Genomic DNA, 144,179 nt, shown 5'->3' on the forward strand with positions numbered 1-144,179 from the left:
ATGTATGCTGAGTTGTCATGGAGACAGGTTTGTTGACATGCAGCCCTAGTAGCTGTTATGATTTTAGCATCTGTAGTTTTAGGACTTTACATCCATTTCTCCTGAAAAATGAGGCGGCGATGACGAGACTCCGATAAATAATCGACTTCCTGTCACCGTGCAACTTGTTTTTTTTACACTTAGGTTTTTGTTCGGCTTAAACAAACAAGGTATAACGGGTTAGTTTGTGGTGCTGGTAGGTTGATTTTGCTAGCTGTTTCCCCATGCTAAGCTAAGCTAGCCGGCTGCTAGCTCTAGCTTCATATTTGAGAAAACACATAAGTATCAATCTTCTCATCTCAAGTGTTTTTCCCAAAATATTCAATTATTCCTTTAAATTAAAACCTTCTCTGTGTTCCCAATGTTTTCACTTATTTAACCAAGAAAAATTTTATTTTTCAAGACAGAACCGGCAAAGAATCCACCAAAAAAACAATTTTATAGCAATAAATGGATGATATAATCAGGCGAAGAAAACCGTCACATGCCATTAAAAAGAGCATCATCCAGCTGGGATGATCATCCAGGAGATTATCGATTAATCTGACGATTATTTTCTCAGTTGGTCAATACATTTTTCTGTTACTATCCGGTTATAACCAAGGTGATCAGTCAAGTAGTTTGTTTTACTAATATTCAGTTAACTAATAATTTGTGACAAAAGAAAAGCATCAGATCTTCACAGTTTGAGGAGCTGGTCCAGGAAGTGTTTGGTATTTTTGCTCATGCACATACAGGGTTTTTTTCAATGCAAAAAGTTAGAAGCAAAAACATTTACCAAGAGTGGTGTTTTTCCAACTGCTTTCAATTCGACTACAGTCGTGATGTCTGACAATTTCAAGTCTTTACAGTCCATAAAAACAACCCTCCTTTTATAAAGGCATCCCTCTGTTACTGCTCTCCTTTCAAATGCTTGACATGTTTGATGTTTGTTAACTTACAAGTGTCTCCCTGCAGTTACAATCCCTCCACGCCAAAAAAGGCAGAGACATTGGCTGCAGAGCTTCCACACGGTCACCGCCACCTTTCAAAACCAACCTGACCGATTGCACCACCAAAAGCATCGGTTGAGGTTTCCCATTCCTCTCTGTGAGAGGAGAGATCCGGCGCACGGAGACGTGCCGGGAAATCATTACTGCTGTATTTGATTTGGACTTGGGTGTTCTCATTCGTCTTTTTAGGAGGGGTTTTGTTCCAAAGCATAACTGGGAGACAGCGTTTCTGAATGTTCACTGTTTAAAATCTGGCCTTTCACGTTTCTTTTTCTGATCGTATCTCATTAAATCAGTCCGACTCTTTTTTTTTTAGTTGGACACCCGACTGCTGCTGTTTATATCAGTCAAAGCCTCCTGCTACATTTAGAGGTGGATGGTGTGTTTCGGGGACAGTTCAGGCCGGTTAACAGTATAATCCTGAGCTTACTGTGGGTTATAAAAAGACCTGGGGTTGTTTTAGTCTGCTCTGTTGGACTGTGTGTGAAGAGGAGGTTGCTGCATGTGAGTGTGTTTGACCAAGTGGCTGAGGAGAGCAGCCAATTTTCCACTTCTGGACCAGGCCAAACTCCAATTACAGTCTGATTGAAACATATTCAGTTTTACCATCATTAACTTGACAAAAAGGCACAAAAAAAAATTAATTAACAACCTGGCAGTGTAAAACTCGCACGTTTTATGAAGTTATTTTGGAGTGAAGTTGGGAAATCACAGGTCATAAATAAGCCTCTGTTGATTCTGTTCAACAGTGGAAACAGGGAAGTCTGTGAATTGGAGAAATGACTGTTTGGGTGTCTTGAGTTTTTCTGGTTTGTGTTGCCACATCAGCAGGGAGTGTGGGGGTGGAGGAAGTGAGTAACGCTCCCTGTCGAGGAGGTGGGTGTTGCTCTGATTAAACCTGGGCTTGTCGCGTTGTTGCAGAAACTGTAAATGTTACAGCTGATTCAGTTTGTAAAAGTTAATCTAGTCTGGGTAGAATTAGGAAATTATTGGTTAATACTACTTGTTTTCATCCACTCCCTTTCTTTGCCTTGTCAAATATAGTACTTTATGATAATGATAATATTGATAATGCAATAATAATTTGGTTTGTTGCCATTTAAAGACGAGCCTCTCTCTCTCTGCGGTTCCCTTCAGCTCTACAGACCATCGAAGCATTTTTCACCTCATTGTTTTGGTTTTACTTCCTGCTTCACTGTCTCACTTCACTGTGCGACGTCTCATAGCGTCATTTTTGGCTGCAGCAGCAGCAGAAGAAGAAGCTCTAAGCAGCCACAGTGTAGTGTACCTGCTCAGCAGCAAACAGCAGACAGACACAGTTAGAGAGCAGCTGGTGAACACAGTGGAGCTTTTAGCAGCTAAAGAGCCTGATATTTCCCTCAGGAGCTGGTGGAGACCAAAAACAGAGGTAAAAGAGTGATACTGGACTTCCTACTCCATATTCACCATATCAGCATATCAGTGTTTTATTTTCAGCTTGTTCTGCTGGCCAAAAATCAATTAATGCAGCTTTAAGTCAATGCACTTGATATAAATATTTAATATTTACATTTATGAAATGAGAAATAAAGTTTTACATTTCACATTAGCAACTCTTTTCTAATGCAACAGCCACTGAGCCTGTTAACATACCAAACAAATGACTTGTTTCGACCCATAATGCATCACATAATGTAGCATTTAAAAGAACCTATTTAACTTAATGTAGGTTACCAGAGTTTTAAATAATAATACCTGAAAGTTTGTCTCAGTTTGTGCATGAAAAACCTGTTTTTACTCTTTGCTGAGGTAGAAAAGTGACTCGATGGAGATACGTTGGAGAGATGAAAACATCAGCTCCCTGTGACCCGAAATGATAAACAGTAAAGCTAAACATCAGATCATCATCATCCTCTTCTGCAGTGGTTTAATGGCATCCTTTATCTCTTGCTGATTTTCTGGAAGGTACATTTAAAATTTGACTTGTGGTTTTTCATGTTTTTTTTCCATTTATTACAAACCACATAGACTATATTTTACATGACAGATCAACTCTGCTTCTGTGTTTTACACATTTAAATGCACTTTTTCTGCCATTCCAGGCATCTATTGGTTTCCATTCATTTCTGGATTTTACAAAAATCCATTATTAGACTCTTGGAAGGGGCTTGAGTTGTGTAGTTCAAGTCTGCATTGATGCAACGCTGACAACCAGCAGTGAAGACTTGATGTTCACTGTGGCGGATGTGACAACTCAATGCAAACCGATGCATCTCGAACAACAAAGATTAAACACCCAAAAATCAGAATGTCAAGAGAAACCATTTGAAAATGCTCAGATCCTGTAGAAAGCATATTTAGTTTCACGTCCTGCAGATAATCACCTCTTGGAGAGTGGCGATAACGTTTCTCTGCAGTCAACATGTTATGTCACCCTCATTATACACATACGAGCCTCTCTGGTCGGCTTCCAGAAAACTGAGTCATGTAATTGAGTCAAAGCTGAATAATGCCTCAGTGAACGGTCCCACCCGCAGACCAGAGGCAGCAGCAGGCAGCTCCAGAGGGTCTAATCCGCCGGGGCCAAGGCCGGGAATAGCAGCTCTGAGCTGCTGGAAATCCCTCCCGCTTAATCAGCTTGCCTTCTGCCCTCCTGAGCCGAGCGCTGATACCTGCCAAACACCCAGGCCTGAAACCAAGCTGCCAGACAGCCAGGAGAACGTGCACGAGACGGGACGGCACGCGACGAGATGTCAGCGAGGCGAGAGGGCGTGTCAGGCCTCTGCGGTTCTGTTGTGTTCTCCGTGAGGACGGGAGAACAAGGACAGAAAATGGACTGGAAAGTAGACTCGGACTCATTGTTTTCAAGATTAAAATAGTTGAGGTTGTGTTTGTAACTGAGGCGGTGACTCAGAGAGAGGAGAGGCCACTGAGTTTTATGTTCAAGAGGAGCCTTTAATTCAAGTTCTCTGAAGCTTTTTATTTTTTCAGTCAAAACTAGTTTCTCATTGACTCAAATGGAGAAAACACGTCCACATAGGAAACAAGAAGTTGTTTCCAAGATTAAAATAGTTGCTGTTTTCTGGTAACTGAGCTGATGGTTCACAAAAATAAGATGACGCTTGGGTTAGATGGTTATAAGGTGGAGGAAAGACGAATTAATTCAAATTTACATTAATATTTTTCAAAACTAAAACCAGTTTGAAATGGATTGAAAGGAGATAAAATGGTTTGAAAGAAGAAAACATCACAACAGGGCACAGGAAGTCGACTCTGAGTCTGTCTTCAATATTAAAATACTTGAGGTTTTGTTGGAATCTGAGCTAATGAACCCGAGGAGGGAGGGCACTGAGGTTAGAGGGTTACATGCTGGAAAGAGGAGACATTAAATCATGTTTTTACACTGGTATGTTTCAGCTAAAACTAGTTTGTCATTGGAATAAAGGATATAAAATGTTTTGGAGGGAGAAAATGCATTAAAACTGAACTTAAAGTCGACTTGGATTCATCGTTTTCAGGATTAAAATAGTTGAGGTTTTGTTGTTAACTGAGCCAGAGGAGAGGGTTCAAGAGGAGGCTTTAATTCAAAGGAGGAAATACATCAAGATACAAGAAGTTGTTTTAAAGATTAAAATCAATGCAGTTTTGTTTTTGTAACTGAGCTAATGGTGCAAATAGGAGACATTCATTTAAATATACACTTTTTTTAGTTTGTGTAATTTGCAAGGAATTCAAAGTTTGACATAAAAAGTCAGACAGAAGTGAGTCATCTAATTTGTTCAGGTTCTTGAAGCTCCGTAATGAGACGTGCTATCGATCAATCGATCAATCAATCAAACTTTATTTGTACAGCACTTTTCATACAGGTTAGTGCAGTTCAAAGTTCTTCACGGACGACTGATGAGCTAAAAAAGAAAAGGACAAATCCAGTAAGAAAGCTGCTAATGAGACACTACAGTAGATTTAAAAAGCTATAATAACATTAATATAAAAACATAAGAAAATTAATAATAAAAGAACAGATAAAATACAATAAGATACAATTCAGAACATTACATTTGTTTTGAGTTTACATTTCTAGTGATTTTCCTCTTTCATTTTCAATTTTCTTTGTTATTATCATGGAGCCACATCACAGGGGTGAAGGATGTGGACGGAGGCGCTGTGGGTAAACACAGAGCTCTGCATCATATGTGTAGTTTTTCTTTTAACCCTTTAATCCTGGTGGGACTAAAAGAGAACGAGGGGGAGATGAGAAAAGTAGCGGCGATGAGATTAGAGGCTGAAAAGAGACTCGCAGAGTAAAGCTGTGGTGATGATCGTCCGGTCGAGTAAACCTCTTACACAAGTCCATTTCTCCGTGTGTGAAGGTTTGAGAAATGGATCAATAATCCATCAATTTATCATTTAAATTAAGTGGAAAAAAACCCTTCAAACCTGATGATTATCACATATATTATTTAGAATCATGTCCATTTGATCAATTTTAATTTGAAGAATAAGAAGAATGAAAGACAGACATGTTTGACTAATTAACTGTAATGAATTTAATATTTTCATGTAACAACTGCAACAAATGTCAGTACAGCTTTCATCAGTGAGAATACATTATTTTATCTTCAATTATTTTATATGTTGGCCTTTATTTTTGACGTCAGATTTGATCGCCCTGACACAGATCTGTGGAGAGAAGTTCTGCTGCTCCATGGTGATTCTGCTCAGCTGATCTTTTCACTTCCATCTTATTTTCGCCGTGTGTCTGGGATCATGTTCACATCCTCCTCGCCAGCTTCTTGACACCAGGCGTCATGTTGTCAGTCAGTATTTGGTAAACAAACTCTTATTCACGGCGCCATCTGTAAATGTCACATCAACACACTCCCCCCCCCCGTGTGCAGTCACTGTCCAGGTCCTCACCGAACCTGCTGGACTCCATCTGATCCTCGTTTATTTTGGTTTTTGTCTTTTACCAAAGAATGTGCCACGATTCACCGGGCCTCTTCTCATGATGTCAAGATTCAATCTGCAGTTTTCCCAAACAGAAATCTAATATACGTGTCCCTGTACCAAGAGTGATGTTGCGATATATGTCACCATATATATATATATATATATACATTATTTCACATGAAAATTCATCATATAGATAGTTTTTAAAAAAATTGAATATATACATTTGGATTTGGGTTGTGCTGTTTCACTCCGCCCATAGAGTTTGACTTCATGCAGTGTCCCTCTCACTCTGATCAGTCACTGAAACACCAGTTTCCTCAGATAATCCTTGTACCAGGTCAGAAGCCATTTACCATCTGTGTATCAACACAAGCTTGTGTAACCAGTGAACTGTGCTGCGTCATTCCTCATTGACGACCACTCCAGCTCCTGTCATAGCTCTGTAGTATGGCTCCTCCTAAACCTTTTATCTTTATCTTATGTTCAGTGACCTGCTGATGCTCCTGTTCCCTCTGCATCTTCATGAAGTCCCACAGTCTTATTCGGTTCTTATTCCGTCAGTTCCTCGTCATGCGGCGCCGTGTTGCATTAGAACCCAGGACAGAACTGAGGTCGCTGTTGTCCCGCCGTCCTCACCCCTGAGGTCACTGTTTCGTAACCTTGTTCATGCAGTTAGCCTGAATTGGATGTGTCAGCTTTGTTTTGTACCATAAATAGTAACTTATGGATTTTTTTTTCTCTCCTGACCTCCACAGTCAAAGGTTAGAGGTCAGAGGTCAACAGAGCAGCAGCCAAGGAGCTGCCAGGATTGTTGTGCTGAAGGACACAACAGTGTTGGCTCCTGCACAGACGCCAAACTGAACCATTCAGCTCATTCTGGCCTGAAACCATGGATTCCTCTGTAACACTGCAGTCAGGACAAAGTGTTTTTAAGGCTCTGACGATATAAACATCCTGGTGAAGTGAGAAGCTGCAGGTGTGACCGTGTTGGATCCGACGCAGGGATCATGTGTGTTCAGCAGAAAACATATAAACGGCTGCTTTTTCTCGCCTCGCCCTCGTTGCGTGCTCGATGTTAGAGGACAATATGCGAAAACAACAAATTGCTATTTCCAGTTTGTGAAAAGGAAACAAGCTGTTGCAGAAGATAACGCAGATTTTGTGCGCAGCTGATCCTGACAGAAACATGCTCTTAATCTTGTCTTTTATGGGCTACTCCAGTAATGAAAAATGCCTGTGACCCAGTTTCTCAGTCAGGGACAAATGTTTCCATCCTGCAGAGCATTAAAAGCCACAGGCCTCTTCTCTGATCTAATTACTGTATAAAATATTGATGATAATCTGTTCCAGTCCTTTGCTAAATTACAATTGATCAGTTTTGGGATGGAAAGCCGATGCCATTGTGTCCTGCCAGGGAAGCACAAAAGCGATGTCGGTGTGAATGAAATTATTAATGTTTTATGATGACGTAACCTGTCAAATATTGTAGTGGGATGTATTCATCCTCCTTTCTCCTGTTTTTATTATCCAATCTTTCTTTTTCTTTTTTTTGTCTGGTGATATACAATATTTTTCCTATTATCAACAAATCCTTTGTCTCCTTCTAACAAATATTAACTATTGTCCAAATGTGGATCAATCCGCTGCTGAAAATAGTCCCCAAGAGACTTTTTTAAAAATCAAACTATAAATTTTGTTGTTTTGTGAATTGTTTTTTTCTGTTTTTTAATTCATTTCTTATGTGTTCCTGCTTGAGGAAACTCTTACATAAAAAAAAAAACATACACAGCCGCCCTCTTTTCCCAGGCTCATAATGGTCCCCAGTGTACCCACCACTCAGTGCCCATTTTCAGAGGTGGCCTGGTGCCAGCCAGTTCTTCCATTAAAATGAAGAGGAACAGAGCGGCCCTGCTCTCTCTGAGCCGCTGTAGTGAAACGCTGATTAACCCTCCGTCGTTGTTGTCCTACTTAAAGTGCGACCCCACACCTCGCTGCTCAAAATGACTGGCCGGCGTCCAAACTTTGTTGCAGGAATGTTGGCGCAGGGTCACAAGGAGACGAGGGTGGTGGTGTGTTTTAATGAGCCCGGTTCCCAGGGAGAGATTGACTGTCCCTCAAAGCTCAGTGGACGGATGAAAAACAGTGAAACGCTCCTTTAATTCCAGTTTTTATCTTTGTTATCGACATGATCGAATCCCTCCATTTCCTGTTTTCTTCTTTAATATTTATGAATCATATTTGAGTGGCAAACCAAACTTCAATCTGGAGGTCATGTGCCTCGTCTGACCCTAATGTGATGGGAAAATACACTCTGTGATCACACCAGACTGAACAAACAATAAAGCAATAAATTGATTGGTTTATAGACAAAAAACAACAGTTTTGATAACCTCTGCTCAGGACGCCGTTACGCCTCTAGGGTCTGTTAGGTCTGTTTATGTTTCATCCTCTGGGAACTATGAACGTCTAATCAGCTGATCATGTTTATATATTTCACTAGATACCAAAACTTTGACATGCAGGTGGCACCAGAGAAAAAGTCAGAACATCACCAATGTTTTTGCGATTCATCCTCGGGGGAACATGAACGCCAGTTTCATTGCAATCCATCCAATGGTTGCTGAGATATTTTAGTCTTTTAGGCTTTTCCCTGTTTTAAATCACTGGAAACTGGATTTATTTGGGGTTTGGACAAATGGTCAGAGCAGTGGCCGTTTATTTGAAAGATGAGATGGGAATTTTTTTACGTTTTTGACAATTTTGAGATTAAAGGACTCAGGACTATTTTTTATTAATATTGCATTTACTGGGAACTATTTTCAGCAGCGGACTAATCCACATTTTGTGCTATAGTGACTATTGTTGTGTGTAGGACTGAGTCAAGATAAACTGCAGTGTGTGTGTTCATGCTAATGAAGGAACATGTCACCCAGTGTGACAGCTCTATGGCACAGAGCAATAACATACTATATAACAGGGTTTGAATACACACACAACACTTTTTTATTACATTTATTGCCGGTTTTGTTGACAATATAAAAAACATCACCAGACTTCTCCTTTAATAGTCTGTGAAATGACTGCGGTCGTGTCACGTCGCTGCTGAATCAGGTGTAGAATTAATCGGCTGCAGACTGTATTAATTAAAACAGCTAAAATTAGATTCCTGAAAGCTTCACTGAACCAGTCATATGATAAATGACCAGAAGCCCCTGTAGGTCACTCAGCTTCATACATCAGATGAATTTTATTTTTGTTTAATGATAATAAGACAATCAGCAGATATACATCACATATATTGTCCTGTCAAAAGTCTAACTCTGCGGACAGGATGTGTCCACGCCTGCAGATGAGCACAGAGGCAGTGTGAGTGTGTGCTGCTGTACTGTAAGTCTTTGTATCTCTGGCTGCCTTGTGGTCGATGTGTGTTATCAGTGGTGATTTCTGCAGGGGTCAGAGGCGACGCTTTGTTCTGCCTCGCTCTGACGTCACTGAGCCCGTCAGCTGAGTCTTTGTTACAGTTTCTGCAGCTCTGAAAATGGCTCCTGTGTTCTGCAGAAACTCTGCGGGGCTGCACACCCCACCGAGCTCTGAGGGGATTTACAGAGGGCGGGAGATTAAACATGTTTGTAAACCTGATGATGAACGCCCTCTCCTTCAAAATGCATGATTTCTTATGTAATGATACACCAAACCTCTCAGCCAAAATCACTCATTATTCCTTTTAATTGAGGGATTTTAATGTGGCTGTTGGTGGAGATCAGTTATTATTTCTTCTTCAGTTTTTGGACTAGAAGCTCAAAAAAACATTTAGACATTTGAGATAAATTTGGTTAAAAACAAAACACAAATAGCATTTCAGTGTGAAGCAGCGCTGAAACATAATCATTTGAAGGCTGTAAAAATAATGGTCTTGTGTACGACAATGATTTTCATGTTTGATCGATTATTTTCTCAATTCTCATTCAATGTTTGGGCTATAAAATGACAACATATAGTAAAAAACATTTTAAAAAAATCCTGTTTTATGCTAATGTATCTTAGTTTTCTTTCAGTATTTTATTCTAAATTGTTGTGGTTCCTATTTTTTTTTAATGTGCAAAGGAGGATCCTGAACCCCAGCTGTGGAACCACTGGTCTGGACCTGGTCATGTGATCCAGTGGCTTTAGCCAGTGCTATCAATCATGACATAGTCAAGCAAAAATATGACATCACATCACAAGGACTCTTACAACAAACAAAACAACAATGATCTGCAGCAACAACAACAATAGAAGACTGAAAGTTCACTGAGGATGAATGATGACGTCCAAACTCTGATAAGCTTTTAGGGAGAAACTGATGTTCAGATGGAATCAGCTGTAAAAGTTGTAGCAGAGGATTCCTCAGTGTATCTCAGTCACAGAAAGAAACTGAAACAAGTTACAGAAAAATCAAGGACCACAAAGTGTGATTTGATGCTCCGCACTCCTCCACTGTGTTTTCAGTGAACATGGGATTAAAAAGAAGAACAGTGCAGGTTTATATTAGTCAGTGAGCTCACATACTGTACAGTATGCACATGTGGGAGCAGTAGGAAAAGTACTGCAGCCGTCAGTATCTTATCTGAACAAAGTGTAAATGTGAAGCGGGTTCTGTGCCTGCAGACAGAGCACATATAAGAGCAGATATGCTGCACGAACGCAGGCTGTTATCTCTATATTTTTACAGTACGGCTTTGCAGAGGTGACTGTGTGGAGTCACAGCCTGGGAAGGTGATTATGAAATGACATCACGGTCTTAAGCCAAAAGGAGAAAGGAAACAACGTAAAGATGCTGTTTTATGCTTAGTATTAACTTCTGTTTGTTGGCACGTTTTCCATTTGCATCAGTTCTTACTTTCTTTTTTGAGAGAGAAAGCGCAAACGTTAGGGGAAACATGGGAAATGTCTTAAGCTTTCTTTTAAAAGAAGACAGTGTTGGTGCAAACCTCACTTCAGCAGGTAGGATGTTCCATGCTTAAACACTAAAAGCTCTGTCACCACATTTTCATCACACTCGAGGAATTTGGAGGAAATTAACGTCCTGTGACCTGAGAGATCTGGTGGTTTGATAAACCGGTATCATGTCGGATATTAAAGTCTTTGGTCGTTGTAGGAGCCATGAATTATCTCCAGAGAGGAATAGATTTTGGTTTATATTTTGTTACTCATTAGTGTTTGTGATTATCATTTGTTAACGCCATTTATTTGTGTGCGATCATGGAGATTATGGAGAGTTGGATCACATGGATATGGGTGGTGTGTAGAAGGTGGTGAAGGGGTAAGTGGCTTGCTGTATTTTTTGTTGACTGCCACTTTCTTTTTGATCAATGTGGTTCTCTCAATCATAATTGAGCTCTCAGCGGCTTTTAGTTTGTTTGTCATAGTCAGGATACAGGCAGCTGCATTTTGAATGCACTGAAGCCACTGGATGTATTTTAAAGGAAGACCAGCGACAGTGCTGTCACAACAATCTGTTCTCCAGGTGATAAAATCATACACGAGTGTTTCTGAGTCTGACAGAGATAGAAAGCAATGGATTTAAAAAATATTTCTGAGGGGATTGAAGAGCTACACTGGTGATGTTGCTAATGTGTGGATAGAGATTCAGGTCAGCAACAACAACAATAACTCCCAGGTTCTTGATTTGGTCAGTGGTAGTTTTCTTTGTATAGCTGGAAGGTTTGTGATATATCTTGATATCTTTCTGGCAGCTGAACAGTGAATCTAAAGTGCTGGTGTCATCAGGAGACAGTATATTTTGTGTGTTACAATTGGAAGCATGTAAAGATTAAACACTAGAGGTCCCAGAGTAGAGCCTTGTGGGACTCCGTACAGCATTTCAGGTTTACTTGAACTGAAATCACCAAGTGCAATTGTGAGAGTACGGGATCAGAACCAGTGAAACACAAGTACAAACAGTTAAGGTGTATTTTATTCAATAGAAAAAAATAAATAGAATAAAATACAGCATAATAAAGTAAGTAAAAAAATAAAGTAGAAGACGTGTTTGAAAAGGAGTCCTCATTCACAGTTTTACAGCATGTTCAATTTAACTATCCAGTATCCAGAATTGTTACAGTCTTTCTGATTGGCTGTAGGTGATGTCATATATTTAATTGGTTGTCATTGAGGAAGTTAAAAGTCATAAACAGGCGATATGAGACAAGGGCCCGGTGACCTACATGTTGGCTCAGTGCCGGTCTAATCGCTGCCCGCTCGACTGAACATACTGACAGTCACAGGTTAGACTGAGAGAGCTCAACCTTGTGATAACAAAACAGCACGACAACACAGTTTTAAAGGGCAACAGACTTGTGTGTCCTGCTCATAATAATAACTGAAATTTCATCCTGCAGAAACATAAGAGCAGTGAAGATGTTACTACTCACACTGTTACCTCTGAATAAACTGTAATACAAATCACAAGAGGACAAAGTTATCTTTAAAACAGCTTAAAAATATCTTTATAATGTCTTACTCAAACATATACACACATTAATATACACAAGAGAATTTCCTGCCTCAATCTTTATTTACTTTGCAAGTTTAAGAGTCAGGTTGCTCAAATAAATCTTAAACCAGGTGCTTAAACCTCCATCCATCCATTCTCTGCTGCTTATCAAAGGGAAGTTAAGCAAAGTAGTCCTTCCAGCTCCTCCTGGGGGGGTGAAGAGGTGTTCCCAAGCTAAACGAGATATATAATCTCTCCAGGTTGTTCTGGGTCTACGCCGGGTGCTCCTACCAGTTGGAAGTGCCCAGAAAGCCTCCAAATATCAGGCTGAAAATCCCTGTGTGCCAGGCAGAAATATAGTTTGTTTTATATTATAATACATCTAACTGAATACCAATCACATACAAGTAGTTATGTTATGTACTGCTAATATAGAAATATTTATTTTGCATTTTTTGCAAGGAAGACATCTAAAGGGAATTTAAGAAAAAGTGTGTTGTTAGTCGAAAGGTTTGCCAGAGGATTTTGTCTCTTGATTTTCCAGGTAGGAACTAACCAGTGGATCCAGACAGCCTTTGGTTATTGGTCTGGTCTGGTGAGACCGACAGTAAAAAAAAAAAATAAAAGCTCTAATACATGTATTAAGCCCAAACAAAATACAAAAAAACTCTCACTCTAACTTGATCCAGACAGTGAGAAACAACACTGACGCTGATTTGTACTCATTCCAGCATCCAGACTGTCACAGCTGAGCACCCAGAGTTAAAACCAGATCTATATTTTCCATATCTCTGAGTACACGCAGTCTAGTCACTGTGTCACGGGATGCAGCATCCAGAGCCTTGTGCTTTTTTCAGAAAACAGAGGGGACAAGAGTGCTGACTGATGAACTGCACGCAGAGACAGCTGACATCTGGCTAACAATAGAAACCATATAAGAAGAATCCATCTCCACTGGCTGGAAAAAATGACATGTATACTTACATGATGCACGACTACAGTAACATTTAAACATTGGCTCAGTCTCCTTCAAATACATTCCTTGTTTTTTTGGCTCTTCATATTAAATCCTAGTGGTTCACAAAGGCTTTAATCATTGAACTCTACTGTTGTTTGATTGTTTCTAATCCAGAGAGTGAAGCTACTCTTGCACTCAGCAGCTAAAACACAAATACAAACAATGATAAACTACATTTAATTTTCTAAGTTAAAGTTAATTAATTGTAGTAGTATAAGGACAATTAGTATTGTGAAGGAAAAAAATCAGGTAAAGAAAAAGTATAAGGATGTAAATAGCGTATAACGTTGGCAAACATTATGCAGCGGTTCTGAGTATGATGCGTCGAACTAAATGCTAATGTAGTAATAACAATGCAAAATGCTAACATGCTGATGTTTAACATAATATTTACCATATTCACCATTGTTACCAATAAAGACCAAATAAAAGTTAATTCAAGAAGAGTCTGCAGCCATGTTAGCTGCTTTGAGGTTGTTCTTAGGGACAGTTTGATGCTAATGTTAGCATGCTAACATGCTCAAAATGTCAATGCTGATATGCTGATCGTTAGCAAGTGAGTGTCCACCATCTTGCTTGTTAGCATGCTAACATTTGCTACCCAGCACTAGCACAGCTGAGGCTGGTTCAACAAATGAAAGTCTGATGATGTGGTGATGGTGCCAGAGGAACAGATCACACTTAATACACTTCATGAATGTGTGTACAATATTTTATTGCAACCAACCCGAAAGTAGTTTTTGAGACATCTCACCCATGAGGATTCATCCTCTGAGGAACATGAATGCATAAAATGTCATGAAAATCCACCTCACGGCTGTTGAGATTCAGTCTTTACCAAACGCTGATCGACCCCCTGCTGAAATACAAATATCCTGTTATGTGTTGGAGTTAATCAACAGTGATGCAGGGCTGCAGCCTTTCTCTCTGCATGATTTCTGTTTGCAGAAGAAGGTGTGTCACATTCCTGGTGGTGTTACGAGATGCAGAGTGTGTTTGTCCTCTGCTGGGTGAACGTGCAGCGAGGCAGGGCAGCAGACGTGCAGTCGCAGCGTGGACTGTGGCCAAAGAAGCAGCACTGCAGCAGCTCAGCAGTCCTTTCTCCCCGTTGATCCTCACAACCTTTCACTGCCCTCTGCATTTTCCCCAGATGTTGTTGGCCCACAAGTTGCCCTCATATAGTTTGTCTGCCTTTCCCAGTCACCTGACCCAGTGCCTCCCTGCACACCTGTACCTAATTACCTCATCAGTCCAATGTCCGATTACCCCACTCACTTTTCAGACCAGTTACATTTCAGCCAACCTCTTCCTGTTCCTGCCTCTGACCTGCCGTCGGCTCCTGGATCGACTGCTCTGCCAGCCGTGTTTATTAGAGCTTCAGTATTACATTTCAGTCCTTACACCTACAGTAAATCAGATTTTACACCTCTGATGGCAGAAACTTTATTATAAAGTTGGACTCAGGTGCAGAGAGTGTTCAGAGGTTTTTTATATGGACCCATAAACATGGTTTTTATGGTTTTTCTGAGCAGCTGATACATTTTCACTCACAATCATTAGCCAGGAAGAGGATGTAAATCATAATTCTGTCTTGTATTTCATTCTCTTATTGGTTGTTGCACACAGCACTGATTAAACTTATAGTCTAGAACAGAAACATATCCCTTACCACTTTTAGGATTCCCAAACTTCAAGCTGGGATTATCTATATGTAACTACAGCAAAAGTACAATTAGTAAAAGCTAATTTTATCCTTGAGCGCCTTGTCTCTTCCTCCTTTTGCTCCAGTAAAACATTTGTGTCACAGGTTGGGAACAAACTGCACAGATTTCCACAGGGGGGAGGAGGGGGATCAACAGATTCCCACTGTCCTAAAAACCCAAACACAGCACACGTCTTGTTCAAGGTGAGAAGGCCTCACACGTGGCATGATGATCGGCTGCCCCCTGCAGCTCAGACTGTGCTGTACCAGCCTCATGTCATTCACCCATCACTGCACAGGAGTACTTTGCATCCAGGAATAGAGACGTCAGTGCTAAGTGGTCTGTTGTCCCAGCTCTCCATCGCAGTAGTAAATGGCACCTTACATGAGAGCTTATGGATCTGAATAAAATAAGACATTCAAGCTCTCACCCATGAGCTTCAGCTGTGGCACTTGTGCTATTCCTGTGTAGCTGTACATGCGAAGATACATAAAAAATGCAGTGCAAGTGGATTTTTTTTTCACATCTTCTGCAGCAAACAATGCTCTGCAGAGCTGAGCAGGTCATGCATTCTTGCTTAGGGTGAAGCATAAATAGCCACATCTGTTCATATTTCAGAAAAAATCTGACTTTAATGCCCAAAACAGCCTCTCAAACTAACTTCTGTGACACTAATACTCTGCTTTTCTGCAAATCACAATCACGTTAGGTAACTCTCTCGCTATTTCTGCCACCGCTGGTGTACTTTGCCTCTTCCTCAGATCGCACTGTGAGTTCAGAGTGAATTGCAGATGTAATACGTGGGAGTGGAGACACACAATAATATCCGCGGGCCAAACAGAGGGCAGCTACACCGTGGAGGAGTGAGTAATTCCTGCTGTTGCTGTGGCAACCGGCCAAATATGGCACCATCCCCATCACTGTCAGGTACCGGTGTTAACAGCCACACAGATGAAAAGAAACAATAAATCCATTACACATCATCCCTGCACTCATTACACTGACTTTAAATACTTACGCCAATGTTTCTGGAGTGAATCTGATATTTTATGTCAATGTTTAGTGTCATGTTTAAGGATTTTATTCTTGAGCAATTTTAACCATTATAGTCTCCATTAAAATGATTTACTAATAAAATTATATGATATCATTATTTAGTCTTTTGTCTTTCATAACTTAATTGCTTTTCATTGTGACATGAATTTTCCATGCCACATTAAAATCAAACAGCAACACAGAAAACAAAGTGAAGAGTTCAATCCATGCTGTTATATAATAGAAGAGACGAACTAATTGTCATTTAATGTATGTTTTTAATTGAATTATGATACAATAAATACATACATGAAAAGCAAATACAAATGACAACGTGTATAGTATTTCACCTTCACTTTGTGTACACTTGATCTGTTTTCATTCAGGCATTTCATTTCTTTTATAGACATTTAACCTGTTTTCCTAAAACAAGTATTAAAGATTTTTATGACTCAATTATAGAAGAAACTAAGATTTTATTTTTGCTAGGAATCAGGATATTTTACAGATGAACAATAAACTTTATTATGAAATATGACACTAACAGTACACAGGAAACTTCCCTGGAAATTAAATTTAGTTCTGGCAAAAACAAACACACTAATCTTTTCTACAGGTAATTTTGTGAGCTTGATACAAATTGAGTTTACGCTAGTTTGTATTGGCTCCAGGAAATGGCCATATACCCAGACTCTGAAGTCCGACACTGACAAACATCTCACCTTCACCTACTCAGGTTTTATGTTACCAGACTAACTGTCAGCCCATATAAATTAAAGCATTACATTATGACGGAAAATCTTGGACATTTGATTCATAATTAAAATCTCAATGGATGTCCTTTTCATTCAAATTTTATTCCTTATTCCCGTTTCCAATTCTCCCAGGGATCAAGAGGTCAAACTGAAACTTTCCTTCCTGTATTCCCCCATCTGAAATCTGTCTCTGTTCACCAACTGGCAGTCCATAAATTCTAACTCAATGAATTTCTCACAGGGCAGACCAGAGGAAAGAATTAGTCTCCAGCTGTCCTCCTGCATGAGCTGGAACCGAGTGTTTATCTGTGGAGGTTGCCAACAAAACTAGTCACCAGAAACACACTTGCAGCAGACAGATGGGCCTTGGACCTGAGCCAATATTTCCAATTCAGTGAGAGAGACGCTGGGATGTTTCACTTTCCCCCAGATCCTCCCCTGACCCCGTCAGTGGAGAACTGCAAAGTTAACAACCCTCGAACTTCGACTCAAATAGCAGAAAAATTTCAATGTCGTACTTTTTTCAAAAATGTGACATTATGTTGTCAGAATGTTTTTGAATATTTGTTCAAATTAATAAAAAAAAAAAGTTTGAAATGTTAACATTGTTGAGATAAACCATATGTTTCTTATTCCTGAGGGAAGTAGGTCATTAAAGCAGCAAAAGTAAGAAGCAGACAAAAAATAAAAAGGAAGACTTGTTCAACACATGTTCCCTGGTCCAAGGTGATGTCTTCACCATATTTATTTTGCCCAACAAACAGTCAAAACATCAAATATTTTCAGTTTACAAAGCTGTAAGAAAGAGAAATAAAGCCGTGAATCTTAACATTTAAAAACTGGAGAATGTTTGCTTGAAGAATAACACTAATCGATTATCAAGTTTCTGTTTCTTCACTGATCAGTTGATTTTTTTCAGCTTTAAACCAATTTGAAACAATTTAAATGTCGATGAAAGGTCAGGGGATCATCACAGTCATGAGAATACATCCTCTGGGGACCTTAAATATGTAAAGAAAACATTATCCAACAGGGTTTTTTTTTTTTGTTGTAAAACCAAAAATGTCAACCTCATGGTGGCGCTAAAGAAAAGGGATCACCAAACTCTGAGGGATTCATCCTGCGGAGACCATGAATGTTTGTGTAAAACTTTGTGCCGATCCATTGAGTTATTGTTTAGATATTTCACGGATAAGTGAAGACTTTGACTTGCTTTTGGTGCTAGAAGAAAAGTCAGGGGGTCATCAAAGTCAATAAGGTTCATCCTCTCGGGAACATGAATGTTGCATCCAGCAGCTGTTGAGACATTTTAGTCTGAACCACAGTGGTGGAGAAACATGGCTGAAAATACACAGAGGCAAACAGATTACAATCTCTGCATTGCAGCAGAATTAATGCTAAAAATAGTGTTTTGTTTTTTAAGGAATAAAGTTGAATGTAAACACTTTCTCCTGCTCGCAATGTCAGTACTCACAAATGTGAGCTGAAAATTATTCACAGCTAAAAACAACATCGGAAATTGATGACAAACTCATGCAGCAAATATCCAACTGTATATATTAGTATCTAAGTATCTGTTGCATACAAGCTATAATAATTTAGATATGAAAAATATTATTCAATACATGCAAGCATAACCAAAAACCAAGAATCTGGTCGTATTAAAACAGACATATTTTTCCTTATCGCAGTCCAACAGGATGCCTGCTCTTCATTATCAGGTACCTTTGAAATCATTTCTTTTCAGGATTATAACTGACCCTATTTTCTGCGTTTTAGAGGAATTGTCTGATTCAGTCAATAAATGAAAATTTAATCTGTTTACTCTGCAGACAGATTCTCCTCTGCGCTCATAAATTTCAGATGTAACTGCCAGAGATGTAGAGCAACATTTAAATTTGTGACTGAACATGATTCAATCCGCGCTTGTTAATCTTCATCATTTGAGGATGAATTTTACATTTAAAAAGATTAGACGACACAGTGTTTGTATAAGACTGAGCGGGCAAATAAAGTGAAAGTTAAAGATCCCTAATTGATCCCTAACTGTCTTTAACGACAGATGTAGATGAAGGGAGGAAAAATTTGTTTAGATATTTTATTTTTTTATCTTTTTTACATGGGACAGTGCAGGGAACAGCTGTATTTGTTTTACAGTAAAGTTCACACATAAAGGACACTGTGCTGACCTGGTGGGGTCAGAGGTCAGAGGTCAGCTTTGTGCAAGCAAGAGCGAAAACATATCAGAGAAAGAAGACAAGGATTTATGCTGTAGGATTATATTATTTATGTTATTTAAAAGCCTTGTTATTATTTTTGTTTTGTTGTACAGCTACAGCTCCCACGAGGCTTTGACAATTATGCCAAATACTCTTGGGATGTCCTACATGGGAATGTCAGTTATTTCTACCACATATCATGACAATCCAACCAATTGTTCACCAAAAACTACAAATGACAACCTCATGGTGGGACTGTAGAGGAAATGTCGGATGATCCTCACAGGCTACAGGGTTCATCCTCTAGGAATTCATCCAGAAATTGTTGAAATATTTCAGTCTGGACGAAACCAACCAACCAACCAAAATTGGCATCTTTAGAACCACATACACCACTAATGACTACGTCTAAAAATGTTACCACAGTAACACAGAAGCGTCAGGAATCACAAACCTCATCTGCAGAAGCTTTGAGGGTGAGAGTGTATTTATAAACCGACCAATCTTCGACAATGCTCAGTTCAAGTCATCTTAATTCTGTCTCATTGATAAAAGGGTCATGTTTCACCCGGAGTCGCCATGAGAGATGAACCCAAAGCAACATCAGACTCACTACATCAATTTCCCAGCTGCTGGTGGCCCTTGTATCTGCCACAGAGGTCAAACAGATTATAAACCATTTTATTTTAACCCCCTCAGCCCTGCAGTTGTAGCAGCTTACGCTAATTGATGCAGGCTTTTTTCACCCGGTAAAGAGGCTCAGGGAGTATTACATAACACTCCCCCTCCTCTGTTTCTGCACCGCTGCACAGCTGACAGCACCAGGGACCCTGCTACATACTGCATGACATAACCCTCCACACATCTAACTACACGCTGTCCTCCCTTCATCTCTGTATGTTTTCCTCTCCGTTTTACCCCCCAGGCGCTCTCTGCAGCGCTCTGCCTCTCTCCCTGTTCAAAGTAACTCTTATGCGGGACTATTTTTACATGGAAAAAACAGACACTCACTTTATTAATAGTAATTTAATATTCATCCTCAGGCTCTGCACCACCCTCTGGACATCTTGTACTTCTCTGAGTCTCATGCTTCTTCTGAGTCATCCTTTTCTTGGTCTTATTCCCCTCTGGATGTTATGCTCCTCATGACATAACCCTCACCACACACAAAATACACTGCCCTCCTTTCATCCCCACATGTTTGTCCCTATATTTCCTTCTCATGATGCTTTCCAGCCTTGCTGTCTGACTCAGGTCAAAAAAATGCTGTGAGTCAACATGCAACATCTGCCAAATGTAGGGTTCAGTGTTTGATTCTGATTTTGAGTCTCTGTTTCTAGTGTGACTTTGTCCCTATTTTGACTCTAACCTATCTTGATTTAACAGTTTGTTCTTGCCTTTCTTAGACTAAAGACAAAGTCAAAAACTGCCCACGACATTGGCTAACATTAGCAAAGATGTGGCTAAAGCTGTTGCTGGCTAAAGTTAGCAAAAGTTAGCTACCATCTTCTTTTGCTGTGTGGTTTAGTTTCTGTTCCACACACCAAACACACCAAATAATTGTCTAGACAATGACAAAGCTATTGCTAAAGCTGTTGGTGGCTACAGTTAGCAAAAGTTAGCTACCATCTTCTTTTGTTGTTTGGTTTAGTTGCTATTGACTAACATTGGCAAAGCTATGGCTAAAGCTGTTGGTGGCCACACTTAGCAAAACTTAGCTACCATCTTCTTTTTTTGTTTGGTTTATTTTCTGCTAAACACACAAAAAATTACTAAATATTATTTGTAGAAGACCCACTGACTTTAAAACTATCGAATACAATAATACTTTAAAGCTAAACAAAAAACTAACATCAGCAAAGCCATAGCTAAGGCTAATTGGAGGCTAGGCTGCTGTTAGCAACAACTTCTTTTGTTTGGTTTATTTTCTGCATAACTCCAAATAACTTACAGAAGTTCAAGAAAACTTTTTGGGCTTAAAGCCAATAAAAAAGCTAATATTGACAAAGTTATTATAGCTAAAGCTAATTTGTAGCTAATATCAGCTAACTTTAGATAATGTACATTCTGTAATTTCACTAATTGGTTGATCATTTGCATAATCAATTAAAAATGCTAAATAGTTCTACCTTTTTAATTAAGTATTGTGATTTTCTTTATCATACATTTTAGTAAACGAAATATTAGGTTTCAGGCTTTTAGACAAACAAAGTGAACTGAATATGTTGCTTTGAACTCTGGAGAATTACAGTAGGTATTGTTCCCTTTTTTCAGATAAAACAACTGATTAATTGAGAAAATAATGTATGTTGTATGTAATCGTATGTTCCCATCTTCTTTCGTTTCTTGTGTATTTAGATCATGGGACCTACTGAATTGGGAAACTGCATTTCCCATGTGTAGGACTACTTGCGTGACAGTGCACAGGTGTGCTTTATTTGATCTCGTTGCAAGGTGATGGATTTCCATGGGGTCAAACATTTCTCCCAAAGAAGGTCTACAGACTAAAATCCTGTTTTTTCTTAAATCGATGCATTCACTGGATCAATCCACAAAACTTTAACATCATAATGGAGCAACTGGCTCTTTATACAGTTGAAGGATAACACTGTTAGCCTCCTCAAAATCTTTAAAATTAATTAGCTTGCAGTGTCATTAATTATACATGGTGTTGTCTCTGGTGTAAATGTGGCTTTACTATATATACATTAAAACCAGAGTTAAATCAGCTCAACATAGAGTGAGATTTGTGACTTCTTCTCATCAACACCAGACTTTTGACTCTCCTCAGTTTGCTGTGTGGTTGACCGAGCAAAAACATTTAACAGGCTGTTCTGCTTAGTGTTTTATAGATACTGAATGGTGACCTTTATATCATGTGCAGCATTGAATTGGACCATTCTTCATAAAAAATCTCATTAAAGCCCTGGCGGCCTGTAAGTATTGACGTTGCTGTGGTGATCCATGCTGTCGTTGAGGTGTTTATTATAGCTTATGCAATCAACATGCCGCTGTCTACTGCCACCCAGAGCTACTCTGTCCTTACACCCCCCTGCTGCCTAACAGGCTGCCTGCAGAGTTGAGGTGTGTGTGTGTGTTGCCCTCTGGTGGTTGTATGAGAAACATAGATGTTCAATATAATGCTAATAAAGGGATTTTCTTTTCTCTTTCACCAGTTCTACAACTACAAAACAACACTATAGAGTCTGGAGAGGGAAGATATTCAGTAGGTACGTCCTTATTTTCTAAAATGCTTCCTTTCCTTCACTACATGCTGGTACAGTGCTGGAAAGTAACTCAGTACATTTATTCAAGCAAGGGCGTAGGTTTGGTTTCCACTCGTCCAAAACAAAAAGATTGGCTTCTTAATGCTGTCAACCAAATAGTTTATTAATATGTATATCTGGACTTTACAGTCAGGAATGCCAATACGCAAATGTAATGTGTTGAAATTGTAAAAATTACTTATGAAACATGTTAGAAATTGGAACAATATCATATATTGACATATATGTCAAGCTAATAGAAACATGTATTATGAGTATATTTGTTTATATTATAGATATATATGTTACATATATATATATATTTATCCCAAGCCTGTCAGTATATGTTCATATTATACATGTAAATATAAAAGATAGACAAGAAAGAAAGAAATAAGAAGTTATTTTTTATTACTAGAAGCATGTTGTTTAAATAAAGTTGTATTTTACTATTATGTTAAAAACATATATCTTCATATATCAGGAGGATGTATATATGTCAGAATAATCTATCCTTTTATAGATGACACGTGATAAAATCACTCTTGATATAGGGACATATGTGTCATATATATGTCATAAGTCATAGTATACTAAGGCATAAAAAGTCATAGTATGATAAATCATAAAAACTTCAAAAACGTCATAGTGTAGTAAGGCATAAAAACGTAAAAAAATATATATATATGTATCATAGTGGAGGGACATTTTAAAAATGGGGATAAATGATAAGAATGAAAGAGAATGTTTTCTTTAAATTGGTAAATTGAACTAAAAGACTACATTTACCCTGATCCTTTGCTTTATTGTCATGTTCAGTTTCCTAGTTTTGCAGCCAATGCATTTTCAGTTTACTATGAGTGATGTAATCTTGACCAATCAGAGCTGACTTTGGGGGTGGGAGAAAGAAAGAGACAGAAGACCGACAGGTGTGCGGACCCACGTGTGGGAGGAGAGCTGTGTGTAGATGCTCGACAGGAGACAAAGTTTAACGTCGAGGTGGAGAATATTTACTAAAATACTAAAGGTTTTTTTTCTCGTTTTATTTTCAGTGTGGAAGTGAAGGTGCAGTCAGGTTAGTCACGTTTGTTGTTTTCATTAGCATTGAAAGTTGTGAGGGGCAGTCAGCTGTAAACACCGGGCTTCGTTTTCCCCCGCGAGGACGGAGGAGAAGAGGAGCAGCTGACGTTAATTAGCACTTCCTGTCAGGACGGACTCAGCACGCTGGACCCGCGTGACTGCACAGACAGTTACCTGCTGCATCATCATCTACCTGCCCCCGGGACCCTTCTGCCCTGTGTGTCGTGGTCGCGTGAGTAACTGCAGACGGAAACTGCACCAGCAGTGTGTCGCTAAGGATTTGTTTTCTTCACATGTGCACCAACTTTATGGACCCCCAACTTTTAGAAATCACAGCGCTTGGTAATATTTTAAACATTTCTCAGGGTTGAACTGTTTACTTGTGTGACGCTAACAATTCCACATTTTCTTTGGAGGCACCGCACTATTATTTATTGGTTATTTACTGTAGATTGTAACTACATACATTCTGTGGTTATTATTATTTCTATATTGTCTATTGTCTTTTCATTTAAGCCTGATTGAACATGTAGTTGTAAATTGGAAATTTAAGCCAGCTCAACATCAACAGCTAAGAACTCAGGATCCTTATCATTTAAAATTGAAATAGTAGCCCAGTCTAATATTCAGCACATCCTAGGTACTGCTTTACTGGACTCTGCTGGCAACAGAGGGTTACAATAGTATATTAAGGCATAAAATGTTATAAAAATTGTCATAGTATTGTAAGGTATAAATTGTCATAAAAACGTTTGATTGTAGTAAGGCATTAGAGTCGCCAATAAACCTAATGTACATGTCTTTGCATGTGCATGACTGCAGAAGGGAACCGGAGTACTCTGGGAGAACCCACGCAGGAATGGGGAGAACATGCCCCAGGCCCGGGGTTTGAACTCAGAACCTTTTCACTGTGAGGCGACAGTTCGAACCACTGCCTTACCGTGCCGCTCCATAAATACATCAAATGTACAGTAAAGATTAAAAACATCATAGTTAACACTTGCTAACATGGTTAAATAACATCAGTTGACATTTTTCTGGTGACGTTAGGTACCACTGTGATATTCTCACATGATGTGAGCATTCAGATAGCCCCCGCCTTTTCAGTCAGTCAAATGCTAGCATGCCTGAACCTGTTGTCTTGGCGACGTAGGGGTCATGGAAAAGAGATTTATTTTCGGAAGGATGTTTATCTCTTAGTATCATTCTTAGTAGCCTGAAAAGAAGAAATTATCTGTATTTCTTAAGAATAATTGCATAAATTAAAGATCTAAATAAAGAAATAGGAGTTTTTTTGTGTAGCAGAAACATCTGGTGACCTCTGAAATTTGTCTTTGGTCGTCCCAAGGAGTCCCAACCCCCACTGCTGAAAATAAGCTTCTTCATTATCTCCTCAGTTGCAGCTTTGACGCAGGAAAATTACAGGTTTCCTCTCAGGAAGACACATAACAGCCTCTAACACAGACAAGTAGCTCTGCCCAAAATAAATGTCAGGGTACCATCAGCAGCTGGATTGTGTTAAATAACAGGTTTAATGTTTTTATTATCATTCCTCTCAACATTAATATTTCATCAGAAGTGTATCCTGACACCATGTATATAGGATTATTCTTAAACTCTACATGTTTGTAGATATACGGTGGTTTGGAGGAGGAGGAGGAGATTGCAGATTCAGACAAAATATTTCAGCAGTAGGAAATGAGTGGACCCGACTAATGAAGGACACTTAAAGGCAGATGATGAATCATAATAACTTTGATGATCCCCTGTTTTCTTCTGACGCCAAAGGTTTCACTCCACTGTGAAATATATCTGGACTTCTGATGCTTTGACTTTTTGTCTAGCGCCACCGTGAGGTTGATATTTGTGGTTTTGAGTGAAATTTCTCAACAACTATTGGATGGCTTGTTGCCCTCAGCATTGATAGTAAAAACTTTGGTGATCCCTTAACTTCTCAATTTGTACCTTTATCATGTGAAAATTTCTATTTGTCCAATACTTCAGTTTATGATCAAATACCTTGAAATGATTGACATTCCAATCAAGCCTAAGATTTACTTATTATTTGGTGCTGATTAGCAAAAATTAGCATTCAAATACAAGCAAATTCAGCTGCTCGCATGTGTTGTAGTCGGTCAGTAAATGGGACTAAACTGAAATGACTTTTCGTTAGTTATTTATATACAAATATGGCAACTTTTTGTGGCATTTTTGCCTTTTTTTTGGTATTTGAGTTTAGAGAGAGATAGGAAAGTAGGGCAGAGAGAGAGATAGGTGTGCTGGCTGGGAATAATCAAACTATAGACGCTGTGATTATATGTGCGTAAATCATTTGGCCACTGGACACACCTCGTTTCTCTAGTGAAGTAGTATTGAACTCAGATTAGATACATACAAATATGCGTGTCATCTTTAAAACATTGACCTTTTAAAAAATCGAAGAAAAAAAACAAATTGGATATGACGAGTTTAAAAAAAAAATATTGAAGAGCTGTTATGTTTACATTTTTGGACGTTGTACATGTCTATCCATTAGTTTCAGCAATGTAAGCCTGTCTTTAAGTTTTATTAAGAAGATTAGACCCACTTACTATGTATCCCTCCAGCAAGTAGTCTGGCACGGCTTCAGAGTCAAAGAAATCAATCTGGCAGAAATTCTCTACGAAGAAAAAAATTGGCAGTCAAGGAATTTGTTCTGCCTTTTGCATTTGACTGAATATCTGTCACTGTGAATGAAAAACAACAGCTAAATCCACAACATGTAACTCTACCTGACCTGAGGGTAACTCAGTCTTCTCAGTGCTTGTGATGGAGAGCGGACGTGAGCTTTAGCTGAGAGTGACTCAGTGTCGGCCGGTCACAGTGTGAAAGGTCATCTGATCCCACACATAGAGAGTGTCTCTGTGGAGGCGGCCCGGCGGTCAAGCGACTGGAAAACGTGACCGTGGTCTTGTCCCGGTCCAGATTTCTCCCTGGTGTTGTCATCACTGGGAAAACCCCCGTAAATCGTGTATGTTTTCAGAGAGCTGGACAGTCATGAAATTTCTGACCTTCATCAACTTCTGTCAGCAGCTCTGAGGAGCTGAAAAAAAACAGTTGAGTGACTCAACCTTAACCTCCCTCTGGGGACGAGGTCTTTGACTCCACAAGAAGGACTCAAACGACTTGAGATCTACAATAGTGGGTGATAAGGAAATTAAATTATCTTTCAGATCCCATCCAGTTCTGCGATATTAGTCATTGTCACGCTCATCAACTGCGTTTCAAATTGTAATACTGTGTCATTACTGTTGATTAATAAAGTGTTTCTTCTGAATTAATTAGGTAGATTGGCAGCGCTCTTAAATGTTAGTGATAGTGTATTATTGAGGCTTTTGCCCTGGAGCTATAATTGATATTTTATAATAGAAATGCATGAAATGGCGATGTGACAGTGTGAGAGGGGCCGCTGGCAGTGATGGACCTGCTGAGAATTTATCGCCTGAATCTGCAGCTTAATTACCTCCATTTATGTAGAAATTTGTTCAGGTTACATTCAAGTTACAATTATGAACAAACACAATCTGTTTTAATTAATAATGTATTATTCTTGTCCATATTAAAAAACATCCTTCAAACATTCACAGTGTAGGTTGGTGAAAGTATGTGAAGGATGCTCATGGCGTCAACAAAAACTAACTAGAGTCAGTCAATGAAACCAGACTTGAGGTTTCGGTTGGAGACACTTTGATTTATACAAAAAATACACTAAAAGACGTTGAGTTTGCAGTTTATAATGTGAACAATGAGTCGTGAAAAGAGAGCCCAGAAGCCTTAGGATCAGGAATAGTAGATTAGTATGAAGCTGAGTCATCTCAAAGAGTTTAGATCTTCATCACTCCACAGTCAGACAAACTGTATGTAAATAGAGATGATTTAATACTGTGGCTACTCTCCTTGGAAGTGGGCGTCCAGCTAAGATGACTCCTAAGACACAAAGCAGCTGCTCAGAGGTTTAAAAAAAAAAAAAAGGCTAAAAGGCTTAAAGGAATTACTGGAGCCGGTTAACATCTCTGTTCATGAGTCCATCAAACACAAATCATAAAGCGCAGAGTCAAAGACAAGACACCACAGAGGAAGCTGCTGCTTTCTAAAAGCACCTTGACACTCCATGATCAGTTGTCAAGGAGCTGTATTTGTTCAAATTTTACATTATTATGAGCATTTTTCTTTTAGATAATTAATGATTAAATGGACTAGAATCTCAGAATCACTGCTCAGATTTTGGTTGCGGATGTTAACAGGACTGTCCTGTCACAGGTTTGATTCCTGCAGCAGTCAGAGAGCCCTTGTGTAAGAGACACTAAACCCTTTACCTGCTCTGAGTGTCAGCTGAAATTTTAATGCACATCTACAGCGGGGAGAGAGTTTGTGGTGCATGAAATGTCTTTTATCCGGCCTCCCATGGCGATACTGTATGTTTTCTTAAAATAACCCTGACTAGGCATTTTAAAAGTTTGTCGAGCTTGTGATCACTTTTAAAGAAGCTTGTCAGGTCTTCAAGTTTCCTCCGGAGAGCTGCCAGACTTAGGAATAAAAAAAAAAAAATAAAAATTTAAAAAATGCATTAACATAACACTGATCAAGACACGCTGTCTTTATTTTGCAGTGGGAATACAAATTCAAAACACAACCATCCATGGAGCATTCACACACAACTTGTTTTTTTTTTTGTTAGTTTCTTTTTTCCAGTCTCAGTGTGCTTTTTGTACAAGCGCGTCCCGGAGGAGAAACAGCAAAAGCCTGTCACAATCAATGCAGTTAAAAGGCGACTTAAGAAAACATATATTTGAAAAAAGAAAAACAAAAAAACTTAATTAAATTCTGTCACAGAATAAATTCCTGTCAGTTGCAGAAAGAAAGGCAAAGCAGTAACAACCAACAGTGACTCAGGAACATAAAGAAAGTGCGTGTAAATAAAAAGGTTTTTGCAACAGCTCAATAAGGAAGATTTTTCTCCCTTCTGGTAAATTTCTTCTATCTTTCTGGACATTTTTTTTCATTTATCACCTCATCGACTAATTACTGGATCGAGCAGCCTGTTGCACCAGACGTGTGTAAGTCTGAACGCAGCTTAGTTTGAATGTAGTGGATAAGTTGCTATAACTTGAGGTTGCACCATCAAGTTAGTCAGTTACAATATAACTTAGAAGTAAAAATTGAACATTCACTTGTTCGCGTTATTGAAAAGAGTTAGAAGCTTGATACCGCTCTCACGGCTCCTCTAAGTCTCATTAATATAAATTGACGACTTGGTTCAACTGAACAAAGCAGTGAGTGTTGTGTGAAACTGAAGAGTTAAAACGCTCAAACCTACATTTAGTTGGTGCAGCTGGCTGCTGATCTTTAAACTGGACCTGAATACTGAAGAGTGTTCACTGTCAGGTGTGGTCAGGTGTGGTCAGTTGGGTGCTGTAAACAAGAATAAGGATTTTGAGCTGGTGTAACTGTAAATATGGATTCTGTCGGCCAGTTCTTTGCTTCCATCATCGCCACCTGATAATTATCACTGATGTCCAACTGATCTCACCTTATTGAAATAAACTTTGGTTCAATGAAAGACAAGGACAAAACATTCTTCAATGACTACATTCAACCTAGGGTAGGAAAAAATCAAACCTTAAACCTCTTAAATCTGCTAAAGGGCTGATAGAAGTCAGACAGCCGACTTTAAATACCCACCGGATCTGAATCTTTTAAACTCCTGACTAATGGACTCCAGTGCCACCAAGTTCAGAAACTCCTGACGACCCTGAGCTGCTTTTAGCGGTCCAGCTGTGTGTTGGGAAAACACAGGGCGTCTGTGAAGACGACTGAATACAGACAACAGGATTAGACTAGAGTATTTTAGCTGAGGGTAAAAGGTTTGAATACCGGTTCAGAAAGATTAAATCCAAACCATCCATTCATGTATTTTCTGATCCCCATTCATAGGAATTTTTGGGGTGACATGCTCATGTCTATAATAACATATAATAACTTATTAAGTGTCAGGAGGCTGACCTCTGTACAAGCCTTTTTTTCTTCTTTTTTTTTGCACATTTTCACAATAATAAAAAGGACATAATAATTATATAGGGATGTTGTACATTTACCCATTGATCAGTCTGAAATCTATCGTCATTTCTAGTGTTAAATACCAACAATATCGGTGGTAAGGGAAAAGGATTTTAAACAATACTGTTATCACTTCCACTTCTCATTCACTCAGACGTGACTTTGCGTTGTAATGCGATTCAACAAATCTCCATCATTTATCAATATAATTACTTTTTTTTAAAATACATTTCATGCCCCTTTTTGGAATAAGTAACATTGTTCTTAGAAAAAGTTTTCTTTAAAAACTGCTCAGAGTAGATTTTCTCTAGTGTCGCCACAAAAATGGAGAAATGCAACAAAATGGATTTTTATAGAGCTGCAATGATTAGTTGTTATTTTGATAATCAATTAATCGTTTTAAGTCTTTTTTTTTTTTTTTAAAGAAAATCGGACAAAATTCTCTGGTTTCAGCTTCTTAGATAAGAAAGTTTCTGGTTCTCTTAGTTGTCACTGATCTATTTATTTGGGTTTGTAAGACATTTGAAGACGTCATCTTGGGCTGGGAATGACTTTGTTGACCAAACAACTAATTGATTATCGATAAAATAATTGACAATAAAAAATAAATGTTCATTGCAGCACTTAAAACACTGTCAATCAATTACAATTCCCCATGAATTCAGAAGTGAAATGTTTGTGTTGTGTATCTAATTGGATCACTTTCCATATACAAAGAGCAAAGTTTCGGAGGAGCAGCGGTGATGTTTCTGAGGTGTTGCTTGCTTCATCTTTCTGGCAGAGGTTCTAACAAAAACCTTGACTTCAGCAAAACGGTGCTTTAACTCACTGGCATCCTCCCTTTTAAGTCTGTACTTATCAACCGCAGAGTATAAATTTGTATGGTTGCCAGAACGCCCACGCATGGAGGCGCCACTAATACTGAATTTAAAAAAAAACAAAAAACAAAAAAAAAACACAGAAGCTTCGAGACAGAAAAAGATCTAAGTAACATTTCTTTATACAGTGTAAAACTTTTGATAAATTATTCAAACGGATATTTAAAAAGGAAGCAATGTTCAGAAATGCAGTGAACTGCAAGGACTAAATGTACATTTTATATATATTATATATATATATATTACTGCATACAAAAAGGAGCATGTGAACTTAAGGTGTGTCCGGGTTGGTTTGGTCTGAGAGAGCATAAGGTTCGCTGTGAGAAAGCATCTGTTGCAACAGCAGCCAGGCAGGCTGACCATGTTTGATGAACACTGTTTAATCGAATTTTCAACCACATGAGTCAGCTCCACACCCAGGAGGCCGAGCTGCAGGCTTTGTGCCCGAAAAGAGCAGCTTTCTGCAGATAAAAAGGGTCTGTGGGAGTTCACCGGCCGTGGTTTTGTGAAAGACAGGACAACGTTTTAGGCAGCTGGGGATGAGCAACAAAGACCTAAAGATTCGCTTCAGCTTTGTTGCTTTAATCACATTTGAGTAACTTGTTGCCCGGAAACTATCGAGAAATTTAACCCCTTATTGTGCGGTCATACTGCGAGCAACCAGAGCAAACGTTCCCACGGAAAGAACAAGGACAAATCAGCTGACGAACAATCTCCATTTCCTGATCATTCGCTGTCAATCAGTTGATCAGATAGGTTTCCTCTTTCTCGCTGAGGTGTTTTAATTCATGAGCAAACAAATGTTTCGCTTGTTGGAAAAACAATCTCACCTCAAAGTCCATTGAGTAGCTTTTCTGGACATTTCTATCATATCACATGATCTTCATTAGGAGACAAAGTTCACCTAATTGTCATGGAAATGTAAAATGACCTTCAAATCTCATCTACGTTGGCCTTGATTCCCATCTTTAATCCTGCATTACCTGATCTTTAGGCCACTTTTACCAGTTTATAATGCTGATGTGAGCAAACAGTCGGCACAGCAGACACACAACAACATTATCATTCATTTGTAGTCGTGTTTGTGTCCATCTGTTGAATCTAATCCCAGTAATTCCTGCTGTTTTAGCTCTGTGTTTGGTCTCCACCAGCTCCTGAGGGAAATATCTGGCTCTTTAGCTGCTAAACGCCCCACTATGTTCACCAGCTGCTCTAAAACTGTCTGTCTGGTGCTTGGTGCTGAGCAGGTTGTGTACAGTGGGTTTACCAGAGCTTTTTGGCTGAAATCAGCTGCCTTTTGCTGGTTAGAGCGGAGAGACCAAAGCAAAACATAGAAGTTGCCAGAAAACCAAAACAATAAGCTGAAAGATGTTTAAAAAGTTCTGCAGAGCCGAGGGCATCAGTAAGCGTCATTCGATGATATAATCGAAAGCTCCAAAACTAAAAGCTACTAAATGAGGTGTGATTGTTTGGTCAGCTGCTGGTTTCAGACTCAGGAATGAGCTTTGAAATCTGAAATCTTCTGCAGACATTAAAGTCTCAAAACCGATCTCTTCAGGAAGCCATATTTTGGGGTCAGCAGGAAGCTGGGAAGTAATTTAATCAGCTGTTGGTTGATTTTCAGTTACCGTTGCCTAATTGCTTTCAGAGTAACAGAGCTGCTCTAGTTGAGGCTGTTCGCAGTGTGAAAGCACAATGTGACTCATTTTATTGCCTGCTGCAAGGAGCGTCGTCAGTCGGTGTGTCACCACAATTTATTGATCACCATCTTGATCATCAGGGAATAAATACTGATTTCAAAAAGCCTTAATTTCCGACAAGTAGTGCAAAATTTTCTTCTGGCGATAATGGCCAAGGTGCTCTCCATAAACACATTCAGTGCTTCAGTTTCCTCATTCTTGTGCATTGATTCGTATTAAAAGCGAGCAGCTGCTTGCTCTTTATCCAGCCGCTGCACCACGAGGCTGCTTCTACACAAACCGGTTCAAAGGGAAGGGGGTGAAAATAAAGGCACAGAGATTTGGACTTCTCTTCCAGTCCTTTCCCTCCCTCCCACCGTCTCCAGCAGCGGCGGTGGCAGCAGCTCCGAGAAGTTTCTAGAAGGCTCTGTCGACTGCGATCACCGTCAACGCTCTCTACCGCACAGGGCCCGACTGTCGGCCCTGCGAGCTTCAGCCTTGATGTGTCAATTCAGTGGATATCACCGCCTCAACCTCCCCTTCCTCTTCCTCTCCCCGGGGACCTCTCACAGTCCTCCGTCAGGAGAAAGCAGTGGGTAGAAACAAAAAAAAAAACAAAAGCAGCAGCAACAGCAAAATTTCGCCTCCTCTCCTCCATCTCTGAATTCAAACCTGATCCATTTATAGACTAGAGCGATCATACAAAGTCACAACAAACATCTGAAACATATTACAGACTAACAGCTACACAAGCAAATGGAAAAGTACTTTTATCTTTTAGACATCCTGCTCACAGCTGGAAGGCTGCTTCGCAAGATTACATCTCGACACAGATTTGAGCTCCTAACTTAATCGATGCTTCTGTGCAGAGGCTCGCCTTCATTCATTTGACGTTTTGACCGTTTGCCCACGACAGCTGTGGTCTGCAGGATTTTGGGGAGTTTGCCACAGCCGTGTGGATTGGAGCGCTACCAGAGACACGGACCAAATGCTGAGGGGATAAACAGGGTCACGCAGGAGTGGAGGATGACCTTACATCAATAATGCAGACTCCCACTGTCCTCCCTCTGTTTAAACACAGATTGCCTGGCTTCAGTACCAGCTGATGTTTGCTTCTGATGTTTCACCTCAGACATTGCTTCCAAAAAATCTTTCGCAATTGTATAAAAGCACATTTCATTGCAGAGTCAATGAATTCTCCATTTGACATTTGTTTGCAGCATCTGCTTTGCCGAATAGAATCCGATCAAATTTGATTTCAACACAAACTGCAGCAGAATAAAGGAAAAAGCTCCAGTAATGTGACATTTCATTTTTTTCATACTTTTTGACATTTCAGCATCTAAAACCAGAGACAGAACCAACAGGTATCACAATCTGGACCCAGCCCTGCTCCTCACGGTATCAGTGGACTCTCTCTAATTAGGTCACTGTATTTAAAACATGCATTGGCTGTCTCCATTAGCAACGAACACTCCAATTAATCAGGCCAGACGGGGAAGCCACCGCGAAACAATCACCACACTCGAGTAATTTATCGATATCAAGCTCAGTCTGAAGGATACGACCACTGTTAACAGGCATTATTTAGTGCTTTGGCAGCAGGCTTCAACAACCACACACATCAAATACGACAGCAACGACGACAACTCTCACACACACACACACACACACTCACGCACACACACACACATATATATATTGGAGATTTTAAAAAGAAAATCTTCAAAAAGCACAAAAAAAAATTGTTTTTGAAAGTGTGTTTCACAAAAGGAGTTCTGTGTTGTTGACTTCTCAGCGGGGTCAGCCACGACTACCACAAAGAGACCAAAGAAAAGCGCTGCTGCAGTGCATTCTGGGGATTTGAGTCAATATTTACAGCCCGTGGAATGATAACGTACCGTTTTTTTTTATTTACACACATTATCAGCTTCCTGCAGCGACGTCCCAGCCCACGTCTCCCACACTGTGTTTTTTATTGAATCAATACTCCCACTCGTCTGTCTTCATGTCCAGGTAGTTGAGAATGTTCTGGGCGAACTTCACCGCCTGCTTCCGCGCCACCTTGGTCGTCTCGTCGCCCAGCGGGTCCACGGCGTCCAGCGCCAACAGCTGCTTGGTCAGTAGCTCCTCCAGCATCATGTAGCTCTTGTCGACCCGCTTGCCGTCAAAGCCCAGCACCTGGGCCTGGAGGTCCGAGAGGCTGCCTAGGACCAGCCACACGGCCCGGTGTGACGGGTGCTCGTTGGGGCCTGGCTGGCGGCGGGCAAGGGCCTCACGGAGGTCCAGGAAGGTGATGACAGCTTGGACCTCCACCACGGCGCGGCGGCGAGCCTCTCTGATGCACGGGTTCTTGGCCGTGTCCACCTGGTCCAGGTGCGTGAGCATGCCTTGCAGCTCAGCTTTGGGTCTGAAGCCGAGGTCGCCCATGGCGCAGTGTCGCAGGATGCCCTCTCGCAGGTGTGACACGTGAGCTCGCACAGCCTCGATCTCACGTATGGAGTTGTTTTGTGCCAAATCATACCTGAAAAAACAGGAAGCATAAGTACTGTATTTCAAAATAAAAGGCAACCAAATAAGAATCCTGATTGTTTGAAGAATTTGTTTCCAAGTGCTTCCAAAGGAATGAATATAAAACATGTATAAAAAAAGTATACAAATAACAGTAAGCACAGGATTATTACTTTACTTGATTACTCTAATACAGCTGATCCACTCTTGGTGCCTGTTGTGCTTGTCATTTATCAGCAAGCTAATATTAGCTAGCTATCCAAAGAAACACTGCTATCAAGTTGTGTACAGAGCTTTTTTTCCACAGCTGCTTTCCCTGTGATTGTTTTCTATCTCTTCTCCTGCTTTTATTTCGTTTTGAAATTACTTGTTTACTTCACATGTTGCCTGAAGACATCAACATCAGTGTAGTCACTGCTCTTTGAGATGAGCTGTTTTTGTCCAAACTACTGCAGACAAAAACTACATTTTAATTCAGAGGGCCCTCGGTTCCACTATTCCCCTCACTTCTACTCTACAGCTCTGGTTCTAGTACCAAAGTATTAATATAGATATTTTACAGTATCAACACAGACCCTCAGTGTCCATTGTATTAGGTACACCTGTGCAATCTGATACAGTCTAACACATAATGCTCATAATGTTCAGTTTTTAGTGGCATAAATATTTTCAAATAAAAATATTAGGAACACATCTGATTATAATGCAGTCTGATACAACATCATCACCATGACCTCAGTGCTAAACAATATAATTGAGTTAACACCTCTATGATAAATATATAAAAACAATAGAAAAGTGGACTTTATTGCAGATAACTTGCATTAGCCTGCGCACGTGTACCGAATAAACAAAGTGCACAAAATTCTACCTAAAACAATCAAACTGATTCACAAAGCAATCAACTGTGTTTGAATTGATCATTGAGTAACGTGATAAGATCCAATCATCACGGTCTGATTTTGCTAGAATTCAATATTGCTGAATTATCGCCAGGCCCAGGGAACTTGAATTAACACGTCCTGATGTCTCGGTGAGCATCACTTCAGTGCAGTAAAAAGCTTTAAACGTCAGGCGGGAAAACGTCTTTCTGCAATGTGGTGATTCAAAGCACCAGCTGTGCCAGGCTGAGGGGAGGCGAAGCTGCTCCAACCCACCTCCAGGGAATCACAATTAAGACAAGGAGACAAGTGTACCACCAAAATAAGAGCAGAAGTCTAGTAAAGTCAATATAAATGTGTGGTATGCCACATTTTAGAGGAAAAAATCTCAATATTTTTACTCTGGCTGATCTGACAGTTGCAAACACATACATTTTAAAATTGAGATGTCAAAATTGTGTGTAAAAGCATCCACACGTTTTCTTTTTCAGTGAGATTTGTTATTTTAGTGCACATGTCTTTTTCTCCTGTAATAGAAAACCAGAATTGGGGGACAAAGTGGTTTTTGAAACAGAGCTGAAGTCTGTGCCATTTTACATAATGGAGCACTTGGTAGGCGTATTGGTCCTGAAAAAATTGGTATCAGTGATTCTCTGGTGATGTGAGTCTAATTCACTCCTGACAGTGCACAATGATTCAAATCAAAATTTAACAACACGTCCCAGTCCCTCCTACAGTTCATTATCCACGCGGAAGTGAAGTACAACAGCATCAGTAAATGTGCAGTGTAAGTACAGCACAGGCACACTCTGAAGTATAGAGTTCAATACGGACTACAGCTGAAACAATTAGTCAGTTCGTCCATTAAGATAATCAATTATCCGTTTTTAAAGCAAGAGCGCTGAAGCTTCAATGTGAATATTTACTGGTTTTCTCAGTGTTCTGTGATAATAAATTGAACATGTTTGGTTTTGAACTGCTGGTCTGACTAAAGAAGACATGAAGACGTTATCTTGGAAATTATGACAGATTTTCTGCCATTTCGTAAACTAAAATTAATGGATTAATGAAAAATATTCTGATAATAATCTTTCGTTGCAGCCGTAATCTGCCTACTACATCCTTTATGCCTACCTGCGCGTGTCGTCTCCCTCCCCCTCCAGGTCCAGATGTTTCAGCAGCCCGTTTATCTCCTCCACAACCTGTTTCCTGTAATTTCTGATCGCTGCGTTCCCGGAAACATCCAGCGCGTCCAGCTCTACCTGCATCTCCGTCAGGATGCGTGACAGGTGGGCGCAGCTGTCCCTCCCGCTCAGGCCCATCAGCAGGGCCACCAGTTGACTGCGGGCCACGCTCACCTTCACCATCACCTGGTTGATGCAGTGCACGGCCTCATGGGTGTCTCCGGACAGCGGCAGGGAGAGGGTCTGCTGCTGCGTGCGCCCCTCGATCACGTCCTGTACTGCACACAAGCGCGTGAGCGCCCGGTAACGTGCTTTGCGCAGCGGCACCCTGCCTTCGGTCTTGACCTGGGTGAGCCTCAGCACGAGCTCCTGCAGGGCGTCCACCAGCTCGTCGTTTATTTCAGCCACCCCGCCGGCACGTTGAGGCGCCACCACGCGTTCGTCCACCAGCTGCCGTGCCTCGTTGCTCAGCTGCTCAATGGCCACACGGGATGGATGAGTGGCATTCTCCTCCAGGTACCGCAGGAGGCCCTCCACCTCCTGCGCTGCCCTCTTTCGTGCCCCCTGCAGCTCCGGTTTGCCCTCCGTGTCTACCTGGTCCACCTCCAGCAGCAGCCGGGTCAGCTCTCTCTCCAGACGCTTGTAGTCGCGGTCGTTCTGCAGGCCACTGAAGGTGCAGACCTGAGGCCCCAGAGACGCCACCTCCTTCTGGACCTCATACAGCCGCATCATCGCAGGGTGCTGCGGATTGTACGGCTGATGCTGCTGCTCCATTGGATGGTGTTGCTGCTGCTGTGGACCGCCATGGTCCATCCTTTTCCCACCATCAAAGGGCTTCCCAAACAGGCTGAAAAAAAGGCAGCATGAAAGAGTCAGGACAATGAGCAACAATACAGAGCAGGGAGAAACAAAGCCTCAGCAGAGCTAAATTTATTGTCTACTGTCCAGAAAGGCTGGATTACTTCAAAAGTTTCTTTTCATATTTTCGCAGCTAGCGCTGCTTGAAAAGGACCTCCAACTAATGTCTGGATCCGTGCCAGAGCAGCTGACAGAGAAGACAATCTCTGCAACCTCAGCCAAACATTTAAATCTCCACCAAGTCCAGAGGAATTTACAACAATGTGGCTGGATGTAAACGCCTCTAGCCCTGTTTCACATGCTACTTAACATGTAGATAATGTGGCATTTCTGTGTTGACGCCAACACGATTTTCTCTACTTCTTTGGTGGAGAAAAGCAGTGACATTCCTGGGTAAAGGACACAAGATATTACACTTATAACATATGACTTTTTGACATTACAACAATAGCTGTTATGCTGCACTGGAGAAAAAAGAAAATCATTAAAATCATGGACGAAAAAAAAAAAGCCCAGGATAAAGTGTTGAATCTCCAGTTTACAGGAAATTCTGTCATCCTGAACATGTCTCAAATCCAGCCTGAGGGCTACAGAGTCATTACACATGAAAATAATCCATCTTATGTGTGAGCAGTCCTGAAGCTCTACTACTGTGCAGTCACTTTCCAAATCGTTGCTGGTCTCCAGTAATGTTACCACATGTGGTGAGAAAAGAAAAAAAGCCTCTGAGAGCTGAACCTAGTGTGTACCATTTGTTGCAGGATCAATTTGCAGTCCGACTGATAGTGGACTTTTGAAGCTGATACCAATGTTCATCTTTTTAGATAAACACATCTAAATGTAGTGCAGTCCAGGACAGCACCACCATCACTATGGCTTCTAAAGTGCTTAAATATATAAGTGAATCAACATTTCTATGACAGTGTCGACAAAAACTCAACATTACATTTCATATCTTGACTTTATGGCAGAAGATTGTACTGGGCTGCATTAGACTGTACAGGTGTACCTAATACAGAGGACACTGGGTGTACAGCATGTGCCAATACTGATATATCTGCAATAAGCTGATGTATTGACCACTGTATCAGCTGATCAGTCGTTCTAGCAACTAACAGAGTTGATCAAAAACACAAAAACCTGTTAGACCCATGGACCACGTCAGGAGGACAAAGACAGACTTTATATATTCATTAAAATAAAACATTCAGTGGGCCGATGTTAGTAGTTTCATAACTAATTTGTTTCATAATTGATTTGCCATTGCGTGGAAAAAAATTGCGATGGGAGGGTGCTGATGAGACGAGAGAGGCTGCTGGGATGTGAGCTCCAGTAGCCTGTCGTTGAACTGAAACCAAATCCACGCACAATAATTACACACAAAAAACACAAAACAACACATGAAAGCAGCCCACGAGTCATGACACATAAATACCCTGCACGTCTCCCAATCAATCATGTTGCAGGCGTAACTGACAGCAGATAAACTGCAGGGCAGAGCTGCATGAATTATAAGTTTACTCAGGACATGAATGTGACAAGCATATTTTAATATTCTGATTCTGTTCTTTGCTTAAGTTGCACAGGACATATAAACCTTTTGACAACCCCGACCAGTTGTTTGTTTCCTTCTTTCAGGAGGTTCAAGTCTTAAACCCCCCTCCCATGATTCGAACCCGGCCACTGATCTATTTAGCCGAGGCAGTATTTAGTGTCAATATGCAGAGTGCAATGACAGTAGGATCCCAAATATGTTGCAGTTAAACAGTGAGAACTGTGTAGGACTGATAATGTCCCTAAAACCAGCAGACAGGTGTCTTTTCTTGACCTTGGCCTCTTTTGTTGAGTCTGCTCGTGTTTCTTAATCAACACTTCAGATCAATCAAATAAAGACCCATCTAAAGACAAGACAAGAACAAGTGTCCACATGATATATTCATATGAGATCCTCTGCTTACAACCGTGCGAGAAAATGAATGAGGTTAACCTACATTTCGTCTCGACAAGATGAACACCCACATGACAACCGTTCCGAGTATTGCTGTGCGATTCTCCCAGGCTTGTTGGCTGACATGATGCTGATAGCTCTCTAATCCTCATAAAAAAAGAAAAAAAAAAAGATCCTGCCTGCCGCTCCAGCTTTAAATACCGAAGAGGAAAATAAATGTGGCTGACCAACACCCAAAAATATGGAGCGGTTCAGTGCGTCTCCTCAGCCGTGCAGCAAGATTCAGTCAAACGGCCCCATGAGGTGTGTCACAGGTGCCTCGAGCAGTGAAATGTATTCCCAGTTCAACACGACTTTGAAAATGTCATCAGCAACACGCTACTTCCTAATCAGATTAATAACAGAGTTCTTGTCAGAGCCGAAACAATTAAACGATTAAATTATGCTTTGAGCCAAAACCTTTGCTAATTCCAGCTTCCCCCATGTGAGAATTTACTGCTCCTCTCTGTTTTACATCATTTTAAAGTTCAATCTGTGCTTTGGATTGTTGGTCAGATAAAAAAAAAATACATTTTAAAGTGTCATTGTGAGTTCTGGGAACTTGTGATTTTTCTGACATTTTATAGACCAAATAATAAACCAATTAATTGAGAAAATAATCGTAAGATTACTCCATAATGGAAATAATGAGTAGTTGCCCCAATTTTCATGAGATGCCAGTACCTAGAGGTCGAGGCAGCTCTGCCTCTGGTGATGTGCACTCCTCTAGGTTCATTATGCTCATTAAGACACAGGATACAGACCACTGTTTAAAGAGGAGGGACAGTAATTTCGTCTATTTTTGAAGTCATTTTGTGTCTTTTTGCATCTCTTTGTAGCTGTTTTGCATCTATACTTATTTTGTGTGTCTTTAGTAGTTGGTTTTGTGACTCTTTTTTAAGTCATTTTACATCTCTTTGTAATCATTTTGTGTCTTTAGTAGTTGCCCTTTGTCTCTTTGTAGTCATTTTGTCTTTTTCTAGTCAATTGCATCTCTAGCTGTTTTGCATCTTGTTGTAGTTGTGTTTTGTCTCTTTGTAGTTGTGTTTTTGTTTTGTTGTTTTGCGTCTCTCGCAGCAACATTCTGCAGCTGACTAAATCTCTGAGTTGCTGCTGCTGTTTTAAAAAATGCACCTGAACCTCAATATTTGCTTCTCCCTGGAGATGTGGCGAGTCTGTCTGACTCCTGTCAAAAGCTTTCTGTCACAAGAGATCCACACTGACACAGACGAAATACTACAGCACATCATGCAAAATATTATCAGATGCAGGCCTGAGATGCAGGTTGTACTGTATATTCTAGAGGCAAAGCTATGTTGCTGTTGTGATTTGACTGTGACTGTATGAAATTCTACTGTAGACTGTGCAGCTGAATGAAGGAAAAAATTAACATTTTTCAATTACTGGATTGATTTGGTTGGCAGATACTCGATTTTAAGAGACTCTGATCAGGATCAGGACACCGCTATTTATAACTGAGATCTCTCACTGTGTTCTTTATTAGTGTTAATAACAGTCACTTCAGACAGAGGCTCTGGCATAGGGACCCCCTGACCCCTTGGGCCCCTGAGCGTGGCCAGATCAGTATTCCATCCACGATAACAATGCAAAAAAAAAATCTAGTCCCCTTAAATGAAGAGCAACCTCCAGCACTGAAAAAGATCATGAATTAAAAACTGAGATGAACAAAAAGGAAGGAGTATGAAAACTGTCACTGAGGGAATTCTTTCCACCGTTTACAGAGACGCCCAGCCACCATCAAAGTGAACTTTCTATATCAGGGTGAACGGTGAGACACAGGATTACGTTAAGGAACGGATTTGAGTTTTTGCAAGAGAACATGGCTCAGGGGGAGAGGTTGCATCATGAGACAGGCTGTCATTATCAGCAGAGCTGCCTGTGAGCATAATGTGATTGTTGCATATGAATGCTGTGGCCCACAATATGATGTGTAGTTATCCACAGCATCAATAACACTTATTAGAATAGACAGGATTATGTATCAGAATTCCCTATAAAGTACTTTTACGTAAGAGGGCGAGGGGCTGGGCATTTCCAGAATAGTGGATGAATGCATGCCGGCCCACAGCTGACAAATCTGAGTATTTATTAGGATAATCTGAGTAAAATCCACTCCAGCCTGGCAAACACTTCAACCCTTAGTTTGATCCAAGGGTTGGCGCCAGGATAAGAAAGAATAGGTTTGCAAGTAGGAATCAGTCTTCCCTCCCATGAGTCACACAGCATGATGGCTAACTGAGCTGGAGGTAACATGCATCTGATCGTGCACCCTGTGCTTAAATCTTCCCCCAAAACCGTTCAGGCACCTTCCCCAGCTCCAGGCTGCCTGCACCGGTCCTGCACGGCTTTGCGCATTATGTCACCACCGAAAATCCCCGTTTGGCCAGCCGGTTCGCCAAGGTATCTACCTCCATAAGAATATGCAGCATCACCACAGCAAATCACCTCACCTCCAGATCTCACTAAACACCCCGAAGCATCTCCAGGAGCTGTCAGCTGCATCCTCACATCCACATCCACATCCACACACAAACACACATCCCTCATCCACACACACATCCTACGGCATCGTTCAGCTTTCTCTCACCTTTTCAAAACTCCGAACACATTCGCGCACATTTTTACGGATGTCTGTTTCCATCAGCCACAGCAGGGCGGTTCGTGGAGGACGGTGGCATCCACAGATGGATAATCCCAAAATTCAGGGGGCAGCTCGATGGAGGTGGCGATGCTGCTCCGGTCAGCTTCAACACCAACCGCCCGACTGACTGACTACTGACTGACTGCGGTCGGGCTGGTGTCGCCCCTCCCACAGACGATCCGAGGGGGCTTCCTCCGCAAAGTCTTCGTTTTAAAACAACTTAGTTTATAAATTTAAACAATACTGAACCTTACAGACGATTTAAGTGGACGTTTTGGATCCGGCAAAGCAGTAACAGGACCCAGCTTTCCACGTACACTGCTCTGTGAATGCCATTGTCTCTATTCAAGCTAGGCTACCGTTGATCACCTGACTCTGCCCCACCTTGGCCAAATAACTTCAGTTTTCTGGGTCTTAATACATCAACACCACTCCGTCGCTTTTATAATTTCGTCCTTACCTGCAAAGCCAGCGTACAGCCATCTGAACTGTTGCGGAAAAGTGCGCACCTCCTCTGATTAAAGCTAAACATTAGCCTACCTAGCTACCTCCACTAGTTACTTTCCTGCTCACGAGTATGAACTAACACGGAGTTTCTCTTTGCTTAATAAATGTGAATTAACGCCATTTGTTGGCGTTTTCTTGACTCGAAAAATAAGAGATGTGAATGTAATTTAGCTTACTTGCAATACATTCATATAGACGTGGAAAAAAGTATATGAACGTGTTAACTTGCGGGCGATCGACTTAACTGTTTTCAACAAACCGTAAGTTTTGGTTGTCCAACATTGAGTGTGCTCCATTTTCTTATACCGCCGTACCGTTTGTGACGTAGCGGCAAGGGCGGGAAAGCTAATGAGAGCGCAGTAGTACTAAGTACACTATCAAGCTAGTTATAGCCCACCCACTCGAGTATTTCTTGTTTTCCTACAGTTCGAAAATAGGGAAATATTGAATAAAATAGTGTACCATATGAGTAATAATACTTGTGTTTGTTTTACTATAAAAATGTTTGAAATTCGCTTTACATAAAAAAATGCCTTGTATTTACATACATATAATATAGTAGCCTACATTATGCAGTTCTACAGTATAATATATTAACATAGTATAGTGTAGCATGGAATATAAAATATAAGTTAAAAAAGTAGTAGTAGTTTAGTATGTACATATTATAATAATAAGTGTTACATTTAAATAAATAAAATTTGATGCACTGGTCAATTCTGCTTAATGAGTAATGAGTTCTTGATTTAATTCATGAAGAATTACTTTCTTTAAAAAGTGACAGGTAAAAATACCTTTGCATACCTTTATTTGTAAAATATTTATATATCATATGCGTATAATGTAATTGCGTGTATAATACAGGACTTAACTTGTAGGAGAGTATTTCTAAATTATGTATTTTTTAGTTGGGTAAAATTTATATAATTGCTAAATAGAATAGAAATTTCCCCGCCCGCTCGACTAATTCCGGGGCGGTAGTGGTGAGATTTCCGAGCGCACCTATTTTCGCTGCTGGGTTCACGTGACAGGATGGCTGGTTAGACACAGAAGGACATGAACTCTCTGCGCTGAAGTGTGGACGGACAGTAACAGCAGGGTGCTCGGTTCTGTATGGGTCAATAAATGTATGTAAGACGCGGTTTAGTTTCGGTTAATTAAAATGGCGTCCCGAACAACAGCAGCAGCGGTGGCCTGTTTAACGTGGAGGAGGTTTGGTCCCGTCGCCCTCCACGCTCCTCTGCGCCCACACAGCTTATCAGCAGCGAGCAGTCGGCTCTGCAGCTCCAAACAGGCAACCCAGCAGGACAAAACACCAAAGGTTCGTGCACTAAATCACATTCAGTTACAACAAATACACAGTCATAAATATTACACCGCTGCAGGAGATTCCCAAGCTGTGATGTGTCCACCCACCGCTGCACTGACAGCGTGTGTGTGTGTGTGTGTGTGTGTGTGTGTGTGTGTGTGTGTGTGTGTGTGTTGCCATGTTGTTGTTCTCGGTCTGGTTTCCCTTTTTTTTTCCATTTTTTATGCAGAATATATATGAATATATGCAGATCCAGATGAGTAATAACACAATCTAAAAATCATCCATTATTAAAGTTACAGAAAGTTTTCAGTTCAGTGCCTAATAAATATCTTTTTTCAAAATAAACTGCACAATTTAAAGCCAATTTTTATTGTGACCAGCTCAAGTCACACCTGTGCAGTAATCATGCTGTGTCTTCAGCATCTTGATATGCCACACCTATCAGGTGGATGGATGATCGTGCTCACTAACAGGGATTTAAACACATTTGTGAACCATACATGTACTGGTTCATGTACTAACTAGTAACTATAGTTGTAAAATAAATGTATTGGAGTAAAAAAAAGTGCAGTTTTTGCTTCTGACGTGTAGTGAAGTAAAAAATAAAGTAGCATAAACTGGAAAAATCCAAGTAAAGTATAAGTAACTGTGAATGAACCAGTGAACTCACACTTGTATCTAGCTCGTTTCTGGTCTCTGAGTCCTGGAACGCGTTCGTCTCCTCGCTGCCCTTCTCATCGTGCAGTCTGGTTAGAAATGATAAGCAGTCTCCTGTAGAACAGCTGCTGTTCAAACCCATGTGACCTTGGTCTGTGTTTGTGTGTGGGAGCTTCCACTGTTTACTCACCTACTCACAGGGCGGCTCTCTCTTAAACATGACTTTAACATGTATTTGTATTTAAAAGGGTTTTGTGGAGTAGAAGAAGCAACCTTCTTCAGGACGGATCCCGTCAACAAAACGGTGACACAGCAAATGCTGACGTTAGTGATGATATCTCATCTTAAGTGTCTCACAGTATTTTGTTTTTGTTCTTTTTCACATGTAGAGATCCGCCTTCAGGCCAGCAGCCAACTCCACACACGACTGGATCGGTCCTCCAAACCCCCTGTCCAACCTGCGGCCCATCGTTTACCACGTCCCCGAGAACGAGTCTGAGCTGGAGAAGCGGCTGAGACACCTCAGGCAGGAGACGGAGGACTGGAACCATGACTTCTGGACCAAACAGAACATCACCTTCAGCAAGGTTAACATGTTTTTGTTTTTTCAGTGGGGAAATTAAGCTCAAGTGCATTTCACTATGCTGTTAACTCTCTTTTTTTATCCTACGCTGTAACTCGGGGAGGTCAGAGGTCAAGGATTCTAAGGCAGGATGAATACTAAGTCATTTTAATTCCTCTGCTGCACAGAGATGATGATGGGCTATTTTCAATAAACTCTTTGCTAACATTGTGCACCAGTTCAGTTCTGTCTTTTACACTGAAAGAATAATAAAAGATGTTGCCAAAATCAAGAAAGTTACGATTTTATCTTAATAATTAAATGATTTGCAGCTTTAGAGTTTCCTTAGTCTTCATACCAGCAGTCGTAGTGCTTGGGTATTATTTTTGTATTTGTTTCTCCTATAAGTTGTATCACTAAAATTGTTCTAATTGGACCGTGTGATGAAAGTAGAGTGACGGCTGGTCAGGTAGCCATGATGGTAAGCAGTGATGTGCATCCTTACAGAGCAGTTACCGCACACTAAGAAGAAAAGAATATATATGTACACATTCTTATACATACTTGCAACACAAAAAATATTTTAACAGTGTAATAAGCCTATGATGCAACTAAAGATACTAAACAATATTTCAAAAAAGTTTCTATGTGCTGTGAGGGAATTTTCTCTTGTCCACCTAATGAATGACTGACTCAGGGTGAAAGGTCACTGTAGGTCGCTGTGCCACAGCTACTGCATTAAATCTTACAGGCCTTGAGACGCTCAGGCGGCTCCTCCAGACACAGCTGTGGTTTGCTGCTGATACTGCTGGTGCCACGATTGATAACAGAAGACCTTGGATGGTCAGTAACAAGTGGCTGGGTGTTCTAAGAATCAGCACTTGGGCGTATATAGTCAGGTTTCCTTGTTTATGGTTAATGAACCAATACTATACTCACACATCCCCCTTCTTCCTCTTATTTTAGACATTTGAGCAATTATGGAGTGTAAGGTATCTATAGTAATCTTTCTAAGTGTATAAAGATGATCCTCAGGGGTGCCATCATGCACAGGAGACTATTGATGATTCCTCTTTTCTCCTTGGCCAAGCTTCAATAAACATCCTCAGTATAAGTGATCCTGGACTCCAGCGCTCTCTCTTCACCACCAGTGTAATTATTCCCTAACATGTCCACACACAGTTACTGAGAAATCTGATGTCAACCAGATTTACTGGAGCGAAGCCCCTGACTCAGCAGACATCCTCCCTGCTGATGTTTCTGAGACCCTGCCTGCTCCAGAGCTGCTGCCCTGCAGCTCAACTTTGACCTCTGACCTCCCAACCTCCCGCTGGGGGCCTATCACTATCCCAGTGTCGTCATTATTATTTATCAAGTCAGTAATGACTGTGTCAGTAATGTGGGTGTTGGTGTCCTCTGTACGCTGAGCTCTCATGGAGGAAAGTTCTCATGTTCCCCAGCAGAGGGCAGCATCGCACAACAAGACTTTGTGTCTCCACAAACTCTTAAATCACAATAGTGATAAAATACTTTCATTAAAATCCTTCATTGATTCTGTTTCTAATGCAAAGAATTATATTCAAAACGTGATGATGATGAATGATGAAGAGGTTTTTATTTCATGGAAATGTTTTACAATTCAAAGGTTTCCAGAAAATGGATGTTATAGGATCAGGATTAATATACACTTTCTCATGTTTTCTATCAAAGGGGTTCAGTCTGCACTGTTTAAACACCAACATTAATTTACATTTACATTTTTACTGTCACCAAAAAGATGGTTTTCTGTAAGTTGAGAGCATCACTGCATCCATCTGATTCTATTGTTTGAAACTGCTTAACCTGAGTCATTAACTAGTCTCATGTCTGGATAAGGTCAGAGCTGTGTGATGCATCCTTGTGTTGAGGAGTGAGACAAAGGAGTATCAAACTGTCTTGCAGCAATATATAAAATATAAGTATATAGACCATTGTGTTTACTGTTGGCTTTTTGTTTGTGTATGTAGTAAAATCTATAGAAAGAAACTAAAGATAACATATTCATGTTCTCTGCAGGAAAAAGATGATTACATCACCTCACACTTCAAGGCAAAAGGCTTGACTGTGCGTGATGAGCAAGGTGAGGACACCCTGGCTTTCTACATATTTTCTGTTTACAGGTTGAAAAACTCGCCTCCATTCAGGTGTTGTGAAGAAAAGAGGATTAAAGTCTTGAATAGAATAAAACGTGTAAATTCCTCAAAGTCAGAGTCAGTTTTGTCAGACCTTGATAGAAATGATGGTCTGATTTAAAACCATTCAAAAGCACAGAAAGCAAAATGTGTTTTTACGTCACAGCTGTGGATTTAGAAGGGAGACTTAATCTTGATGAGAGTATAATATTGTCTGCTGTGTCACCCCCACCCCCCCACCCCCCAGGACGCCGGCGGCCCTTGAGCAGTGAAGAAATGGCCGTCTTCTACAAGAACTTCCTGGACAAAAACAGAACACGACATGCAAATTACAACAAGTGAGTTGTTGTTGCAGCCGAGTATCTCCCATGGTGCCGCCGGGTGGGTGGGTACATCTCCCACCACGGGAGCTGTGGGCTTTAACTGGCGCCATTATATACCATCCCACCTTGTGTATAGAGAGCAACAAACATTGCAGGCGCTGAAGAGCTTTCTGTGAATTAGCTTTGCAAAGAGGCGGATGTGTTTTTAGGTTAGAGAGAAGTTTTCTGCCCACACACACACACATCACCTCTGCAACAGCTTTTAGTTTAGTTTTTATTCCTACGTGTGGGTTTTAAACTCTAACTTTTGATTGCATGACTGCTTTTCCTCCTTTGCTTCCTCCAGGTATTATTGCTTTCTTTGCCCAGTCTGATTAAAATCTTCATAATGAGCCTCCAAAACAACAAACCTTTATTGCATGCAAATGTTGTTTCCTTTGATCAAAAGTCCAAAAAACTAAAAAAAAGAAACAAATATTAAGTTTATAGTAATAAACGACAAAGAAAAGCAGCAAATCCTCTTTTTTGAGAAGTTGTTTGAAAGTTGTTTCACGACTTTTGCTTGAAAAATTAATGAGACGATTAATCAATCTAACGGCCGTGCTGGCAGCTCTGTGAGGCTGCATGGGACAAATTAAAATCTTGACCTGATAATATAATAATTAATAATAATTAAAAGTTATTGTATCATCCAAATTATTCAAATTCATCCTTAAGGGGAACACGGCTGTGTGTACAAAGTTTCACAGTAAACCCAAGTAAACAGAACTGCAGACGTCGACCTCTTGCAGTGGCTCCAGGGGAAACGTCAGTCACAATTTCATAGTAATCCATCCAATAGACGTTGAGATATTTCAGTCTAGAACAAAAATGGTGGGTGGACTGACAGACCGACACCATCATTACTAGAGAAAAATGTATATGAATGATTCTTTACTCAGTGGCCACTTTATTAGGTACACCTGTCAATCTAGTTCAGTAAATTCAACCTTCACTTAATAAAGTTTTGTTGACATTTTGGAAATGTGTAAATTTAATATTTATTACTGAGGTCAAAGTTATAGGTGGCATGTACTGGACTTGGAAAAACAGGTGTACCTCATAAAGTGGCCACTGGCCAAAGAGTGTATGTTGCTGTCATAAATACTAATAATATTGTGTAGTAAAATTACAGTGTTGTATGCCTTGCATCTAAAAGAGGCCATAATACTGTACAACAAAATACTAACCCTACTGTCAGTTTATAAATCTGAGATGTCACCCAATCCAAATTATTATTTATGTGATAACAACATGAGTTAACTGCCTTTAATCATTACTACTCTTTTTTTCTCTGCTCAGTTTTTACATCTAGACACTGATAATGAGATTAACTTCTTTTGTAAAGCTGTCATTATTTCCTGAATGGAGCGACACACGTCATCTACTGCTGTGTTTCAGTGTTGGATAATCTGTTAACTCGTGCTGTACCATTGAATTTAACTTGAATATACCTCTAATCCTCTTTTTTCCCCTCCTTTTCGTATCCAGGGAATGGTACCGACGAAACTTCACCATCACCTTGCTCATGGCCCGAGTCGCCCTGAACAACATGTGGAGGACTGTTACACATAGCAGCAAGAAAAGCAGCACTCCTACCACCTGATGATAAATAAACTCTTCACCCACTCTGCTACCTCGTGTTTGTGTTTGTTTTTACTGCATTTTAATGTACTTCTGTTCTTCCCTTGTGTTTTAATTGCCAAGAATGATAAAACTACCACTTGTATCTGATTGGAAATTTGTCTTTTTTTTTTATGTCTGCCTCATTTTTTTCTTTTATTTCTGGTGCCTGTTTTTGCTTCAATGAGATCCCCTCATGTTCATAAATATATTTTCACTTCTCACTTGGAGACAGACAGACAAAAAGATCAAGAGCTGTTGAGCTGATTTATTCAGTCTCTTCATCATCTAATTACTCTGAAAAATAGTATTAATCTTAAGAAGCTTCCCCCTGAAGCAGGGTGTTCACCTGAAACGTCAATTAAATAAAAGGATTTATTAAGTCCACACCTGCATGCACGTTACTATAAAACCCACAACAGCTCAGCCAGAGATTTTCTACATTTTTAAGGATGAGTTGTGACAACGCCTGAACTTGTGCAAACAGTAGCATCAAGAGACTGAAACAAAGACGTGCATGAATACAGTCAGTGCAGTGTCTAATGTAGATAAGTGGATACAGCACAGAATGACATGCACTTGTTATTGGACAGTTTATTTTTATCAATGTGTCAGTGTTTGCTTGATGCAGCTGATTCATTTAATGTTTTGGGTCAAAGGTCCTGATCTGTATAGGGTGTCATCCTCTTTTAAGGTGGGGCAGTTAGGCGAAGCCATTTGTTGTTGCTGCATTGTATTCTGGTCAATTAAAGAAAACAGTGGTGAAATTGGTTGTTTTGTCTTTGTGCAACAGATTTCTAAAAGTTTGATTGTGGCCCAATTGTTGATGCAATATGGTGACTAAAGCAATAAAATATTTTCAGTTTGAAAGGAGCTTTCCGAACTTCAGCTCTAGTGGAACAGTGTATATAAGGATATGAGGATCTTTGTTGTTATCTATGTGGATCCCCTCAAGAAGATGCAGCCCAGGACAGAAGATAAGTGGTCAAACAGTTCACTGGAATTTTCCCTGATCAATGAAAGAATATAAATATGAATATGAATGTTAATAAATCATTAATAAAAGGTTATACAACACTACAAATGTTTATAAATATATTTTGCAGCCCTCTTCCATAGTCCATTGGAGAGGTCTCCCCATGAAAAACAATAGCAAAATAGACAATACATGCTGGAGGAGGATTTTCCACAGTCTGGCAGTCCATAAATTGTTCTTATTATTGGTTAACGCATAAATAAATGATATATTAGCCATTAATATAGCCATCGATTACACCTTATAAATCTTTTACAAATGCTGTCTTATCTGATTGTAGTCCCAGAAATACACAATGCATTTCAACTACTTGTTTTTGCAGTTCAAGCATTGCATTGCATTAGATAAATAAATAAATCTGGCTGCTCAACTCACACTCTCTATGCTCACACCACAGCTTCCCCTTTAATCCGGGCAGGGGTGACATCATTACCGAGGAAGAGTCGGGGGAGGAGGGGAGAGAGGGGCACCGGGTAACGCCATTTTCACGCACCGCGCAGTCAGTCAGTCATCCAGCCAGTGGACCAGCAGGCTGTCATCCTCATGGGCGACTAGTCGGCTGTTTATTTACCCCCATGAAGCCGCTGTCGGGTTAGTTTCACGGAGCTGTTCCTGCCATGGAGCCACAGGGGGCCAGGCTTCTCTTGAATGGCTCAGACTAAAGCCCGTGTTTGACAGATAGGTGGCTAGCTATGTAGCTAGCTGGTCATCATTAACGGCGGTTGATGCAGTGAAGCCCAGTCGGCGAAACATACCCCAGGCGGATTGGAAATTCTGTCTAACAACTCAGTAGTTTTTTTTGTTACACCTACTGGCAGACATTGTCGGCGAAAGGAACAACAACTCCATCTGAAGAAAGGTGTGATTTAAAAGGGAAAGAGACGAGGAAAAGCAGCGTTACAGTCTAGCTACAGCGGCAACGGATGTCCTAGAGAACGGTAAGAATGGCTCCGTGTATTTCTTGGAATTGTCTCATTAGCTAATTAACCACTTTCACAAATGTTTATTTTGTGTAAAACATTTATTAATGTGTCATTCTATCACACCACAAGCATTTGAATTATTATATGATTAGGGCACCCATGTTGTAAATAATTACCCCCCCCCCTTTCTTGTATGGTTGGTGTTTACTTTAATTGCGGGAATTAGACGCCAAAAGCACATCAACTGTCACTGGAATGCTAACGCTGAGTTAGCACCGTGCTGTGTGACAGGAAAGTATCGGCCAACTGGTTCTTCAGGTTAATCCGTTTGTAAAGCGAGATAGCCAGGTAGAAGCAGTAGGAACTACATTGGTGTGGACACGGCTAGAACATGCCTGTCAACCCGGTGGAAAGATGCACTTGTTTGTGCACTGCAGCACCCTAAAGTCTTGATGTTGAATTTGTCATGTGATGGTTATTTAGCTCTGTTAGACGTCCTTTCATTGATATTCACGGCGGGGTGAGGGCTGTGAAAGCTGCCAGTGTTGAGGAGACAGCTTCAGAGGGACAGTGGATCCCAGTGTGGGTCTCACAGCTGGGAAAACCAAAAAAAGACTGAGAGTCGTCTATGAATATTTCGAGATTTAGGACGCGTGCAAATACACAATCTCTTGAGTCTACACTGCATGAAATCTGAGGGATACACACAAGTATTCCTGAGAGTTTTGTTTGCCCTGCCCTGCAGTATTTAATGTTTAATCCACCCAAGGTAGTTCTCCTGACAACCTGCAGGGCTCCTCCCCCAGGCTAACACCCCTCTGCTCCCCCCGGACAACTTGTTGTTGGCTCAGAGATCCCAAAGGTTTTGTGTGTCAACCTTACACAGTTGGTAATTATGTGTTTTAGCAGCAGATTTTGTTGTAATGCTGCAGGTCGGCTCGAGGAGCACCTAAACATAATGCAACTGTCAGATACTTCTGTTATTGATTAGTCTGCCAGATACTTTAGATGTATGAATGTAAAAATGAAAAAACAAGTTATCTGGGCACAAGGTAATGTCTTCTATAATGTCAACTGTTGGAAGGACAAAAAACAAGATATGATTTGTTTGTGGGGGGCTGTGTTACTGCTGTCTCTGTAGATCTGCTTGCATGATAAATTTTATGGTTAATTAGGTGATGATAAATCTTTATGGTCATTCTGGAGGCTGTAGTTTCTGATGCTGTTGAGCTGAAACAATTAGTCAATGAACTGATTGTTGGAAAATGAGTTGACAACTATAAGAATTTAAGCAAAAAGCAAAGCAAAAAACCCAAACATTTTCTGGTTTCAGCTTCTGCAAATGTGATAATTTGCTGCTTTTATCTGGGCTGTGTTTTTATGAACTTATTAGCTTTGGGTTTTGGATGGTTGCTGAGACAAAACAAGCAAATTTAAGATGTCATCATCATGAGCTCTAGGAAATCGTGAAGGGCATGTTTCACATTTTCACATTTTACTGACAGAATAATTGACACAATAATCGAGAAAATAATTGTCAGATTAATTCATGATCAAAATAGTCATTAGTTGCAACTTTTTGCGTTGTTTAATTGACTTGTATTATATATCAGGTGTTTGTAGGAGAGTAGGTTAAAGATTAGCAAACCTCTCAGTATAATGCTATACAGTTCAACACCGCCATAACCTACATCCTCCAAAATGATTATACAGTTAAATCAGCACCTCTGTAAATAGTTTTAATTAAAACATTATAACCTCAATGAAGGTTATTGCAGGGCTAGTTTTAACTAGGGGTACCTGAGTGTAAATTGTAACAGAATTAGTGAAGACATACATGATGCAGGCACGAGAACTTTACATTTAGCACAAGACTTGCCATAAACAGTGGAGTCTGCTCGTCATAGAACATATGATATGCTGTAGATCATTTTCAGCTTTCAACTCTGTGTTACTACCAACTGTTGCTGAGCTTCTGCCCAATAACCTTGGAAGTTAAATAAAGTTAAAATTGGCAACATTTAAAATATCAAAGATATAAGTAATCATTAAGATTTCTGTGTTTGGATCACCTTCAGGCGACTGTTGTTGCTCCAGTTTGTGGAAACTGTGCTAAATTCTTAGCAGATTTTCAGAATTTATCTGAAGCAAATAGTCAGACATCATGGCCCCACGGTGAAACGACTCTGTCAAATGCCAATCAGATAACCAGTTTTCATAATTGGCTCGGGCTTAAGCTGAATAGTGTGAAATGATGCTATCAGCTACGAGAAATATCTGGTAGAGAGACACAGAAACACTAGATACCCTAGTGAGGACATCAGCAGGAACTCATGCAGTCTACTATTTTAAAATTTGTTGAATTTAGTTCTGGTGATGCAGACCTAATCTATGGAGAGTCTGAAGCAAGTTGTATATCAAAGTCAGTGTGTGTGTATAAGAAATAAATCTAGTATATTCTCTCTGTATCTTGGTGGGGAGGATTGCTCCTAACTCTCTGCTGCAGTAAGGAGCTGTGGCCACTGCTGTCTCTGTAGATCAGAGCATCTTCAACAACTTCACCAACTCAATTGATAAATTTAATCTCTTGCCCAGGGCTCGCTCATGGAAGTAAAAAGAATTATTGGTGCTCTTGTCATGTGAGAGCTTACCAGAACTGAGCCTGCGACTCATTTTAAGGAGATGACACAGTTTAACACAGCAGGCTGCAGCAAATAAATTCATACTAAGTTCGGCAGTTATGTTCCTCACTGCTCTGTTGCCTTCAGGTCCAAAGACCAAATGTGTTCTTTATTAATACCTATCACACTCATCATTTCCTGTGTTTCAGCCTGGCAGTGTCGCGTCTCGTGACTGCCTGATTTGTTAACCCCTTTCTCGGTCTCTGAAGCTAACAGTTAATATTGTCACATGATACATTCATAACGGATAGTTTAGTAAGACTGATATTTAGCAGGATAGATTGCAGCATGTGGAAGATGACATAAGGTGCAAGAGGAACAGCACAAGATGGAACAGCACAGCAGACTATCACGATCTTTTCAAAAGCGGCTATAATCAATGTTTTTATCATTAACGATGGATCACATGACTAGTTGTATGTGAAAGGGGTTGCCCGTGGTGATGAGCCCACAGACTCTGCAGTTATCTTTATCTTTACGGAGCGTTATAGCATCTTTCAGCTCATTGTTTTTATTTTTCCAGACCTGCAGCTGTTTTCAGTGAAAAAGCTCTGATGAGTCCATTTTACACGACATGCACAGCAGCAAACAGCAGACAGGCAGAGTTAGAGACTAGCTGGAGAATTTAGCAGGGAAAAAGACAACAGAGCTAATAGGATAGTGAATACTACTATTCCTCCATTTCCACTGTATGTAAATAATCAACTATTAAGGGAAAATAATAGCAATAATTCACTATATCAATTTAAATTTTGATAATAAGTCAGTGTTTACAGCTTGTATCTGCTTTCTTCCAAGTGGAAAATCAATTCTCACAGGTTTATTTATTTTTATTTTATCGATCAGCTGAAAAATAAACTGTAAACACTGTTAGCATAAAAGGCTAATTCATCTGCTGTGCCTTGCCAGTTGTTAAAAAAGCAACCTAAAATTAAAATAAAAAGACATATCCTAGCAATTCATGTAACACAACATAATAAATACAATAGTGTTTGAAGTGTCAGTTTGAAGGGTATTGTGTTTTAGTTTTTTTGGTTGATTTGTACTTGTGTCTGTGTTTCACACTCAGGGCTCATAGCTATTGTTTTCTGTGCTGTACTTTTTCCAAAAACTGGGTGGTAAAGTCCTGTGGTGTGGTGTGTTGTACTCTTCTTTGTTTTCAGCTATGGTAGATGTATTAGCTGGGGTTGTTAACCACCCTGCCCGGTTCTTTGAGCTATTTATACCAGACAAACTGGCATCTCTTTGTGAGAAGCCAAGGTTTTGAACAGCAAGTGCAGTGTTTTCGTTGTTAATACAGGTAGAACAAGTGTTACGTCATTTGAGTCATGAATGGCCAAACAAATATATCTGTATGAAGATGTTGCAGATGATTTTAGATTAAAAATCATCCAGTAAATTTAACCTGCCGATGCCCAAAGCGTCCGACAGAGTCTCACTCTCTTCATATGTGATTACGGCTCACAGCGCTCATCATCTAATAACCATCAGCCCACACATCGCTGACTAAGATTGTTCTTCGCAGTGCTGCTCATTCTACTGCATTAGGCTCCATTCTCATGCATAAAGCCCAGAGCAAGCACTCACTGTTCCTCTTTTTCATTGGTCCCAAACACATCCCCCCCATCCATACCCTACCCACCACCACAGCCTCCCGATCACCTCCTACTGTATCACAGCCTCAACCTGTTTATACGAGGAGCTGAAGCGTCCCTTGGGTGCTCAGCTTCAAGCCTATTTACATTTCAAAAGTTAACATCAGAAATAGTTTTCTCTGCCTTTCCCTTTGTGCTGCTTTGTGCTCTGAGAATCATCTGATGCCCGAAATAAACGACTGTAGGATCAGAACCGGAAGAAAGGCTCGTGCTGTCACTTTCACTTCCGTGTTACGTTGCCTGCAGTGATAGTTGTTGTCTGTCTTGTTCTTTGCAATTTGGGATGTTTCCAGTGGTTAGAAATTGACCTTGCTCTGTGTTGTTGGGGCATAAACTACTCACTTTGGATTGATTGGCTGCTGAATGGATGTTGATTGCTGAAGGTTAATCAATAATAAGAATTTAAAAAAAGTAATTGTTAGAGGCAGCCATAGTTACAGGTGCAGCAGTTTTAAGACTTTTAACCGGATGAGGTGAATGATAAAAATCATTTTTCGGTTTGTGGTAAGGTGACATAAATACCAGTGACAATAAATCAACAGGGTTTATCTCAGTTGTGTAGAGTCACTGAAGTGTCAAAACAGTATTTATAAGTGCAATATCAAAATGACGCCACATATAATACAATGTGCTGCAAGTGCAAGCACAGACTGTATTTTTGTTCCTCTTTCTTCTCTTTAAAAGTCAGGTTTTGAGGAGTAATCTTTTCTTGACCATCCATAATTAAAATAATCATTAGTTTCACCTCATTGTCTTTATTTGTAGGCATTTATAAGAAAATAATTGCATCATTACAGTGTCATTTGGACCTGAAATAAAATTAGAGGTGCAAATAGAGCATAAACACAAACAATCATGAAAACCTTTGCTTTATCAGCCTCATGGCTGTTTGCAAATAATACATTTGGAAAGCCTTTTCTGCAAATGAAGTTGTTTCAAATTCATCTCTGTGAAAATCCCCTGGTGCTGCACAGTGCTGCTCACCTGGAACTGCTGTTTCCCATCTCCTCCTGCGCACAGTGTCAGCTTCCTGCTCTGCTGTCAGCTGATAGGCTGCAGGCCGGTTGCTGAGTCACATGGAGTGATCAGGGCTGTAGCCCTTCCTCCGTCTGCCTCGTCTGCTCAGGGCGATCTTCAGCTTATTGTTTTTTCTTCTACTTTTCAACCGAAATGTGAAATCTGAGGCAGTTCAGGAGGCGTCTGCTGTCTTCACCTGGTACAACAGCAGCTTTCTATACTGAGGTGGGCATTGCAACATCAAGTATAAGACTAATATCAGGACAGTCACACCCAGAGTTTCATTTCTGTATTTTTCACAGACATGCAGTAGAACTTAACTTCAGTCAGAGCTTCTGTAATTATTCAGTTGAGAGAATGTCTTCAGTTTCAGTTTGGTGTGCTTGCAGAGATTTATTAGGCAGCTCGCTACAAGTGCTGAGGCAAAGTGCTCAGTCATAATCCTCTTAAGTGTGTGTGTGTGTGTGTGTGTGTGTGTGCATGTATGTGTATAATGAATACAAAGCAAAGAAAGTCAGGATGAAGTGGGAAGGAGCGCACGGGGAGTGTGTTGAGGGACTATATCAAAAGAACAAATATTAACTTATAGTCTTTTGCTAATATGTACCATAATAATATCACCAGTTTTATCTCTTACAACTAATAATGTACTTCCTTAATCACCAAGGCTGATTCAAGATCTGATTATGTGCTATGACTGCATTATGGCAGCACTAAGAAGCTGATGATTATGGGAGATATTGTAATCATGAATATGAATGTTTAGAGTTGGTTACTGCAGTGGAGGATTAATATTCAAATTCCCAAGAGCGCAAAATGGTATCAGAATGAAACTGTATATTTTACCTGCTTTTTCTAAATTTGGGTCATATTTTAGTTAAAGTCATACAGGTAGAGCTAATAAATGCAGGCTTGAAATCATATTAAAGATGCAACTCTCTAATATTTTGGTTACCAAGCAATTAGAGTTGCAACTAATGATTATAAAATGCCAGAAAATAGTAAAGAAATGTACTATTATATCTTCACCCAATCTTGTTTTGACCAATAGTCCAAAGATCTTCAGTTTACTATAATGTTTGACACAGAAAAGCATCAAATCCTCATATTTGAAAAGCTAGAAACAGCAAATATTTGTCATTTTCGCTTATAAAATGACTAAAACTATTATTCAGTTATCAAAATAACTGCTGGTTAATTTTCTGTCAATAGACTTATCAATTAATCGACTAATCATCGCAGCTCAACAATCAATAAAACAAATATAAAGTACAGCAGTAATTTAGAGTAGTTTCAGTCACTCATTATGTAATCTAAAATGTTTGTGTGTTGTTTTCTACCAGTTCCTCTCAATGTTTTTCCTGTCTGACGATCTTCACTTCATATCTGTTATCTGTTATCTGTAAACCACACACAGCCCACAAGCCTCAGATCTGGATTTGAACTGTCAGCAGGCGGCAGGTTTAACGTCTGTGGTTTGGTTTATACTTTTCATCACAGCTGAACCAAAGTCCCTGTTTTTCTTAAAGCTTAAGTGATGACTCCTCCGGTTTTTTTTAGAGCACCTCAAACAGCATTTCACAAATACTACACTGCACTTAACCTGTGTTTATCCAGCCTCTTCTGCTGCAGCACCCTGCTGCTGCTCACACTCTGTACTCAGCTTTCCCACAGAGCAGGTTGTTCAGTCAGTGCCTCGCTCAAAGGCACCTTGAGGTTTAGAGGGAACCAAAAACATTTCATTTTTATTCCTTCAACCCGAACCACCCGGACTCCTGAACCAAGAACCATCCAGTCACAAACACATGGACTAACCTTTCGGTTCAGCCAATGTTTTTTCCCTCTGTCAGCTAAGTATGAATTGTAAAGGGAGATGAATCTCTGTCAGGCCTGTTAACGGGCCATGAAGCAAGAAAAGGTCAGAAGATTGCAACTTTGAATGAAACATCTGAATTTACAGGGTGCGGCATCACACATATACCTTATTCTTTCCCACTTTCTTCAGTGAAGAAGAACATCAGAGCCAATCAGAGGCAGAGTAGGGGCTTCACACACACATACTCACACACAAAGATAAATGTCAGACTCACCGGTGCAACCAATGAAAATGTTAACAGGTTTTTGGTCATATACGACCACAGCCATGTTCAACCTTTCTTGCGTTAAATGTAATTTATTTTTCTGTCAGGACTAAACAACCATAGAAGTCATGAGACAAGTGGATGCTAGCATCCTTATAAGTTCAGAGTCTTTAGATGACAATAAGCTGCTTTTAGTTTCCTTATTTTTGTCTATATTTAGAAAATTGTTTGCTCTCTTGCATTCATTACAGCCTCATGTTTGTTCTCTGAGGACATTCAAGTCAGATTCATTTTATACAGCCTTTTTACTGTGTTATGTAAATTTATACAATGCTTTGGCATTCAATTTTCTTGGTTGGAATCATCTGATCTTCATAAGCCACTGTTAAAATGGATGAATACATCGTTATGATGTTGAACTTTTTCTTTCTCTGTTGTAAAATCTGCAGAATGCGTGAGGACATGTCCACCATGGTGTGTGTGAAGGAGGAGGAGGACCCTGGGGAGAAGCTGTCCCAGGATGAGATCATCTCCCGGACCAAGCAGGTGATCCAGGGGCTGGAGGCCCTGAAGCAGGAGCACCACTCCATCCTGGAGGGCCTGCTGGGCACGCTGCGCTGCCTGAAGCAGGATGAGGAGGGCGTCCTGGTGGAGGAGAAGTCCCACATGATCCGCAAGTCCCTGGAGATGCTGGAACTCGGGCTGAGCGAGGCACAGGTATGTGACGAAAATTCACATCACAACTTCACAAAATACAAAAACATTTAGTTTCCAATGCTATATGATAGTGAAAGCAGCAAATCATCTCGCCTGAGAGGCTGGAATCAGAGAATATTTGGCATCGCTTCGGTAATTTTGAATGAAAAATGTTCTGTTGATTGACTAATCATCTTAGCTTTATTATCTTCCAAACACTCAGTTCCTGTCCTGGAGGTGGCTATTTGTAAACACAAGTATTTCCAAAAGCCTCCTGAAAAAGAACAGAAAAAAGTGCGTCTTCTACAGTTTAGAAATACATTTAAAAAATGCATATTTGCAGAGAGTTGGCAAACACCGGCCTGTGAGTCAGTGATGACTCATTGTTGGTGCCTTAGCCTCTCATCCCCCTTTCCCAGCAGGCTTTGTCCAATAAATATACAATACACTGCACGTCCCCCATGCAGACGTTAACATCTACCTCCAGATTTTTGCTTCAGTTGTGGTGAATTACAGTGTGATTCATATTTTCTACATCATTTTCCTGCTCTAACACCCCTAATGTCTCTATGCCTCAAACTCTGTGTCTAATTACACCCCTCCCAGCCTTTCACCTTAGACCATATGCTATTAGATGGATGTTCCCACCCATGGAGCCTCACAGTAACATTAGTGGGCACATATTTAGTTTGGGTGGGTAGTGTACTATTATCCCAGTTTTACTACCCTACTTTATATACATGATGCTTCCACTATATCTTGTACTTTGTTCCATTTATTCAAAGAACAGTCAGTCTGTTGTCCTTAAAACAGCAAATATCCTGAATAATGATACTTAGAAAATAAATATTGCTATGAAGTCTTCCTAAACCCAAAGAAGCGTGTGTACAGTTACAGCCTTTATTAGTATTTATATTTTGTATGAAGTCATTAACTGAATTTATTCTTATTCTACTTGATCCAACATCCAAACTATGTGATATGATTTGTATTCCTGAGCTATGAAGGAACTCTAGTGTTTAAAGAAACCCCCTCGTCCTCGCCCAGGTGATGATGGCGCTGTCGAGCCATCTGAGCTCGGTGGAGTCGGAGAAACAAAAGCTCCGAGCTCAGGTACGCCGGCTCTGCCAGGAGAACCAGTGGCTGAGGGACGAGCTGGCCGGGACGCAGCAGAAGCTGCAGAAGAGCGAGCAGAGTGTGGCCCAGCTGGAGGAGGAGAAGAAGCACCTGGAGTTCATGAACCAGCTGAAGAAGTACGACGAGGACCTGTCTCCATCTGTGAGTCCTCAGCTTCTTCTTCAGGATGTGTTATCATTTCCTCATGTTTCATATGTTTGACCAAACATCTTATTGATAGCTGAAGCAGGATTTCAAAACAACGAAACTCCAGTGTAGAGTAGGGATACTATAGATCCATAACAGCACTGAGAGTCACTTGTGAGACAGATAGACATTCAGTCACACTACACCACTGAATAACATATTTACTGTCATAGCAATCCATGTTACATAAAAAGGATTCAGGGTCATTTTTTCACACATACAGATGTTAAATTTGGGGAAAGAGCAATGGCCATGTCTCAATGTGTAAAGTATGCAAAATTTGGTTAAAACTGCTCATAAGCGTGGCTACAATAAGGGAGAAGTAATTGGTTGAATCAGTTGGTGTATTTTCTGTTTGGAGTTGTAGTTCTCACTCTTGAGTCACATTTGCAAACTAGAAAGTTCTCAGAGCGTGCATGTCTCTGCAAAGGCCACACAATAATCAGGATCATAGAAAATGTTAAGAATTTCATCAAAGTACACATATTGCTAGACAACTGAGAGACACAGTTTCATACAAGGAAGGGCAGCAGTTCTTGAAGAAAAGTGCTTAATTGAGCGGTTTAGTAGTTAATTCATTGTTGTGACTGCAGCTGGGCTTCATCAGTCACTGAGAGCATCTCTTTTTCAGTTTGATTATTTGTGTAAAGTATGTGAATGAGCTCAGCATTGTTTTGTTAAGGAGCTCCCATTCCTGTGAAAGACTCTTATTCCCTGCTGCACCTTCTCTCCCACTGATTCCTGCTATTTTTGGGTTTTTTTTTTACTCACTTTCCTAAACACCTTATCAGCAGCACAGACCAGTGAAAACTATCAATATAAGTGCTTTGAAATATGCTGGACTGGACCCAGAGTACAGAGTGACTGCATCAGCAGATAAGTCGGAAATGTTCCTTTGTGGATTTAGAAAACATTGAGTCACTTCATTTATAATCTCCCCTCCTTTTGCTTTTTGTCCCCCCCCTCCTTCCCCTCTGTCTTTGCCCTCCTCCTCTCTTTCACTCTGTCCCTCACACCCTCCCCTCTCAGGAGGAGAAGGACTCTGACTCCAGTAAAGAGACTCTGGACGATCTTTTCCCGGATGACCAGGATGACCAAGCCCCAGGCAGTAAGTGTTCTACCTCCGTCTTCTTCCCTCCACTCTGGGAGACTCTCAAGCATTTTCAAACGTGGACCCAGTTATGAAATATAATTCCTGGCCTTAGGATGTAGATTTAATTGTATGGGTCCTTTTGTGATGTGGGTACAAATCTGAACCTGCGCCTGTAGACACAAATAGCTGTAATAAGAGGGGAACAAAGGCAAATATCATCAAATATATTTCTGAAAATGCATCATAAAGTACATGTGCATAATGTATAAAAGCTGCAGCTCACAGCGTTGTTACTTTGCAGGCTGTTGCCAATGACTTGCAAGTTTTTTTTTTTTTTTTTTGATGGCAACAGCAATTTTGAAAATGTCACTGCTGTAAAATTGTAAACAAAACTTAAATCTTTGGACTAGCAACACCCTTGTAATACACCGAAGCGTAGTCAGTAGTCAGACGTCCCCAGGGTCTGAATATATCGCATAATGTATGGCGGTGAGTTTTTTCTGTCATTCATTGCTTTTCTGCACTTTTCTTAAGCCTTATCAATCTTTATCTCTTCATCCTGCTGTAATTACACCCTCTGTCTCGCTCTACTGCTCTCTCTCACATGCGCACCCTAATTTTTCTCTGCTCCCACTCTTCATGTCCACCCCTTCCCTCAGTGTTTGATGGGGTGATCTTCCAGTACCTCAGTAGCCCAGACAGTAAAGCTGTGTTGGCTGTGAAGGCCCATTAGTCAGGACCTAGTTCAGCCTGGAGGGAGGCCAAATGGAGGAAAAACCTCCCAACCACATTGGTTTTATATAGTTCCAGAGAACAGAGAAAGGACACAGCAAGTTCTTTCTGTGTGGCTGTTGTCAGGTGAAATAATGTGTCGAAAAATACCTCAGCTGTGTTTGATATGAACTTTTTTGGCTGGGAATATCAATGAAATGCTTAAAATCTGAAAAAAAGTAAAGCATACAATTCTAGTAGCCTAGTAACCTAGTAACCTGTTTGTCTTTGTGAAACCAAATAAAATTATAAATTCAATGCCACTGCACTAAATTGGCTGTTTGAAAAATCTGAATTTGAGAAAATATTCTGTAACTTTGAGCTGGATTGGGACAACTGACTCTGACCTCCAGAAATACACACCAGCAGTTTGTCCTGAAACTTGGCATTGGTAATGTTTTTAAACTCTTTTTGCACCAAGGTGATTCCCATTTGGCTCCTGGCACCAGTTTATCAGCCAGTTTAAATTGCTGACAAAATGGACAGCAGACGGGTTCATACTCTGTCTGAGCCAGACTCCAGCTCTCTGCACTCCAGTCCAATTTCTTCTTTATTAAACTGTTTAATTTAAACCACCAGCTGGAAATTGATCTTTCAGAACATGTTGGATGAAAGTAATAAACTTAATAATTTAATTCAGCCTTTGGAACTTTATTAAATGGTATTTTTCATTTTCTTGACAGTATGAGGGCCAATCAAATAGATTTAGAGTGTAACTTCACATTGTTGTTGGTAGAGTAGTGAATTTTTGAAAGGGAAGCTGAATCGGTAAACTGAAATGTGAAATTTAGTTTCCTTAACTAGTTCACACAATATAGGCATTTAAACAATAATTCTGCCATTGTCCAATATTTTTCTTATAATCAACAAATCCCATGAAAAGGCCAAAAATAACAATAAATGTTTCCTTCTTACAAGTTCTGTGTGTCTCTACAGCCTGATATATCTCATTCCTCTGTGCTGTAGAGCCCCATTGTGTCCAAGAACTGTTAGAAACACATCAGTGAGCCACACTGTAATGACACTGACATCATCATTACCATGAACACACACATTGTAGTTTGTTTTGAATCGGCCCCACACACACACACACCGTCCTGCTGCCCCAAAAACTCACTTGAGCATCAAATGTGGATTAATACGCAGCTGAAAATAGTCCCCAACTAATGCACTATTTACATGTTTTCTAGACATTATGGTGCCCAGTTGTTTATGGAAATGAAATTATATATTTCTGGCCTGTTTTTAAAGTTTTACATCTTCAGTAGGAACCAATGGGCTAATAGCTAAGAGCCAAAGACAGATATAAGTATTGAGAGACAGACTACTGCATTAGTAACTTTAATCTTTTCATGAGATTTGTTAGAAATAACAACAATATAGAAAATCACCAGCTGTATCTTTAAGAGTTAGAAAGATCAATAAACACTTTCTGTTCTCTTCTTTGTGTAAACTTGAGAATGTGGCCGGTGGTAGTTCTGCTTTCCTACAGTGTTTCGTGGGTGTAATTCTAGGTTGTGATCCAGAATCCTGTGTTTTGGCCCATATGATGATTGCAGTGCAGGTTGTAGAGCAAAGGAAGGAGAACAGGTTGTTTTGGGGATAATAAGAGAGCTACATTTTTTGATGTTTAAAAACGAAAACTGGCTTCATTATTCTGTTTTTTTGCATTTTCCATAGTGGTGGTGGCGGTGGCGCCTTTTCTGTGCTGAGCACCTCTGCTAAATGAATTATGACTGTACAGGAGAGACGGGGTTTAATAGCATATCGCTGTGAGGGGGAAGGGGGGGGGGCAGAAGATTGACTTTTAGCAACGTAAATCACAATAAAAAGGTTTTCACTTCAGAGGTCAATACTGAATAATAATGAAAGAAATAAAATTACGTGACATTTGTCTGAATTATTAAGACAGTAATGTCAGTATAAAGGGTATATATCAGGTAAGCCCCGAAATTACAAACAGAGGAGGATGAACAAAAAAATGTATGTGGAAAGATTTGAATCTTTGTTTATTTTGCCATTTTATTCTTATACCAACAGATAAAAGCAATTGTGTGAAATTTGCTACAAATAAACACTGTTCTTAACATCAATTTAAACAATTAATTATACATTTTTAATTAATGTACATAGCATTAATCCTTAGTTGCTTAAATTGGAAAGCTTTTATATGACAGATCACCAGTATTTGTATTAGTACTTCCACCAGTATTTTAAATTAAAGTTGAAAGAGAGACTTGTTTATAGTTTAATAGAACTTTGGAATGAGCTCTTGGTAATTATAAGTGAGGTCTGAGACAAACGTAATAAAAAAACAAAAACAAACATGTTCTTGTACAAGTAAATAGGACAGAGCACATACAGTAATGCAGTAATTATACATCCACACCCATTCACACATAAACACATTTCAGCCCCCCAGTTCTATTTTGGATCCAATTCCTGGGCAGCAAAATAACCCAGATTCGTTAAACTCGGATGCTAATGAATCTCTGACGCTAACGAATCTCTTATCAAACCTTTTTATCTTTCCTGAGATGTTACAAACACGCAGCTAATGTTAGCAGCTTCTTATTTAATACTGGTGCTGACGGTTAAAATGATCAATGCCACAGATGATGGATTATATCAGCTGTAGCTAATTAATGTTCATTGTGTAACAGCTCCACTTTAGTCTATAGGTTAATGTGCTCTCTCCAAGCTGCTGACTGGACTCTGACAAAGATGGTTTGTGAGTGAAAAGACATATCACTCTGTAGCATCTCTCTACGACCGACAGTGAACTGTGGTTTTGTAGTTGAACAGAGTGGAGATTCTTCTCCAGAGAAATTATCAGCTGATCGCAGCATGTTAAATACAAGAGAGTCCCAGTTCAACTTCTTATGCATCTAATCAATATTTAGAGCTTGTTAATCTCATAGTTGTGAATCAAGAGCTTCATTATTTGGATCAAACAGTTTGTGAAAAATCAGGTGTAAAACTCAGTTTGTTCCAGCTGTTATTTCAGCCTGTCACAACGATCAATATCATTCAATAATCAACATTTCAGATCTTCTGCTACTCAGCTCAGTTTCAGGTTGGAGATACAGGTTGTCAACATTAGTTAGGCTAATTTAATGTGAATGTCTAAACTAAATCTTTGAGTTATACTTCTTTACAACACTTAGTTATTTACATGATGAAACCTGAACATAATGAGATTTGATGAATGATTCAAAAGGATTTGGATTTGATAAGTGGATTTGATACTGGATCCAGATTTGATAAAATGCTATCAACCCCAGCTCTAATGAAGACGGTGGAGGGATGAGTGAGGAAGGAAAAGCACTGAGAGAAAACTGTGGGCAGAAAGAGAGAGATGGGATGCGTTTAGGATCTGACAGCGCACGGAGGAACACATCATCACCGTTTCCACTGGCATTAATCCTCTCAGTGTGAAACAGAGCTGTGTGTGTGTGTGTGTGTGTGTGTGTGTGTGTGTGTGTGTGTGTGCATGTGTGTGTGTGTGTGTGTGTGTACGCTGGAGTAGATGAGCTGTCTTTCCTCCTCAAGCTTATTCAGGCTGCCTGAGAAAGCTTTTGGGGTTTGGGGTAGATTGCTGTCAGCAGGAAGAAACTAATGGTGTAAGAAGGATGATAATGGTGACGACAGCCCTTCCTTTCTTTAAATTAGCCTGAGGCTCATATTCAGTTTTTCTGTACAAATATTTACATTTCAGTCATTTAGCTAACTCTGTTGTTATCCACAGTGAGTCAGTGAATGAGCTTGTAAAGATTTAGTGTCCTGTGTCTGTAAGTGAATTGGACAAATTGGCTACAGTTTCAGTTGGACCTGAAGGGTCCATTAGAGAGCCTATTCCAGTGATTTAATGTTGCATCTCCATAAACGTTGGAGCCTCGCAGGTTTAAAGTAGACTGGCAGATCAAGTTCCATAAACACATCTGGATGGCTTTTTGGTCTAATGAGGACTCCCCAAGACTGCTAAACTGATACTGATGTGTAAAATTGATTTCTTTATTGTTTTCAAAAGACTAACACACAAACATTAAGAAAACCTGCCTCTTTTAATTAACCCAAAATATATATCTTTCATATATGTATAAATAGATATTTTATTAAGTTTACCTCATAAATAGACTCCTGTCGTCCAGCAGAGAGGATATGGCTAAAGAAGAGTTTTTAAACTAAGACAGCTGAGGAATGAATTGTGAATAACATTATGACATTGATATTATGTTGTTGTTGTTGTGTAACTAAAACTTTATTTATGTAACACTTGTGAAACTAAGGTTAGAAAGAGCTTCACAGATACAAGAAATCTGAATAGATATTTAAATCAAATACATGCAAAATTGTAAAAGAATAGGAACCAATCAGGGGAAAGAAGCATAATAAATGAGAATGTGAATAAGTAAATGTAGATATAAAACACTCAACAGTTTGCTGGCCTGACCTCAGCTATGGAGTTGATATTTAGCAAACTTGAAAAGGACAATTTGCTGAAAATAGGTTTTCAGTCCGAGTGTATGAACGACTTACTGACTGGACATCCCATTATCTAGACCTGAAATGATTAGTCAATTAATCGAATAGTTGCTCAACAGAAAATTGATTAGCAGGCAGCTATATTTATAATTAAATAATTATTCTTTTAGTAAGGATTAGATGATTTTCATTATCATATATGATGATAATAATAATAATAAACAATATCTGTTGGTTTTAGTTGCTGAATCTTCTTGCGCTGTAGGAAAGGTTTTAATTTGATCATTTTCTGACATTTTATAGATCGATGAAGAAAATAATCAGCTGATTAACCAGAAGGAGAAAACTTATTGCCTCGTATCTCTTGTGTCAGATGTAAATACTTTTGAAATGTTGTTGAAGATGCTGTCGGACGTGGCCGGATACATGTCTGTGAGATTAGGTAGTGACAGGCTGCTTTGGTGCAAGTGGTTCCGAACACCCGGTATCACTCAGTGTCCGAACTCTTCACTGTGGTCAGTCTTATTATTGCTGTGGGCGGCTCCCACTTTAAAACGCCACTAACTCTCCTTCAGGGTAAATATAGAGCTGCCTGCCTTTAATAAGAACCTCGGTTAGGTGGTTTCCTGACCTCTCGCTCACATGCACATTCATACATTCTTACACACACACTCACATAGAGACAGACTGACAGACGTACGGTATGTCATGAGAGACATTCCAGTCATGTCCTCCTGACCCCGTTAAGTGTAACACACACTAACCGCCGCGTTTGCTGTGCACTGCAGCAGAATGAGGACATTGTTTATGAATGAATGATCTTATTTGTGGGACATATGTTAACATCCAGCTATTGTTTGTTTGTTATAGCTTCAGTTTTGACCCATTTGTATGAATTCAAATATCCAAATTCAGAAGAAAAGCTGCGATATTTGAAACCAAGCTTGACACAATACAATAAGTCATTCTTTAGCTTGCATATTTTTAAATTATGGGCAAGTCTTAAGCACTGCATTTGTCAGATTTCTGAAATAGAATAACTACAAATTAATTATTTCCAAACTCTCAGTCGTGAGGATTTGGAGCTTTTCTCTTATGTGATTGAAAAAGTCGAATATCTTTGGGTTTTGATGGTTTTTTGGACAAAATAAGAAGATTATAGTTGTAGGAAATTGTAATGGTCATTTTTGATAATTTTCTGACATTTTTTGAACAAAAGCTTAATTGATCAGAAGATTAACAATTTACAGTGCAGTACAGTAGACCTTTGCACATAACTGTAACAAAAACTGTTGGAATTTTAAAAGCCACAGAGGTATTTATCTTTTCCGTCTTCTCCATTTCCCTCTTTGCGTCTCCAGTCCAGCCGGCTCATGGCAGCGCTGCAGCAGCGGCTGCCCAGCAGGGAGGTTATGAGATCCCGGCTCGTCTGAGGACCCTCCACAACCTGGTGATCCAGTATGCCTCTCAGGGCAGGTATGAGGTGGCTGTGCCTCTCTGCAAACAGGCCCTGGAGGACCTGGAGAAGACCTCTGGACACGACCACCCAGATGTGGCCACCATGCTCAACATCCTAGCCCTCGTTTACAGGTTAGTCAATCAAATCCAGTATGTTAATTGGTCCTGAACTATTGCAGTGGTTTTCGAAATTGAGTTGTTGCCCTTCAGTGCTCTGTTATGCAGTCCAGGAGATTAACCTGTCAAGTGATAAATGGGATTATATTCCTGTTGATATAATATTACAGGCAAACACAGTAAGAAAATCAATAGAGTAGATTATTGTGATTAAATGTTTTACCTGCACCTTTCAACCTAGAGTATAATAATGTAACTATAAGCTACATCAGCTATCAACAATGTATTTATTAGATGGGGCTCTTTGTGCAAACCATTTCTCTGATGTGTATCAGTTTGGAAAAGATCAAATGAAACAAGGTTTTAATGAAATATCACAGCCCTGATGTATTTGTTCAGAATCAAGGCCACATTGTATGTAGGTGTACGTAATTTTTATGATTGTAATATTAAATATTTACAACTGTGGTCAATGTAAGGACTAATATCCAATTTCCTGGAAGTGCTTCTGTTTTTTAGTTCACACTGGTAGCACCTTCATTAGCTTGTAAATCCTCAAAGTCCCTCGCCCCTCTGACTATTTTACAAGCCTTGCTGGGATTTCAGAATGGAGCAGGAGCTTCTTGGTAAATGCTGGGACAGTGTTTGGAAGTATCATTGCTCTGTAGATATCAGTGAAAGGAATGTTAATAACCTTGTGGCCTCCATAGCACCATTTAAATGCTAGCTTCAGATCCTACAAAAGTCAGACTTTTTCCCACAGAGAAAGATGTTATAACGGGAATAGCGTTTTGTCTTTTTGTCACCCTCACAACACTGAGGCATGTCCCTTGAAGCCATTGGTGTGCACCCTCAAAACATCGCCTGACTGGCCTCCAAAGGGAGAGCTGGATGCCTTTCTACGTGAGACGTGGAACATAGCAAACACAGCCCGACGCAAGCAAAGATTTACAGTACAGTAACAGAAATAGACGAGTGTTAATTTCCTAGTCCACGAAGAAAAGAACAAAAGAATGACACACAGGAGCCGGACCAGTATTTTACAGGGTTGTTGCCATGTTTATTCCTTCCACAAATCTTATCTGTTGAATAGTGAGCTCAGGCTTTTGATTTGGCTACCCTGAAGCAGAGAGAGACTGGGTGGACTTGTTGTCAGCGGACTGCTACACTGACTGTGGGAACTTCTACGAAGCTATTTCCACCATGTCACCTGAAAATAATGGGCTATTAGTGGAAATTGTCAACATAGTTTATGTTTCTTCTCGTTCTGTGCTTGTCTGTCGTTCTGTTCATCTGTGTCTGTGTATTTCTGTCTGACTCTGTTGGTTTGCTTCTGTCTGGCAGGGATCAGAACAAATACAAGGAAGCAGCCAACCTGCTGAATGATGCTCTGGCCATTAGGGAGAAGACTCTCGGCAGGGACCATCCAGCTGTGAGTTCAACTTTCTCTGCATTACACCAAAGTTTTTCTAGCAGACCACAATATTTTTTGTGACGTAATTAAAATCAAAATTGATATTATAAATGTCGAACTTGCGTGAAACCTCAAAAATAAATATAAACCTAGCACAAAATGCACAAGCTACATTTTAACTATTTACTCCACCTGTTCAACAACACGAAACAAATAGTTTGACATTTCCAAATCCTTCTTTCCAAGAATCTGGTGAGAAGATCGATACCACTGTCATGTCTGTGGGGTAAATGTGAAGCTACAGCAATCAGAAAGTTAGCTTAGCAGGTGGAAACAGCTAGCCCTGCTCTATCCAAAGACAACATCCATTAATTAATATGTGATACATCAGTTATTTAATCCACACAAAACCAAACTGCTTCCCAGTCTTTATACTGAGCTAAACTAAGCTAACCAGCTGGTAGCAGTAGCTTCATATTTATCGTGCAGACCTCAGATTGGTATTGATCTTCTCATTTCTCTCTGTGTATTTCCACAAAAATGTCAAGTCCGTCCTTTTGATATAAAGAGCACCAACAGTGGTTCCCCCAGCTACAGTGGGATAAACACTTTATCATGAGCTAGGGTAGTTACTTGAAAAAAAGATAATAAGCATCCACCATCATATTTTCTCTTTTCTCATTCTGTTCTTACTTTATACTCTTTGCTTTACAGCTATTTTGCGCTGCTGCATTGTCCCTGTCCCCCCTCAGGGATCAATAGAGTTCAGTTAAAAATATTTTTCCCAGCTCCCCCTCCGGTAACAAATTTAACACAGAGACAGTCATAATAATGACAGTGCAGGTAAAGTACTGTTTGAATTATTAAAGAGGAATTAAATACCCAACAATAATGCAAGATAAAAACATAATAATAATAATAATAATAATAATAACATAAGACAAGTTGGAAATAAACAGTATAAAGGCTTATGCATTTGTCTACACTAAAAAAAAAATTGAACAGATGCTATGTGTCCTCTGTATTCATATTAACAACACCACCAACTCAGAACATACAAAACCAGACAAATAAGGTAAACAAATACATGTAGTAATAGATAAATAAAAATAATAAACACCAGTTTACAGGTAATAAGTAATGTATGCAAAGTGAGTAATACAACACAGCTAAGTACCTTTATTTAAATCATCAAGAGCATTTTACCTTTGGAAGATTAGGTTGAGTTTAAGCTAATAATACGTTTCAATGGATTTCCAGTTGGTTGTGTTCAGGCTTATCTACATATGCATTTTAAATTACATTTCTCCCAAACACTGCTGATGTATTTGTCCAAGACTGTGACTATCAGAGTGAACTCAAAGGATTCCATAAATAATTGACTCAGGCCTGTTCTCAGATCCATTAACCTCTGTCTGTCAGTGTGACTGTAAACACACAGCAGGTCAACTAACTGTGTTAACCCCAGCAGGCTTGTGTCTCCACTGTCTGGATCGTCGTCATGCTCCACTTTGTGAAGCTGAGGTTAGCCCTCCGCAACCACCCCACCCCCCCGATCCCACCACCAATCCCTGATCCTTCTTTCTCCACAAGGAAGTGATTCATTTATCAGTGATTTGTCATTTAGATGAAATCATAGTTTTGGCAACAGTATGGCCAGTTACTTATCAATAATTCACTGTCTCCTGATTTTTCTTTTGTTCTCTCTCTTGTTTTCTGTTTGAATCCAGTTCTTCTTCTTTTGAATCTCTCAATCTTGTTTTCTAGTTGCCCTGCTCTTGAGTGTTGAGTATTGAGAACTGGTTGAAAATGTGAAATGGTTCCAAAAAAATAAGAGCCAGATATTGTACATGATATTTTTATATGTACATCATGTCTACATAATTTAAGATGAAGTAGTCTGGTGCTGTGCCATCTGGGCGGCAGGTGAAGACGTGTGGCTTGGCATGATGACTCCTGGCTATGAAAACGAAGTTAGAGTGGTTGAGCTCGCCTCTAAACTCACTATCGGCTGAACCAACCAAAAATTCTGGACTGGCTTTATTGTCTTCAGGGTTGCAGTGACCGGGCACTTATGGAGGAGTGCCTCTGTGTTTGAGAGAACAAAAGGGTCAGAGACAACAAGGCCCTGATTGTGGCTTATGCTTACGCAGAACTCGACTCTCAAGTCTCAAAGTGGAGCCCTGGAGAGGGAGGACTTCATGGATCTGTTGGGGGAGGATGGAAAAACATGGAGGAGAGTGACTGAGAGGAATAGGCTGAGTGATCTGGATCAGAATGATGTTCTGCTTTTAGACTCACAGGCTCCCACCATCACCCCTGCACTGTTTTAGCACAGGGCTGTTTTCTATATGAATCCCCACTAACTAAGAAGATCAGGTCTAGACCCAGGACCAGGCTTATCTAACTCTTGGTGGTTTCTGTGGTGAATGCTGTCGACACTTTGTAGTCTTATCATCTGATCTGTGGCTGAAACATGAAACATATGTTGGTCATGTTCTCTGATGTTCTTGGGTTAGGGTTGGGGTTAAGGATGTAGTGAAGTGATTTCTTTTAGATTGTGCAGGGAAATGTGAGGATGACAGAATCAAATCAGGGGTAAAGCTCTGGGAAAAGAAATTGTAGGGGCTGTGTTTTCAGTGAGCTCTCGTTCTTTACTTTAATTGTATTCCCTCCTCTTTTCCTCTCACTTCCCTTCCCTCTATCACTGCTCTCCACCTCTTTGTCTTCCTGGATGATCTCCCCCTCCTCCCACTACCTCACCCCTCTGCCCCTCCTCCCTCCGGTCCACATGGCCACCAGATCCTAGTCTGAATCAGAGATCAGAGGTGACCTCCCGGCGCCTCTGTAGTCTCCTTCCTCTTGAGTGCACGTGCTGGAGATTCATGATGCAGCTGATTGGGATCAAATTACAGCCCACCATAATCACTTACTGTGTCTGCACACTTTCTTTCTCTTTATCAATTACTCGTTCACCAGATCAATGGCACTGCACTGCTGTGGCGGAGTCTTGCAGTTGCACACACACTGCACACTCGGGTGAAGATGATTGAGGCTTGAAAAATATCTTGGAATGATAAATGTGTTTGTGTACCTGTCAGGTTGCTGCCACCCTCAATAACCTGGCTGTCCTGTATGGGAAGAGAGGGAAGTACAAGGAAGCAGAGCCCCTGTGCAAGAGAGCGCTGGAGATCAGAGAAAAGGTAGGTCAAAGGTCATCACACATAATGATGAAATGGATTCAGTTGTTAAACAAAATAAGTAAGAGGGAAGTGCAACTAAGCAGCTGCAGCCAACAGATGGTGTATTTTTTTCTTCACCAAGCTTAAAATATTCACTTTCAAACAAAAGTTTACTTTCACTTCACTTTCAGACAAACTGTGTCCTACTTAGACAAACACAGAATAGACTCTGACAATTTCTCTCAACATGTTTCACATGAGTCACTGGTTTAAAGGCAGAAGAATGAAGAACAAATGCATTTGAAATGTTTGGGGACACAAGAACCAGACGCTTTCCGTAATTCTCTCAAAATCAGTCTGATTCAGACTGAAGTTAAACTTAAACGCTAAAGATTAAAGAGGAACTCCACTGAAAGTCTGTTTTCAGGTAATATTACGAGTGATGTCGCTTGACTCGGTGTCAGTTGAAGACAAAGTTTGAAAAGTAAAGTCCTCTCCCAGATGACGTCAGGAATCAATCACGTTTTTCCCATTTTGCTTATTCTATTATGAAAATATTTGCTGATTCATTTTCTCACATTCATTCATTCATTCATTCATTCATTCAACATTTATTTATACAGATTGATCCAATGACGGCAGTTTCACTGTCTTTTGTAAGCAGATCAATAAAACAAAAGTTCACAAAGCAAAGACACACATTTAGACAAACACTCAAACCTACAAGCTGCAGATAAGAGAGAAAGCGGTAAAACGATAAGAACAAGTATTGTGCCAACAATAGATATTTTAGACCAGACAAAATAGCATCACGACAACCTTAAATTTAACGTGGGATGACTAATTGTTTTTAATTGTAAGATGTCGCTCCTGTGGACACTAACTCGTTTTCTAAGCTTTGAAATGTGGCGATTGGTCTGTTCTCCTTTAGGTCATTCCTGGTTTCCATTCATCTCAGTTGCTTTGTGCTTTTCAAAGGAAACGTGTATAATGGTGCAGCCTCACATCCAGGGAGAGCTTCATTATTTTGTCTCATCTCTAGTTTGGTGCTGACAGAAGTGCTGCTCAGCAATCCTCAAGTACAGAAGACACTTTTTATTCACTCTTCTGTGTCTGTCCTCAGCTCTGGACTTTGAACAAACCCTCCGTCTCTCTTCTTCTCCCTCCTCTGAGAATGAGACATCAGCTTTGGTTAAGCTGAATGATTTCATTTTTTTTAATGCTACTTAAACTCGGATGATAATGCTCTCGCTTAAGCTGGAAGACTTGCCTCTAAGTTGTCCTGCTCAGGATTGGCAGTGAAAGGTGGCTGTGGCAGAGCTGCCCAATCAGAGGGATTCGTTCTCAGCTTCTTTCTGAGTTCGGTTGGCTGCAGGGACAGTGGAGATCAGGGAAAGAATTCATAAGCCACTACTGAAGCTTTTCACTGATGTGTTTGTTTCAGTGGAAAGTAAAAAAAAAAAACATATTGACATTGGATTTAAAGAAGGATACATAGTCTTTATATAACCTGGCTCTGTGGTTTTCCTGCTCACAGATGTCCAGATCTAATTTCTGATACTGATCGTAGATATTTTTGTAATTAACCTCTGCACTGAATGTAATTGCAATGGCGTTTTTCATTAAATCCACAAAATGCTCACTTGTCAACTTGTCAACTAGCTGCATGGTGTCAGTCACTGAAAGACATACTGAAGCCCACAGATCCACTGACAGGGGTTAATATCTTCATTTCTGCAGATTCCTCACTGACGTCAGGGCTTCTCTCTGTGAGAACTAATAGTCCTTCAGGCTGTGTTTCTTAATGTTTTCTGAATCTAATGATTATTTTAATTACTGGTTAATCTGATCAATAATTTCTTGATTCACTGAAGTTTTGTTTTGTCTATAAAATGTCTGTTGTTTTATCTGACCTTCAGTCTAAAACTTGAAGATGTTTTTTCACTGTCGTACATGAAAAAGAAGAAAAGTGAATCCTCACATTTGAAAATCTGAAACATGAGAATCTTTGGCATTTTTTGCTTGAAAAATGACTGAAACGATGATAATCAGTTAATCGCCTAATTCATTTTCTGTGGCTCAACCAATTGATTAATTGACTAATTGTTCCAGCTCTAGTTTAATAAGAAGAAGTATAAATATCTATCAAAACACAAAATGGCATATATAATGTGTTGTGGGTCAAATCTAATTTTAGATACTTAATGTTGATGGGTGTGTCAGACTTGTGTGTGACTTTCCCTCAATCTAATTAAAACAACATTAAATTTAATTAGTGCTTCATGGAGCAGAGTACCTGAACAGACGGTCCTAAAACCAGATAGTTTTCTCCTCTGCTCGTGTGTTGTTGAGTTAGAGACTGAAGCCCTACCTGCTGCGAGCTGCCTGTTTGCTGACCTCTGTCTCTCAGATGGATTGGCATAAAGTCAAATCCCTGCACTGCTCCCACATTCAGTAAATATTTAGGTAAAACAGGGGTTCAGTCAGCGCACTGTAAAAGTGGATGAAGATGTTGTTTCTAAGAGCTTCCCAGAAACCACCACACACGGCAGCACTTTTGGTATTCGAAGGCGTGGCGTCCATCAATAAACAGGATCAATTCCTCACTAACCTGGAACTTGCCGGGGCGCGTGGCTCATGCCAATCCTTTTTCAGCTAATGATGTTTACAGGAAAGCTGTCAGATGTGATGTGAGGAGGAGGAGGAGGAGGAGGAGGAGGAGGAGGAGACGTGGAAGGCCAGGACTGAGTGAACGCTGTAGGTAGCACCGCTCTCAGAGCTCTGCACCGTCGTGGTGATCAGACTCCGGCTGTCAGTCTCCAACAGGGAGGGACATGACCCTGTGATGCAGGATCATCAGGGAGGGTTTGCCATCACAGCTCCCACACATTTATACTGCAGTAAACTGAAGACAAAAATACCATAAAAGACAAACAATGAGCTGCTTGGTTTCCCTTTGTTTTTCACGCTGTAACCTACAGTATTACCCAGTGGTGTTTTGCTTCTCACTGTTCATGTCAGTGTTTTTAATGAAGTGGTTTCTCAATGAGCAGCAGCCAGCAGCTCTTCTATTGTCTCTGAATCTCCTCTTACTTCCTGACACTTCTTTTTCTGTGTCTTTTCTCTCTCTCTTTCTCTCTCTGATCCCACCTCATTCTGGTCAGTCAGGCTCTTTTTGCATCTCTGTCACACTTGCTACACTTGACTCTAATGGCTTTAAGCTGTTCAGCAAAGAGGAAAAGCTTACACTGCTCTCATATCCACATGAATGCAAACACGTTTACTTTCAAAGTGTTTTTTTTTTTTTTTCAATGGTTCTGCTTCTTTTGGTCCTGTATGCAGAGAGAGGGCGTATTGTTTTCTGTGATAAATGCTGTTTGTTGCTGTTTTGATGTGTTTTTCTACTCTACTCAGCTTTTCCATTAACAAACAGGTCAATAGTCCATCAGTGTGGCACAGCATGAGACATCCGCTGCATTTAGTTCAGAGTTCTAACTCCGGTTACAGATTAAAGTCCCTATTTGGTGGCCCAAATGAAAGGTTCATGCAGTTCATGTGTGCACTGATACCGCGAGAAATTTCTGTGTAATCGGGAACATCACAAGTAGTGAGAAGGATCAAAGCAACCTGGCGAGAGATGAAACAAACATTTCTGTATTGGCAAACATCTTTGACCTTTCCTGGAAATCCAAAATGACAGCACTAGACATGAGAGTCAAAACCAGATTACACATTTGAACCTGAAAGCTGATGCTGGGAGAAATTGAGGCAGTAGATGTAGTCATAGTCATTCATATAGATACACCAATTCAATCTGCATTTTTACTACACAGAATTTGTATTTTTTTGAATAGAAAACTGTCACAGCTTTTTCAGCTACAAGAGGAGATTCACCAGTGCCCGGCTACAGTCTGGTGATAGTTTCTCACCCTGGATACGAGCTGTCGACCAAATGGCACATGCCGGCCACAGGCTGCTGTCGTCTACAACTCATTTTCTTTGATGTAGCAAGCATTGTTTTAACCCCCCCCCCCCCCCCCCCCCCCCCCCCCCCCCCCCCGCCTGCTTGCTTCCGTCCCAGGTGCTGGGGAAGGACCACCCAGATGTGGCCAAGCAGCTGAACAACCTGGCCCTGCTGTGTCAGAACCAGGGCAAGTATGAGGAGGTGGAGTACTACTACATGAGAGCGCTGGAGATCTACCAGACCAAACTGGGCCCCGACGACCCCAACGTGGCCAAGACCAAGAATAACCTGGTGAGACGGGTGGAGGCGGGTGGGAGCAGCATTTCTATACCTGTACTTTTGTACCTGTGTGATTTTTGGTTCAATATGTAGGACAACTTCTGTCTTTCCTCAAGACGTATCATTTCCAGTGTCACGCTGGCTGTTAGCATTTGGTTGTTTGTGTTTTTTAGGCGTCTTGTTACCTGAAGCAGAGCAAGTTCAAGCAGGCTGAGACTCTTTATAAAGAAATCCTCACTCGCGCTCACGAGAGGGAGTTCGGCTCCGTTGACGGTACGATGTGCTCATATGACTGGATAACAAATAGAAGTACACACACGCTTTAACATTTTAAACACTGCAGTCAGTATCCTGTTATCCCTGGTGACTTAAAATAAGAAGCAACGCTACACATGCTTCTTTCATAATCCCTGCTGTTCTCTTCTTCTAATGTAAAGGTCAGTTTTTGGAGGCTGCTGACAGATATAAACAAAAACGACCTTTTCAGCTGAAGAAGACAAACTGTACTATTTCAGACCTAATGAAACTCATCCTATTTTCTGCTGTTTAGCTGAACGAATGTTCATCACAGCTGATTTGTGTGTCTCTCTATGTTTGATGATTTTGTCTTTCCCTGCAGATGAGAACAAACCAATCTGGATGCATGCTGAGGAGAGAGAGGAACAAAGCAAGGTGAGTCTGTAGCTGTTGATATATATATATAACTGTTTTTGTCTGTTTGTTTATCTTTTTGGATCATGTACAGCTCTGCTACTTTTGTGGTATAATTTATACCCATATTTTGCTGGTTTCATTTTTAAAGGTCCCATATTTTACATATTTGGTTTGAAGGACCAAAAACCATCTCAGTGTAGTTTGACATCTCGTCTCTCAGGCTTCTCTCTGTAGCTCCAGCAACAACAGGTCGATGAGCCAATCAGAAGAGAGGAGGCTCTGAGCTTCTCTGTGGACTGAGCGCTTTGATACTTTCACAGTATTAATATAGAACCTAAACCTGATTTATAATCAAAGAAAAATCATGAAACTAACACATCTGTCAACTCACCAGTTGAACACTAGTTAAATTATATGTCAATTAAAGTCGGGACAAAGAGATATCTCAGCCACAGGCACAGATGTTTCTAAGTACCAGTGACAGCAGCATTAAACTCCTCTGACAGTTTTATGATCTTATTTAAGATGGAATAGGAAGGATTGACTCTACAAAGAGCTGGATTAGCAGATTAAGTCCCAGTAATAACCATCCACTGCTGATGATTGTGTGAGTCTCTTGACTTTCCAAACTAGGAGTTAAAATGTGTAGTTGTTGAGAGGAAGGAATCCTGACCCGACGATAATCCCGCCACTAAGTACCTCTTCACTGCTTCCTGTTTCCATCCTTTACAGCAGGAGTTATTTCACATTATAGTTCATGGGTCTGTGCTTCTTGTGCAGACTTAAGTGGAACGTGTGTGTGTGTTTGTTTGATTCCTTAAAGCATGTTCTTGTAAACCGATGACCATGGGTTTCTTCTTGTAGGGGAAGCAGAAGGACGGCTCACCATTTGGAGAATATGGAGGCTGGTACAAAGCCTGTAAAGTCGACAGGTCAGTCTCGTAACCCGTAGACCAGTGGTTCCCAACATTTGTGGCTTGTGAACCTTTACAAATGACTACCACCGGGTATTTTAGAAGCCTGAAGAGGCAAAATTCTGTCATAATTTGCGCAAAAAAAGTCTGAAAAAAAGCACAATTTTGTCATTTTTTGTGACTCCTCAGATTAATGTTGTTTTGCTACTAATTCGAAAGAATTGAAGAAAAAAATCACCAAATTTATATGTAGGTGTTTATTGGTTTATTTGTGGAGTAAATGTGAAATATCTTTATCTCTAAATAAGTATAAATTCTCATCTTTCACCGAAATGAGATATTTCTCCTTCGTGTTTTCACAGCCCCACGGTGACCACCACCCTGAAGAACCTGGGCGCCCTCTACAGGCGGCAGGGCAAGTTCGAGGCGGCAGAGACTCTGGAGGAAGCTGCCATGCGTTCCAGAAAGCAGGTGTGGTCTCCGGATGATGTGACTAATAAAGACAGGATTCCTAGCTGGGGTTTAGATGTCACTGTGGCTGTTAAAGAGGCAGGGATAGTGGCAGATGACTTGCTGGTTACCAGTGCTCAGATGAAATGGGTCAGCTCAGGGTTTACAGCAGAAAATGTGCATTCTGGTGTAAAATTAGGGCAGAGATGATACACTGTCAGGATGCTGCAGAGCCTGGAGCACAGTTTTTAAACTGGCTCTGAGGGTTTGTTACTTATTAAAGTTAATGGGGTCTCCTGTGGAGATGAGAAGTGGGAGGCAGTGGAGAAGCCCTGCAGCTTTTATCATGAATTAGGATTTCCCTCCAGGATTTAATGTATCTGAGTAACAGTAACACACATGACACTGCACCAAGAATTTAAACTGGATTCCTGTGATGCTGCTGTAGTTACAGATATAGATAGAAAATCACATCTTGGCAATTATATTAATTAAGTTTTGAATATTGCACCTGTGCAGAGAGCTGTGTAATTGCACGATCCACATATTTAAGTTGAGTAGGAGAAAGTTGAAAGTTGATGTGGTCACGGTGTTAAAGTGTAGCTATCTTTTACGTAAGAGAAAGAGATCTGATGTCGCAAGGTGGTTTTATTTTATTCTAACTAGATTTACTTATTAAACACATAAAAAATATTCAAAGTCTGTATTAGGGAGGTGTAAAATAACAAGTGTTAAGAGTCTGACAACACAAAGCTTCTACAGTTTGTTGGCCTGTGTTTTTCCCTTCCTGAATAATTTATTTACCAGACAGGCTCATAGGAAACAGTCTGTACGTGGGTCTGCTCTGTGGTGTAACAGTATCATTCGTTCAGCTTTAATTATGCCAGAGGCTGCTTGACTTTGCCAACTTGTTCCTAAAGAGAAATCCCACTGAATGTGCTGTCAAGTAGGAATTTGTCATAAGAAAAACTGTTTTATATTATATTTAAAACATTTCATTCTTAGATTGTCGAGTATGTATGTGTGAAATGTTATCACTGGTTTTTAAGTCTCCACTTTTTTAGCTTCTAATTAAAGACCTGTTGTAAACTGACTTTGTCAGAAAAAACATTTTGGCTGCTAGTTCAACAATTCAACATTTTGGGAAACTAATTCACTCTCTTGCTGAGAGTGAAATATCAATATGACTCTTATTGATTAGCATAGCTAACTGTAAAGACAGGAAACGAATCTAGCTACCAACATTTCTAAAACTTAATTAATTAATACGTTAGATCTCATTTGTCTAATCTGTCCAAAAAACTGTAAGTAAAGAAAAAGTATGTGCCCCACTGTCTCTTGGCTAGGCGCTGTGTCTTCCTGGACCAACTCTCAGCAAAAAAAGCGAATGAGTACGATTCCTTTAACCTCCCTTTTAAAAAGGGTTTCAAGAGGCAGGAGTGTGACACCTCTTGAGAAACCAATGCTGTGTGTGATGCCTTAATGGAAACTATTGAGTTTTGCCCTTTTTGCCTCGGGAGCTGACTTTGCTGAGTTGGTTCCTGCTGCTGGTGTCAAATGTAAAGTTGTGAGTGTGTGTGCCAGGACCTGGGTTCAGTGCAGCAGGTGGTAGAAGTATATAGCTTCATTATTAATTGGATTGGATGAATTGGTTCTTGTTGTCAGCTGTACAGTGTCTATGTGTGTGACAGTGCACACAAGCCGCAGGTGGCAGCGGTGCTCAGCTTCTGCTTTAATTGGATTAGTTGAATTGGCATTTATTGCTGCCGTGTGTGTGTGTGTGTGTGTGTGTGTGTGTGTGTGTGTGTGTGTGTGTGTGTGTGTGTGTGTGTGTGTGTGTGTGTGTGTGTGTGTGTGTGTGTGTGGTGTTTGTGTGTGTGTGTGTATCAGGGTCTGGACAATGTGCACAAGCAGCGTGTGGCTGAGGTCCTGAGCGAGCCGGAGGCCCGCGAAAAGCAGCGTAGCCGCGAGAGTTTGACCTCTGACACGGTGAAGTACGAGAGCGGGCCGGACGGTGGCGAGGAAGTGAGTATGAGCGTGGAGTGGAACGGGGTAAGTACAGTACACAGCCCTCAACTTCAGACCAGGGAGACTGACATGTCTACGTGACACAGCCTCTATCTTTCCCCACAGAAGCCACATAAGAATTAATCTGGTCTGGGAAAACACGAGTCTTGTTGAATGTGTAACTTTTACATCCTGTAAGAGAGATTGGAACAAAAGCTGTCTCCCTATCTGCAGGAGTCAGTCTGGATAGGAACAGATTATTTGCATTTGTTTCTGGAACCACCTTCCTGCTCAAGTTTGTCTTACTACCTCTGTCACTTCCTGTAAATCTTAACAAAAAAATCATTTTTATAAACTTTGGTCTTTCTGTGCTTTATCAACTTTCATCATTGTACGGATCATTTTTGCTATATTTGTTGTTATTTGTGAAGCACTTTGAACGTTGGTTTGAAAAGTGCTATACAAGTAAAGGCCATGATTATATTATTTTAACTTAGGAGCATCAGCTGCCTTAATTGAGGTTCGCTTTGTCCTGGTAATGCTGATTTAATGAAATTTGTGTGGCCCCAAATAACAGAGATATGCAGCAAGACACATGGAAACTTTCTCTCACACTGTAGAGCAATTCTTCAGGAGTGATAACTGAAACGTTAGGAAACAATCACAAAACACATTTTTGTTGAAGTATGTTGTCATATTGTTATCATACTTCTACCCAAAAAATCTAAGATGTCTCATGCAGACATTTTATACTGGAAGTTTGTTTTTTCATGTGTTGACTGGTATAAACACCAGAGGAGGCAGATTACAGCAAAGAAGTTTTTGGTTTGGTTTCCAGGTGGCGTGTGGCCCAGTGCAGGATTACAGATGATCCAAACTTTGTCCAAAGCCATTTCTGAGTCTGTAAGACTTCTGTGTACAAGTTCTGGTTTTCTTTTCCACTGAAGTTTGGACCAAGAAAAACCAACAAAGTCGTTTTGTCCTTGAGTCTCCTCAAGGACTCTGATTTTATTGTACATTAAAGGGCTCAGTTCATGTCTAAGTAGAGCAAGTAAGAGTCACAAATTCTCTGCTCATGCTTTTCCGTACATGTAGATTCAAATCAATTACAATATTCACACTCATTTAACAAGATTCCTGCCTAAATTCACTGTCGGCTTTTGTGTTTGTTAGACGACATGATCAAGATGAAACAGCCCAACCACCGTCCTATGGGTTGACTAATTAGAAATGTGTCATCATATGATCCAGGCTTATGATCAGCGGCTTCTGTTGGGAAAGATACACCGAGGTTGTCACTTCGCCTGTCATTCAATTATTCTAATTAGGAATTTAAATCCTGCCAGACCTGTTAAAATGATTGTAAAAGGACCGTTTTGTTCTGTGCTACACTGGTTATGCTGATTGACTGTCACAATTAGTCTCCTCTCCTACAGTAGTTAGATTGCTTGTGCTTCACTGTTACTGGCTTTTTATTAATAAGACCAAGTGAAAAGCTGCTGCTGGCTTGGCTGGATCTTAAATCTCTAAAATTAGTTGTAGTGTTTTACATTTACACAGAGGTGTGGTTGTAACAAACGCTCTTTTCCACTAAACTCTCTTTCCAACTAACTCAGAGTCTTAAAAACTGCTTTCACAGCAGTACAGCCCTCTGGTTACACATGTCGTCGCCACCCACCCTAACTCCTTCTGCTGCAGAGCCACATTTCTAACTGAGCTGGTACATTTCAGAGCATCTGCAGTATTTCCTCAGCCTCTAGTGACTGCAGTGGCACCACATGTAGATGTAGAGTCGCTGCTCACCATCACCATCTTATTTCTAAAAGGCTGCTCCCGCCGCTCCGAGCTCACATAGCAACAGTAGTCATAGACCCTGAACAACCAATCAGCAATCTCCTCCTGGACCTCTCTGGTTGTGGCTTTGGGAGGTCTGGTGTGAGACACATCCACGTTTAAATAAACGACGTCCTGTCAGTCAGTTATTGGCACACAGCCTCCTGCAGACAATCTCACATCACCAGCTGATCTCTGGACCTATTTATATCAGGAAATCAGCCTGTCTCATCTGGAAAGAGCTGTAGCTGGAGGTGCGTTTTAATAATTGTGTCTTTGTTCCACCCTTAAGATTTCTTTGATCCACACATCAAATAAAGTTGTGGCTGAAAATTTGGCCATAAAAACAACAAGAACTTAAAAACATGCCTTTAAGGGGAATCAGTTTTTCATTTGATTGAAGGTGAGATAAAGGTATTATAAGATAATACTGAAATTACTGTGTATTGTACCACTTATATCAGAAGGGTAAGAACATGGTTGTAGGTGTGTTTACCCTCCTCTGATTTCCTGGAGTTGTCAGACTACATTTTGCCTTTTAACCTGTCAAAGAGATCATCACTTCCACTTCAGCTCTCTCCACTGGCAGGTGTGAAAACCCATTTCTTTCTCACATAAATAAGTCCTCTGATAAGCACCGTGACTCATCAGTCTGCTCATCTGACTCCACATGGGCTCTGTACTGTACTCCGTCTGTGTCCTCTGGACACTCTGCTGATGTTTCTGATCTTTATCCTCTGTGCTGTATGTTTGTATCTGTCCTTTGCATTTGTGTGACGAGCTGCTGCCTGAGAATGTAAAGTACCGTCTGATTTTTCTGGTCTTTATTCCTTCCCTTTGCTTGCTTTGTCAGCATGTGAGCAGCCAGAGAGGAAAGAAAGAGAGACTGTTTAGTGGGTGTTTGGCTTGTAAAATAAAATAAAAACTAAAGTTACCACATAAAATTGAAAAAAAAACAATAACATCTTATTATTTTGCAGTTTTTTCTATTTAATTAGTCCAATGTGACAAACCAAAGTGAGACAAATTGAGAAAGCATAGACAGAATAAAGTGAACAGACAGAGATGAGACAAGATATTGATACAAAGCCGAGTTACGTACGTCGTTGGGAGACATTTACTTAAATCCTTTGGGGAAAATATGTGAGATGATGTGATTGCATGTATGTGTATGTGAATATATGTGTGGAGCCGGGATCAAAAAGAAAAAAATTAAACATAGATAAGTGATATCACTGCTGCTAAATAGCCAAAATGTATAACACAAGAATAGATAATGATCACCAATGAAAAGCCCAAAAACATACTAATACTGTTTTCAATTTTGGTGGAAATATATTTGATATCTTTGGAAGTTGTACTATTGATCAGGAAAAACTAGAAGCTTTAATATGCAAGTTTGGATTTTGGAAAATGCTGATAGACATTTTTTTTTTATTTTCATTGATTTATTGATTAATTAATGAAAAAATAATCAGAAGATTAATAAGTAATGAAAATAATCATTAGTTGTAGCCTTACTTCCTCTGGTCCCTTGATTCCTACGTCGTCAAAATAATGAACAGAAAGTTTACATGAAACAATCAATAAATATTAAATTTATAATATTAAGTTTCATATAGAATATTCAGTCTGGCTGCTCTCATGTGTCTCCTTCCTGCATCTCCTCTGTGTTTATGTTGTTCACTAACAAAGTTTAACGTTGTTAAATTAATAATGTTTCAGACACAGTATCTCTCCATCATGTTAAACTGTGCAAAAGCTCCACCTAGTGGCGGAGTCTGCGAATGACACTACAGTCGCTGTAATCAGACAGCATCAACAGCGGACTACGTCACGGAGTCTGACGCACCCTCACAGCCCTGTCACACAGGTGTCCCGTCACCACACCGCTCTGATAGAGGGGACGGTTCTTGATATTACAGAACACAGCAGTCGTGAATCCATGCAAGACGAGACATATTTCTCTTGGCATTTATTTGATTTTCACCGTCACAACTGAAGCAGAATCTGGCCTGGACTGTGGAAAATGGCTGATGGCCTTAGAAAATGAGTAGTACAGTCTGGGTGTTTTTGTTTGACCTGGAATTAAAACTTAGTATTTTATCTATCTATTATTTTATGTTTTTTTAGAACAATTTTTCTACATCATTCTCCTGATTTAGTCCAAGAAACAAGTTATAAGTGATTATTTTAGCACCACTAGTTTGAAAACATGTTGAAAATACAGACATAGAAATACCATCAAAATAAAGTTATGATCTAAAAAGTGTTGAATTTACAATGAAATTTAGTCCAGTTGGAGTAGATGGATGAATGTTTAAATAAATAAAACTCGCAATAAAAACACATCAAATAAAACATAGATTGGTTTTATTGCCAATAAAGTTTGACGTTGCACATAAATCAGCCGGTGGTTTGCTGAGGCTCACACTGTTGGAGAGATACTGTGTCTGATCTGTGAAACCTGTTGAAGACATGTCTCTATCTTTTACCCTCTCCCCTCCTCCTTCTCTCCCCTCATCCCACCATGTCCATCTCTTTTCCTTCCTCCCTCCTTAATTGCTCCTTTCAACCTGTCGATCTCATCTCACTCGTCTTTTCTTCTCTCTTTCACCGTTTGTATTTCCTTCTTTCTCTTCTCTTCCTGCTCTCGTCTGACCGGCAGGCATAACTCCAGATGCCTTGTAATGGTTCTAAAAACTTGTCTTCTGCATGACGGACGCCTCGCCTCACCTCACCTCGCCTCAACCCCTTCAGCTTTGCAGTTTTCTTCAGCTCTGACTCCCCCCCCCTCCCCCTCTCTTTTCTCCTCCACCACCTCCGTGTTCTGGTGGGATTCTCCGCACCGGGTTGAAGAGCGATTGTGTTGCTTTTACACCCTCCTCTCTTTGTGAACGAGGAGTGGGTTTGAGGGGAGGGGGAGGTATGTCGAGACAGCCTGTGTGTCTAAATCCAAACTGCTGGCTCCCACTTGTGTTGAAGGTCTGTACTCGACTGTGTGTATCTGCTGTGGGTGGGAGAGGACCGGGGTGATGTTTCTTTATGGCAACATTAAACTTGTGCTTCTTACCTTGTTATTTCTTGCTGTCCTTTAACAGTAGCCTCTGCTTCTCCTCTTCCTCCCTCCCTGTCACTCTCCAGTGTCTTTAAACTGTTTTTCATTTTGGCTTTAGACTCATTTTAAAGGTTGTCGGGGGGGGAATTGTGTGTGGAGATTTGACAGTGTTCTCTTAAACCAAATCTCTGCTTCTGTCCTTTAACTCTCTCCACTTTGACCTGAACTATGAACTCTGGACTTAACACAGTCTGACCACAGTTACTTTGGTCAAGAAAGAGCTCCGGACACTCAAAAAAATCTTTCCCGAAAGCAACAAAAATATTAACATAATGAGAAATATTAATAGTTTGTTCAGTAAAGAAACAGTTGAAGAGAAAAATGTAAAGAAATTCCTTTATTTCAGGCCTTTTAGCAGTTTTTTTTTTTTAATCTAGCTTGGCTGTTGCTTCAGCGTTATATTGTTAACCTCTGTGCCGCTGTAGAAATGTGCTAATTAAAGTGACATGTAGCATGTTGAGCTGAAATGATTAGTCGATTAATTAATTAGGAATTCAACAGGAAATTAGTTGCCAACTATTTTGATAATTGATTAATCATATCACTTTAGTTTTCATGCCGAAATCCACTGCGTCCAGTTTCTCACATGAGAAGATTTGAGTCGTTCGTGATGAAAAACTGAACACAAGAAATTAGAATTTGTCGTCTTGCGCTTCGGTAAATTATAACAGGCATTTGTCACTGTACCAAACAAACAGTTGATTAATCCAGAAAATGACTGACTGATTAATCAGGTGTGAAACTAGTCTTTAGTTTCCAGCCTAGTATCATGGGTTAAGATGAAGTTCAATGGGCTGACTATAACGTGAACAGTCAAAACCTTTGGCAGTGCTTGTATGAGACATTTAAAAACCAGAAACAACATGTTCATAAGATCAGAATTGATCTGTGTGATTAAAAGAAATCAGGGAATAATTGATTTAAAAAAGAGAAACAAATAAAGAGACTGTCCTCACAGGGAAATATAAAATTTACAGCATGTTATAAACATAAGGGATAAATGGAAAGACTCTAAATTAAAGCTCCTGAGACTTTATTGAAGTGAAAAGAACAGCGACATTTTGACTCTATTTCTTCTTCAGGCAATGACAACATGACAACAGGACAAAAACTGTACAGCCACAAAACTGTTCACATCCTGTTGATATTCAACTGATCAAACAAAAAACAACAACACTCACAACACAACCTTAGTCCGACACATGCCAGGTTTGTCTCCAGGTATGAAATGGTGAGAGTTAAAGCTTTGAGCGCTCCTCTTTATCCTCCCTCCCTCTCCGTCTTTCTCTCTCTAGGGAGGTCAGAAGCTTTTCATCTGGCCTCTATGGTCCATGCGGTTGAACTCAACATTAACACCTAAAATCATTAGTGGTGACTCGAACCATCCTCAGCTCATAGTGACTTTAACATGCTGTAAATAACATCAGCGTGAACTCGTCAGCATGATCGAGAGCAGCGTTGGTCGTGGCTCTGTAGGTTTTTTCTGCTCCTATTAGAGTTTAGTCATTAGTGTGTCACTCTGTGCTCTGTGTCATCTGTTCACAATGATATCAGACTTAAAACTACAGTGTCAACGAGAGGACACATAAACGGTAACAGGATTCATGCACGATGGAGTTAAAACGTCGAGTCTGTAACGGAATAGAGGATATCTGATGAGGTTTGATTTAAAGCTGCGGCCGTGAGTGTGGAGGGAAAGAAGTTACGCTTTAATGCGAAGCCTGAACATCATGCATCCAGCCTGTTTACCTTCTGTATATCTCTGTATATATATGTAATGGTGGGTGGGTGTGGGGGGGGGGGTAAACAAGCACTGTTGCATTGTGAGAATTTGGGAACTGAAATAGTCTCTTCCTCGTTGGTCTCTTCTTGGCTCCTGCTACTAATCTTCTGCGTGTCCTGTCCTGTTTGTGCATCTTACAGTTTGTCTTTCTTAACTTCTAATAAAACCTAAACTCTTTGCTCACCTGAACCTGTGCCTGTCGCCTCTTTGTGTGCTCCCTCTCTTTTCTGTGTGTGCCTTCATAACTGAGTGAGCTCTAAACCTTTGTACCGCTCAGCAGCAGCACTCTCACTCTCACACTGATTATCAGCCCTGCAGGTTTAACTGGCAGGAGTCTGTAAGGATAAAAAATTACATAAGTAAAACTAAATAAATAAATACAGAAATAAATACATTTTCGAGATGAAAAATGCTACTTCTGTATTTTTACATTCATTTATTTATTTATTTATTTATTCTTGCATTTCCACATTTATTTATTTAATTATTTTTCTGCATTTGTTTAATTTATTATTTATGTGTTTATGCATTTCAGGATTTATTTACACATTTATTTCTGTATTTCTACCTTTTTGTATTTATTCATGTATAAATGCATTTATTTAATTCATTATTTATGTATCTGTTTATGCATGTTGAGATTTATCTACACTTTTTTTTCTGTATTTCTACATTTAATTGTTTATTTCTGTGGCCGTATGTTAATTAGGTGGGCGGTCCTACCTCAGTCTAAAGCCGGATTGGTTATGATAATGTAATCAAACTAACTGCCTACATCAGCATGTCTTTGTTAACTTCAAAGAACAAGTTTTTATTGAAACTGTGTCATCAAAGTTCTTCAAGTGTCGACAAAAGAACTAAATATTCAAACTACATATTTGTCCCTGAAGGACTGAACACAGTTCATCATGTGAATATCAGCAATAACTCAACTGAGATAAAAAAAAGTTCATTCTTGATGTCAAGAAATCAAAGTTTAGATTTCGTTTACATACTAAATATCATGTTTCAAACGGTTAGGATGAGCCCAGGTTTGAGCTTTTGTTTGGGCAGAACCAAAAAGAACCACAGTTTTAGATGCAGTTAATCACCTGCCGACCGAGTAGAGTTTGATTCAGGAGCTGTAAAGAGTCTGCAGTTTGCAGCTGTCATGATCGTTAAGAAGCTGTTGTTTGTATGTTGTTCGTTTAAATTGGTGATGTGAAAATAAAGATAATGATTCATGCATTCACAGATATGTATACAGTATATATATATTTATATATATCGACCTGTTGGCTGCCTCACTCAGTACATATCTGGGTCACAACACTTTAGTAGCTAAATTTAAGGAATCCTCCTCGAAGATGTTTTAAGTTAAAAATAAATAAATAAATTATTGGCCGATGGATCGTTCTCAGATTGCTTGACTTTTAAATATAAAAATCAACATCAGTCACAGCAGTGTGGCGTCAGCTGTGTATGTAAAAGTGGTTTTGATATATTGTTGTTATTCAGTCTGACCCTGACACTTTAAAAGTCACGTGAAACAGCTTCGATCCCGTGGTCTCCTCCTCTGTGCTCAAGATCCAGGCAGGTACAGAGGTGTTACAGGGAGACCGTAACCATGTCAGACAAGGACACAAAAAATAAGTTTCACTTTAACACAGTTACTTTTACATTTTCAAAACTCATAAAATGAATCATAACTTCAACTTAAGTTCAGTTATCTCACGTTTTTAATGCAGCAGTGGAACTTGTGTTTCTAGGTTGAAGGAACTTAATATGATTTACAGTGGATGTAGAAAAGTGTAAATGAAATCGTCAGGATTTTATCTGGATAACTTGAGAAGACGACTGTCAATGGGACCAGTTAGGAGTTTGAACTGGTTCCATCTGGTAAAAAAAACTGGTAAAATATTAAAGAGCTGTACACTCACACAGGAGTTTTAGTTCTTTTGGCGTAGTACAGTACAGTTACTGTATGTAAGGTCAATGGACACCATGTTCCAGTCCATGTCCCACACAATCAGATGCAACACAATAAGGTTAATCATCTCCATCTTCCCTGGGTGTGCAGGGTCTTTAAGGCTCAGTATGAAACCACAGCACCCAGATTAAATGAGAAACTTTACTGGTTTGCAAAAGAGTGTGCACCTGCGTTACTGCATCATGTATGCACATGAAATGTTGCTCCACAGATTGACCAGTGTTGCCTGAATTAAAACACATAAATAAAATTCTTAGTCAGGTTTCATGGCAGGTTTTACAGACAAGAATCAATCATGAGTTTTGATTAAATTCACAATCTGCATTATTATTATCTGCTTCAGTCAACATGCCGGGTGCGTTTATCAAAAACCTCATTATGGCAAAGAAAAGGTGTGTGTTTTTGTGTGTGTGTGTGTTAATGTAACCCTGTGATGTCTCCCTTCAGGACGGCTCCGGCTCTCTGAAGAGGAGCGGCTCCTTCAGTAAACTGCGAGCGTCCATCCGTCGCAGCAGCGAGAAACTCGTCCGCAAGCTGAAAGGCGGCGGCTCGTCACGAGACAGTGAACCCAAAAACCCTGGGTAACTATCCCCCACCCCTCCACCCTCCACCCCACCCAGACACCTGACTGACCCGCTACAGGTGACTCTCACTTTATGCACTGAAGGCCTGGAGGATCGAGCCGGCCCTCCAGCCCTCAGCTCGGCGGTTCCATACTAACCAAAAACAAAAGAAGGGATTCACTCGACTTTGCTGGTGGTGAAGCGGTGTAACTCTAAAGCTGTTTGCACATGAAACGATCGAGGGAGCTTTTACTGTCAAATACACGTTGGGCCTTTTTATTTTTTTTTTCCCATTGCATGAGTTTACCTTTCTCACTCACATTGCCATTGTACAGTGTTTATTTCAATGTTATTTGCTCATAGTTTAGTTTGGTTGTCACTGGACAGAACAACTGGCCGGTGAAGTGCGACAGAGTAATTAGAGCCGATTATAGTGGAAAAGAAATATCTGTGATTTCCTCAATGAAGTTGGAATATTAAGGGAGACAAGTTGGAATATTCCAGGAATAAAGCTGAATCTTTATAAAGAAAAGGTTGTAGAGAAATGTCAAAATATCTTCAAAAAGAAATTGTTGCAATAGTTAAAAAATAAGTCATAATATTTTGTAAAAAAAAAAAAAAAAAAAGTAAAAGAAATAGTAAATTTTATTGTTTTGAGAAAAATGCATTGCATTATTTTAAGAAATATATGTAATATTTTGAGAGAAAAAAAAATAATATTTTTAGAAAATACATTTTAATATTTTGAGGAAAAAATTCTATATTTTGAGAAAAAAAATATTTTGAGAACAATAAATTTATAATATTTTAAGAAAAAGAAACTGTATTTCAAGGAATACATTTACAATTTCAAGGAAAATGTTGAAATATTTCAAAGAAAAAAACATAATATCTTGCAAAAAAAAAAAAAAAGGGGGAAAAGGTCACAAAAAGTCCCAGAAAAAGTCGCTTCATGAATAAAATGTATAAAATGTCTGTCAGGTTTAGATGAAACGAGCCGGATGACATTGTGTCAGGATGCTTCCCATTGAAAAGCAGAGACTTTAAGAACGAGGACTTTGTGGTTGTTTTAACAAATGTACGTCTGCTGAACGTCTCTGATTACGACCAGCACACAGCCACTTTCCTGACGGGTCTCATCTTCAGTTTTTAGTTTCTGCGGGAATCTGAACAGGTAGCAACAGCAACAGCAGCAGCAGCAGAGCAACAACATAAAACTCAGCAGCTTCTCTTGAAATATTTCAACTTCATTCTGGAAACCTCGGATGTAAATTTCTTTTCCTGACAGTGGCTCTAAAGCTCGTGTTGCAGTGACCAAACCTGAACATAACTACAACAGAAAACCAAAGGAAACTAACTGTACAACAAAGTGTTCAGGAACATATTGGTATTCGTGAAATGGGAAAATAATGCAACTACTTGACTCACATGCTGCGACGGGCGATGTGGAGAAAAGGCATCTGCAATGAGACACAAACTACTAATGTCTGCTTATGAAATGCCTTTATGCTCGTTATGCCTGTGGAACTTTTATTTTGTTTTCACCACTAATAGTTACATCTATTTATTGCATTTTGTGGCCTTGGACTATTTATTTCAATGAGTTTGAAATATAGTTCATTTTTTTCTCAGCTTTGGATTTTTATTCTTCTGTTTCTTTGTGGATTTTACTCTGAAAACAAACTCTTCTGCATGGCTGTTTTTGTTTAGGATTTTATGCTGTGATGAATTTTTATTTATGAATAAATTTTTTCATTTGAATGTCACTTGCATGCCTCATCTGTGTGCTCACTGGTTTCCTTTCTCCTTTCTGTGCGGCTCTTCTCTGCGGCTCGTTCGGATGATGGATATGATGATTTCACTCTTATCATCATCACCATCATTATTATCATCATCATCACGACTGGCCGGCTCTCAGTGATGTGAAATCACTGCAGAAATGTCCATTTTAACACGACATTAGGTGCAGTGCTTCTCTTAAAGATACATTTTTGTTTTTTCATTTGCTTTTATTTGACAGATCATAATCGAGTTTGACAAGAAGAGAAATTAGATGCAGCAAATGCCCCTGACCAGCGTTAAACTGAAGACGTTACAGTTCAGTGTTTGAGTTTTTCTCACAGTTGCTTCTTCCCACCAGCAAACAAAGCCAGTTTTAGTTGCAGCTAAAATTTGACTGACTATCTAATCATGAAAATCTCACCATTAAAATCCAATCACCAACTGCAAAATGTAGCCAGACTGCTGCACCATATTTGTTGATCCTCACTTTGGTGCCATCTTTAAGTAGCGGTATTTAAAATGTATTAACAGTCAACCAACATCAATTGTACACAGCTGCAAGGACATTTTCTTTCGTTATCTGTTTGTACAAGTGATACTTGTTGATACATACATTAATAAACACTTACACCTGCTTTATGGTGTGTTATAAAGCATATATTAATATTTACATACAGCTTATGAGAGTGAGGGAGCATTTAAACTTCCACCTCCTGAATCACATGTAAATATGCACGAGGTGAGCTGGACAAAGTCAGTCAGTTTAAATCATGTTTTCCTGAGTTTGAATGTAGAAAATATTTCTGAAATATTGTTTGATTTTCCTTTAACAGTTATGAATTAATCAGATCCACTTCAGTACAGAACATGTATTTTGGTTATATTGTGTAATGAGAGCACTGAGGAATGGATCACATTTGCATGGACATGTTCTGCAGTGTGTTTTTGTTCAGACATCAGCGTCGGTCTTTTACTGACATGAAAATATCAGTTTTCACCAATTAACAACTCATCAATAAAACAACTATCGCAGATTTGTTCAATAAATAAAAAAAATGGTACCACTTTCTAATACAGCACCTGTCATGAAGAGCTTATAAGGTGTAAACAATGACTTTATTAATGGTGAATAATTAACTTACTCATGCTTTACACATCAGTTATAATGAGAGAAGCCTTCAGATTGAGTGAGGTGTGACTGGTGCGTCCATCTAAATACAAATTAGTGTCTCACTGTCTGATAATTGTCTTTAATTGTTTTTACAGGAAACTGTAAAAAACGTTTTCGCTTAGTCATTATGGGTTATTGACTGTAGCTTGATGGGCAACAATTTTTTCACATTAAAAGCGCAAGTAATGAATATAAGATTCTGCCATTTTGAATAAGAGACGCTGAATAATAACATCAACAATAATAAAGTTAGTAAATTATCTGCAATTATAAAAGGATTTTTTGGAAGAAATTGCTAAAGTTAAACAGTAATTAATAAATGGCTTCTGTTCCAGATGCTCAGCAGCACTTTTCCAGAAGGTCAAAGGTCAAATAGTCCATTGAAGTGATTTACCTGATGATTTTTACACAATCTGCCTTTTCATGGCTGATAACTGAAATATAAAGCATGAGCACCATTAATAAAACCATAAAATACAACGTATATATTACAGAGGACGTCATGTTTGAATGTGGTACAAATCTTTTACATTTCATCTTTTAAATTTCATGAGAAAAAGTTCGTTAACATATCAAACGTTTATGTGACACTAACCTTTGTGTGAAAATATCATGGATGTCATTAACCAACACATACGTGCCACCATCTCCACTGAGCTAAACTCCTCACAGCTGACTCTCCACCTCCTCACCTCTGACCTCTCCCCCCTCATCCCATCCGCCTCCCTCCTCCCTCCCTCCCTCCCTCCCTGCATGTCACTGCTCTGGGTGCAGCATGAAGCGAGCCAGCTCTCTGGGGGTTCTTAACGTGGCGGACAAGGCTGCGAGTGACCACTACCAAGTAAGAAGCCGAGACCCGAGTGTCGAGACCCGGGTCCAAAAGTATCTGCCGAGGGTCTGACTGTTGGTGACGGTATAATATCCTGTTAAAGAAAGTTAAATCCCTAAAATAACTCCCAGTGTGCTTCTACTAAAGGACAAACACCCGCTACAACATGTGCAGAAATCTTTTATGTTTTTACTGAGCTTTATTTGTGTCATCTGTTGTAGGAAAGAAGAAAATCAATCAATTAAACTGGAGCTTATTGTCATCTACACACTGAATAACCATATTCATCTAAAACTAGTTACATCATCATCAAATTTGACTGTTTTTGCTGAAACAATTAATCAAATAATCCATTAGTCACTCAACAGATTATTTATTACCACTTTTATAATCAATTAATCTTCATTTTCAAGTAAAAATGCAAAATTATACATTTCAGCTTCTCTGAGGTGAGAAATTTTTGCTTTTCTGTGTCACATAAAAGTCTGAAGTCTGAGAAATGTTTGTGGTTTTCAGTCTTTTCTGACAATTCATAAATAAGATAAATAAACGTAATAACTAAATAATGAGTCAAAATGTAATCAACTGGTCAAATGGGAAAATGTCTTTCGAGAGTAAAGCTGTAATTTTATTAAATAAAATGTGTAATATTTTGAGAAAAAGCAAATAGTCAAAGTCAGAAAAAAATAATTGATGGAAAAAGATTTAATATTTGGAGAAAGAAAATGGCAGAATAGTTCAAGAAGTTGTGTGTAACTTTTTGGGAGCAAAAAGTTGATATCTTGAGAGGAAAGGCGAAATATTTTGAGAGAAATTTATACTGTTTATCTGATGTGAATACAGCAAAAACTCAACTAAAAAAAATACCAATATTTTTACAGTGTAAAATACGTTTAAAAAAAACAAACACTTTTTAAATTTATTTTCGTGCTTTCACTAACTCACCGACCGAGGTCACCAAGCAGGTTAAAAACAAGCTGTTAGAAATACTTTTTGACCTGGTCTCCTCTTGCGCTCCTCTCTCTCAGTCTTCTTCATGTCTCTATAAACTGTCTCATGACGTCAGTGTGACTCACACACTAACTTCACACCATCAGTATTTTCACTAATCAATTAGAAACATGTTTTCTTGATTTTACTCAACATGTACACAGACTTTAACATTTACTGGGCACTTTATTAGGAACGTTACACTAATACTCAGTGGGGTTTCATTTCACAATAAGATTACCCTGATAAAGGATTTATTAATGGTTTATAATAAGGTTATTAATTTAATTTAAATGATTCATTTATAAATCATAAATAATCGATTATTAAACAAGTCAGTTTCCATACATTGATGCAGGTTCACTATTTGGCAAGATCAAGTTAATGCTTACCACTCATTAATCTTACTAATGAGTTACTAGTATTAGTAGCTGGTAAGAAAGGAGCCGTCTTGTAACTCATTAATAAACGATGATGGGTTTTACACTTTATAATAAAGCTCCTGTTTCCAGATTTTACCAGAACAGATAAAAGTTTCTTGTTTTTTTTTTATCGCAGAGATAACCAGATAAAAAAGTTTCAGCTTATAAATGTCGTTTGGTTTTGTAAAAGTCACATCAGTTACTGAGTGTCAGGCCTCAGTCCTCTGCCAATCTAAATGCCAGCTCTGTATTTATTGGGAAGTGGAGGGAGATTCGATTTAATATAGTCCAACTTTTTCTCTCTGAAACTATTTAAAAGTAGCCGAGTTGGAAGGAAACATCGCAGGTCTGCCATCTTTTTATCTCTAGCCTTGATCTCACAAAAAGCTTTAGAGAAATAAAAGTCATGTTGGTCAAACTAAAGACAAAATAGCTTCTCAGTTCCTGAAACATTGATTTTCTGTGTTTATTTTTTGTTATAAAGAATCCGCCTGTCAGCTGTTCATCTCGTTTCCTTTCACTTCACTTCCTCCAGGAACGAAATAATCGTCTGAGGAATAGTCGGGACCTGAGTGCCAGCCACACTGACCTGGCGCGTTGAAGGTTTTCGAGGTGACGGACGGAGGCTGAGAGGTCACGGAGGTCATGAGGATCGACTTCCTGTCCAGACTCCAGACCCCTCCTCGCTGTAAATAGCTGTTTGTGAAAGCTTCGCCTCGCCCACGTTACACTTCAGCATCACACCACCAAGTGCTCACTGTACAGGTTTTAATCTTCCATTGCACTTTTAAAGGTCCGTGCTCTCAGAGGACGGGGTGGGGGTGGGGGGGGGGGTTTATCAGAACATATCGAGAAACAGGAGGAACACGAACAACCTGTATGTGTTTGATTTGAGTGTGTAAATCTTTTCTGTCTAATTCTATGTGCGTATACTGTATGTGAGTGTGTGCTGGCGTGAGCGATCGCTCTCTCAGATCAGCTGTTTCTAATATTTTACGCTTCTCTCTCGCTTGAATGAAGGCAGACGTAGAGTTTAAGTTTCTCAAACATTTCTGACGTTGAGGCAAAAAACAGAAAGTCGCTGGTTGAGTTAAACTGTCGTGAGTGAAGCCAAAGAGCGACAAACACACTAACTTTAATAGTTTAAAGTTGATTTACTTTCTAAAATCTGTCGCCAAAATCATCTGAGTCCTCATACAAGTTGATATTTATTTTTGATGGAGGTTGTTGGGCCTTTATGCAGCCTGAAAAAAATACCTGCAGACACAACTCAGGGCTGAAAAAAGCACAAAACATTTTTTAATTTACGTTAAACATTCTGCTAAAAAGATGCAGGAGCTGAGCATCAGTCAGATGTACAGAAATGTTTTTCTTTGTTTTATAAACTTTTTTTTATTCAAACATAAACAGTTTTACAGAAGGGATAAAGTGTCATTTCTGTCATTTAACATTTAAACAGTGCAAAACAAGACAAAAGGACAACATGAGGTGTGTAGACAGAAATAAAAACAAGTGCAAGACAGACAGGATGATGTCAAAGACAGGACAAAAGGATGTAAAATGTCTTTCTCAGCTGCTGAAGTTTTCCGGTCGACACACTCGCTCTCACTGACGCTGTTTGGCTTCACACACTGAGGTTGAACTCCAGCAGCGAGAACGTTTCTGCCTCTGAGAAAATGTTTGAGCGACTCTACGCAGAACTTGTCCAGCAATGACGTCTTTTAGGAGGCCGACCCGGACGTTAGCTTAGCTCTGCGCTCACTCTGCAGGTTTCCGCTGTTCAAACTTCTGAACTGGGTTTTTGATTAGTTTACAAAAAAAAAAACTCTAGGCGCAAATAATGATTTATGATATTCACACATTTTGTTCAGTAAGAAATTCTTCACAAATCAACAAATATTTAAACCACAGAAACTGAAATTCACAGACTGTATTTTCTGGATTAATTAAAAACCCTTCGAGACAAAGATGCTGGAAACCTCCAGAGGAATCCACATCTCAAACGCCTCCTGGTTTTAGGATGACAGACTCTTTTTCCTAAAACGTTCCGTCCTGTGTTGATTGAAGACTTTTGCTTTTGATGTATGAAGTTCTATGTTTACATTTGGGGGTTTTTAAATGATGTTTTATTTGTGTCTTGTCCTTCCGCTGCTCTGAAGAGTTTCTGTTTATATCTGTCTGTAATCAGCCTTGAGAAAAGCAGCAGCTGTCTCCTCTGCTTCGGAGTAAAAGAGGCAGGATCGCTGCGTTTATTGGCACATGACGGCCGGCCGACACACTCTCAGGACCGAGGCTGTAGTTTCACACACTGACTGCAAAGTTAATATCACTCCTCACTTTCACACACAAATTCCAAGGTATGATGTTAAAACTCAAGACAACACTTTACCATGTGAGTGAAGTTGAACAAATCCAACCAAAAAAAAATGCAAATTATGAATTATTTAAATGAAGTTAGAATAATTCCTGAGCATCTTCAGAAGAGATTTAAGTTGAAAATATATATATAATATATATATATATATATATATATATTTGCTATTACCAAAATAAGAGGGACTATTCCTCCTTTAGCTATAGTTAGATATAGTTTAATACATATATATCACTGTATACCAGTGATTCACTTTGAACTCATTAGATCCAAAGTGTTTTTAAAAACTGGAATTTAATGTAAAGATGAAAACATGCATCAATAAACGTGCATTATTACAAAAGCTGGATCAAAATCAAACATAATCCTGATCATAAAAAGTTCATTGTTGATTTTACACATCAGCTTTTTAATGTCAAAACATTTTCAGTATTTAAAATCTGACAAAAAATGTCGCCACAATTGCAAATAAACATCCAATTATTCAGAGATGAACTGTTATCAACACATTTTTTAATATAGGCTGAAAGAGTCTTTATGCAGATGTGGATTTGCAGATGTTCTTTGTACTTTAGTGAAAGAAAACTTGCATAGTTCAAATAAACAGGGTCAGTTAAATCAACTGCAAACGTCCAGCTGGTCAGCGGAGGACGCGTTCCCTCAAATGAAGACGAGAAGTCATTGAAACTCTTCTTAAAACAAGGAGAGGAGGCTGATTTCCATTCCCATGGTACCTCAACATGAACGCAGACATGAGACCTGAGTTTATCTTACACTGAGAAATATAAAACCAAAAGAAGCCAAAGTTCTGAAATGTTAAAAACTGCCTAAAAACAAGCAGCTGTACAAGAGCTTTGCTTAAATAAGGTACAGTCTCTAACTGGTTTGTTTTTTTAAATAAAATCAGGAAGTAACTGATCAAAGAATAAGTTAAAAGAGTTTACAAATCTGATCAAATGTTTGAGTCCAGTTTGTACAGACACAGTTCGGTCTTTACGTAAAACAGTACCCAGCAGTAATCAGGTTTAATCATCATCCTGCTTAAAGGAGTTTCAGGATTTTAAATTCTTAAAATCATCTTTAGACTAAATTCATCTTTAACAAAAGAATCCTGGATTTCCAGAATAATCAAATAAATGTAAATGTGGAAGAACAACCAGTCACGAGGGATTTGCACTGGAAATATCAGACTAATTGAAATGAAATCCCACTTTACATGAACCTAGGTTATTTTTATACTGACCTGATCACCTCAGATTAGTGGCCGATGCATTTGCTGCATTGTAACGTGTTTGTTTTGTTTTGCAGAGTTCGTTTCTCCTGCAGAGGTTTGATGAACGTGTAGTGTTTGGCAGGGCCGTGCAATAAGCTTTTGTTTGACGTTAACACTCGTTTATTTGAAGAACTCTTGACATGTTACAGTTTCTGGTTGTGATTTGTAAATCTGAAGATAATTAATGAACATCTGAACCTATGCAGAGATTTTATGTAAAGGCTTTCATTCCAAGACATTATTTTACTGTATATCCCCAAATACATTATTATCTGTTCTCATTTCCCAAATAATAAAAAACAAAGATGAAGCTCTGAAGCGTAAATATAAAATCTGATTAGATTTGATAATTGAATAATAAGGATTGTCATTTATTCCTTGTGTGCCTGCAATAATTTAGTCATAGTATTTTTTTTTAAATGTCAAATATCTCATTTTGGAATTAGATTCTTATTTTTTCTTTATATTGATGATCTTACTGACACTGTTTGACACTACAGGTCAGAGTGGAGTGTGTTGAAGCTTCGTGTTGACTGTTGATCAGTCCGCTCATCAACCTGCTTTCTTTGTCTTTATTGTCTTAATGTAGAAGCTCCACAAAGTAACGAGGCACATAACTTAATAATGTCTGATGGTTTTGACGAACTGGGCGACAGTTTGGGCAACAACTTCAGCAACAGGCAAATTAAAAGGTTTTTAAAGTTCTGACTGACACTTAAACGAGATAAATTCAAAGTAGCTGTATATGGCAGCAAAGATATAATAATAATATACACACAACTTTTATGATTTGTAAAAATGCTCATTTTTGTGCATTTTAATAATGATTTAAACAGTATTTTCACTCATGAATTTGCTCTTATTGTGACACTTTTAGTTGTTAAAACTGTTAAAATTCTTCTCTTTAAAACATTTTTCTTTGGTAATACTTCCAGGTAAGAACGTTAATTGTACGTATATACTGACTTGTATCATCAGAAACACTGTCGCCCAGTTTTAGGTCAAAGTTGCTCCGACTGTTGCCCTCTCCATCGCTGCTGTTACGTTTTAAAGATGAGCAGCAGAGAGAGAAAATGACATATCACAGGAGGGAAATCTTAAAAATCTGTCCTGAAACTACAATTTCTAATCAATTTTTACTACACAAAATGATTTCTGAGTGGTGATTATGATGACATGAATGTAAATGTGTGATTTATGAAAGCACAGAAAGGTTTTATTTGGCTTTATGTGTGTTTCTTGTTAAAGCAGTGAAGGTAAAAGTGTAACAGTCTGTCCTTTTGTTGTTGTTGTTGTTGTTGTTGTTGTTGTTGTTGTTTTCTCCTCCCATGCCTATGGACCATGTTGTTGTGTGGAGCGGTCATGTGGATGGTTGGACAAAGTATTTTCTCAGGTTGGGACAAAAAATAGTTTTATAGTGTAAACACAGCGCCCTCTATCACCCCCTATAGAACTGCAGCAATACTGATAGAGCTTTACCACTACAACTATAAATAAATATAAATGTAATGTGCCATCAGATATGTCAAGTGCATTAGTTGTGCCTATTTATCAGACGCCTAGTTACCATGGCAACATATTGGATGCTGCACCCTCCCCATGCACCGCTCCACAACTCAAGAGGCTCCTAAATTGTTTTTCGTGTAGCCTGTAATTATTTTAAGGACACTGTTGTTCCACGAGACACCAATGCAGAACTTTTGGCTCCATGTAAAATATGAAACACAACCGTCCTCTGTATATGTTGTCTATACAGTAAATAAACAAATGGTCCTGGATGAGACTGGCATTCGTGATACTGCTTGTCCTGTGTAATTGCTGCTCTCCCACACATGAAGTCTTCCTCCTGTGCTGGTGATCTTCACGAGGCAACACCACACTCTCACTAATTATGGTGTTGTTAGAGAGTAACGTGATATAACTTAGCATTAGGATACGGAGGAAGTCTCACCAACAATATGTGATTGTCAGGAAGTTAGTCTGCAAACACTTTTTACTGAGCAGTACTGACGTTTGTCCTGCAAATTATTGTACATCTTAACTGTATTAGATTTAATGACTGATTTTTATTTTTATTTTATATTTATTTTAACTTAACTCAATAGCACTGAGGGTAATGTTAAGTATCTTAGTGCCCTCTGCTGCTCATTACTAACCCTTAAGTTACCATCAATTCACTGATTAGTAAATGGATTGTATAGACTGCATATTAGAAAGGACATTGTCTCCGGGGCTGGAAAGTGAAGCCAATGCGGAAGTGCCTTAATGTGCAATACCACCGAGGACCGCTGGGGGCTGGCGCCAAAAAACTCTGGTTCCAATACACACTCATTATAAAAACACCAACTTCTCTCATGAAATACTCAGTCGATAAATGTTTTCCAGAGGTCATTACGGTGTGAGGGGCTATATTCACACCTTTCGTTCAGTGTTCTGGTGGTCCATCTGAAAATAATCATCTAATTAATTAGATATTGGGCAGATAACAGGTATTTTTGGGGGCGTGGCATCATGCCTGGCCTGCAATGATTGATCAGATGACGCGGCAGGCCGGGAGGTCGATCACCGGAGGAGAGCTTGGGTCGTGTGCTCATCGTATTGAATCAGTTGTGTTAAATTTATATTATTTTTCTCAGTATTTGTCGGTGGAGGAAGAATTTTTGCTGTTAGTTCTTTAGTTTTAATGATTTCCTGTTCACAGTAATTATGGCTCGTTCTTCGGCGCTAACAGACTGCACTTTGCTAACGTAGCTAGCTAGCTAGATGATAACTTCGTGTTTGTTATGCTAACCGTACCTGGTCCCAAACATGCAAACATTTGCAGGACAAGGATAAATATAGTTTAGAAATTAACTCAGCATCATGTTATTAGAAAAAAATCTGTCGCAGGTAGAATTTTCTTACATGCAGCAAAACATGCAGGTTCATCTCATTAACTTATTTTCTGTCTCCTCTTCTCCCTGGTATCGTATTGTGTTGAGTACAATACACAATGTATAGTAGAACATTATCTTGCAGGGGTTTGTCATTTAATACTGTAAATTCATTCACTGGAGTCCTCAACTGAAGCAGGTATTCATGCACCTGTCCTGACAGCTGGTATATGTGTGTGTGATTAACTGTGATCCACCATGTCTGAACTAAAGTGTTTGTCTTTTACTGTCATTCAAAGAAATCCACACTGAAAACTGAATGACTGGTGCCAACAGAAGGAGAACCTCATGTATGGACGAAGGAGACTGCATGGACAACCTTAGTTCTCAAATGGGCTGTGATGATGATGATCAGAACTTGCCTGCTTTTGTTCCTGGCTGCTCCAAAGCCTGAAATGATGTCACTTCCTCTTTGTGATGTCATTTAAAAGCAGCAGTACATTGTTTATAGACAAAACATGTTGGTGTGACGGGTGGTAAATCAAAATGAGGGACACACACGAATCATTACATTTTTTACAAAAAAAGTATGTTTTTATTTAAAAAAAAATCTTAAATAAATAAAGTAAAGTAAATAGGGAAACACATAATCCTGACAATAATAAAAGTCTGATGAAAAAAAAACATTTGTTGGTGATGTTTTAGATACAAATGTCAAGTTGTTTAATACGAACATGTGAGAATTACCATGTTCTAAGGAAAAATGGCTAAAAATAGTGTGTCAGTCTTTAAAAATGGTATTTTCTCATTTAGCATCATGGCAAGAGTACTTGATTTTAAGATCTGGAAACACACTTTTGCACATTTCTGTGCCTTATGCATCTCATCAAATGTTATGAACCCAAATAGCTCCTGTTTCATAGAATGACTCAGCTATCGCCTATATGAGATATAGTGGTACAGCTTTATTGCAGATCAACTTCTGTAAGGGCATGTACGTGTGTGTATACATGTCTTACTGTGGTTGTGGGGACTAATTAGAGTTTGAAATCATCAGTATGAAGTTATTTTGGCCAGTCGCGACAGCTTCAAAAGGCTCTTTGAGGGACACCTGCAGTGACTGAAGTCAGTGTCAGGATGAGTCTCTAGACATGAATGAAACTGAAGAGTGAAGTACACGCAGCAGGCACATTCCAAATTTCTCCAGGAATTGTTTTGTTTATTATTCTCTGTCCTCAGTGTTCACAGATTCAGTTTCTTGCCTTTTACTTGATTGGAACAGATGGAACTGACCCACCAGAAGTGCAACCTGAAGCAAAATGAGACTCTTCATAGATGTGATGCTGTGACCTCAGAGAGGTATGTATTCACCTTACACACTCTTTAGTGTGAACTGAAAATTGACAGTTAAGATTTTTAAGCAGTTGTCAGTATAGTACAGCCCATGTTCATTAGTTTTATTCATAACTTAATTGTCATCGAAAAGGTTTTTAATAAATAAACCGTCTGTGATTAAATTGTACTGAGTATGTTTTTATCATATTCACCATCTGCCTCATGATGGATCTAATGGGACACTTTGGTGAATTAGAGTTTTCATTGTTATAAAAATTGGTAAGTATAAGACAAATTAGAAAAGCACAAACTCTAGTATCTATCTCTAGATCTTGTATTATCACTGTTGAAGGACGGACACATTTAAGCATTTCTATCATTTTTGTTGTTGATTAAAGCAACATAGAAATTCTTGTAATTCATTACTAATTCAGGAAAAAGTTTAATGTGTTGTGTAATTTTTTATACTGTGCGTTGCTACTGTTAAAATTGATACCAGACATGGAGCATGTCTGGTATGAAAAACCATCGACCAAACAAAGCTTGATAAAATACAAACAAAGCTTGATAAAAAAAACAACAACTTTATTTCACATTACACCTCTGGAAGATGTACAAAAGGTAATGTGTGGTGGACGTGCACACGACCACTCATGATTTTTTAAAATGCTCTTTTCCTCATAAACTTATCGATTTCTCTCTCTCTAAGCGCCTTTTATCTGTTTTTGAAGAATTAAAAAGTAGTCTGAAATCGTACAGTTGTGATAAACTGTTAAATTTACAATGAGTTGATGTGGGAACATTTACATTATAAGCAGAAATAATAAAACATTATTTTTCTCCCTCTTTTCCCGACAGCAGTGTCGTTTCCCGGGTGGGGTTGTAAAAACCAAAACACTCCACCTTATTCAGCGCACCACGTGATCTGAAATCTGTGCTCTGATTCGTCGACCGCCCTGTCAATCACTCCGAAGGGGCTCTTCAGACAGGAGTTTGTGGTCGGAGCAGAAACAGCCGTCAAAGCAAAATGTCCTCAGTGCCTGATGGAAAGAAGCTGGTCCGGAGTCCCAGCGGCCTCCGCATGGTCCCGGAAAACGGCGCCTTTAACAGCCCCTTCTCCCTAGACGAGCCGCAGTGGGTTCCGGATAAAGAGGTGAGGCGGACGGGTTGATTTTTTTGACAGCGAGAAGCTATCCGAGCTGTACGGAGACCAGCGACAATTTAGCTAAAATATGAAACGTAGCGTTTCCGTTCCGTATTTTCAAAATAAAACCTATATCTTTTCTATAAGTTGTGAAAGTGCGGCGTTGCTAATACATGACATTTTGACAGACATGTTGAAATAGCTTTTTTGTGTCAATAACAGTCTAAAACCCAACGATATTGAGTTTATTATTATAGAAAAATGAGAAAGTCAGTCATCAATAGAAACTCTTGACTTAATGAATATTTGGATGTTTTTGCTTTAAAAATTATTTAAACAAGTATTTAGTCTTATCTTCTGTCAATTGACTTATTGATGAAATGATTTATTGTTTAATTTCGTATGTAAAGTTTAAACAGTATCGTTAACATCGAGACTATATTGTCGCCAGTTGGAATACTTTTATTTTTGCGGTAAACTCTCTTAACATCCGGTACATCCGTGCTAACTGTGGTGGTTTTGACGCAGCTCTGGACACTGCACTTGGCCCCCGGACTGGGCGTTGCAGGCAGGAACGGTCAGCCTGGCAGCTAATGGAGTCAGTTATTTAACCAGCTAGTTAACACGTAAAACTAGTTGTCAGACGCAGTCGTGATGTTTACCTTTAGTTAGAGATCATTCACGTCACAAAGCAGCTGTTGTTTTGTGTGTTAGCTGACAGCTACGTGCACGGTTAGCCTGTCACGTTCAGCTAGCTGGAGGAGCTGTTATGCTAGCTCTTCATATTATTCCATGGAAAGCAGCTTTCCGTGTGAGTGAGCGGTGGTCATTTAATATATGTCAGAGCTATTAAACTGCAGTTAGACAAACACCAATTGTCTCCTCAAGTGTATATAACTGTGGCTGTCCCCAGAGGCACTTTGACCAGACTGGCAGTGAACTACAGCCAGAAAAGTTAATCATTTATCATCTGCTGGTGTTTGTGTCCAGGATGAATCTGCAAATAGATTATAAGAGGACAATCCCTGATTATTTGGGGAGAGGTGTCTGCAAGGTTTGAGAAGTATTAAAGAAGCATTGAATTCAGTTCCCTCCAAAAAGAATGTAAACAAACTGTAATATACTGATTTATTAATGGTTAATAAATCATCATTCAGTAATGCTTTATAGATGAATCCTAAGCCATTAATAAAGTTGTCCTTTTATCCATTTAATTCATGAGGAAGACCTCTCCAGTGGAGTCTTTGACTCCTGCTGGAAAAGAGCTGCAGCACATCTGGACCAAAATCAATTTATAAACTGCTTATCAATATTTACAACTGCAGACTTCATAGATTGTAGAACCCATGGTTTATTAACATTTATAATTACAGGTCCCTGACGAACTTTTGCTGATGGCTCAGAAATTGAGAAACCAAAGACCGTTTATTGTGTCATACTAACATTTCCAACGAAAAACCTGATGCCTTATTAGAAAGACAGAAACTTATTAATGGTTTGTTAATATTTATCACTGCATAGTTACTACATGGAAACACATAGACCGTGTTATCATGAAAACATTTTGTTTAAACACTGATGCTTGAGAGTCTTCATTAAACCAACAGATAAAATTGTCATAAAAACAGCTCACATTTACTGTGTCGTTCCACGACCTGGCAACCCATAAGTTGTTCTTCTGATCTATAAAATATCTATAAAGCATCGTCTCTTACCTCCCGTTGACGGTAATGTTAGTTCTAAAAGGTTTCTGCAAGTGGTCTCAGGCTATCGGGAGACATTAAACTAATAGTGGGATTGTTGTGACAGTCGATTAAAACTGTTCTGTCCTGTTATTGTGAAGTTTCAGTCGGTACCATCAGACCTGTAGCAAACACTGTCACTACTGTTAACTACGGCAGCTAGGAAATGTATCTGGGTGCAGGTCAGGGTCCACATTAATTTAAGTAATTAAATAATCAGGAATTATTGTTATACAGATCCTATTGATTCTAGTTATAGATAATGAAAGTTTAGTATTGGTGTGGTGGCATCAGAAATTCCATCTGACCTCTTTTTTATTTCTTTTTTTTTTAAGACATGATCTGAAATGAGTTTATTGCAACCTCAGCTATTTCAATCATCAAGTGATTTCAGTTCCTTAAACGTGAGAATTTGTTGCTCCTTTATGTCGTGTGTGATCATAAGCTGAATGTCTGACGTTTACATGCAAAACAATTAATAGAATAATCAAGAAAATCATCTGTAATCAAAATAATCATTATTTGTAATCCTAATATTTTCCTTGTGTCATGCAAACAGAGCAGAGTGACGTGTACATCAACCCTCTTTATTTAAAAAAGAAGGTAGTGACAAATCTTTTTTTTTTTGTTGTGCCGCAGTTGGAATATTTTATCTAAAATATATCATATAAAAGACTCTTTGAGGATTCTGGAAATACCTGAAAAACAACAATATGTGCTTTTACTGAACCTCGAGTCACCTAAGCTTTGTGGCTCGATTGTATTGATAATACTCAAGAGGCACAAGCTGGTGTCATTTTTGAAATATTTTTCTGGTTGCAGTGCAGTTACAGTTTCAGACACTTTCTCACGCTTTTCTAAGTAATGGAGGAAAATTTGATTCCACTCCTTCTTAACTGTATTTCCGGTTGTGTTTAGGCAATTTGATTGTGAAACTATTTGTCACATAATCTTTAAATGTCTCCATCCACCATCATTAAGCAGCAGCTTTATTATTGTAGCTAATGTGTTTTCATGTACAACAAAACCAACCTCATGATGGTAAAAGTTTATTGTAGTTTAATGGCTGAGTAAAAAGTAAAACGACATGTAATGGGAAAGATAGTTCAGAACATTCGTCCAGCTGCTGTGGAACTTGAATCCACCCAGCTCAGCATGTTGTGTAACTTCCTGTTTTTTCCCTTTCTCTCTCTCCCCGTCTTCCAGTGTCCGAGATGCATGCAGTGTGACACCAAGTTCGACTTCATCAGAAGAAAGGTCTGTTTTGTTTTGCAACACGACTGTGACAACAAGTCACAGCTTCACGTATCTGATGCTGAAAAAAAAAAAAAAAAAGAGACGAGGGACAAACACACAAGTACAAAATATTTTCCTGAAGAATTCAAGGCTGTTATTTTTTTCCCCGCTCTTGGTTTCTGTTCATTTATTTTGGCAGGAAAACACACTCAGGGCTCTGCGGTGGCATTTTTCTACTGACATAATAACAGTGTAGATCTGTGCGTCTGCCCAGTTGTGTCTTTGCAGATTCACCAGAAAATACTGTGTGTTTGTTTATAGTAAAACCAGCTCAGAAAACCTTTCATTTTACTGTGATCCAGCTGTGTGGAACAAAAACAAGAAATCCAAATGACTGAAGTGAATCATTGCATACACACACTAAGAGCTGAGGTCACTTTTTGAATTGCATAATTCATGTCTTTTATATTACTCACTTCTGAGTTGTCTTGAGGTTTTAATAAATACAATTTATGTTTTTCCACATTTAATCCATCCATCCATCCAAATCCATTCATAATGTGTCTTATGATTTTCATAATTTCTGACAAAGAGCTCAGTGTTTAATTTTCTGTGCCTTTTTAAAAAAAAAAAAAAAAAAAGTGCTGTCCTCAAGATTTTTCTAGTGACCTTAAACAACCAGACGACCTCAGTATATCTGCAACTTATTGTCAAACTGAAACTTTGGAATATTAAGCTTCACAACTCATCATTAAAATGTCTTTCTGTCTTCCTGGAGCTGTTTCAAAACCAACTACAGTTTATTTAAATATTTTTTTTCTGCAGTGAGCAGGTTCCCCCTTTTCCTTGTGTATTGCCTTGTGGCAGAAAAGTGCACATAGTCACTCGATATCTGCATAGAAATAATAAGGAATGAGGACATACAGTAGGAAATGTCTCATATGCGTCTAATGATGGGACACAATGCAGCTCAGGTGTTTCCTCTGATGAACAACATATTCTTTCATATTTTTTAAATAGTACATTCAAGAGTTTTCACTTTTGATGTAAACGATATTAGCAACAAACTGAAAAATATGCCTATATACTTATACTTATACTTATATACTTATATATTCACGAGGCTTGGGCTGATATTTGATCATATCCTTCTGTACTTTTTAAACCAGCAAACTGACAGTAAAACCGACTGTATGTGTTTTTTGCTGCAGCACCACTGTCGGCGGTGCGGCCGGTGCTTCTGCGATAAATGCTGCAGTAAGAAGGTGGCGCTGCCCCGCATGTGTTTCGTGGATCCCGTGCGGCAGTGTGCCGAGTGCAGCCTGGTGTCCCAGAAAGAGATGGAGTTCTACGACAAGCAGCTCAAAGTGCTTCTGGGAGGTGAGAAGTTCCACCTGTTCATTATTTTGAATTGTGCAACACCTTCGGTCAGAGTTTGAAGTAACGTGGTTTTAATACGTTTATAAAAAGTTTAGGTGGTTATTGTTTCCAGATTTTTACCTCAGATTCTTTAAGTTAGAATAGTCATCAGTGGTTAATGAGCTTCAGTACAGGTGATTTACTGTAAATATATTATCTGTCAGACTCCTGATCTCATCTCTGAACTGAAAAGTTTTGAGGGTTTCCAGCGTTGGTGCTCAGTGACCATTTTTCCGTCCTTCAATAACGACTTTAGATACTATGTTTTAATACTAATTTGCACAAGAGCTGCAAATAATAATTATTTTTGTCGTCAGATAGTCTGCAGGTGATTTTCTCAAATAAAAGATTAATCAAATTGTCAGAAAAAGCTTTATTAGAATTTCCCAGTCTAAAATGGCATTTAAATTCAGTTAACTATCATATGACAAAAGCATCAGATAAGTTCATTTGAGAAGCTGAAACCAGAAAATTAAATTAATAAATTATCAAAATATTTGCCAATTAATTGTAACGACTGACTGATAAATTGACGAATCATTTCATCTCTAATATTCACACAGTTTTATAATTCGTTGACAAAAAAATCTCAGTCCAAGGTTCAAACAGCGAAGTAAGCGACGGGAGTTTAATGGAGGAAATCGATCAGTGAGAATGAAACACTCACTCCTGTCAGAAAGGCTGATAACAGGGTGTAAATATTAACATTATGAAATCATTTACAGTTTGATGTGGAGTTTGGAGTTTGGTCTCTGATCACAATCAAGTCAAAGTGATGAATATCAGGGTTTTGAGTTGCTGCTTTGCCGTTTGCTGTGTCAGTGTTTGACACCCTGCCGCTCCAGACAGGAAGCAGAAATATGATAAAAATCACCTCTGATATAACCTTTCAGAGTTCACCTCCTCCTGTCCTGGTAAGCCATTGTGTTGTTGTTGAGTGCGGGTCAGTGTGTAGCTATAAATACACAGCAGCAGCTTAATGAAAAATCCATTAGCAGCCTGGAGCTGCGGGGGGGACGGCCGGCTGAGAGGCTGTGATGTAAAGCCTGCAGCGTGTGGAGCCTCATGCTTTAGTGATGATGGAGTTATCAATAGCTGATGAGGAGAAAGAAGTTGACAGAAAAATAGTGTAAAACAATTTAAAACAATCTGCGATCCTTCAAATCCCATCTCAAAACACACCTCTACAAACTTTCTTATACAATCTATACAATCATATTTATATTAAGCAACTTTATTTATTCTAACTTACTGTCTGTTGCTATTGTATATTTGATTATCTCTTACTGTGTGCTGTAAGGTGTGTATTGTCAGGAAGAGGTTTGCAGAGTGTAACATGTTTTCTGTTTCCAGGTGGCACCTTCGTCGTCACTTTGGGAACGTCAGAGAAGTCTGAAACCATGACGTGCCGCCTCTCCAACAACCACAGGTGAGCCTTTTAAATTCCACAGGTAGTACATTAACATCTTCTGTCTTTCCACATCTGGTGTTCGTGTCTCACCGTGGGTAAAGTTTCAGTTTTATCTGCTGATACCTGCCTGTAAAAAGTGATGCAACTAAACCAGTAAAGTTGAAACTCTTATTGGTTAACTGGGATGAGAGGTAATCGATCAGAGAGCCAATGACATGACGGCAGCTCATTCAAGAAGGAAGATGCTGCAGTGTGAAACAATAAACAGCCCAATATTACTCATAACGAGAAACAACAAACAAACAGTTACATAGAAAACAAAGAGAGTTGGATCGATCTTTGTTTGGCACCTTAAGTTAATCATTTTAAACGTTTAGATATTTACCTCAGTAGTGGTTAATGTTTAGGAGCGTTTGAAGCACATTCTTTTATCATGTGAACACCGTCCATCTGAAGTGGCCTCAGACACGATGAGGGTCTATCGGGATGAAGGATACCAGACATGTACAGAGCCGAAGAGTCATAAAAGTATTAGATTTAACACAGATCTCATCACTTGTGCCTCAAATATACAAAACTCCAGATCATAAATATGAAACTTTCCTGGTCGACGGTGACGAATCCAGTTAAAATCAAAAACTAATACCGGTTTGATGGCACCAGAAAGATTGACAGTGTAATTATTAGTCAAAGCAGTTTGATTTATTTATTTATTTATTTTTCTGACCTGATCATCAGGTATCTGTTCCTGGACGGTGAAAGCCACTTCGAGGTGGAGCTGTCTCGGATGTCCAGCATGCAGATCCTGACAGACGGGACGAGTCCAGGTGAGACGAGTCCTGTGTCTGAGTAGAAATAAAAACATAGTATTAATGTGTTCAGATTAAAATGTCAGGTGCTGATGCTTATTATTCTTTCCACTGTATAAATTATAATTCAAGACGTCGTCTATTCCTCTTGTGCTGTAAATGATGCTCTTGTTTTTTGTCCTTCAGATGGACTCACTAACCAACTGATGAATTTCTTAATTAACACTGAAACTTGTTTTTTTTCCGAGCTGACACTAACAAACTCTTTCTCCTCCGCTGCTTTGACTCTGGCGGCCCGGCTCCTCTTCCTCTGGGCTCAGAGAATGACATTCACACTTACACCAGTCTGCTGGACAGTCACTATATCTCTGAAGGTTAGCTTCGGTTCACTCCCCGCGGCCTCCACTCATTGTTTCCTGTGGGTTCACGTCTGTCTGCATGAAAATGAAACCACTGATGCTTCTCTCTTTTATTTTTTTTTACACCTCACTGAGTCCCAAAGGCATCTTGGTGGGAAGTGAAACACCACAAATTTCAATAAGTTGCTCCCACATTCACGTATGTGGCCTGACTCTTCTGTTCTGGTCTTTAATGATGCGCCAGAAAAAAACTGCTGCAAAAAGACAAGATGCTAAAAATGCTGTAAACAAAGTGAGTATGTTTGTGAGTGTTACTCAAACTTTTCTACATAATGGGAACAACACGGCAGCACATGAGCTCAAACCCTCTTAAAGAGGAATTAGACACTAAAACATGATGCTGGTGCTTTTGGGAAACTCGGTGTTTACAGTCAGTGTGTGCGTGTCTCCTCCTGCGTTCAGCATGTCTGTGTCTCAGAGCAGCGAAAACATTTCATCATAAACCTCCTCATCATGTGGAGTCCTGTCAAAACAAGGCTGATTTACTGAGTGAATTGTCATCATCCATCTGTGCTTCATTTTATTTTGAAGGACAGTGTCGCTGTGTTTTTCCGTTCTGTTCTCTCGTTGATTGAAATCTTCCAGTTCAGTTGTGATTGATTTTTAATCCTCTGCCATCTCTCTGTTGCATCTGTGTGTTTGTGCATCGATCACTTTTATGGCTTCGTTATTGATATTGATGAGGCTGAGCAGTTCTGTGCAGCTGAAATTTATATATATATATATATATATAAATAAATAGATATTTAAACATTAGTTTTGGTTTATTATTTTGTTTACTAAAAATGTAACTGTACTGTACCCTTCCCCTTTTTCTTTATCATTTAAGCTCATCTTTGTTCTTTCATTAAATAACCTGCAGCTGTTTTTAATGAGCTGAAGAAGTTTTGTCTATTCACTGATCTTAATGTTAGTGCTGGATAATAACAAACTTAATCTGTTCAGTGTTTATAGTCAAACCTCTTAAATCTCATTAGTAACAGTCTTTAAAATGTCAAGATCACTTTCTTCAAGATGTCCTCCAGTCTGAGCTGATTACTTACATTTTTCTTGCTGTCTGATTTTTTTTAGACAAAAGAGGCACATAAGGGGCGTCGTGTAGCGTAGTGGTTTAAGCAGGCGCCCCATGTGTAGAGGCTACAGTCCTCGCTGCAGTCGGCCCCGGTTCGAATCCCGCATCGGACGGCCTTTCACTGCATGTCATTCCCCCTCTCTCTGCCTCCCCGTTTCCTGTCACTCTCCACTGTGCTGTCCATTAAAGGCATAAAAGCCCATTTTTTTTTTTTTTATAAGACAAAAGAGGCACATAATGGGCTGCTACAAACGATTATTTTCATCATTGATGATCTATTATTTTTAATCTATTATTGATAATATCTTATTAATCTATTAAATGGCAGAAAACTGTGAAAATCATCACTTCTCAGTTTCTCAGCGTCCAAGGTGACGTCTTCAAAGTGTCTCGTTTTGTCCAAACATTAAACCAAAGTTCAAAAATGTTTAGTTTAATAATATATAACAGAAATGTTATGTGTGTGTGTGTGTGTGTGTGTGTGTGTGTGTGCGTGCGCAGGAGGGACGTCACGGGCCAGTGGTATGCTGCTCCATTACAAGCCAATGGGCTCTCAGGACGCCCAGCAGCTCCGCATGGAGGCAGCGGACGACAAGAAGGTGGCCTCGTTGTGGTTGGCTGCAATGCACAAGGTAACGATAAACGAGACAGAAAAGCTCCCACTGCTGGCACTTAAAAGACAGATGCAGTGGTGACACGTTTGTCCAACACGAACACAACTTCTCTCATCCCGTTGCAAACAAAGAAGTTCGTCTCCTGCTCCAGACTCTGCAGATAAAATCAGCTCCAGTAAAGATTCCCTCCTGAAACACAGCTCAGGTTTCTCGTAATCAGAAGAGCATTTTTCTAAATCATCATAAAAAATGAACATAGTCTTCAGTCTCTTGCTCAACAATTGGCAAAGTTCATTTTTAAGTTGAAATAAAAAACAGTGCATGAACATTTGAGTGAAGGATTGTGAAGGACGGTGCAGCTCAGGCTGATAGAAGTGCTGCGGAGCCAAGTCTGCAACGTGGCCTTTCCTCTAGCGCCCCCGTCAGGCCAGAGATGACATTTTTTCCTCACGTGGAATAAGAATCTAAAATTGAAAAGTTGTTTTTACATTTTATTGCATTTTTAATTTCCTATTTTTCATCCAGCAGTTTTGTTTAATGGCTTTTAGTGACTTGGTGTGAGTGCTGGTCTTAAAACGCACAAAAACATGAAACTAAAACGCAGTAAAAACACAATAAGACATTAAAAGTGCCGGTACTAAAGGTGTGGGATAAAGTCAACGACAATAAATACAAGATAAGAAAGCTAAAGTGCTAATCCCTGTGGAGAAGCCACCGGTTTCTTATAATGTATTTGAATTATAGGCAATTATTGTGCATGGGATAATTGATATGTTTCTTTTTAATCTCTGTCTTCCCCTCAGGCGGCCAAACTTCTGTACGAAGCTCGGGACCAGTGACGTGCAGAACGCCTGCAAGACTGAACCTCCAGGCAGCACACACCCAAGTGTTTTGTACCCGTCTCACCGGGGTTTGGTATCTTTTTGGATTTTATTAACGCCAGTTCTGATTCTGCTTATCCGTCTGATTCCTCATCGGGTCTTGATACCAGTTCTTATCATGGTAATTTTTTGCAAGAAAGAAAAGTTTATAGAAAACAAACACTTTATTACCTCTATAACCAGTACTTTGTACTTCATGTTTACCACACGTGGGCTGATTGTTCTTCCTTTTTGCATTTTGCTCTTTGATTTGAACATGAATCAGGGCATGCAGCATTAATGTTTATATATATAAAAGTGTGACAAACTGAGCAGTGAGGCAGCAGGAGCAGAAGCTTTCCAACACTAGTTAGTATCTTCTGACTTTTGGAGGCTTCTGCGTCTGATTCCTGCTCTTTTACTTTCTCAGATTTGAGAACTGGACATTTTGTTCGCCACGTGATCCTGTGATACTTACAGTTCGTTTTTATAACATCCATGAAATGTGACATTACACCTTTCATAAAACCATTTTTTCATAACTTCACAGATGCCACAGTTGTTTTAATGACGACACGATAATTTTATATGCTGCTGTTCAATTTTCTTTAAATTTTTTTTTCTGTCAACGAGGATTTTATTTCCTGGTAGAAGTGATGCGACACTTTATGGATCCCTGTGGGATCTTCGCTGACCCTGCTTCCGTAGAGGTCGGCCAAACAGCACCAAGTAGGGACGGAGCGTCTCGCTCAAGGAACCTTCAGCAGAACCCAGATCTTCCACATAAAGCAAAGGCCACAGGTTAAAGGACAAATCCGCCTTAAAACCCTTTAAAGCAGATAGAAAAGCAGCTGTGTGGGATGGACTTTGCATTTCAGGGAGTTTGTTTGGTTTAGCTTTTGGTAATCTGGAGAACACAGAGCAGCGTTTAGGAGCTAAAGAGCCAGATATTTCCCTCAGCAGGTGGTGGAGACCAAAAACAGAGCTAAAAGAGAGGGAACACTGGGCCCCCCTCCACATGAATGATCAGGTTCTTCTGTAACTGCTGGATGTGGAGATTAGCAACTGTTTGCTCTCAAGTTCAACATGTAAACTTAAAGGTCAAATGCTAGTGTTGTGTTTACGACTTATTCCCGCTTCCCTCAAGTGGCCAAATGTTGTTGTCGCAGGTTTGAATCAACAACTTGAGTCACCTGCCGAATAAATCTAGACATTTATACACACATACACAGGTGAATTTAAATAGACCTGGCAGTTGTGACACAGCTGGATTGGATGGAAATTGGCTGTTGAATATTACGATTAAATGTCAGGTTTTAATGCCAGTTATTTAAAATCAAGGGCAAAGACTTTTCTCTTGGTGTTTAATTTTATTTTCAGCAAATTGAGCAGGCAGTGAGGGGCATTCTGGGAAATGTAGGACAGGTAGAAGAGGCAGCTTGAGAGAATAATCCCCTGAAATGCAAAGAACATTACAGATTCATCCACAGTTTATATAAAAGTGACGTCACCTGGTTGATTTTTCCTTTAACAGTTGAGTTTGAGATTTAAAGTTCAGGTGACACGTTAATGTTTTCCTCTCTGTGGGTTGTGTCAGTAATTCTTCCCTCTGCTACGAGTATTTACAGATTTAAATCTTTGGGTGTCTGAGGAGACTTCAGACTATTCACTGATTCTTGTGAAGCATAAAAACACAGACACATAATAAATGCTTTAAATGTAGTTTCATGTATTCAAGTTTTGTATGAGCTATTTTGTTTAATATTCCTACTTTAACACGAGGTGTGTGTATACGTACTTACATCATTTTTAAAGCTGAAGTATGACTATAGTTTTTGTAACTCTTGTATACAGTTTGTTTCCTTATGTCCTTACTCTGAGGCCTAAACAGAGTCTGTGTTTCCTCTCTGTGTTATTGTCATTGTGCAGAGACACAACCACGATGTCAACTCGCCGCCTTCCATCAACCAAACGCCGTTCACCTCTGGTTGAGTTGGTGGGTTTGTCAGTTTGGCAGGTTGTTAGTCGTGCTCCCGAGGACCTATTGTAAACAGAAACCTAGTTTAGACAGAGGTGGTGAGTGAGTTGACTAAATTTTAGTGCGAGAAGAAATGTAATCATCGCTGCAGCCAAATATATAAATATATGCTCCGGTTGTTGAAAAGATTTCTGATAGTTAGCCCCAGTCTGTGCCTCTTATTTATTATCATTTTGCGTCACATTAAAAGAATTCAACTAGTCAAACAGGGAGTGACTTTTATTGTGAAGCAGCCACAGGAAGTCATTGATCAGTCGAGGCGTCTAAAAAACAAGATGCATATTCTGCGTTGTTGACTTATTTATTAAAGCAGCTCAAGTTTTCTTGGTGGTGCTGTAAACAGACACACCAGTTGTTGTTCTGAGTTAAATGCCACAGAAACCACACGTGTCACTAAATCAACCCTTTCTGCTGTTTATAATGTTTCCTGAATCCTCAACAACTCTTTTATCTGCTGCACGTTGATAAAGATTTTTTACTTCTTTTAAGTGGATGAAAATGACATTTCCTTCCCCAAAAGTTTTTGTTAATGTACAAGTTGAGTATGAACTTTTTTTTTGTTTTTATAGTAACATCTTAATATGGAGTTTGAGTCTTTTTTTAATCTTTCAGCAGACAGAATATTTTTTCATCCAGATGTTTAGTAGCTGTAACTTCTGGGGTTTTCAAAGATTTCTGGGTATAGATATTTTTCACAAAAACACAAGTGAAATTTAACTGTTATACATGAGAGGTGCAGGCTGGGGCCGTCTGAAAGTCAAACTTCTTTTTAGTTGATATTTAAAGTTTTCCTAACCCCGAGTTTCTCCTGATGCAAGTGTTTGATGCCATGTCAGCACTGTGACATTACTCCTACAGATCCACCCACAAAGCCCCAGTTTTCCTTTAATTTCCCTCTTTAAATTTTGAAAGAAGGAAAGAAAGCAAGAACATTTTGAGGCACTGTTTGATCCTATAACAAAGTCAAGATGTGTATTTTTTGACATTTTCATAATTGAAAATCCATTTCAGCCTAAACATGAAGTGAATTTGTACATTTAAGCTTTAATTTAAGATGATGCAAGATTGTAAACTAAGCTTATGTGTTGTGTTGTGACACAAAACTCTTGACTGTGCTTACTAGCTTTTTCAGGAGCTTTCAGCCATATCTCACAGTCTTCCTCAGCAGGTGGTGTATGCTCAGTTGTCACCTGGTCACTAACCACCTTTATAACAGGTCATCATACTTTATTTGAATTATTCCGTGTGTGATGAATACTAGTCAAACTATGCTGAGATGCAGTTGAAATCTCTGGAAAAAAAGATAGTAAGTGGACCTTGAGTTAGGATTTAAAAAAAAAACAACAAAAAAAAAACACTTGCGTTTAATTCACAACCATGCGTGACCTTAAATCTGAGTAAACACGTGCATTGTAAATGTACAGTTGGACTTCAGTTGCTAACGCCACGCGCTACATTTAGCTGAGATCACCAGGTGTCATTGACTTCACACTAATTATCATTTTATTTTGAAAATCTGGCTGGCTGTCCGTGCGTGCGTCTTCCCCCTCCTTGTCCGAGCTTGAAGATATAACCGGTTTTTAAAGGAGCACAGGGCGGGATGAGCGTGTGTTCGGCCTTTTTGTCGTCACGCCCCGGTGTAAACAACGTTCACCTCCTGTAACATAAAGTTTATTTTTATACGCTGCTCAACCTAAGAACTGAAATCACTAGTTGTCGTTTGGTTTGAGGCTTTCAGAACAGAGAGGAGGTTGTGAGGATTCGTGTAAAAAAAAAAAAAAAGATTTGTCTGTGTGGTCGACTCGATGTGTTACACTCACGAAGTTATCCAGTAATGTACTTTTATTTTCTTTTCAACCCCATTATCCATTATAACGCTCTTCCCATCATACGTGTGTTTGTGGTGAAGGTAGATGTGAGGGCTGCACAGTTACTAAAATCTGATTCATTATCCCAGTAGGTTAAATCTAAAAAAAAATCCAAATCATATATGATGTTGGCAGTTGTGTTCATTTAAAATATCATCACAATAACACGCTGCCATAACGCTTATATAATAATAATAATCCTTCCAAGTTTTCGTCAAAGAATCGCAACAAAAGCCAGGAAATAGTAAATATGATCATATGTGACCTGCTGTGCAGCCCCTTTTTACACTATCTTCACTTCAAGGTTTTTGTTGTAAGTTTGCACTACATGTAAAATCACCCCAAGTCATTACTCAGCCAGTGTTTGTACCTGCACTTTATGGCCATCCTGATGACTGTCCTTTATATCCCACTGCTTCGTTTATTACGCTGAAAATGCTGAACCTACACCCCTCTGTTGGATTATTCTGTTGAGAATAAAATCAAGTGTTTATACGTTTTTGTGATGTCGTTTGTGTCATTTGGAGGAGGAAGCGTGCACCATCAAACCATCTCTGACATAAACACATATATATCTGTATTAGCTATGAGTGTTGCCAGGAGAACAGCGGCCTCGATAATAATTGAGAAGTGAAAGAAATCTGGACCCACGAGGACTCCGTTAGAGTCGGCCGTCCAACCGAACTGTTAACAGGCGGTGAGGCTTTGGTTACTCTTAACCCTCTGCAGAGATGGTGCGTTTATGGTGGAGTAACTAAAAGGAAGCCACTTTGAGTACAAGGCGCATGACAGCCTGCTGGAGTTTGCCTAATGGCATTTAAAAAGGCCTCTGAGAGCACGAGGAAAAATGTTTCTCTGATAAGATGAAATAAAACAAACTGAACCTCCAATGGCAGATCTCCAAATACTATATGTGATGAACACCAGTTCTGTGACCCTGCACAAGGTACACAGGTTAGGAAATGGGTAAAGAACAACATTGACATAAATACACGTTGAAAGTTTATAATAAAACTCACTGCCAGTGTCAATTATATCCTGTGGTGTTTCTATCAGAGGAGGGGCTGGGAACAGTTTTTTCTTGGTGTATTTTGCCCATGTGTTATAAACGTAGTTCCTTTAAGAGACAGTACTGGGTGTTTGTGCGAGTGTGGCGTGAGTGGGCGTCTGGGCGAGCAAGAGAAAGCGAGCGCGCGAGCAAACTGAGTACAGAAACGAGCTGGCAGCAAACAGCAGAAGTAGTCCGGTTAGTAGTAAATGTAAATGTAGGTCTATGTAGTTAATGTAGTTAATAAAGGCTGCAGCTTCTCAAGATCAAGTGGAGCTCCTGTGTGTTGCTTTCCAACTGCTGGTAAAGGTGAAGGGGGCTAACCCCGAAGTGAGCAGCATCAACTTCCGCCCTGGAGCTAGCCAAATCTCCCCGGTGCTCTCTGACTACGGCCGGGGAGCTGAAGCAGGAACCGTTAACACTGATTTCTTTTCACTGGTGATGCAGAATCACTTCTAAAGGTATAGTAACGACGTGTTTACACTTTAACTAACATTATAACAGTTGTAGTAGTAGTAGTAGTAGCTGTAACATTAGCCTAGTAGTAGTATTAGCAAGCATTACAACCGTTGGAACCGAGCCGACGAACCGTGCGTTTGAGAACTTTTAAAGGTTTTTACTTGTGTTTTTTTCCCACCACTTTCTAAGGAAGTGAAAATAGTGCGAAAGCTTTCCGTGTCTATGAGTTTCTATCGGGGGTTTCTATCGACGGACTCGCCCGACAGACTCGCCGATGTCGCTTACTTTACTGGAGCGTTTGTCGTGGACTAATGTTCGGATGCAAGTTTATTTTTTAACTTTTAGTTTGAGCTAGTAACGTCAAGTTTTGGATAATCGATACTTCAGGATGGGGGTTGGGGGGGGGGTGGGGCTAACATAACAGATGCTGTTGTGTGTCATTTGTATGTGGGCTTTATCACACCGCTTCCGATTTACATCTCGGTGGCTTTTATGAACCGTGTGACACTCGTGCCCCACTGTCGTACATACAGTATATTGTCTCAGAACGAATAATGTTACGACAGTGCTGCGTGCGATTTACAAATTGCGGATAATGTCGTTTCTTTCCTGGCACCCCATCGGAGCGTGGCTGCGGTCGTGTCATGTTGTTTTAGAGAGGTGCTGATTCAACTGTAAGGTCAGTCTGAAGGATGAACTGTAACCGTTATTATAAACGGGGTGGACAAAATAAAAGAAACACCAAACAGGGTTTAGAGGAAAAACCACTGCATTTACACTTTTCTGTGAAATTTTTATTCTGTTTGTGAAAACAGAATAAAGGAATGATTTTGCTGCTTTTTTAAAAACTTTTTTTTTTACCTGCTAGACCATATCAGACCAGGTCTGGATCATACTGGATAATACTTAGACTTTTGAAGACTTGACTAGATTAACAAGGAGAATGCAGACATTGTTTAAAACACAGTTTCAGATATGTGAAATATTTTTTATATTTGTCAAAACTTAATAAATGGAGACTTTTTACTTTTTTTTTTTACATCCAGACTATAGGACTGGAAAACAAAATACAAGACACAGTGTGGCCAGTGTTGTGGCATTATTATAAAGCAGTGAAATCGTAATTTTTTCGCTTTTTCACCAATAGAATAAAGGTTTCACAAATGTGTATCTTTGCTTTTAACAATCTTTATACTTTCCCTGTTAATCTAGTCCAGATTTGACAGGTGACACGTGACAAGACGTGAAAAAAACTGTGAAATTGATGAAATTGACAATCTGATGGCCCAATGGTTAGGGCGCATAAAGTTTTCACAAATTTAGTGTCAAGGATTTAACTTGAATGTCTGACACCTTTCATAACAATAAGAGGTGCAAGTAATGCAGTATTACTAACTTTGAAGCTAACTTTGGCGTCATGTTGTAACAGCTGTTTTAAGTACTTCAACACTATGATTTATGACAATTATTAGAATATTTTAATAACTTTTAGTGGACACCTGTTATTCAATTTATAAGTTTATAATCCGAACTTTGACATCAGGTGATCGTCAAAGGCAAATAAACTCAGCATCTTATGGGCATAAAAGGCAATGCAGCGTCCGATATGAGAACTCAAAATTGACAGTTTCCTGTCAACTCTGTCAACTCCTGAACGCAGCCTGTGTTTTCCATTTTCTCTTTAGGAGTTCGGTGTGTTTTTGACTACTTGATGAGACCAGACCGCAGCTCAGAGGTGAGATGACGACCTCTAACCTGACTATTGGTCACAGTGTTAGCTGTGAGATTTCTCCTATTCACTCCTTAGTCCATAATTTTTAATCAAAATGAAACTGAAGAAACTATGTGTTTAAACTGCGTACTTTTCAGCTATTCTTTTAACCATGCAGGAAAAAGCTTAAAAGACCAGCCCACCGTCTCTCCAGCTATATGTCCATGAGCAGTGACGGAGCAATGGATCATCCTACATTTAAAAAAAGACACCGTTCTGATGAACAGAGGTGAGGACTCAACACTGATTATGGTTTGCTTTTTGTCACTCACTCAGGTGTAATATATAAAGTAGGGGTGGGCGATATGACGATATTAGATCGTGAAGGATTACAACGTGAAGACGATCTTTCAAACTGCAGAGATCGTGGGATCGTCTAGGGCACATTCTATAAATTGCAGTTCTATGCTGATGCACCGACGCACCAGACGTATTGACGTCGTCAACCTGACCGACCAATCATAGCGAATTACGGGCAGTGACGCACTTTCCTACCCGCCTCCTTGTTTGTGTGTGTAGCGGTAGCACATGGAGAGCGGTGGCTGAAAGCCAAACGGAGTCGGTCGCTAAAAAAAATTCCACCTCCATTATATGGAATTGGTTTGGATTTTCCGCAACTGATCAAGCGCAAGCAAATGTAATTTGCAAAGTTTGCACAGAAACCGTTCGCACGTCGGGTGGTAACACGACGAACCAGAATGTTGTTGTTGTTTACCTTAAACTTTACGTTGTTTGCACATGCAGGCAAAACTGCGACTATTTGAAATAAAATCTGTTAAGAAAGGTTCTTCGGTCTAAATTGTCTGTTTTTCTTTTTCCAATTTAAGATCGTGATAAAATCGAAATCGTGATTTTATTTTTAAAAAATCGTGATATGATATTTTTGCCATATCGCCCACCCCTAATATAAAGTTTTAAATGTGTATTTGGCCACTTATGAATAACCTAACATAGGAGGAAAGTAAACCTACAGTAAACCAGTTACACTTGCATCTGCAAAAGCTAAGAAACTAATTTATGATAAATAATGTCAATGATAACAGGGTTTCATCCACAGTTCAGGCTCAGTCAAGAGCTCAGTCAATTACTCCCCAACCTTATGAAATTTATTAATGACATATTTTTATCCTCTTTGACTGGCCAAAACATCTTTTTCTTCAACTATATATTTATTATTCTATTCCTTATGCACACACCAAAATTCAGAAAGCAAAGCATGTATTTAGGCACTTTCAAACAAACATCAGTATAAAACTCATGAAATGACTTTCTTCTCAGGCAGAAAACAGTATTTTATTACGGTAGTATTACTATTAGGGTACCCGCTAATAGAACATATCAAAATTTTGACTAAAGTATGAAATTATATTTGATTAAATAATTTCACATCGTTACTGTCTGGATAGTTCTCCTCCATCATCTATCAAATCCATTCATGTCACAAAAGCAATAAATAATAATAATATATCTCCAAACGTTTTTGAATATCCTTTTTCCCTTTAATATATTAGTTAAACTTGGTAGGTTAGTTTTTTTCCAACATAATACAGTCCATCAGTTTGTGTATTGCCCTTAATAATTCCTAATAAAATCATATGTTGACCATATTGTAATGTTTACGTATAAAGTTGTGTCATAACCATGTTTTCTACTTGTCTGCTGTTCAGCACGTTTCTCTCCTCAGAAGAGGATATGGAGGAGGACGATGCAACAGATGATTGTCATATCGTCCCCTCTTCAGACCATCGGTGAGTCAAACTCGTCACACTGGCTTTAAAATGAAAACAGCTTTTTTTAAAATTTCAACAGTTGAATTAGACGTTGTAGTTTTGCAGAACTGAAGCGTATAGAAGAGAAGGGAGGGGTTCCTTGAACATCTATGTGGGTTGTTCAGTATATCTATTTTTCTGTTTCAATAAGTATTTGTCACCACCCAGATTCAGTCCTAGTGTCCACTGTGGGCAGTGTGAATGATTTCCTCTGTTTCTGTCAGGAAAAAGTTGAGAAGAGAAGCTTCTCCTGCACCGAGCTCTGTGTCCATGAGGAGTGAGAGGTCAAAGAACATACCTCTGTTATTCAGAGATGGCTTGGTGTCCATGACCAATGACTGGATGCTGAATCCATTTTTTCCAATTGATCAAAGGTGAGGACTTAACACTGCTTCCATAATTTACGCTCTCACAGTCACACACATTCACGACTGGAAAATCAGCTGCCCAGTACAACCAGTTTGATCCAAGTCAACACTGGGCAACTCCATTGGAATAGTGACTAAACATAAACAGTGCTGACACACTCATTAGTGACTTCAATTGTGAGAAGAGCGATGAAAAAGACCAGGGGCCTCATTTATCAAAGCACGAGAAGGACAAGTTCTAAATGTCTGTGACAAAAGAGGCGGACAAGAAAGACGAAGAGGAAAAATATGACAGACAGTGGACTTCAGGACATAAGTCTCTCTTTGAGTATATCCCTGCTCCACTACTGGTGTTATTGTGTGACCAAATTGTATGCTGCTCTCCAGTCAAATCTGGCTGCTGAGAAGCAGAGATCACCACAGAAATAAACAAAGTTCTGTTAAGTTAAACTGTTTTATAATGATTTTATTTATTTATACACTCTTCCACAAGTGGCTTGATGAATAAAAATACAGCACAGGGGGCAGGTGACTGACAGATAATTCAATTTACATGATGGTCAGATAAAGAATTGCTCAAGACGCTGTGTACACACAGTTGATAAATTAGACCCCAGGTGGTGAGGGAGAGTGCGTTATACTGGGATATATGCCCTAGTCTAAAATGTAAATATTCTCCGGTGTTTCTTTCAGGAAAAAGTTGAGAAGAGAAGCTTCTCCTGCACCGAGCTCTGTGTCCATGAGGAGTGACCAGTCAAAGGAAATACCTCTGTTATTCAGAGATGGACGCTGCTCTGCTGATCAGAGGTGAGGATTATGTGAATATGAAAACCTCCATCATTACTTTCATCATTCACTCATGTACTGCAGCAGCTGGTGAGGCAGGATGGCTAACAAGTTATTTTCCCACCCTGGTCGTCTTCCTCTTTTCCACCAGAGTGAAGAGACCAGGTTCCCCTGAACTCAGTGGTGTGTCCCAGAGGAGTGAGAGGTCAAAAGGTCACCTCACCGATGTCAGAAAAAGACCCTCTTCTGATAAAAAAAAGTAAGTTTTACTAACATTAGAATCTAACTCACTGACAGATTCTGAAATGAAACAAAATAAAGAACAACACACAAAGGTGAATATACACTCAATTTACTGCCAGTGTGTGGATATATAGAAAACAGTTTGTGTATTTCCCTTAATAATTCCTCACATAAAATCATACCTTAACCATATTGTAATGTTTACGTATAAAGTGGTGTCATAATCATGTTCTTTACTTGTCTGCTGTTCAGCATGTTTCTTTCCTTAAAATTTCAACAGTTGAATTAGACGTTGTAGTTTTGGAGAACTGAAGCGTATAGAAGAGAAGGGAGGGGGGTCCCTTGAACATCTATGTGGGTTGTTCAGTATATCTACTTTTCTGTTTCAATAAGTATTTGTCACCACCCAGATTCAGTCCTAGTGTCCACTGTGGGCAGTGTGAATGATTTCCTCTGTTTCTGTCAGGAAAAAGTTGAGAAGAGAAGCTTCTCCTGCACTGAGCTCTGTGTCCATGAGGAGTGAGAGGTCAAAAGGTCACAGCATCAATTTCAGAAAAAGACCCTCCTCTCATAAAAAGAAGTAAGTTTTATTAACATTAGAATCTAACTTGCAGAAACACAGACTCTCTGAAATGAAATTAAATAAAGAAAGTGAATTTATAAAGTAAGTGTAACCAATTAATCCTCAGTCCTAGTGTCCACTGTGGGCAGTGTGAATGATTTCCTCTGTTTCTGTCAGGAAAAAGTTGAGAAGAGAAGCTTCTCCTGCACCGAGCTCTGTGTCCATGAGGAGTGAGAGGTCAAAAGGTCACAGCATCAATTTCAGAAAAAGACCCTCTTCTGATAAAAAGAAGTAAGTTTTACTAACATTAGAATCTAACTTGCAGAAACACAGGCTCTCTGAAATGAAATTAAATAAAGAAAGTGAATTTATAAAGTAAGTGTAACCAATTAATCCTCAGTCCTAACTCACTGACAGATTCTGAAATGAAACAAAATAAAGAACAACACACAAAGGTGAATATACACTCACTGAGTAGTCACCAAGCAGAAAAACATCCATTAATGAACAACATGTCCAACCTTGAGGTGGATGAGCTACAACAAAATGCCCAACCGGTCGGATACAAGCTGACACTGGGCAGCTCTAGTGGAATAATGACTTGCTATATGAGCGTACAACAATGGTTTTACATGTCGGTGCAGTTACAGGTCATGCCTCCAGAGGGAGCTGTGCAAAGTCTGATAAATAACGGTCTGAAAAGTATGAAGAATTTTGAGAATAGGAAAAATGTGGGAGGGTGGGGATATGCTTGAGCATACATTGAGCATCAGGCCAGAGCATGGGTGTGACACTGGCGGGTTACAAGGAGGTGTGTGAGTCATTGATAAAATCAAATGTATTGCTTAAAGGGTATCTAATATGCTTTTCCTTATCTTCTGTCATATATATAATGTTACAGTCGTGGATGTCATTTTAAATGTGGTCAAAGATTCAAATAATGAGGTAAACGTGTGTAAAAGTCTCTGAGAGATAAAAGCTCAGGTGTCAGACTGCTCTGAACACCAGGTTTCCATCTGTTTTTTTTCTACTGTCGTGATGAGCTGATGTCAGCTCATCACAGATCTCTTCTCATACAATCGTCGCCTCAGCTGGAAATGAGCATATTAGGTACCCTTTAATGGAGATTAAACATTTGTTTGCAAGTTAAGATATAATGGAAGCTAATATATCAGAATGTCTCCACAGAATTAACCGAGGTGGTCAGTCTGCCCTGCTGAATCAAATGGACCTGGACGTTGTATTTACGGTATGTAAATGTGCAAAGATACCTTTTTCCCCTGTTACAAATGTTAACTTCCATTATATTAATGATAGTGTCCATACTGAACTTTTTAGAAGAAATGCTGTTGTGTTCTATGAGTTTAGAATCGATAGTTAATCAAATTTTATTTTCCAGCTGCTTGAGAAGAACATTGTCACTTTTGTGAAGCACGAGCTGAAGATGCTGCAGAGGTTTCTGACACCAGATTATGCAGAATCTGTCGAGGGGCAGAGGAACGATGAGGAAGTGATGCACAATGAGGAGCAAGAGCAGAGGAGGAGCACCTCAGAGGCATTTCTGAAGATCACACTGCACTACCTGAGGAGAATGAAGCAGGAGGCGCTGGCTGACGTTCTGCAGAGCAGTAAGAGGATTTTAATACCTTAAACTTGAGGGAAAGAAATGGGAGATGACTACATTTAACTGTCATAAGCAGCTTTAACAGTCACTGATTAAGGGAGGTCTACACATCTCCTTAGCATGGGTTAAAGTGTGCCAGGGCCCAGTGCAGTAGAGCCTGAATGCTTCATGGCAGAGCTGCACACCAGTTCCTGAGGATTAGCTTGAAATGTCCCACAGCAGCCGCAGGTTAGAAGAATAAATCAAAGGCACCTCAGCAATTTTGGTTTGTACCGTCAGACCTCTCTCTCAGTATTGATTAGAATACCTCAGTTCAGGATATCTGCAGAGAGAGAGAGTAGCAGTTCAACACCAGTGCTCGATTTGTTGCAAAAGCTATATAGTTATGTGGAACCAACTGGGATCACTCTCATGTTACTGTAACGCATAACTTCAGTGAAGACACCAGTCTGTGCATATTTTAATTACATCAATTTAGACAGTTTATGAGACTACATCTTTATAATGTGGTAGTAGTATCTTGACCTGTGGACAGACACACAATCATCAGGATTAGTAGGGTTGTGCTCAGGTGCAAACCTAAAACTGACCAGCTACACTAAGTTTGAATAGCTCCTCCCCAGTGCTTCTTCAAAACTCCTATTTACTCTATTTCTCTATTTACTCTAAAATCACTCATTCTCCAAAAGAAAAATCCCTTTCATTGTTTACTGTAACCTCTGCTCATGTATTCTTTGTGTTGTTTGCTCACTCAGAATGGCCTGCTGCCAATTGCCAGCGTAAAGTCAAATCTAATCTGAAGAAGAAGTTCAGTTGTTTGTTTGAGGGGATCGCAAAAGCAGGAAACCAAACCCTTCTGAATCAGATCTACACAGAGCTCTACATCACAGAGGGAGGGACTGGAAAGGTCAGTGATGAACATGAGGTCAGACAGATTGAAGCAGCATCCAGGAAACCAGACAGACCAGAAACAACAATCAAAAGTCAAGACATCTTTAAACGCACAGCTGGAAGAGATAAACCTGCACGAGTACTGTTGACTACGGGAGTGGCTGGTATTGGGAAAACAGTCTTAACACAGAAGTTCACTCTGGACTGGGCTGAAGACAAAGCCAACCGCAATATACAGTTCACATTCCCGTTCACTTTCAGAGAGCTGAATCTGCTGAAGGAGAAAAAGTTCAGCCTGGTGGAACTTGTTCATCACTTCTTTACTGAGACCAAAGAAGCAGGAATCTGCAGGTTTGAAGAGTTCCAGGTCGTGTTCATCTTCGACGGTCTGGACGAGTGTCGACCTCCTCTGGACTTCCACAACACTGAGATCCTGACTGATGTCACAGAGTCCACCTCAGTGCACGTGCTGCTGACAAACCTCATCAGGGGGAAACTGCTTCCCTCCGCCCGCCTCTGGATAACCACACGACCTGCAGCAGCCAATCAGATCCCTCCTGAGTGTGTTGACATGGTGACAGAGGTCAGAGGGTTCACTGACAGACAGAAGGAGGACTACTTCAGCAAGAGGTTCAGAGAGGTTCAGGAGCAGGCCAACACAATAATTTCCCACATCAAGACCTCACGAAGCCTCCACATCATGTGCCACATCCCAGTCTTCTGCTGGATCACTGCTACAGTTCTGGAGGAGGTGTTGAAAACCAGAGAGGGAGGAGAGCTGCCCAAGACCCTGACTGAGATGTACATCCACTTCCTGGTGGTTCAGACCAAACTGAAGAACGTCAAGTATGATGGAAGAGATGAGACGGATCCACACTGGGGTCCAAAAAACAGGGAGATGATTGAGTCTCTGGGAAAACTGGCTTTTGAGCAGCTGCAGAAAGGAAACCTGATCTTCTACGAATCAGACCTGACGGAGTGTGGCATCGATATCAGAGCAGCCTCGGTGTACTCGGGAGTGTTCACACAGATCTTTAAAGAGGAGAGAGGCCTGTACCAGGACAAGGTGTTCTGTTTCATCCATCTGAGTGTTCAGGAGTTTCTGGCTGCTCTTCATGTCCATCTGACCTTCATCAACTCCGGGGTGAATCTCTTTTCAGAAGAAGAAACAACCCATGTAAAATCTGACCTAACGTGCCTTCACCAGCGTGCAGTGAACAAAGCCTTAGAGAGTCCAAATGGACACCTGGACTTGTTAATCCGCTTCCTACTGGGCCTGTCTCTGCAGACCAATCAGATTCTTCTACGAGGCCTCGTGACAGGATCAGGTGGGAGACCACAGACCAATCAGGAAACGATTGAGTACATCAAGAAGAAGACTGGGGAGAAAGCCTCTGCAGAGAGAAACATCAATCTGTTCTACTGTCTGAATGAACTGAACGATCACTCTCTAGAGCAGGAGATCCAACAGTACCTGAGTTCAGGAAGACTTTCCAGAGAAAACCTCTCTCCTGCTCAGTGGTCAGCTCTGGTCTTCATTTTACTATCATCAGGACAAGATCTGGATGTGTTTGACCTGAAGAAATACTCTGCTTCAGACCTGGGTCTCCTGAGGCTGCTGCCAGTGGTCAAAGCCTCCAAAAAATCTGTGTAAGTGTAGAGATACTAGGTTGAATTGAATGTATTGAATATACAGTAAAACACTGCCATCTAGGAGGGAAAAAAAGAAATAACTCTGTCTTCTATCATTTCCTCTCAAGGATGAGTGGCTGTAACCTATCACACAGAAGTTGTGAAGCTCTGACCTCAGTTCTCACCTGCCAGTCTTCTATTCTGAAAGAGCTGGACCTGAGTTACAACAACCTGCAGGATTCAGGAGTGAAGCAGGTCTCAGCTGCTCTGCAGTGTTCAGATTGTAGACTGGAAACTCTCAGGTTAGATTATTCAATTTTTTTCCTGGCCTATTTCAGTGTTCACAGTAGACTGAGAGGGGATCCTTAATCTCTTTCTCAGTGTCTTTGTATTCACTAAACAGCCTGAAGCTAAAAGCTAAGAGATGCTCCAAAAAATCATAGAGCACTTTAGTGCTAAAGCAAGCTCCATAACCTTTAATCCCTCCTCTTGGCTCCTTCCCCAGACCAACATTTCGGATCTTTGCTTGAGGAAGCTTTGTGTAACTGGACTTTGAATTTTAATTGATTTTGATGTTTTGATGTTATTTGACTCCTCTCTCTTCATTGCTTCCTCAGGTTGAGTGGCTGTGAGCTCACAAAGAAGAGCTACAAAGCTCTGGCCTCAGTTCTCAGCTCCAAGTCGTCCAGCCTGAAGGTGCTGGACCTGAGTGACAACTGCATGCTTGAATCAGACATGAAGCTCCTCTCTGTTGAACTGAAGAGTCCACACTGTAAACTGGAAACTCTCAGGTTGGTGCAGCTTATGATGCGTTTTTACAATAATGTGCTGCAACTACAACCGTGTTGAATAATAATGTCTGATTTGTGGTTACACATTTCCCACAATGACACATTCTTGTGCATTCTTGCAAAATCTCGAAATTGAATAATCAAATGTAACTAGCGAAACGTAATATTGCATGTTGAATATGTTATTCACTAGAATCAAAGCACATACAAGATGAACTGATGCAAAAACTGCAAATTTCCCTATTTTTCGTGCCAGCAACATGGTTCTACAGAGGGTCGGTCAACTACAGACTGAAATACCGCAACAGCTTTTGAATTGATTATCAGGAACGACTGGTTCAGTCATTCATATTCCCTCAAGATGTGTCCTGTTAACTTTGCTGCCTTTTCATCGAGCGCCATCATCAGGTCAAAGGTGCTTTGTGTTCAGTTCATCTTCAGGGGGACATGAATGTGTGAACCACATTTCATGGCAATCCATCCAGCAGTGGTTGAGATATTTCAGGCAGGATCAAAATGGTGGGCTGATTGACAAACTGACATTGCCATTCATAAAAAGTATTACATTAGCATGGCTAAGAATACAACTAAAAGTTACTCCGGTATCCTGGGCACCTCAATAACAAGTATTTCTGCTCTTACCAGACTGAACCAATCCAGCTTCTCGGAGCAATCCTGTCAAAACCTCTCATCCGTTCTGAGCTCACAGTCTTGTAGTCTGAGAGAACTTGACCTGAGTAACAATGACCTGCAGGATTCAGGAGTGAAGCGGCTCGCTGTTGGACTGGGAAGTCAACACTGTAAACTGGAAACTCTCAGGTAAGAGTTCATCAGCTTGTTCACAGGATGCCTGATCTGCAACAGCAAGGCCAGTCCTATAAATGAATCTGGCATTGACTGACTGACTGAGTGATAAGGTTTCATCATTGGTCCACTGGCCGAATATTGGGAGTTTCCCCACTGGTTGTTGTGCTTTCAAAAGCAGTGTTGCCACAAAACAACCTTTGTCACTAGATAAATTGACTTTTCAGACCCTTTTTAACGCCTTTTTCAAAAAAGCACATGGTGACAAATCTAGTGCCTCACAAGCGCAAGGTCTGACTATCCCTCCTTAGACACACCTCTCTATGCTGACTGCATGGCAGTTGACATGAGGTTCTAACTTTCTAATCTGCTGTGATTTTGGTTATAATCACTTGTAAAATAGTCACTCAGTCTTTGTCTTTAACTGTGTCTTTGTTTGGTGATTTTGTCAGACGACGTTGTGGTTATAAAATCAGGATTTAGCAGCAGCAGCTTGGAAATGGCTTGGAAGTTAACATGTAGTCTTAATGTGCCACACTTCAGTCACTATTTCTGACTTGTTCTGACAACAGAAAGATAAGAACATGTAAATGAGAACAGTTTTATTGGGATTTTGGCTGTGTTAAAATATTGTATATGTGAGCACAGAGAGTAGGAGAGAAGCAAACCGATAAAGGATCAAAACCAGCCTTTAAAGTGGACCAGCCATATGCTAGGTTTTGGCCTAGTCTTGTTTAAAACTCATGAAGTCATGAAGTCTACAGCTGGTTGTACTGAAAATATAAAATGGTAAACTCATTCAAGTGTTTTATTTGGGTCTTTGGTTGTTTTGCTCTGGAATTTAACATGAGAAATTTAAGAACAGTATACTCATATTATTTACATCAATGTTTGTTTGTAGGTTGTCAGGATGTCGGATCACAGAGGAAGGCTGTTCTTCTCTGGCCTCAGCTCTGACGTCCAACCCCTCGCACCTTAGAGAGCTGGACCTGAGCTACAATCATCCGGGAGACTCAGGAGGGAATCTGCTCTCTGATGGACTGGAGAATCCACAATGGAAACTGGAAAAACTCCGGTATGAAGAGGCTGTTCTTCATACCTGTTCCCAGTAGCAGTGTTAGAGCAGGGAACTAAGTGGCTAATTTATGTTTTGCCATCGATGTTTTAGCAGTTTGTGCTGTATGTGCCTGGATATCAAAGCTTTACTTGGACAAAACACCATAACTCAAGAATTCATACGCTACTTATGACACAATTTTAACATAAACAGGATAAAATTATGACATTTTATATCCAAAAGGTCAAAGGTCAACTTCACTGTGACATAATGTTCTGCAAAAACCCATTTTGACCATTCAACAATTTAACTCAGGAAGAAAAGGGGAGATTGTGACCATATTTCCTGCAACTTGACTGGTTTGTGGAAGCATACAACCATGAGGTGTTAATTCTAGCTGAAGCTCACGTACTCACTGAAGCAGCATAGTGTATATAACTGGAGAGGATATATTCTGCTGCTTTGAACCATGTGTTTGATGTTTGATGAGTTTAAGTGTGCTATTGTTATAAGTTGATGCATATATGTTTGAGAGAATTTGAAGAGCAATTTGAAGGCCATGTTTCCATGAGTGTGGACGCATTACCCTGATCTCTCTCATTTCAGGCTGGACCATTGTGGAGAAGAAATGCTGAAACCAGGTCTGAAAAAATGTAAGTGTTTTTCATAGAGAGAATGCGACACATATTTATTCTTTTAGTTTGAAATCTCATCTCAAAGCATACAACATACAAACACTGAGTTGTCAGTTTATTAGAAACACCTAGCCAAAACAAATTAAATTCCCACCTGGAAATCTTTGTTAAATTTGGCACAAACATTAACTTAGACTCTGGGATTAACTGATAAGATTTTGGTGGTCAAAGGTGAAGGTCTGTATTGTGCATAGTGAACACTATATGAGCACTTTATGAGCACTGATGAACTGCTCATAATTTATTGGATTATAAACTTCCACCGATTTTATATCTTGGTCTCACCATCAGATGCATGTGAACTCACTCTGGACCCCAACACAGCGCACAGAAACCTCAAACTGTCTGAAAACAACAGATCGGTGATGAAGATGGACGACGCCATGACATACTCTGATCACCCAGATAGATTTAACTGCTGCCAGCTGCTGTGTAGAGAGAGTCTGAGCGGCCGCTGTTACTGGGAGGTCGAGTGGGAAGGGCTGCTTGATATAGCAGTGACTTACAGAGGAATACGAAGAGGGAACATGGCTGACTGCAGGTTTGGAGGGAATGACAAGTCCTGGAGTCTGTACTGCTCCGATGGTAATTACTCGGTGTGGCACAACAACCGAGAAACTGTCATACACCCACCTCCCTCCTCTGTCTTTAGCAGAGTAGCATTACATCTCGACTGGCCTGCTGGCACTCTGTCCTTCTATGGCGTCTCTTCTGACAAACTGATCCACCTCCACACCTTCAGCTGCACATTCACTGAACCTCTCTACCCTGGGTTTGGAGTAGGGACCTCAGTGTCTCTGTGTGAGATGTAAGGAGTTGTTTTTTAACTCAGGCAGTCACCCACCCCACTGCTGCATCCCCACACATGTAAAACACACACTGTTGATGTGGCATACAGAGCCATCAGTGAGTAGATATACCTACGTTATTATTTTTATTATTTACATGTTTAACATAATTTCCATTTAGTACAGCTCATGTTCAGAGTGTGGTTAAAATTGTCTGTGTTTTATGATAAGGAAAGGTTGGTTTATTGTTTGAAAAATGTAGCATCATCTAGCAGTATGTATCTAACTCCGACTAGCAGGAAGAGCGCGTTCGCTACACTGTGTTCGGGGACAAGGGAAATCTCGCGTGAACACGTTCAGAGAACGAGAACACATACTTGAGTGTGAAATTACTGTGTGTGTGTGGCGAACGGTGATGTTAAAAGACATGTTTGCTCTTTACAGGTAAGAAGGGAGAGTTAGAATCGTGTAAGTGAGGGGTGAATATGTTGTGTCGTAGTTTATGGTCCCGGTTGCGTTATATGTAGTATTGTTTATGAACGTTACTTGGTCAGCGAAAGTAACGTACCGAAAACGGCTGTTGGGACTGGTTGCTTAGTTACCTCAAGCGAGTCGGAGGATGGAGAGTAAAACTAGGAGCCGGTCTAAAGAGCCCGGACTGCTCGTGTCTAGTTCAGAAATAAATACATAAATAACTTAAAATAGATACATGGTTGATTTGATTAATTTGACAATGTTTGGTATACATGATTGGCTGACTGTGTATTTGAAAAACAAGTTGATATTGATTGTACATGATGAAAATGGTCTTGAATAGCAATACAACGGACGTGATTTATTGTTTGGACGTTAGTGTAGATGTTCATCATTTTTCTGTGTTCGAATGTCAAACACGTTCAGAGAACGAGAACACACACTTGAGTGTGAAATTACTGTGTGTGTGTGGCGAACGGTGATGGTAAAATACATATGTTTGCTCTTTACAGGACAAAATAAACACTTTTCAAATTAAATGTGTAGTGGAGGGCAGCTTCACTCTGCACCACGCTACATTGATGCATTTTGTGTCATAAATGCCACCCCTCTTTCTGAGTGTCATAAATTATTCAGACCAGACCGTTTGTGTGCCAGTTGTTCCTTATTCATTTAAAGCTCTTGCGCTTACTGCCTTTGGTCCTTTTTTCCTGTTTGTGTTTTTCAAATCTCCACAGGATGACTTTTTTTAAAGCCAGGTTGAAAGCTGTTGAAATAAGTGCATTTGATTAAAGCATTAAAATGAATTTTATTTCTATTGTTAGAGACAGACTAGAATTCAAACTTGGGATGGTTGGGAGTGTGAATGGGGGACGGAGGGTGGTAAGGGAAAAAATAAGTACGATTGTAATTTGTAGCATCACCAAGTGACCCTACACCCTTACACCTTATATTATGTGTGGAAAATTTGTAGGTTATATGAATTTTTCATAGTCTTGCCAAACTATTTCCTAAATCCTGTATCTTCCAAGTTAAACCATTCCATGTTTAATTCTGTATGTTTACTACAAATAAAGATCTATCTTTGTATCAATTGTGAGTCATCATGGACTTGATCTTGTTACCTTTTGTCATTGAAGACACAAATCCTTCACTCCACAGCCATCTTCACTTTGCCCTCCATGCCTTATTCCATCCCTTTTAATATGTGTAATCTTGTCCCAGTAATGTGCAAGAGATTTTCAAAGAGAGCAGGTTGTGTCCTGTCACCCACCAATGAGTCCTCTTGAGTTTCCAAAAAATTACATTTTCACTTGTCTCCAAAAACGACCCTGGCTTATCCAGATGTTGTTCTGCAGACTTAAAACACCGACTTATCAAAAGGTAAGATCACAGGTAAGATTTCCTTCTTGTGACTCCTCCATGCAGACCCTTTTTGTGCTTAAACACTGCACCACACTACTCCTTCCTGCAGCTCTTTGCAGTCATGTTTATTTGAAAGTTTTCTTGGTCTTCCACATCTTGTCTTGATTTACAGTTTCCATTATCTGCTATTTTTGTAGTGACATTTCAGACAGTGGAAATTTCAAGTTGGAAGTGCTTTGATATCTTTTTATAGCTTCCTGTTTTGTAGCATCACATTTCATTTTTCAGAGTCAGTCAGTTGCTTATAGGAGCCCATGGTTGCTGAGTATCACCACAAGGTTTTAAGAATTGGAGGATAAAATTCCTGATTAGTTTTTCACCTGCCTTGCAAGTCCTGAGGAGTCAATTAAGCCCAAATGAATTGAGGAAGTTCTGTGTTTTTAATAAGTAGAAGGGTCCCCAAACTTTTGCAAATGCCACAATTTGTTAAATTCATGTTTTGTACATTTTAAGCTGATGAAATAAAAGCTGCATTAACATTTTAGAGACGTTCATTATTTCATGTTGTATTTATTTCATCTGACTTAAAAAAAGAAGAAAAACAGTGGCCAAAATATAGAAAATGAGACTCTTACTTTTCAAACTGGGAGAGGTTTAAACATTTAAATAAATTAACACTGAATAACACAGTTTATTCAAGTACAACAAATAAGTGGAACATAAGCACATGAACTGGAAACATAAGGAAAGAAAAATAGGTTATTCTACTCTATCTAATTTTATTTCATTTCTCATGTCCATTTGAGTTTACTGTCCATTTAAAAGCGGCGACGTTAAGAAGTGCCTTTACGGAAGCAGGGGAGTCTTTAACCGGTGTTAAAAGAGTTAACACCGGTATGCTAACATTTGTCGGTGTGAGCTAATTTTAAATTTTTGTAACACCCAGCATTGAACATACATCACATTTCTACCTTACGTTTCCAAAAAAAAAAAAAAAACGTCACCTTTGTACAAAACTTATTCAAATCAAACGTTACCTCGACAGCGCTCCACCCCTCCGGCCCGTAATGGTCTCGTCCGTGTCTCCCAAGCATCAAACGCACATGTTGGGTGTGTTGTGCAGAGGATTGCGCTGATATTACGACAAATATTGAAGCTCTGAGGGCTGTCACGCCGCGGTTTCCTCTCCACAGACCACACACACAAGGGAATAAGTGTCACAGTCACTGAGAAATACTTTAAAAATTCACAGTCATCGCAGGAAACACTTGCAGGTGTGCGGGCGAGGAGGCTGACACGCGTCTCAGCGTGGCTGCGGGCTGCTACTGTCGGGACTCCACCGGACTGAAGGTACGTCCACCGACAACACATGCTGTCATTGTGTGTGTGCTAAACCAGCCGGGAGTCTGTTTAATCAAACCGACCCTCATTCCAGCCTGTAGTTGTGTGTCAAAGCGGTTGTTGGAGTCGGGTTCGCCGGTTAGCAGCGCTCCGTTAGCTCTCAAATCAGCTGTCAGCAGCTCCATGTGAGACTCCAGCTGTTCAACCGGATAACGGCTCGGTGGGAAAATATAAAATGAACCGGATGTGGGGGAAAGAAAGGAGACGGTTCAGGGCTTTAATGGTCAGTTCTGACCCGGGTGAGGTGGGGACTCGACATGGAGACAGCAGAGCGGAGGACGCTGAGTTAGCCGCCGGGTGCTGAACAGTGCCACGTAGCTAGCCGGTGAAGTTCTGCACAATCACTGCAGGAGGCTGCGTCTCACTCATGGATGATGATGATGGTGATGATGATAATAATGGGGGGACACTCTCAGCAGACAGTGCAGGAAGAAGCAGACTTTATCTTAAATAAATGCACCTTTACAACCATGTAAAAATAGTTAAATAGATCTTCATTAAATGATCTACACAGGTGGCACTTCATTATGGCCTCATTAACCTTCTAGAGGGGCCCTGGGGCAAAAGGACCCCTGTTGACCCCTGGTAGTTTCATTAGTTACCCAGGCACCCAGAAACCAATCTGTACCCCAGGGCTGAAATGATTAATTGATTAGACAATTGATAATGATAATTGATTAATCATCTTCCTCTCGTAGTAAACTCTAAATTTGGGGAGTTCAACTGTTGGTCAGGCAGTTAATTTGAGCCCCTGGAAATAATAATGTCCATTTTTCAATATTATTTTGCCACTTTTATAAACTAAAACAATCAATTTATCAAAGAAAATAATTGTCAGATGGACTGATTATGAGAGTAATTGTTGGTCGCAGCCTTACGGCACTGCTTTGATGGATTAATACGACCTCAGCTGAGGTTTTCTCTGTGTTAATTACTTTGTCTCGCAGACAAAAATGAAGCAGTGTGATAAAACACAAGTTTACAACAAATGAGATCAATATAAACTTAAACAATAAAGGTCCTCAACAAGACAAGGATACAAGATGGAGGATTAAGGAGCCGTCAGTGGTACAAATGTTCAGCAAATTTGAAGTTAATCAAATTGAACTCCAGAGCACCAACGCCGTGTGTGTGTGTGTGTGTGTGTGTGTGTGTGTGTGTGTGTGTGTGTGTGTGTGTGTGTGTGTGTACACAAACAATTAGACTTTTTGCCTGTTTTGAAAAGCTTCAACTATTATTATGATCGACTAATTTGCCAGTTATTTTCTTGATTAACTCATTAATGATTTGGTTTATAAAAAAAAAAAAAAAATGTCTTTGTGAAAATACATTTTATAAAAATCTGAAATTATTCAGTTCAAAACGAGAAGCAGGAACTGGAGAATATTGAACCTTTTTTGCTTCTAAACGACTGAAACTGATTGTGATTATCAAAACAGCTGCAGATACGTTTTCTGCCGATCAAACAATGGATTAATCGACTGATCATTGCAGCTCTAGTTTTCTTTAAAAAATGCCTTTTTTGTTCAGTGACCAGGTCAAAGGTCAACGGTTACATCGACTTGCACATTTTACAAAAACAAAAACAAGTGTCACAATCTAGTTGCCTGGTGAAATATTTCTCAGCTGATGTATAAACCCTTCATTTCCCTTTATTTCAAACCTGTCCTCCATATTTTCCCATCAGGCTTTGAGGCTCACCGAGCGACGCCATGAGCTCCAGGGTGTGTAAGAACTGCGGCGGCTCGGACATCGATGTGGACCAGGCGCGCGGCGATGCCGTCTGCATGGGCTGCGGCTCCGTGCTGGAGGACAACATCATCGTGTCCGAGGTGGAGTTCGTGGAGACGGGAGGCGGAGGGTCATCGGCCGTCGGACAGTTTGTCTGTTCACAAGGTGAGGATGACGAGCTGAGCCGCCGGGTCACATGACACGTTGATGAGGTCAGGTGACTCGACCTCGACATGTGAGATCATTGATTCAAATTTAAACCTTTAGGATTTTGTTCTAACATCAGTGTAGATCAGTCGTGTGTGAACTCTCCTCCACTGTTGTCCACTAGGACTCAAAGACAAACTGAGTAGACTTTGGTGGCTAAAGGTCAAAGGTCAAGGCCACTGTGACCTCACACAATGTGGTTTTGGCCTTGTAAATACAATATCTCCGTAACGCCTTGAGGGAATTTCTTCAAATTTGGTGAAAACGTTCACCTGGACTCAAGGATGAATTTATTAGATTTTGGGGGCTAAAGGTCAAAGGTCAAGATCACGGTGACCTCACAAAACATGATATTTGGCCTTGTGAATGCTATATATCAAGAACTCCTCAAGGGAATCCCCTCAAATGTGGCACAAACGTTCACTCGGACTCAAAGATGAACTGATTCGATTTTGGTGATCAAAAGTCAAAGGTCAAGGTCATGGTGACCTCAGGAAACTCTTTTTAGCCATTACTCAAGACTTCATACAGCAAGTATGACAAAATTTCACACATAAACTGGATAAACAGGAATGAAACCTGAAACTAGTCTGAGTGGTGGAGGCATTCGACCGCAAGGCGGTGATTTGTAGTTTCTATTTCTTCTGAACTTTAATTATTTCCTCTAACCTGGGTGTAAAGTTAGATGTGATAACCATCCAGAGAAGAACAGGCCACAGGTGTAAGATCAGTGTTTGTTGTGGTTTGATTAGTTTACGATCACCAACAGAAACCAAGTTGCAGACAAAAACCAGTTGGCTGCCAGTGTGATGTTTGCTGGTCTTGTTGCTTGTGTAGGGATGCATTGGGAGAGGTGGCTCTGGTCTTTGTGCTGAACTGTTTCTGGGTGTTTTCATATTAAAACTGACAAAAATTGTTGATGTGGACTCTGGACCAGCACTGATGCACAAGGATTCTTCACAGATTTTGGCCGTTATCAAAAATGTATTTCTATTTGGATTGTATGACAGTTGAGTGAGAAGTGACCAGTGATGGTTGAAGGAACGTTGACGTAGAGTTGATAGTTGAAACCTAAATTCACATTATATGTTCTGTGTGGTCGTCGTAAGAAATTTCCTTTTTTAAAGGTTTCAGATTCAGGAGTTTTTTTTTTATTACCTCATACATGCTCTCAGAATCAGCAAGAATAAATCTCAACAAATCATGACACATTTTAAAAGGTGTCCTCATGCTGTGCTTCAGAACGTGAATGATCTCGTGTGTTTGGTGTTCAGGCACAGTGTGGCTCTTATGTAATGGTTTTCTGTGAGTTACTGTGTGCGTTGGTCCACATCTGCTTATCTGTGTGTGTGTGTGTGTGTGTGCGAGTGTGTGTGTAAGTGAGTGTAACGTTGACCATGAGTTTATCTGTGACCTTCAGCCTGCAGGACCTTCTGCTCCTGCTGAGTCTGCACAAGACGACCCGTGTTAGGTTTTATCGTCTGTGGTGTAGTAGCTCTGACTGTCCACTAGATGGTGCTGCTGCACTGCACTGCACTGCCCCCTCATTTACATGGTCAGGGTATTTTGTTGTTTGTTTAGAGTAAATATAAGATAAAGCTGAAGATTCTGGAAATAATAATATTAATAACGACTTTATTTATATAGAAATGTTACAAAGTGCTCTACAAGGAAAAAATAAAACCAGATAAAAGAAAAATCCAAATTACCTGATCATAATAAAAAGTTTAGAACAGCATAAATAAAAACATCTCAAATATGTAAAAACAATAATAAGGGATAAAACAATATAAATAAAAAATCCTTTCAGAGAGAAAAAAGTAAATACTAAGAGGGTTGACTACATTTCTTTTCCTGCTGCTGCAGGTTTACATGTATTGTCTCTGTTGTAGTTTCTTTGCTGTTAAACTTCATGTTGAGTTAATCTGCATTTAGGACGTATGAAGACACTATTCAAATTATTCTGTACGTTGTAATACCAAATATTACAAGGAAAAATAAAACACTCACTACTTAGTAAGAAATATTGGCATGTTTCTATTTTCATGACTAATTAACTTCATATTTAATTTGTCGTTGAGTGTAAAAATGGGATGTTTTTGAGAAAACATCCAAACATCCAAAGCCTCGTTTGTGACAAAGGAAAAACCTTTGTGATCTGGACTGGCAGTACAGTCTTCACCTGATCGATCATGTCACAGGCGTTATTGACAGCAGATGAAGTCAGCTGCTCTGATCAGCACAGTTTAATTCATTTTCATGAATTTCTTTTATCATTGGTTGCAGCATTCAGACTTTTTGAGACTTCCACAAACGTGGATGAGCAGCTGCTCTGGAGGCTTTTGTACATAAGGTCGGAATCTGTGATGCACAAAATGATTGAACAGAAAAAAGTGGCACATCGTCGAAGCAATCAGTGGCTGTTTTCAGCTGCAGACCTCAAAGTATGAATAATGTTTAACAGCAGCTCACTTACATATACAAGACAATCAAATACAACGCAGGTGCACAGCAAAGCAGGAGGAGAGTTAACTCTCAGATCACCACAGGACGCAGGTAAAGGGACAGAAAACAGACCCGGGATCAGCAACTCTGAGGTAGAAACTAAAGAAAGAAACGACCCAGGAGAGGAATGTACTCGATTAGTTGATTGAAAGACAATGAATCTGCAACTATTGATAATCAATGAATCATTTCATTTTTTTTTTAAAGCAAAAAATAATTTGCTTGCTCTTTTGGAAATGGAACTTGATGATTTACTTTTTTATCATGTGTGATGGTCGGTTAAATATCTTTCAGTTGTATTTGTTGTTAGTTGGTTTTAAAGAAGTAAATTTAATTTTTTATTTTGTGGTGGCATTTAAACATAATTTAAAAGATTTTTTTTTTTACATTTTAAAGACTAAACAGTTGATTTATAAAGAAAGTAATCAAATCTATAATGTCAATAAAAGTTAGTTACAGCCCTATATTTGTTTTCTGTTTAATTCAGACTGTTTTATTTTGTATTGCTAAAGAGTTGCAGGTTTATTTTCTGTCTAATCCCCTTTTTTAACATGAACGTCTCTCTTCTGTGTCCTCAGATGGAGCCAAACATCCCTCCTTTGGAGACTCGCACCTCACAGGAATGGGCAGGGAGTCCCGAGCCCAGACTCTGCAGAGAGGTGAGCGACCAGCAGAGGGCGCCACACACCGTCATTACAGTCTGTGAGAGCGTCCGCTGCACATCGACACCGCTGTTTGTTCCTTTTGTTCGTCTGTTTCAAGCTGCGAGATCTTGACGGAGGTTTTCTGTTTTTAGAAGTCAGGAAATGAGTTTAGTCACTTTCTTGTTCTGATAAGTCAGAAGTTTTTGTTCTGATTGGTTGAGGATCAACAGACATTATTAAACATGCTGAAGAAGAAAAAGTGAAGTTTGACAGTGAACATTCATCACAGAGGAGGAGGAGATGATGATGAAGACAGAGGGAGTTTTTAATCTTTCAGACAGTGATCAGATTTAGGAAAACATCATCTCCAGCACTTGTTCCCCTTTTTAGTTTTTGTGCATCGACACGTTTGATTTAATCTTTGCGTGTTAAACTTCTCCTGTGGAAGCTGCTGTGTAGCAACACGTCGGCGTCTTCAAACCTCATCTGACGCCTCGGCTGAGTGATTAAAGGCTCTTCAGCATTTTCAGAGATTTAACTCCGATCTTTTTATCCTGTTTGTTCAAACGGCTCCTCTCATATCTGCATCTTAAAGTCACAGCTGCGTGAACTTCTTTTTCTTTACTGCTTTGGAGATAATGACCTCTTCTGATAACCAGAATTGTAAAAACAGATAATCTAAGGTGAAGTTTGAGGCCAACGGCTAATTTAAAAGTTTTCTCACTGATGAATAATCTTGTATTTGCAGCTTGACTAAAATAGATAAACTGTGGTGTAAAATTAAAAATTCAGTCTTGACCTTGGAGACAGCTGCGTGCGCCCTCTGTTCCCCTTATGTGTCAATCGTCTCATCTCACACTTGGAAAGAATGAAGCTAAAACGTTGAACTATTCCATTAGAGCGCCCCAGATGAGTGCGTCTACGTTTGATCCCTTCAGATAGATCCTTTATTAACCCGGAGGGAAAACCAGACGCGTCTCTCATCTGGATAATGACGGTTCGACACTGAGGATACACAGTTTAGAGAAAACCAACCAACCCATTCATTTAACGAGCGAAAGATGAGAAAAGCAGCAATTCATTTCAGGAGTTGAAAGCACTAAATCTTTGGCAGTGTTGCTTAAAAATGACTGAAATGATTAATTGATTATCAAAACAGCTGCTGAATCGACTAATTGATTAATGTACTAATCATCGCAGCTCCAGTGGGATGAGAGATGCTCCTCTCTCTTTAGGCTTGTTTTGCATCTGTAATGAGCCGCTGTCAGCTGATAACATCGGCCCTGTTGATATATCTGTCAGGCTCTACAGTGAATTCTTCCCCGTTCTGCTGGGCCCCCCCCCCCTGCAGGGACCCTGAGGGCCCCCCCCCTGCAGGGACCCTGAGGGCCCCCCCCAGGTGTCCCCGGACCTGATGCTCACAATTTTTATCTGAACAATTCTGCTGTAAAAACACGTCGACGACTTGTACAAGACGACAAACCACTGGGCCGAGGGTTGACAGGCTGTCGGGCGGAGAGCCAGAGCTCGCGTACGATGGCGGGCAGCTGGTTACCGCGGCGATGGCCAGCCGTCTGCTCAGCTGACGGTGTTTCAGCAGCGGAGCCGCAGAGTCACAGAGCTGTCAGACTGCAGCAGACGCTGAGTAATGAAGTGTGTGTGTGTGTGTGTGTGTGTGTGTGTGTGTGTGTGTGTGTGTGTGTGTGTGTGTGTGTGGGAGAAGGGATTAGTTTTGTCAGTGTGTGTGAGAGAGAAGATATGAGGAAGAGGATTGGGGAGTACTTCTGTTATATTCTGTGTGTGTGTTTCACTGTGCGCATGAGGAAAAAAGTTTTCTGCGTGTGTGGAGGCTTTGCTGTGTGTGTGTGTGTGTGTGTGTGTGTGTGTGTGTGTGTTTGGGGTTATATCAGTGTCACACACAGCTTAAAGCAGTAGTTTGAGCTTTGTGGAGAAATGTGCTTATTAGCTGTCTT

The 144,179-nt window shown here is 39.8% G+C and overlaps 7 protein-coding genes across 17 annotated transcripts in view; 6 read left to right on the forward strand and 1 right to left on the reverse strand.

Moving 5' to 3' along the window:
- Positions 1-256, forward strand: part of trmt61a (tRNA methyltransferase 61A) — an 18,632-nt gene extending 18,376 nt beyond the window's left edge. The window contains exon 3 of the mRNA XM_022750069.1: positions 1-256. This exon is cut by the window's left edge and continues 874 nt beyond it. The gene's annotated coding sequence lies outside the window, so the exon portion shown is untranslated.
- A 33,598-nt stretch (positions 257-33,854) lies between these two features.
- On the reverse strand, positions 33,855-42,899 carry bag5 (BCL2 associated athanogene 5). Of its 2 annotated transcripts, none has more exons than XM_022750430.1 (3): positions 42,711-42,899; positions 36,694-37,590; positions 33,855-34,691 (listed from the first exon to the last, which is right to left on the reverse strand). In XM_022750430.1, exons 1-3 carry the CDS (start codon positions 42,731-42,733, stop codon positions 34,151-34,153), a joined length of 1,461 nt encoding a protein of 486 aa, XP_022606151.1. In that variant the 5' UTR covers positions 42,734-42,899; the 3' UTR covers positions 33,855-34,150. The 2 variants fall into 2 exon arrangements, with proteins under 2 accessions (XP_022606151.1, XP_022606150.1); XM_022750429.1 differs by lacking the exon at positions 42,711-42,899 and adding an exon at positions 42,197-42,274.
- Positions 42,900-43,781: 882 nt separating this feature from the next.
- On the forward strand, positions 43,782-49,457 carry apopt1 (apoptogenic 1, mitochondrial). 2 transcript variants are annotated; one of them, XM_022750643.1, is made up of 5 exons: positions 43,782-44,078; positions 45,116-45,313; positions 47,344-47,407; positions 47,707-47,797; positions 49,313-49,457. In XM_022750643.1, the coding sequence occupies exons 1-5, from the start codon at positions 43,920-43,922 to the stop codon at positions 49,425-49,427; spliced, it is 627 nt and encodes a 208-aa protein (XP_022606364.1). In that variant the 5' UTR covers positions 43,782-43,919; the 3' UTR covers positions 49,428-49,457. The 2 variants fall into 2 exon arrangements, with proteins under 2 accessions (XP_022606364.1, XP_022606365.1); XM_022750644.1 differs by lacking the exon at positions 43,782-44,078 and adding an exon at positions 44,908-45,030.
- Positions 49,458-50,980: 1,523 nt separating this feature from the next.
- Positions 50,981-96,891, forward strand: klc1 (kinesin light chain 1). 5 transcript variants are annotated; one of them, XM_022750197.1, is made up of 16 exons: positions 50,981-51,418; positions 59,287-59,554; positions 60,581-60,811; positions 61,886-61,964; positions 68,567-68,795; positions 70,125-70,212; positions 73,296-73,397; positions 77,458-77,631; positions 77,793-77,892; positions 78,239-78,291; positions 79,138-79,205; positions 79,550-79,658; positions 81,528-81,689; positions 90,795-90,928; positions 94,638-94,704; positions 96,640-96,891. In XM_022750197.1, exons 2-16 carry the CDS (start codon positions 59,288-59,290, stop codon positions 96,703-96,705), a joined length of 1,929 nt encoding a protein of 642 aa, XP_022605918.1. In that variant the 5' UTR covers positions 50,981-51,418; position 59,287; the 3' UTR covers positions 96,706-96,891. The 5 variants fall into 5 exon arrangements, with proteins under 5 accessions (XP_022605918.1, XP_022605920.1, XP_022605921.1 ...); XM_022750199.1 differs by having other exon boundaries at positions 81,528-81,662; XM_022750198.1 differs by lacking the exon at positions 50,981-51,418 and adding an exon at positions 56,906-56,981.
- An 8,065-nt stretch (positions 96,892-104,956) lies between these two features.
- On the forward strand, positions 104,957-118,048 carry zfyve21 (zinc finger FYVE-type containing 21). The gene is made up of 7 exons (XM_022750528.1): positions 104,957-105,112; positions 108,052-108,102; positions 109,293-109,461; positions 110,854-110,929; positions 111,650-111,738; positions 113,713-113,843; positions 114,629-118,048. The coding sequence occupies exons 1-7, from the start codon at positions 104,987-104,989 to the stop codon at positions 114,662-114,664; spliced, it is 678 nt and encodes a 225-aa protein (XP_022606249.1). The 5' UTR covers positions 104,957-104,986; the 3' UTR covers positions 114,665-118,048.
- Positions 118,049-119,784: 1,736 nt separating this feature from the next.
- LOC111225336 (NLR family CARD domain-containing protein 3-like) lies at positions 119,785-135,419 on the forward strand. 5 transcript variants are annotated; one of them, XM_022750129.1, is made up of 18 exons: positions 119,786-120,100; positions 121,784-121,833; positions 121,988-122,098; positions 123,537-123,617; positions 123,863-124,012; positions 124,700-124,813; positions 124,944-125,051; positions 125,502-125,615; positions 125,775-125,888; positions 126,786-126,846; positions 126,997-127,225; positions 127,977-129,762; positions 129,873-130,046; positions 130,362-130,535; positions 131,181-131,354; positions 132,241-132,414; positions 133,003-133,049; positions 133,383-135,419. In XM_022750129.1, exons 3-18 carry the CDS (start codon positions 122,028-122,030, stop codon positions 133,901-133,903), a joined length of 4,092 nt encoding a protein of 1,363 aa, XP_022605850.1. In that variant the 5' UTR covers positions 119,786-120,100; positions 121,784-121,833; positions 121,988-122,027; the 3' UTR covers positions 133,904-135,419. The 5 variants fall into 5 exon arrangements, with proteins under 5 accessions (XP_022605851.1, XP_022605850.1, XP_022605854.1 ...); XM_022750130.1 differs by lacking the exon at positions 130,362-130,535 and having other exon boundaries at positions 119,785-120,100; XM_022750133.1 differs by lacking the exons at positions 124,700-124,813; positions 124,944-125,051 and having other exon boundaries at positions 119,787-120,100; positions 123,863-123,922; positions 125,562-125,615.
- A 1,628-nt stretch (positions 135,420-137,047) lies between these two features.
- The window catches only part of LOC111225453 (transcription factor IIIB 90 kDa subunit-like), a 117,357-nt gene continuing 110,225 nt past the window's right edge, over positions 137,048-144,179 (forward strand). Inside the window, exons 1-3 of the mRNA XM_022750339.1 lie at positions 137,048-137,068; positions 138,807-139,015; positions 142,141-142,221. Of these exons, the coding sequence (XP_022606060.1) occupies positions 138,832-139,015; positions 142,141-142,221 (265 nt within the window). The 5' untranslated portion in view covers positions 137,048-137,068; positions 138,807-138,831. The remainder of the gene's footprint in view (positions 137,069-138,806; positions 139,016-142,140; positions 142,222-144,179) is intronic.

This window comes from Seriola dumerili, unplaced genomic scaffold (genome assembly GCF_002260705.1).
Source record: "Seriola dumerili isolate Sdu_G_001 unplaced genomic scaffold, Sdu_1.0 BDQW01000149.1, whole genome shotgun sequence".
Classification (NCBI taxonomy): Eukaryota; Metazoa; Chordata; class Actinopteri; order Carangiformes; family Carangidae; genus Seriola; species Seriola dumerili.

Excerpts from the sequence above, each read along its gene's own strand:
- bag5 (XM_022750429.1), bottom strand. The coding sequence starts at position 42,228 with ATGTGCGCGAATGTGTTCGGAGTTTTGAAAAG. Across the intron at positions 37,591-42,196 it reads GTGTTCGGAGTTTTGAAAAG|CCTGTTTGGGAAGCCCTTTG; the intron begins GTGAGAGAAAGC and ends CCTTTTTTTCAG. Across the intron at positions 34,692-36,693 it reads GAGGGAGACGACACGCGCAG|GTATGATTTGGCACAAAACA; the intron begins GTAGGCATAAAG and ends CTGTTTTTTCAG.
- apopt1 (XM_022750643.1), top strand. The coding sequence starts at position 43,920 with ATGGCGTCCCGAACAACAGCAGCAGCGGTGGCCTGTTTAACGTGGAGG. Across the intron at positions 44,079-45,115 it reads AGCAGGACAAAACACCAAAG|AGATCCGCCTTCAGGCCAGC; the intron begins GTTCGTGCACTA and ends TTTCACATGTAG. Across the intron at positions 45,314-47,343 it reads AGAACATCACCTTCAGCAAG|GAAAAAGATGATTACATCAC; the intron begins GTTAACATGTTT and ends TGTTCTCTGCAG.
- klc1 (XM_022750197.1), top strand. The coding sequence starts at position 59,288 with ATGCGTGAGGACATGTCCACCATGGTGTGTGTGAAGGAGGAGGAGGAC. Across the intron at positions 90,929-94,637 it reads AGTGAACCCAAAAACCCTGG|CATGAAGCGAGCCAGCTCTC; the intron begins GTAACTATCCCC and ends CTCTGGGTGCAG. Across the intron at positions 94,705-96,639 it reads CTGCGAGTGACCACTACCAA|GAACGAAATAATCGTCTGAG; the intron begins GTAAGAAGCCGA and ends CACTTCCTCCAG.
- zfyve21 (XM_022750528.1), top strand. The coding sequence starts at position 104,987 with ATGTCCTCAGTGCCTGATGGAAAGAAGCTGGTCCGGAGTCCCAGCGGC. Across the intron at positions 109,462-110,853 it reads GCTCAAAGTGCTTCTGGGAG|GTGGCACCTTCGTCGTCACT; the intron begins GTGAGAAGTTCC and ends TTCTGTTTCCAG. Across the intron at positions 111,739-113,712 it reads GACAGACGGGACGAGTCCAG|GAGGGACGTCACGGGCCAGT; the intron begins GTGAGACGAGTC and ends GTGCGTGCGCAG.
- LOC111225336 (XM_022750129.1), top strand. The coding sequence starts at position 122,028 with ATGTCCATGAGCAGTGACGGAGCAATGGATCATCCTACATTTAAAAAA. Across the intron at positions 125,616-125,774 it reads CCCTCCTCTCATAAAAAGAA|GAAAAAGTTGAGAAGAGAAG; the intron begins GTAAGTTTTATT and ends TGTTTCTGTCAG. Across the intron at positions 126,847-126,996 it reads ACCTGGACGTTGTATTTACG|CTGCTTGAGAAGAACATTGT; the intron begins GTATGTAAATGT and ends TTTATTTTCCAG.